Consider the following 144,179-nt stretch of genomic DNA (forward strand, 5'->3'; position numbering starts at 1 on the left):
AGCATCTAACTGTGGCACATTCTCTTCAATTTCATCCTGTACCATCTGTTGCTCTATCATATGGGAACTCACTGGCCTATCACTCCTCAACACTGACTGCATAAGAGTTTCCCCAGTTTCCTGTTCCTCTTTCCCATGTGAGTCCTTTCATATTTTACTGGAGTACTCATTTGTCCGAAACACTTACTGCATTCAAGACATTTATATGATCTTGCCCTTATTTTATTTCTCCAAATCTTTTGAGTTTCTAATACCATGATGGGAACGGACCCCATTCCTAAGTCAAAGTACGATTACAGTTAATGAAATTAGTATTGTTTCACTCTGGGACTGAGCTAGGAAAGATGTGCAGCAGGTAAAGGTGATAAAGGATATGAGGGAAACATACTCACAAGCGGGGAGAGTGTGTTGAGGAGATGGAAAGAGTACTTTGAGGGGTTGATGAATGAAGAGAATGAGAGGGAGAGAAGGTTGGATGATGTGAAGATAGTGAATCATGAAGTACAATGGATTAGCAAGAAGGAAATAAGGATAGCTATGAAGAGGATGAAGAATGGAAAGGCTGTTGGTCCAGATGACATACCTGTGGAAGCATGGAGGTGTTTAGTTGAAATGGCAGTGGAGGTTTTAACCAGATTGTTTAATGAAATCTTGGAAAGTGAGAGGATGCCTGAGGAATGGAGAAAAAGTGTTTTGGTACCGATTTTTAAGAATAAGGGTGATGTGCAGAGTTGTAGTAACTACAGAGGGATTAAATTGATCAGTCACAGCATGAAGTTATGGGAAAGAGTAGTGGAAGCTAGGTTAAGAAGGGACATGATGGTTAGTGATCAGCAGTATGGTTTCATGCCAGGAAATACCACTACAGATGCAATGTTTGCTCTGAGAGTGTTGATGGAGAAATACAGAGAAGGTCAGAAGGAGTTGCATTGTGTTTTTGTAGACCTAGAGAAAGCATATGACAGGGTGCCTAGAGAGGAGATGTGGTATTGTTTGAGAAAGTCGGGAGTGTCAAAGAAGTATGTAATAGTGGTACAGGATACGTACAAGGGTAGTGTGACAGCGTTGAGGTCTGCGGTGGGAGTGACAGATGCATTTAAGGTGGAGGTGGGATTACATCAAGGATCAGCTCTGAGCCCTTTATTTGCAATGGTGATGGACAGGTTTACAGACGAGATCAGACAGGAATCCCCATAGACTATGATGTTTGCAGATGACATTGTGATCTGTAGTGAGAGTAGGGAACAGGTGGAGGAGACCCTGGAGAGATGGAGATATGCTCTAGAGAGAGAAGAGGAATGAAGGTCAGCAGGACTAAAACAGAATATATGTGTGCAAATGAGAGGGAGGATAGAGGAATGGTGAAGATGCAAGGAGTAGAGGTGGCAAAGGTGGATGAGTTTAAATACTTGGGATCAATAGTTCAGAGTAATGGTGAGTGTGGAAGAGAGGTGAAGAAGAGAGTACAGGCAAGATGGAGTGGGTGGAGAAGAGTGTCAGGAGTGATTTGTGACAGACGAGTACCAGTAAGAGTGAAAGGGAAGGTCTACAAGAGGGTAGTGAGACCAGGTATGTCACATGGGTTGGAGACAGTGGCATTAACAAAAAGGCAGGAGTTTGAGCTGGATGTGGCAGAGTTAAAGATGTTAAGATTTGCACTGGGTGTGACGAGTGTGGACAGGATTAGGAATAAGTATATTACAGGGTCAGCCCGGGTTGGAAAGTTTGGAGACAAAGCCAGAGAGGCAAGGTTACGTTGGTTTGGACATGTGCTGAGGAGGGATGCTGAGTATATAGGAAAAAATATGCTAAGGATAAAGCTACCAGGTAACAGGAAAAGAGGAAGGCCTAAGATAAGGTTTATGGATGTGGTGAGAGAGGACATACAGGTGGCTGGTGTGACAGAGCAAGATGCAGAGGACAGGAAGAAATGGAAACAGATGATCCGCTGTGGCGACCCCTAACGGGAACAGCTGAAAGAAGATGATGATGATTGTTTCACTCTGTGATGTCAGTCAAAAGTGCTCTTTGCAGCACCCACAATGTGCCCAGTAATGACTCCTTCTGCAATTCATACGGAGTTATGTGTATTGGTAGCTTATTTAAATATGATGGTAGACTCTTTTTTTATAAGACCCATTGCTCCTTCTACAACTGGAACTATCTGGGTATCCTTCTTCCACATTGCTCTCATTTCTGCTTCCAGATCCTGGTATTTTATAACCTTGTGTCTCTCTGTACGCAGGACACTGTAATCACTGGGTGTGGCAATTTCAGTGATCAATGCTGTTCTTGTCTTCTTTTCTCGGACTACTGTATCCGGTTTTCTAGCATCTATTTTTTGAACTGTAGACTTGATCATTTTCTGTGAAGCTTTCTGGCTCATGTTTCTAGTGCTTTTCAGCCACTTCAAAACCATAATGTTTGCACAATCCCCAGTGCAACATTCTTGCTACACTGTTGTGCCTTTCAGTGTACAGGCCCTCTGCCATTAGTATGTCACAACCAGCAATGAAGTGTGCGACTGTTTCCAGTTCAGATTTACAAAACCTACATTTATCTGTTTCTCCCACATGTTCAATGGACTGTGTAAACCAACGCATACATAGCCCACTATCATGCGCTGCCAATATTAACCTTTCATTTCTTGATTTGAATTTGCCTCCCCTTAACCATTCCTGCATTTGTTCATGATCAACATGAGGTTCTTCCAGATGTTTTCTATACTTGCCACTATATTTATGATTTTTTCCACATTTCTTGCCTTTTCATCTGGTCCTTCACCTTATATTCTTTCTTTTGTTTTTTGGCACATTCAGTTGTTGTCTAATTTTTATCTACTTCTGGTTTGATTTCCATTCCTGCTTGACGGCGATATGCTTTTGCTAGGTTAGTCATAGAAGTCATCTTAGATTTGTTCTCCTCACGTTTCAAAACTTTCACTACGTTTGGGCCTCTTAAGGTCAGCAGATGTGTGTGAAGTCCCACGACTGCAGATCTTTACATGTAATCAATTTCAAGGAGGCCCATCCCTCCATCAGAACAGGGAATATATAATTTTGGTTTGCACTGATTTTTATAGATCTGGTGAGCATGAAATATCCTTCTTGTTTTAATATCTAATCTATCCAGCACGGTTTGGGGCCAATCAATCACTCCAAAACTGTAAGTTATGACAGGTAGAGCAAGTTGGTTTACAGCTTGGATTTAGTTCCTGGACGTCAACACTGTTTTCAGGATTAAAGTCTTTTAAAGTACTCCTTACTAAGTTTTATATGCATTTGTTCATGCGTTCGTGTGAGTCCTTTTGTGTTGCACTAGAGCACTTCTTTGTCCAAAACACTTATCGCATTCAGGACATTTATATGGTTTTGTCCTTTTTTAATTTCTCCAAGTCTTTTGGGTTTCTAATACCATGACGGGAATGGACCCCATTCCTAAGTCAAAGTACAATTAAAGTTCATGAAATTAGTATTGTTTCACTCGATGTTAGCCAAAAGTGCACTTTGCAGCACCCGCAATGTGCCCAGTAATGATTCCTTCTGCAATTCGTACAGTGTTACATGTATTGGTAACATATCTAAATACGATTGTAAATTCTTTTTTATAAGACCAGTTGCTCCTACTACTATTGGAACTGTCTGGGTGTCTTTCTTCCACATGGCTCTCATTTCTGCCTGCAGATCAAGGTATTTTATGACTTTGTGTCTCTCTGTACGTAAGACACTGTAATCACAAGGTGTGGCGATTTCAATGAGCAATGCTACTCTCGTCTTCTTTTCTTGAACCACTATATCCTGTTTTCTAGCATCTGTCTTTTGGACTGTTGGTATTTGATGATCCTATGTGATAAAAACTTCATCATTTTCTATGATTCTCCATGGCTCATGTTTCTAGTGATTTTCAGCCACTTTGATACCATAATGCTTGCACAATCTCCAGTGTTAACAGTCTCTCCACATTATTATGCCTGTCAGTATACAGTCCCTCTGCCATTAGAGCATCGCAACCAGCAATAAGGCGTGTGACTGTTTCCAATTCGGTTCCACAAAACCTACATATGTCTGTTTATCCCACATGTTCAATGGACTTTGTAAACCAGCGTGTACGTAAGCCCACTATTTTGGGCTGCCAATATTAACCTTTCATTTCTTGATGTAAATTCACCTCTCCTTAACCATTCCTGTGTTAGTTCTTGATCCACATGGGGCTCTTCCAGAAGTTTTCTATACTTGCAATTATATTTATGATTTTTCCACATTTCTTGCCTTCTCATCTGGTCCTTCACCTTATATTCTTTATTTTGTTTTTAGCACAATCAGTTGCTACCTGGTTCTTATCCACTTCTGGTTTAATTTCCATTCCTGCTTGACATCGGTATGCTTCTTCTAAATTAAGCAGAGATGTCATCTTAGATTTATTCTCTTCATGTTTCAAAATTTTCACCACATTTGGATCTTGTGAGGTCAGTACATATGTGTGGAGTCCCACAATTGCAGATATGTATATGTAATCAATTTCAAGGAGGTCCATCCCTCCTTCAGAACGGGGAATATATAATCTTGGTATACATTGATTTTTATAAATCATTTGGTGCGCATGAAGCATCCTTCTTGTTTTAATATCCAATCTATTCAACACTTTTTAGGGCCAGTCAATCACTCCAAAACTACAAGTTAGGACAGGAATAGCAAATTGATTTATGGTTTGGATCTTGTTTCTAGGTGTCAATGCTGTCTTCAGGATTAATTTAAGTCTCCTAAAGTACTCCTTACTGAGCTTTATTCGCATTTGTTCATGGTTTATTGCTGAGCCTTCATCAATTCCCAAGTATTTATACAACCCCTCTTGCTCAAATTCTTTTATATCACATTCTTGTCCCAAACTGAGGTTTTCTTGGTGCTGCAGTTTTCCTTTTTTAAAGGTTGCTTTTGCACATTTATCAAGATCAAATGACATTCCAATATCATCTGAAAAGGTTTTGACAACCTGCAACTGTGCTTTTAGTTCCTCATCTGATGAGCTATACAGTTTTAAATCATCGACAAAGAGAAGATGAGAAGTCATTAGACTTTGTTGTTTTCTAAGAGCCAATTTATAGCCATGGCCTAAGCTGTTAAGTAAACAGCTTAATGGATTAATGGCAAGGCAGAATAGCAACAGTAACAGAGAGTCACCCTTGAATATCCCTTTGAATTTTTATCCCTGGGATAATAATCTGTCCTTTATCATGGCTTAATTATAAGGTGGTCTGCCACTCTTTCATGGTTACTGTAATGTAGTCAGTCAGTGTAGGGTGTATCTTATACATTATTAAGCACTCTTTTATCCATGAATGTGGGATACTATCAAATGCTTTTTTGTAATCAATTCATGCCATACTTAGATTCTTACCCTTCTTGCAGTTCTCCACTATAACTTTGTTTAACAACAGATAGTCCTTTGTTCCATATGACTCTCTTTTATTGCCCTTTTGTTCTACTGCCATAATTGAGTTTTCTTCTAAGTGACTATAAACTATGTCGGCATCACTACCCATGCATAGTTTATACTTTATCGGAAGACAAGTTATTGGTCTATAATTTTTAGGGTAGCTTGCAGGTTCACTCTTAAGTAAGAGCATTGTTCTTCCTGTTGTTAACCAGTGCGGTGTGTATTCAGAGTGTGCATATAAGTAGTTCTTACTCATGGCTAAATCCTCGTGCAAAGAAGTTAATACTTTAAGCCAAAAGTTAGGTGCTGCATCTGGGCCTGGGGTTTTCCAGTTAGAGGCTTTTCTCAACTTTATTTCAATCTCTCTTGCTGTTACCTCATCCCATTTCATATCCTGTACCTTTAAACTTCTTATTTTTTCTTTTATTTCTTCTATCCATTTAGCATCTTTGTTATGTTCCACAGGATTTTCATAAATACATCTCCAGATTGTATCTACTTCCTCTTTTTTTGGCAGTCTATCAATTCCTTTTACCTTATTTCCCAATTCTCTCTATAAAACTTTTTTGGGTCATCAGTAAATTGCTTATTTTGTGCTTTTCCCTCATATTTATCTTCAAATCTTCTAAGTCTTTCTGCCTATTTTGAAATATTTAGTTTATCTCCAATAGTGCATAATAAATCCTGGTTTTCTAATATTACACATTACTTTTATCACATCTATCTTTCTTAGTATTATTGTTAATATTTTCCCTCTTCTATAATCTTCTAACAATGACACTTCTTGTCTTAGCTGCTTTATAGTTTTCTCTATTTGATATTTCCATGATGGTATTCGCTTTCACCCCCTCTTTTCCCTCACTGGCCTATGTTCCTGTGGTGGAACTTTATCAGTTATTAATTTAGCAGCACAGTAATATATTCTGTTTACTTCTGTTATTTCACATGGATCTCTATGGACAGTCCTTATTACTGTGTTCATTTGTTTTACAAAAGATTCTGACTATTGGAGTTTTATTAACCTTTTGCAGTCTATTTCTCTCATTGATCTTGACATATCTGTTTATTAAATTTTACCCCAGTGTGTGTCCTTTCATGTATTACTAGAGAACTCCTTTGTCTAAAACACTTATTGCATTCAGGACATTTATATGGTTTCATGCATTCAGGACATTTATATGGTTTCTCCCCACTGTGAACTAACAGATGAGTTCTAAGGTTACCAGCTGTTGTGAATCCCTTACTGCATTCAGCACATTTATATGGTTTATCCCCACTGTGAACCGACAGATGAGTTCTAAGGATACTAGCTGTTGTGAATCCCTTACTGCATTCAGCACATTTATATGGTTTCTCCCCACTGTGAGCTGACAGATGAGCTCTAAGGTTACTAGCTTTTGTGAATCCCATACTGCATTCAGCACATTTATATGGTTTCTCACCCGCGCCCATGTGAGTCCTTTCATGTTGCCTAGAGCACGCCTTTGTATGAAACCCTTATTGCATTCACAACATTTATACGGTCTCTCCCCACTGTGAACAGACAAATGATTTCTAAGGGTAGTAGTTCTTGTGAAACCCTTATTGCATTCAGGACATTTAAATGGTTTCTCTCTCATGTGAGTTCTTCCATGTAATACTAGATTACCTCTTAGTCTGAAACACTTATTGCATTCAGGACATTTATATGGTTTCTCCCCACTGTGAACTGACAGATGATTTCTAAGGTGACTAGTTGTTATGAAACCCTTATTGCATTCAGGACATGTATATGGTCTCTCTCTCTCTCCCATGTGCGTCTTTTCATGTTTCACTAGAGCTCTCCTTTGTCCGAAACCCTTATTGCATTCAGGACATGTATATGGTCTCTCTCTCTCGTCCATGTGAGTCATGCCATGTTGTACTAGAGCACTCCTATATACAAAACTCTTATTGCATTCACAACATTTATATGGTTTCTCCCCACCGTGAATTAACACATGAATTCTAAGTTGACTAGCTGTTGTGAAACCCTTGCTACATTCAGGACATTTATATGGTCTCTCCCTCATGTGAATCCTTTCATGTCTTATTAGACTTCCCCTTTCTCTGAAACACTTATTGCATTCAGGACATTTATATGGTTTCTCCCCACTGTGAACTGACAGATGACTTCTAAGGGCACTAGTTTTTATGAAATCCTTATTGCATTCAGGACATTTATATGGTCTCACCCCAGTGTGAATCCTTTCATGTATTACTAGATGGCTTCTGTGTTTGAAACACTTACTGCATTCAGGACATTTATATGGTCTCTCCCCTGTGTGAATCCTTTCATGACTTACTAGAGCACTTCTTTTTCTGAAACACTTGTTGCATTCAGGACATTTATATGGTCTCTCCCCCGTGTGAGTCCTTTCATGACCTAGTAGAGCACCTCTTTCTCTGAAACACTTATTGCATTCAGGGCATTTATATGGTCTCATGCATTCAGGACATTTATATGGTCTCTTGTGAATCCTTTCATTGACATTTATATGGTCTCTCCCCCGTGTGAGTCCTTTTATGGCATATTAGATGACTCCCATTTTTGAAACACTTATTGCATTCAAGACATTTATATGGTTTCTTTTCTTTGTGAGATCTCTGATGTACTAATGGACTTTGCTGTACCGTAGAACTTTGTTCACATTCAGAGTTCATGTTGCAGGTGTATCCTGGAGGAAGCTGTGCTGCAGGTTTAACATGATGCTTGTCGGAGCCCTTCAGAGTTTGAACAGAGTGCTGCAGGTTCTCTGTAGGATAACATAACAGAGATTCTCCAAGTGATGACTGCTGCCTCCAGCAAATGCTCCATTCTCTGCTTCCACTGCCTACAAACAGATTAATCATTAGTACAGTATCATAATGATGAAATACATGCGCTTCATTTTACTAATAGCACACATGCAGTTTTTTCTATTTTAAATATAATTGAATTGATTTTCCATTTTTAAAGTTAACATTTTCTGCTGCTATTAACATGATAAAAAGAGCAAAAACAAATTCAGACTCAATTTATGAGACGTTAGTCTTCTATGAACAGTTTTAAGAGGTACAAATACAGTATAGAACTAACAAAGCAATTTGCAAAAATCAATAGTTTTGACTATATAACATACCAACCAATCATACCTACAGGCATAACTCTCCAATTTTCCTAATATTTATTAAAGTCATACCGTTGTTGTAGTATAACTGACTCCCATAACATTGTTTCATATTTTCATGCAAACCTATTTATAGTAAGGAATTTAAATGCAACATTCTACACTTCCCTGGGAGGCTGAAAGTGGTCCTTTAAGATTAGCACTGGTGGACAAACTGTAAAAAAAAAAAAAAAAACTGGCAAAATGCGTGACACATGATTAAATAAGAACAGAAGTGCAAAGCACATTGAAATTGAGTGCAACAATGTCTTTAACATAAACAGATTACAGAGTACTACTCACTAACATAAGTTTACACTGCTAAATTTCATTATCAACACATGAAACTGCCAAGTCCTTGCTGCAGTAGGATTTTTGAGGGTAGAAATGAGTAATGTACCTCAAACGACACACTTGAGAGGTACATCCAGAGAAAGTAGCACTGCATAACCACCTTAACAGTGGATATTTGTGTGTGGCCACTGTTGTAGTCATGGCAACAGGGATCTCTGTCCCACGATAAGATCGGATATACATCCAGAATTTTGGAGAGGAGCACCCTTCCATCTTGGCCAGGCTGATGTCACCTTATGTACCCCAACATATATCTGCATATACTTGGCATAAATGTTACATTCAATCATAAAATCTTTGGATATTTCATGCCTCTTCAAAGATCACTGTCTGTCATGATACACAATGCTGTAGAGGAATTTCCCAGAGTTATTAAAGTGAAATCCAGAGAGTTCTAGACTTCCTAAGGAAACAACCAGGAAGAAAGCAGAACAAAAAAAATAAACAAAGGAGGATGAAAGAACATGGGCACTCATCACAGCCCTTGCTTCCTAAGACAAAGGTGACCAGGACTGTAGCAGTAACCACTTTCAAACATCTCCTGTTATGGTCTGATTTATCCATGGTTTTGGGTCTGGTTGTGACCTGGTCATATAAAGCACAACCATTTTTTTCATCTGGTTCATCCACCAAACTAATTCTCTATGCACAGAAAATGACACCAGAGTTTATTTTTTAAGAGTTCCAACTACTGAACTCAAGAATTCCTTAGAAGCCATTGTAATTCCTTCATGTGAAATCTGGCTAGAAGAGCCACATATAACCTGGAATCTCAAGAGTTTGTCTGGCACTCTGCTTTGTAAAGGCTGTCACATTTTTGAAGAAGAAAGTTACAGCCTCCATGTTCTAGGCTGGGAGAAGGGCTCTGCAAGGATTCATGTTCTGTAGTGTGCACAGAAAGTCTTCTGAACTAGTCTCAGACTGGACTTTAGGTGGTTGAGAGTGAAATATATGCTTTAAACTCTGCTTTTATGCATTTTGTATTATAGCCTGCTTTGCAGCTTTTACTGGTACACTGTTTTAATTGTTGCTATCACCTTGAAGATACAAATCAAGACAGATTAAGGAATATATTAAAACTAGTGTAGAAAAGTATCACCTTACAAATCAGACAATTGTATTCATTTTCAGTGCTTTTCCACTGCTGATGGGAAAAGAGGGGAATGAAATCAGGGATACAGACCTGCAAGTAAGGGGTTAATGTGGCTTTCTGAAAATGTTTTTTTTTTTAACAAGATGAAGTCCCCACGTAGACAGGTCCCATGTCTGTACACCAGTTTCAGAGAGCATAACTGCATGCAGCTACTTAAAAAGAAACAATCTGTGAGAAAATTCATACAGTTTATCCTCTCCCTCTTGATTATGTGAAAAAAATGGGACAATGTTTTTTTTTCTGCATATGAGAAAACCTGGAAGTATGGAAGAACATACAAGAAGGAGGGATCACATTGCCTAGCGAGAAAAATGCTAAAAGAACACTGAACTTTTCACCCATGGGGACAGATGCTTAATTTTTAGTGATGAATACTTAGGGTCTTATTTCTCTTATACCATCCATGTTTAAATAATAATAGTATTAATATTATTACTACTATTATTAATAAGAATAATGTGACATCTTGCTGACACTGCAAATAAGTGTTTTTGCACTTTGTCCATGCTTACGTATACAGACAGCTAGGTATGCATAGACATACTGGGAGAAACATCCGAGGCCCAGCATAATAAAATGGAAATGAACCATCAGCTACAGAGAGACATTCATTTTAGTGTGAGAATAAGTGTGGGGATTATCAAGGTCAGCTGAACTACAGAAGCACACCCACATACAATATTTTTTTCTGATTTGTTAAAGTTCCATTTTGGCTAATTGTTGGAAATGAAACTGCATTAAATAAACCTGTGAAGTACAATACAGGTATATACATCTATGGGACATCATCTGGAAAAAAAAACAAGAATATACACACATCTATTCTGAAAACAAAAAATAAACATACATTTAAAGCATGTAAAGAATAAAAAAATTACACACAAAGCTTTATATAATAGAGATATGGGACTTCATGTAAACATGAAGTTTAGTTTTGTAGGTATACGCTACGTAAGACAGCGAGTAGAAAATAATATTAACAGTACGAGTAAGTAACAAAGAGAAGAAAAAGTACAGCACAGCAGTTCAGGTCTGTAAGGAATGAATTATAAATATGTACATAGCTTTATACAGAACATTAAAACACAGCCATCTGGATAGGACCACTTTTTGTGGATAATGTTAGAACTTCACAAAATGATCTAATGACCGTTATTCACTGATTATTACTGCTGAGTTCATATGCCATGTAGTAAGATCAGTAATTTCACTCTGATCATCAATACTATTCTTGTGTGTATTTTCCAACAGGGAGCATGGGATAACACTATGGTACCAGCATCTTCGGGATCCCTTGGTCAGGAGATGACACCCCCTACCTTCACATTTATGTCTGTTTAGCAGAATGTCTGTAAAGTGAGTAACTGCCTCACTAGTGAAGTTAATCAGATGTCAATGCATTTTGAAGAACTATACGAAAAATAAACAATCTATGGAAGTAGACATTAAATATTATTTAGATGAGAGGAAAATGCCATTTGCTAGTTTAATACACAGTTCTTTATCTGTTTCTGATATTTAGGCACTTTACTTGTTCATGATCCATATTTACATAAAGTGAGTGGTGGAACTGAGAGACAAGGACAATTATAGAAATGAATCAATACTTGAGAGACTGTGTTTAAAATGTATGCAGCAATCCATAATGAATATGCTATAAAACATTGCACAATACACAATATATACTTTAATGACATTCAGGGTACAACAGTGGCAGGTTCTGTTGGTATTAGATGTAATAACTGAAATGTTTGCTCCGTCCCCCTTTTTAGCACTTTCTACCTTGGCAGTCTTGATGAAAAGCACAATCATGGCGTCATCCAGGCAGCCAGTAAAGGGTCTGTTCTTAAGTAATTTATGTTCCCATGCATGTCTAGTAGCCCTTCAAGGATGGGCATGCAATGGGTATAAGAGATGTAACTTTTGTGTGTGTCTGATAAAAACCCACAGATGACCCCAGCCCCAAGCACAGATATTTCTATAATGTTTTCCCAGTCTATATCAGTTAATTTTAGCAGAATGCTGCCTCACCAAGTAAGATATGCAAGGAGGGACAGCCTTTTCTTTCTCTACCCTTCCCGGTGGACTCCTCCAATGCTCTGTTTGCAGTTCGATCCCAGACCGTTTCAGTTGTAGTCAGGGATTTATCACATCTACATCTCAGAACCAACACATGAACTCATATAGTTTGGAAATGCCTACAAATTTTCCTGTCACGGGACAGTGAATGCTATTACATAATCAGTTTTTCTTACAAATAAAATACATTTAGAAAATGTAATATTAACCCATTTCATAATTCACATATTAGAAATGGATGTCCAGAAAGCCATACAGAAAACACAGTTGTATTTATATCTTGTATAATGACAGTAAATTTTAATTTGTGGTTTAAAGACAATATGTCTAGCAGAAAAAAAAATTCAGTGCCGGACATACTTATATCAGTTAATGCAAGAAACAACTAATTTATTTAGTTAGTTAGTTAGTGGCTTGTTTGCTTATTGAGTTAATTAAAATAGGCCTCAGACCCTTTCAAGCCATGGCTACACCAATCGCAAGCTAAAATGCACATTATTGACATAAGAAACATTGAAGAACAACATGACAAATTGGAGGCATGGAAAAGAATCACTAACTGATGTAACAGTAGACGTGGAAGCATGGAAAAGAATCACTAACTGATGTAACACAGTAGACGTGGAAGCATGGAAAAGAATCACTAACTGATGTAACACAGTAGACGTGGAAGCATGGAAAAGAATCACTAACTGATGTAACACAGTAGACGTGGAAGCATGGAAAAGAATCACTAACTGATGTAACAGTAGACATGGAAGCATGGAAAAGAATCACTAACTGATGCAACACAGTAGACGTGGAAGCATGTAAAAGAATCACTAACTGGTACAACACAGTAGACGTGGGTAAGAAATGAAAAGTAACAATAATTTAGTGTCGGTTGTTATCAATTTAGAATTGTCATGAACAAAACAATACCTCTAAAAGAATGACATTTGTAAGTATCTAACAGATAATCTTTTCAATTTTTTTTGTAAAGGTTAAAAGGTACTTAACATTTTTGAACAGATAAGCTACTTCAGCTAATGGAGCACCTTTCATGAAGGCCATCTTAACCAACTTCTGCTAAACAATGAAAAAAAGAGTAGCTAAGTTTTACAAATGGATGAAATATGTGGACCAATTGTTTTTAACACTTAGATAACTTAGTAATTTTATTAGTTTATTAAAATAATGAGAAGGCCTTAAAATGTAATTAATAAAAATATGAAAATGTTTTTAATGGTATGGTAAAATAATTTTTATGCCATATGGCTGTGATACCTATTTAAATACAGGATTGTGCAGTGATCATTAGCTCTGAATAAGCCCCAGGCTTGGTAACATGGTGATTGAAAGTGCTAAATATTATAGTGTTTTGTTGTTTTTAATAAACAAGTTATTGAATTACAGTACTGAACAGTGTAGTGTATATTTCTCACAGAATTTGGAGTGACGTCTACACCCCTGGATTTTCTGATTATCTTCCAACTCATCAAGACATGTCTTTGGTACTCTCTTCATAATGTCTTATAATAGCAAGGCAGTCTGATTTTGGAAGCTCTGCTAGCGAGCTGAATGAGCACTAGAAAGGTGCAACAGGGCTAACAGTTTCTTTGGCTTTAGAGTCATGGTTATATAACTGTGTAACAAAGTTAGCATCTTTGGTTACTTGCAACTAGTATTTACTTATTTCCTTATTTATTCTTTGTTGACCAGGTTAGTCTCATTATGCTAGTGGCCTTTTTAAGGGGAGACCTAAGGTGGTATTTATACCACTATGGACAATTTGACCAGAACATCGGAGAACTTCCTGTACTATGTTTGGTACTTCCTGGGAGTGACAGTCTGGAGGGTAGCCACATTACAACACAGGAAAGAAGGGAATCTACTGAACAGATTTCTGCTTGAGATGTGGTTGAAAATACTGAACTTGAATGAGGAGGATTATTGAATAACAAATTGCTTTAAGTTGTTGGATGAAAATGAACCTGCTACTTGCAAAGCTGCATATTGGAGTCAAATAGTTAATCAGTATGCTGCAGAAGGAGAAGCCTTCCTTCTGTATCAGGTGATAAATGACAGGGTTCAAGATTTGGCTCAGTTTACACCTCAGTGACTCCATCCACAGGTATAGGGCTTGCTGCTTCTGAGAATAGTATTTTTCTAAAAACATGCACATACAGTTAAATCTACTTCTGATACTGACTCTTCTGTTTCACAACAAGCAAAGAAACTACCTATGGTATGAGTATCTTCTAAAAACAATAAAGTACTTAACAGGTATGTGATTTGGGACAATACTGTTTCTCTTCTTGGATTTAGTACTAAAGAAATTCAGGCCTTGACACAAGCTGGTAAAGATGCATTTTGCTATGTAATTTTTGAAACATTTGCATTTGCTGAAGATGTTTTGGCTAAATGGATCTTAAAGAAACTTTGCACTCCTTCTGCACCGTATGACATTGTAGGTTTAAATAAATAGCCAAAAAAGAGGTATTATCTTGCAATTTAAAATTGTTGCTGTAGGACCAGCTCAGACTCACTCTCAATTTTATACATTATGCCATTCTGTGAGCTGGCACAGATATACAGTGTCAATTTTATACAGTATGCCATTCTGTTTTAGAAATAAAAAAAAACATGATTCCAGGAAAATATGGACAGGTGCTTGGGAATCCTAGGTAATACTGAATGTCTTCATCCCAGTTTTGGGCACATTCCTAGTGTGCCTACTATCTCTGGTTACAGGGCCTTTGTACCTTATAAGGGCAATCAAAGGCTTAATTTTCATTGTAGCTCTTATGAACATTTAATACAAACACGTTCTAAGAGAAAATGTGCTCAGTGCAGGGAGTCTGATTATACTATTCATAACTGTGAATCATTCTATAAAAATGCAGGAAAACTGAGCATTTTTGGTTTGACTACCATCAAATTAAATTGTCATAACAGCAACAGCCTTGACCTGTTAGTACTATAGCTCCATTATGTAGAGCAGAAATATATGAGGTTAAGACTGATATGCATAATGTTCTGACTGCAGAGAGTGACATAGGTGAACACATCTCACATAGTACTAATGTTACAGATGATGAAGGTGATAAAAGTGGCCACACAGGCATAACTTCTATTTAAAAATGAGCTTTACTGACAAAACACCATTGATGCTTCTAATACTATTTATAAAAGGGTTAAGAAAAGAAAATTAAAGGGTAACAGTTTGCAAAAAAGGGGACATGATAATCTAACTAAATATTTCCATAATGTTAACAGTATTATTAATGAAAAAAAGGTATGGAGGTATTATGGCCTTTGTTGTGGATGTCCTGCACATAGTCAGTAGTTGATTTACATACAAGGGAGAAGTCACCACTGTAGCCACATGCTGGTGGATGATTTCACATACCATCTATTCCAGGACACAGGTCAAATACCAACTGGTCTGGTTATAGGGTGTGAGGTCTGAATTTTCAATGGGTTGTATGTTTGTTTTCATAATGTAACAAATCCCTCCATGTTTTTTGTTCCATCTCAAGTGCTGACATGGAAAGGTACTGTGAGTTCATAAAACTGTTTGTCCTTTGGCCAAGGTTTATGTTGTGGTAATGCCATACTCCATATAAAAAAAAAGTTCATCATTGCTAGGTTTGGTTATTCCCTTTACTGGCAGACTTCTTGCATGTAATTTCAAAGGCCCTTTTGGCTTCATCCATTTTACTACTGTACATGCACCTACTATGTATATCAGTAATAGACACTTGTAATATTACAGTAGCCCCCCAACTGAAACAACATAAACATATAGGTTCAAAATAGGTTCTACAGTGGAATTCAATAAACTTTATGTAAGCTTCGCACAAAGACTACACAGAGTTTACAGTGATTACATATTCATGCCATGCATAGTGTTTAAATGTAAACAAGTGTGGTTTCATTGCAGAAACAGTGTTACTGGCCAGGATACCGTGTAATCCAACACATATAACACTCTTGTTTACCTTAGAGTAAACTAGCTTAGCAGGATTGTGCAGAATGCTACAATGATTACCATTGTATATCATATAGCAATGTATATGACCCAAACACAGTACAAGATAGTGTATACAGTGCAGAGTACTGTGGAATCCCATTTCAGGCATTCTGTATAAAAAGTTTATATGGACTTCCATGTAAAATAAACAGTCAGAGGAAGTGTGTGTATTGAATAGGGACACACAGGTGGACTGTAAGAATGAACACAGAAAAAGAAGACGGGTGAAACATTGTAATGTACCACAGATAAGGGCATGTAAATGGAAAAACAGAGAACATCAAGGATGTTATATACAATCATGGCTGGATGCATATTGTTAAGCTGTGCAAACTGATTTGGCTGAATATGACTGTAATGTCAGCAGAGGTTTCCAATAAGAGGGACACAGTTATAGGCTCATGGACAACAGTAAAAGAAGCACACACACAATCACGGACAATATCAGAATAATATCACCAGTAATCCCATGTCTCTGACATAACATACGTGATTCGGAGTGATGATAGATGGTTCTGCATAAACACACACGTAAAACTATTGTGACATGTCAGTAATCTATAAGGGTAATCAAGCACACCTTCCTGACACTGTAACATCTGCTGGAGGTGGCAGGATGGACAATGCTATACTTGTATGTGACATTATCAATACAGGCTAGTTGACTGGTGTGTATGGCAGATATATATGGCACAATCCATACTGTCAAGAATGTAACCCATGCCATCAATGTTGTCAAACAGCTATGTATGTACTGTGTGCATCATTGGAACAGGTTTCACACATGCCTCTGGTATAACACCTTGGAGGGAGTTCCACACCATCAGACAATAATATTTATGCAACAAAAAGAATACCTAGGTATGGACAATAAGACGTGTAACAGCTCACTGTGGCAAAGGTAGTACACTTCAGTTACACATCACTGGAGGATGTGTCAGGAGGTACATGAAGAAGGGTGCACTGAAGTCTGTGACCTATGGAGGTATTACGGCCTTTGATGTGGATGTCCTGAACATAGTCACTAGTTGTTTTACATACAAGAGAGTAGTCACCACTGTGGCCACATGCTGGTGGATGTTCCACATACCATCTACCCCAGGACACAGGTCAAATATCAATAGGTCTGGTTATAGGGTGTGAGGTCTACATTATCATTGGGTTGTATGTTTGTTTTCATAATGTAACAATTCCCCCATGTTTTTGGTACATATCAAGTGCTGACATGGATGTGGCACCAGTCTCTGGTGTGTATTGACACTGCCTGTATTATACTAATATTACAGTCGCAGTCAATTACTGCCCACAATCTGTAGTCCTCCACACAGCTGTTTGGACACAGGATGTATATATCATTCTTGAGATCTGCGATTTAAATACACAACAGGAAAGGGCCTAACAGACAGCCCTGATGTCCTGACCTGGTCACAGGACCCAAGATATAGGTCACTTCACACTTTTCAACATATTTAGATACCACATATGTGATCCAGTGGTCTACCCACTTGGTGGTATAGGTGTTTCTGTCCACCTCTGACAGTGTTGAGTGAATACCTCAGTGTGGATTTGCGTCAAATGCTTTCGCCTGACTTTTACAAGGTTGCAGGACAACTTATAGTAGATGACATCAGCACTGCATGCTGGAGAGAAAATGTTGGGAGGCTTGCATGAAATGGACAGCTAACCATGTTCAACTGTCAAGATATTTTAAGTTCTGCATGTTACGAGATTGACAAATGTGCAAAGTGTAGTATTTGCTGGTTATGTTCCAATGTGCAGGCATACTTTCAGAGACAGCTTTACAAACTATATGCAAACAGGAGTCCACATTACTACAAGTATCAGAAACTCTGAATGTGTATTTTCATTTTAAAGATGTGTATGGTATATAACACGGCACTTGTTAGTAATTTATGTAGTGTAGTTGATAAGATAGTGAACAAGTATTGCGAGACCAGTGTTGTATTGCATGGGGGGAGGTAACAGATGGCTGCATTGTAAATATGTGACATTTTGTTAGATAGGGCCTTCATTTTTTTCTGTGTCCGCATGCAGTTTCATGTCATGAACACTAAATAATACATGCTACATACACATACACTTTGCATAGCATACCGCTAAGCAGCAAGTTTGTGTGATGGCTGGCAAAGTGTTCACACATGCAAGATACCACTTTCCTTGTTTGCATGTAGTTAAGCAGTGTGCAAACACAACCCTCAATGCTATATTTCTAAAGGTTCCCAGTACTGAGAGTAGGAAACACACCTGCTGCTCAGCTGACTCTGGCCGCAGGTGTAAATGTATTGACACATTTTTAAGCCCCGATGATATAGGGATCAAATCCAGGTGTACGCAATACTTTTAAAAAAGAGTTAATAATGCAATGAAATTATACTTGACACTACATTCACAGTGTGTTACTGTGTGTGGATGTAGTACAGTGTGCTTAAGCAGCAATGCACAGAGGTAACCACACTAAAAGAATCGTTCAGTGTTGGTGGGCGATGTCAAAACTAAGCACATACAGGCCAAAAACTGAAGGGCTCCATTTTTTTGACAGTTGTGTGTTGAGTGTGATTCTATTTTTTGACCAAATTTTTGGTGCTAAAATAGGGTAGACAGGAAAGTGGCAAAATGGGGGGCTATCAGGGGGAAAGCAATATAGGAATCTGCAGGATGGAGGTAAACAAGGACCATAGAAATCCATTCCCTCAGCAGTGTAAAATTAAAATACATACAGAATATTAGCTGAATTTGGACTGTCATTTCACAAAGAGGGGTGACAACAATGCAATCATGTTGTATAGCCAACTGAACCAAATCAAGTACTTCAAGAAGACATATCTGTGAAATTTAGAGCTTTGTATGGAATGATTTTTTTTTTGTAGGACAGGTGCCCATTTTTTTTTACTTCAGTAAAGGAGGAATGCTGGGTAAGGGATTTTGGTATTTCTGGGTCATGTAAGTTGGGTACGTGAGGAAGCAAATGCAAACAGAACAAACAAGAGAAAACTCAGGGATGGTGAGGGACACAGAAGATCGGTGGACACCATGACTGTGTTGAGGGAGGGGACAATGCAAGCTCATGTCCATAAAACATGGGGAAAGTAAGAATCTAGTCCTCATCTGCAGGACTGTCATCACTGTCCCTTTACTCTGCTGTCTGCTGAAATGCTTGACATTGTCTTTCTCCTATAGACCATGAGGGAGAGAAGACTCTCCATCCAGTGCAGATGTACACCAGTGGTGCTGTGCATGACCCTACATACCAACACTGGCATCTCCTGGCAGGTGATGAAATCATCACCTCTGCTAGTACTCCCAGAGGGTACCATAGCACCAACTGTCAGAGTAGTGCCTGAGGGCACAGGTAGTGCAAGTGCATCAGAGGCAGTACTGCCAGATTGGGTCCCAGATGTGCTGGCGATCAATGTTGGAGCCAGTGAAGTGGGGACAGGTTGACCCACTGAGGTTCGCCTACCTTGCTGTTCTGTGAAGCATTTAGTTATCTGTTACAGATAGATGACATGGAGACATTTTGATGATGCATTAAAGAAAAAACAAAAACAAAAAAAAAAAAGACAAGGGTTGTGTTAAGAGAAAAAAAAAGAGATACAATTATGGCCATCATATGTGACATACAATACATTATCACAATAATAACTATTTTTATCTGAAGTATTATATTTATGCATACTTCCTAACAACTACAAACTATAATTATAGATTTCTCAAAGTAATTTTTGCAATGTGCATATATTGCAGATTTGCTTAGTCCAATTATAGAGATCAACCCAGAGACAGGTTCATAACCCAGAAACCACCCATGCTCTGGATTAGACTTCCCATACTTGTCAAGCAGAGCACCTCACTGGGCCTCTTCAAGAGAAATCTTGATAAGTGGATGGGAATTAGAAAGTTCACCTCAGGGATCACTCCAGTGGCTCTACTTGATACAGGCACTGGGAACTAACGTTGGCCAGCATGATACCAGGGCACATCTATGGGCTAGGCTTGTACACACCTATGAACCTATGATTACAGTTAATAGCAGGGTTTAAATGCCACTTGTATATATTTTAATTTAAATCCAGGTAAAAACACACCATAAACTGTTAAAGGCAGCTTGCCAATCTAAAACTTAACAATAGAAACAAAGCAAAGCTTGTCCACCATGGAGATGTTTAAAACTATTTAATACTTAAACACTGGAGGAGCACTCATCCAGTTACATTAAGATGACTTCATGTTTTACTGTGTTTTTATTTTGCTTATACTTGTTAATTTTTAGTATTAAATAGTTTTAAACCTCTCTGTGGTGGACAAGCTTTGTTTTGTTTCTGCTGTTAGACTTTAACTTATGTAATATTATTAAAGAATTCCAGTATTGCATAGCTGTCACTTGTAGTATTTGAACCCACAACCTCTGACTACAGTCTTACACTTGACTCCAAAGTTGGTTTGTGCTACAGACTTATGCATGTATACTTGCTTTTACAGTTAGGATATGCATACTTACTTTGCTACTACTACATAGAAACCAAAAACGTTTTTGTTTAATGTTTAAAGCTACAATGATGGTGCAGCTGTTAGTGTTGTTGCCTCACAGCAAAAAACTTTCCTATTCGATTCTTGGCTGATATGCCTTCTTGGTGGAGTCTGCAATGCATGTCCTCCCTGTGGTCATGTGGGTTCCCTCTGGATGCTCTGGTTTCCTCCCACATTCCAAAGACATCCAGTATGTGTTTTAGACACTAAATTGACCATAGGTGAGTGATACAAATGAACTACCACAGCAGGGCTACCATCCGCAGCATAAATCTTACCTCAAGATGATTGTCACTGCTGAAGTGACACCCCGACCCCATGTGCAAAATGGGAAAAGGGGTTGAGGATGGATTGATGGAATAATACTTCTCATGTGCTGCACACATACCACTTGCTTCTCTCAGTCTCTCCAGATGATCAGCATGAGTCTGCCTATTTGCCACTTTTTCAGGATTAGCTACAAAAAGGAAAGAAAAGCTTTGTACATATCATTTTTGCCTATATTTAGCTTTCTATGTAATATACATTCCCTTTATTAGCATGCTTACACAATTGTTGGATTTCGGTACCTTGAATGTCATCCATCCACTGGTTGAGTGTATCCCTCTTTCACCTTTTTAGGTTGTTGAGGTGGTGCCTACACTGTTCACCAGTGTGTGGGATGCCAGTCACACTGGATACAGCCTTGGCCAGACTATTCCAAGCCTCAGACATTTATTGGATACCAGATTACTCCCCCTGCACAAGCCTGTGGTGCTTTACCAGAAGTACAATAAATATTTTGGATTCCTGAACACCCCACCTCTGCACCCTAAACTGAGCACCTTCTTCTCTAACCCCAGACATGTCTAATCCCAAAGCAACAGCAATAGTAAATAATGCCTTCCCACCAATTCCTATTATTGTGTTTACTGGTAGTGCACAAATCCATGCAACAATACCAGTAATGTTAAGTGGAGAGCAACAGTGCCAAGCAGGGAGGAATGGAATTTTTAAAAATGGAAGGTTAATCTGACACTTGACATTGGTTTGGGGGGTGTCTGCTACTGTAATTGTTAGGTGATTTAACTTTGCTGACATGCACTGGGGGCCTGAAGGTCATGACCTGACACATATTTGCTTGGCTTTATACACTGTTAAAACTGATTTTTACACTGTGGCATTCAAACCTGTGCATAAGGGACAAAATATTTTCTTTCACAGTGGTGACTTCCCATCTTTGCACAGAAGAACTTGAACTGCTTGTCAGACAGTCATGAATCATTCATAAATATAGATGACAGATTGAGGTGTTATCCATGTATGTGTGTGACCTGACAAGGTCCTTGTAGACATTATATATATATATATATATATATATATATATATATATATATATATATATATATATTAATTTGTGTGTATGTCTTATTTAAGAGTGAAGGCCATACAAGTCCAGAGAGCAAAAATAGAAGTTATGTCTTACCATAACATTCCATCTGAGTTGTTGATCTTCTTCCATTCATCACTGATGGGTACGGTTCCGAACCCTCGGAACCGAGTCGGCCAAATACCAAGCTAGTGTACACCAAACTCTGGAGCCACTCTACTACCCACAATGCCCTTCATCCCATACCTCAGATCGAGTTTGCAGAACATATAGCACAAATATATATTAGAAACAGAAATAAAGGCAGAGGCCATCTCTGCACAAACACCCTAACACACCAAAATTACCCGAAGATCCGCCAGGAGCCTTTGGCGGGGGAAGGTGGGAGGGTGTGATGAATGGAAGAAGATCAGCAACTCAGATGGAATGTTATGGTAAGACATAACTTCTTTATCTGAAGTTGTTAATCTTCTTCCATTCCTCACTGATGGGACCGAGTCCCTAGCTACTACAGAATCTGGGTGCCCCTCATGGAAGAACATTCTGGAGAACTATAGAGTCAAAGGCAGCTCTTCCCCTGGAGATCAGATCCAATTTGTAATGCTTGATAAAGGTATGGGGTTTAGCCCACGTGGCGGCTGCACAAATATCATCCATGGAAGCCCTAGCATGAAAGGCGATAGAAGCAGCCACAGCTCTAGTGGAATGAGGTTTAATGCGGCCAGGAGCTGATTCCTCCTGCAGAGAATAAACAAAGGAGATGCAGTCCCTAAGCCATTTAGACAAGGTAACCTTAGACACTGCCGATCTCATTCTAGAGCCCGCAAAGGCAACAAAAAGCTGATCTGACTTACGAAATGACTTTGTCCTGTCCAAATAAAAACATAACTGTCTGTGGACATCCAAGGAATGGAGACAGTATTCCCCTTTGTTGGTATAATGAGGGAAAAACACAGGCAACTCAATGGACTGATTAATAGAGAATTCCTAAACCCCCTTGGGTAAGAAAGTGGGATTGGTGCGAAGTGATACTCTGTCCTTATGGAAAATCAAACAAGGACACTTAATGCATAATGCTTGCAGCTCTGATACATGTCTGGCTGAAGTAACCGCCACCAGAAACAAGGTCTTCCAGGACAGAAATTTCACATCACAGGTTGCAGCCGGCTCGAATGGAGGTAGAGCCAAAGTTTGAAGCACCCTAGACAGATTCCATGATTCCACAGGTTGCCTAATGGGAGGTCTAGAATGAAAAATCCCCTTCAAGAAGGTCTTACACAGACGAGACGATATAATAGGAATTCCATCTGAACCATTATGGAAATTGGAGATGGCAGCTAGATGCACCCGAATCGTGGATGCAGAAGCCCCTTTAAGGAAAAGATTGGTCAAAGACTTGAAGGAATCTGGTAGATCAGAAATGCGCATCCAGGCATGACGTCAGACAACCATGCCAGCACCTGATGCTCTAGCTGCTCCTTCAGTTGTGTGGGAGAGCAACCTCATGGAGGAATTCGAAATCACTTCAAGGGTGGCAAGTTGGGAAGCCACTTTGTCACATGCTCCATCTGACACTTGACCCACGAGGCTACCAGAGAGTTCGAAAATAAGGTCTCTCTGTAGTCTCGTAAAGTGTGCCAGGAAATTCAGCGAACACACGGCAAAGGTCGCTACAGCAAAAACTCACTTCTCTAACCTGTTCACCGCCCGGTACTCTCTGTTGGGTGGATGAACAGCAGGACTCTCTTCCACCAGGTCCTTTTTTGTGGCCGCCGCCACTACCATAGCATCTACTGGCAAGCCTTTCGACCAATGGGTTTGATCCTCTGGAGGAGAAAGTACCTTGTCTGATATCCTGGGGATAGCTTCTACTGAATCTGGACTCTTTCACGCTCACTGCACGATGAACTTGACCAACTCATCTGCAGGAGGGGTCACCCAGGAAGTAGTGGGCTGGGAACGGAAAGCTTGTAGGAATACGGATTCCTCCAGGTAAGGAGTGGAAGATTTCCAGTCACCCCACTGACTCAAAATCTCAAAGATATCCCCAAAGGAAACATCATCAGAGGGTGATCTAGGGGAACCTTTCCCATCATCATAATCTGTATCCTCAGTAAGGGACTCTTTAGGTGAGTCCATGTGTTTTCTTTTACACACCCTCTTCCGAGGGGCTCTTCGGTGGGGATGTCCGAAGAGGGCTCGGAAAGGGGGGTGCTTTGGATTAGTGGTCCCCTGCTAAGGGCCGGCGATGGCTGAGTTAGGGGGGAACCAAAGGCGGAGCTGAAGGAGGGGGATTGCAAGCTGCCAGCACCCTTTCCATAATCCGGAAGGTGGGCCCACCCGAAGAGGGATGGGAGCCCAAAACTGAAGAGGACTGAATCGGAACCGGGGTCACACCCCGCTCTAAACAGCCCACCCCCGATACTGGAGTTTGAGAAGGGTTCGGTCCAGATATAACTCTCAGATCCGACACGGGAACCGAAAAGACCGTCGGTGCCAGGGCCGGAACCGAGTATTCCACCCCCAAAGCAAGGGGTTGAGTAAGGTGGGAAGCTGTCGGAACTGACACTCACCAGGGCTTAAATGCTTCAGGCATCATAGTAGTTGGTGATGAAGGAAGGGGTCCCGTTGAAAGCAATGGGCAAGGGGGCCTTGGAACCGAAGTATCCCCAGCAGGAGAATATGAAGGAGTTGAAGGAGGAAAATCCCAACACCCGGAGTGGAACAGGGTCTGGAGATTCCTCTTGCAGTCAGTACCTGATCCACGAGATTAACAATGTCTATTTCAGACATGTTCCTGGCAAACCTAACTGATATATCCCAGAAGGGGATTCAGGCCTGTCCAGAAAGGGACTGTAGGCTTGTCCGGTGAATGGATCCACAGAAGATGAATACCTGGTCTGTGGTAAGGAACTCAATGGAGCCGAGGATTCTGATTTGAATTGCGTAAATGGTAAAGTTGGCACCGAGAGGGGACTTGGAGCCAAAGTCACAATCAGGGTAGTAGTCAAAATCGGATCCGAGGTCATCGGAGCCGGTGTCTGTAAAGGTGAGATCGGTGTCGAGGTGTCCAGAACCAGACTGGTCAGAACCGAAGTAATCAGTGGTTCAGTAGTCATAGGTGCCGAGCCCGGAACCAACATTTCAGACTTCCCAGAAACTGCGCTCGGTGCTGAAATTGGTGCCACCAAGGCAGCAAGCCGATGCTTGGAGGAAGATCTACAGGCCTTAGATCGATGGGTCTTGCCCCTGTCACCAGCCGGTGAAGAGGGGTCTGAGCGGGGACGCTTCTTGTCCTTGACTGGAGGGGTTGAGACCTCTGCAGAAATAGCCTCCGAGAAAGGAGAGGAAAGCAATCCTTTCAGAATCAATTTGTTGCGCCATTCATTCAATGCCCGTTGACTAAAACTCGCACAAATATCACATGGGTAAGTCGCAGAAAGGTGCAAAATGCTTAAACAATAAACGCATTTAGAATGCAAGTTGCTGTCCGGTAACTTATGACTGCACGACATGCAGTGTTTAAAACGTGAAGTACGTTTTTTCTCTGACATACTATCACTTACTCAGACAAAAGGAGAGAGGGAGAGAAAGGCAAGGCTACCAGCAATGGTATGAAGAGTTACCACGAGGGTGGTAAAAACTAAGGAAAGGCAAGAAAATACCAACAATGGTAAAAAAGGAATACCTGTGGGTAGAGCTAGACTATGAGAAAGACACTAGTAGAGAAATTAGGGGAGAAATACACAGTTTAAATAAGTCAAAACTACTTAGCTGGAGAGCTCAGTGAAAATGCTGCTATATGGCTGCGTGGCAACAGAGATCCAAGGTATGGGATGAAGGGCATTGTGGGTAGTAGCGTGGCTCGAGAGTTTGGTGTATGCTAGCTTGGTATTTGGCCGACTCGGTTCGGAACCGTACCCATCAGTGAGGAATGGAAGAAGATCAACAACTTCAGATTTATACTTACAATAACATAGAAGACAGTATACCCTCGGTCATACATTTCAATATTTAAAACACAGTAAGGGTGTCTTATCCCTCATACATATAATTCATATCAGCTCCACTATGTACAGTTACGCATAAAATGTTATAAGCAATATTTAATATAATGTGAAATGGAACAAGATTAAAAATATCTGGAATTTTCTGTATTAGAACCCAGGGCCATGTGTATGGCAGCTATTGAAATAACACATATTTTCCTGTTCATTACTATAAACTAGACTGTCACAACTGTAAAAATATATTACACTCCCTGTATTAGAACCTATAACCATCTGTATTACTTCCCTAAACTTACACCTGCCACCACAAGAATAGTTAAATAACACTTGCGCAATTCCCTATTCATTCTTAAGTTCTATGTGTTAACCGCCTCGCAATGCCACTTAGCATGTTTGTGTGGTGCCCAATCGAATTAATAGAATGCATCCATTTTGAAATTGTTAACGGTCTGCTTCTTATCTGCAGGTATTTGATTGCTACAGGTGTTGGGGAAGCTTGCTAGCCACCTCATAATGTCGCTTAGGGGTGCTGCATGATGGAAAGCAAAAAATCTCAGCAATCCTTCCTTTTTGAACTTTCCTCTATGCCCTTGTCTAGAGGCATTATGTCTGCTTACTGTGTGGGCCAGTAGTCCAGCTTTATGCTCTGCTAAGTATTGCGCAAACAAGATAAGAAAGCTAAACATGACATTCACTGTGTTTCTCCATTTCCCTTGTTTGCACTAAGCCGTGCACTACTCATACACTGGCATAAAAAAATTTGAAAAAGGGAACATTAGAAGAAATAAAGAAATCTATTAAATGAACACTACAAAAATTATGTTGGTATACTGAAATATTTTTACACAGGTGTGGATTTGAACTTTCACTCCAATGAACCTTCAAAACACAGCAAGGGTGGCTTAGCCCTCTTTGCCACAGAAACAGCTTTGCAGCTGAGAATGAGAATCATTATTCATAAAACCAAACGCAACATCATCCACAAAACTAACAAAACACGTGACACTTGTTTGTACATTTATTAATAATCATTATTCATATAACCAAATGCAACATCATCCACGGTACTAACAAAACATGTGACACTTGTTTGTACATTTATTAATAATCATTATTCATATAACCAAATGCAACATCATCCACAGTACTAACAAAACATATGACAGTTGTTTGTACATTTACTAATTTCAGATGTAGTGCACTGAGTGATCACACAACCATTTATGATACTGCTTGCATAAATGTAGCTCTGTCTTATCTCCCTGTATTTGTTGCTCATTCTTGTCTTATCTGACCAATAATCCCAGACATGCAGTCTGTAAGGCATTCTGTATAACTATCCTTAAAATGTGGAAGCATATCAAATGACAATAATATATAGTTGTCAAGAAATGAAGAGGATGTTGGATGTTATAACAGAAACTGTGAAATGTGTGCTGTTTACTTACATTTAAAACCATGGTACAATTACTTCTACACTTCTAACCTGGCTAACACACCCACTAGAGATTAGGGAGTCTGAACTGCTGTTGTGTTTTCCTTCTCACTACCAGTAATCAGTCACAGTTGCAATCCATTAGCAACAAACACTGACGGAGTACCTGCATTACATTTATATCAGCTACACAGATCAAAGTACCTCGGATTCAGAAATTCTAATGAGTTCACTCCTCATTTGCATCTTCATCATGTTCACAGCCCTGAATGTACACTATAAAAAGGGAACCATGTAGCTAGGGAATTTTAAGGTGAGGAGACATGTTTATGTGGGTAACACAGAAGAAGATATTACTTTGGGATTTATTTGCACAGAAGACAACTGATATTGATAAGGTATGTGTGCCTTTTTTAGCTAAATACTGGATATGCTGAAATGTCACCATGAAAAATATGTTTTTCTACATTATATGTAGTATTTGATAATGCATATCTATCTATATACTTTTCTCTTTTCTCTGTATACACTTCTTAAAAGTATACTGATGGCATAGGCATGCTTGTCAGGGCATTTCACTTTTAGAGATGCACAGCCTTATTAACTTTCATCACAAGGCCTAATGTTACAACTGTTTTACACTCTTTTCTGGTTATTTCCTTAAAATGTAAATGTCCTACCTTGTCAATAACACAGGGGTGTTAGCCTTCTAGAATGATCCATGCACACCTCTAGGGGAGTGCTGGCTACAGGTAGACAAGACTGAAAATTGAATAAAATGGAATGTTCAGAGGTAAATGTATACACGTTTCAGGGACAGTAAATTTGATAGTACTTATAGTAGTTCAATGATGGTTTGTTAGCAAAATGGGCCATTTGCCTGTTGTTTGGGGGATAGGGGAGCCACACTGCATTTCTGTGTTGGCACAAACACCATTTTTTTATTACTCTCCTTGTTTTAGATCCAACTTTTCTTTGTGTGTGATTATAATATGTTACAACCACACAATTCCCTTTTTATATATTTTATGTTTCTCCAGTGGGTAAGAGTGAAATACTACCTTTTATGAGTTATACCTAAGCAGGACTTTTATTTATGTGATTCTTGTGTATTATCCTTCTTTTGCATTTTATGTCACCTAGCAGTATGGCACCCAGGCATCCCAATCCCCACAACCCCCCATTCAGTGACCCTGAGAATGAAGTAATTGTGGAAGTATTTAGGTGACATTCTGTCTTACTGCTTGAGAGGGTTTCTGGGTATATGTATGGCAGAATGCAAATTTGTCAGCAGATAGTGACTGATGTGAATGCAGTAGGTGGCCAGAGCAGGACATTATCATCAGGTGTACCATAGGGTCACTAGCATGATTTCATTGGCCAAGAGGAGACACCAAATGAAGATTTCCTGTCCACTGTCAGGGATCCAGACAGCTCAATGGAAAGTGCACAACAGCACTGACATGGATGCTGCAGTTTCAGGGAGGACAAGTATGTCCCGGGAGGAGATTCCAGGTAGGGTTTGTTTATTTATGTTTATTTTACATTTGTTTATGGTGGGAAAAATCCAACTGGACCAGGTTCATTTTCAGTGGATGCCCGGGGAGAAAAGCTCCACATTTGACAAGAAGAAAACAAAACAAAACAATACAATGTGAATAAGTACAAAAAATAGAAATATTTAGAGGTAGACGTGTACAAGAATCTATCACAGTAATTCAAATAGGGTTACATGAAAATAACAATATCTTACAATATCTGTAGACAAAAATATTACAAAAAGAATGGTAGTGACTACATTTGCTATTTTAAATGACTGTTTACATTTCCTAGTAAGTGTACACTGAAAGAGGTAGCAAGCCAGTGTGGCTTAACTGGAAGTGAGTACATGTAAGTGTGTACGCACAAGTGTAGATAACAGAGTGTTGTGGAGGAGGAGAGAAGATACACTAATTTTCAAGCGATACGTGGACAGATCCAGCTTTTCCTGAGATGTGGTTTTAATAGTCTTTTAAAGTTAAAGTTTGTTGTTGCAGAGGATATATTAGTGGGAAGGTTGTTCCATTTTTTAGCTATGATGTGGGAGAAAAGGGCTTACCTATCTCATTTGTTAAATACTTCTTGTATAGCAAAATACTGACTTAAGTTATGCTAAACATTAAATTTCTTTTAGGGGGGATTAGTTGTAGATTGACACAGTTAACAACACATCCTGGATCATTACACATGGGCTTGGGATTGATGTGTCATGCAAGTTCTTGTTAACAGTATCATTAATAGACATAAAGGGCAAAACATTTTAATCCTCGGTATTACTGTTCATTGTGATGACTGTGTCCTTACCTTTTGCTTAACTTCTTCAAGGAACATCCATCATAGGCTGCCTACAATCATCTCCACATGGTACGCCAAACATTTTTATGTCAGTACTGATGAGCAGTTCAAAGAAATATTTAGTTTGTGATGTGGGTGCCAGGACTGTTGTGTGTACTGCTGTACTGTCTGTAACAGTGACACAACTGTTAGTTTGTTAGCATATATTGGACTATATTAGTGTAGGTATTCATTTTTCCTGTGTTTGTTGCTTATTATCACAAGTGATCATGAGAGTGGAAGTATGTAACTCCTACCTCCTGATGTCAGAGTATCAGCAGACTCTGGGGATGATGGTGGCCAAGCAGAGGTTGAATCTATCACTGAAGTTGACATTCAGACATCCCCTATAATTTCATCGGACACAACCAGTAGGCCTGTGCCAACCCATTCCAATGAGTCCTCAGATATTGGACACATAGAGGTTGAGACACTTGTTCAGGGTAGCGTGGTTAATGCGGCTTCAGTACATGCTGACTCTATGAAGGAGGGTTGTTAGGGGTGCTCAGATGAGGTCTGCTGTCCATCCTCCACCTGATTCAAGTGTGTCTTCCCGTACCACTCAATGTATGTTTAGGGCCATCATGGAGGTGCAAGCTCATTTCAATAGGTCTTCCAGAGAAATGCTTAGGGTTGTAGATGTAGCACAGGCTAAGATACGTGACTGTCTCCATCATGTTGCCAATTCAATGGATCAAGATCAATGACATGTTGGAACATGCGGTGCTTATTATGTAACATCTGTTAGGAGGGAGATGGCATCCATGTGGGCGTAGGTCAGCTACACCATCTGATGTTAGTCAAAGTGGCCATGCCCAATGATGCTCCCATAGTGGTACTACTTCCACTGCTCCATCAGTGGTTGAGGTGTCCACACCCAGACAAGGCAGTCCACAGGGTTGTGGTCCTGGGCATCCTCAAGAGGGGAGCTCATCCAACAGACAAAATTCACATTCAAGTAGCAGCACTGCATTTGAGTGTGGGAGGGAACATGCCAGTAGAACTCTTGGCAGAGTTAGTTCTCATGGTCAGGTACAATAATGATGAAGTCCCACCTCTACCATGGATGGATCATACCTGTCCAACATACCAAGATGTAGAGCTAACACAGAGCTTGGCTGTGTTCATGCAGAGACTCGCACACCAAATCACATAGAGGGTCCACACAGACACACATGCACAATAGTTACGTAGTTCAGCCATGAAGCTTAAAGCTCATTCTGTCTCACTGGCTATTTGTTACTTAATCCAAATATCTGCCTGTTTCTGTTTCTTACTCATACATACTCACTTACCTTTTGTGTCAGCCTAGGCTTCCTGCCCCCCACACACACAACACCCTGTGCAGGTGATGACAACTGTGCCATATGCTTGTTTTCCATCTTTTGGATTCAGGGATACACAAGATTTGTTTCTATGCTCAGGGTGCATAGCTAACTTAGTGCTTAGTATACCTGTGCTTGTGATGTTGTTTTGCTAACTGTACCTCTGACATACTTTGGTCTTAGAAAGTTAGACAGCTGATAGAATCAAAACAGTTTCTTGTATCAGTATTTTTAAGAATCTTCTGACGGCTGTGAAGTATAAAACGGAAATGTGTCTGATTACTTTCTAACCGCTCTCTTTATTTTCCAGTACAAAAGTATCAGGCCAAACTGAGGACATTCGGTGACTTTTGACATTTGAATGCGTGAATCTTTGATGTCTGAGGCCTATTACTTAATAGAGGACACATGCATTCACATAAGTCTCTGTTGTAACACGTTAAAGTCATTGTTGTACAAATCACCCACCTTTTACATTACCAAGTAATAACATGCAAGGATATACCATTCATCACTTACCTTGTAAATCCAGCAGTTGTTACAGTTTTAGTTCAGGGCTGAGTCTGTCTGATGCTAGGAGTACACAGCCATTACATGGGTGGGTAAAGGTTATGAGCATTGCCTGGCATCAATGTTACTATACGTATGTCTGTAGGATGAAGGTTTTAGCCCCTTAGGTGGGTGAGCTTCAATGCATTGCTCCTTAGCCAATGTTAGGGCATACTGAGCACACCTACATCTGTAGCTGCTGGTCCACCCTCTGACTCCTCACCTGCATGTGGCTGTGGTGGCCTTGCCATTGGTGGTGGGATGTGTGCCCCTTCCCTATGTTGATCCTGCTGAAGTTCTCATGATGATATTGTGAAGTATGGCACAGACGGTCAAGATTTCAGTACATGTACATGGACTGTGCTGTAGGGCTCCCCCAGATGTAACCAGGTAGCAGAAACATGACTTCAGCAGCCCAAAAACATGCTCTTATGATATTTCTGGTTTGAGCATGTGCCTCTTTATGGCATTCTTTAGTGCGTGTGTGTGTGTGTGTGTGTGTGTGTGTGTGTGTGTGTGTGTGTGTGTGTGTGTGTGTATGTGTGTGTGTGTGAGTGTGTGTGTGTGTGTGTGTGTGTGTGTGTGTGTGTGTGTGTGTGTGTGTGTGTGTGTGTGTGTGTGTATGTGTCCATCTCTGATAGGTGTTATCAGCCGTGGTTCCAGTGCATAACCTGCATCCCCCAGTAAATGACCCTGTGGAATATCACCTCTAGTGAACATCTGATACAGTTGGGAGGTGTGCCAAATATGTGAGTTATGGTAGCTGCCTGGGTTGCCAGCACATACATTCAAGAGAATTACCCTAGCATTACACATGACTTGGCAGTTAACGGAGTGGATACCCTTTCTATTTATGCAGGACCTTCCCTGTTCCCCAGGTGGTACCTTGATTTATATATGTGTACAATCTATGGCACCCAGTACTGCAGGGTATTGTGCTACAGGGTATAACTCTTGCATAATTGTGGCACTGCCATCAAGAGCATGAGGAAAATATATATACTCTCCAAAAGGATCCTGTAGCTAAAATTCTAATTGCTACACATACTTTTTTCTCCACTGGTATTAATTCCCCTCGGTTTGACCTTTGTCTGAGTCTAGGACAAAAGAGGTTGCAGAGTTCCTGTAGTGAGTCTGCATCTACCCTGTAGCATTGTACAATTTCCACCTCATATAGACTGTGATAAGTTAACTGGGGTTTGAAAACTATTTTTCTTGGCCGTGGTCCATTAGTAGCAGCAGCACGGACTTTAGCCTGTTCCAAATTCACATAAACAGCAGCCCCTAACATTCTTTCTGTGTAAACCCCTTTCCATGGACATATTTCAATAGGTTTTAGAATTTGCAGGGAAAACCAGCACTAAGTCTACAGGGTTTCCTTATATCTTATCAAATAGCTCTACCACGGATTGGATGATTAGTATACAATTCATCTGCTTATGCTGTAATTAGCATACCACGGTGTTTACAGTGGTTGCACGACTCTACACACTGTGTAGAGCAGCTTGCTAAATACAAAACAGTGCACTTGCATGTAGGGTTTACTGAATCTACACTCTAATGTACAAGTAACCTGGTCTATACGCCAAATTGCATGAAAATAACTGCTAATTCAACTTACTAGACAACAAAGTACAATTTTTATTTAATGAGCTATTATTAAAAAAATAATAATAATCTTGTCCTTAACGTCCTCTTGTTTTCCACCATATTTACTAAATCACAGTTCAGAGCTATCATTAATTTAAGAATATTTATTTATATAAAAAATAAGCTACATGTACATCCATCCATCCATCTTCAACCCCTACATATATATATATATATATATATATATATATATATATATATATATATATATATATATACACACACACACACACACACACACACACACACACACACACACGCATTTTGCTCAGATTAACATTATATTTTTAGACTTTTGCCTTCATTCTTTTACCACGCATATATTTTCTACCATTCCCCTCGAAGTATTTTAAGGAGAGTAAAAAATTTCATAAAAATGCATCATTAATAAGCTGTTCACTTACTGTCGGGATTTTCTTTAAAATTTTTCTTGTGTTCTGTTCTGTTTATCCCCTCCTTGTCGGTCACTGGCTGTTCATCATACTCTTCTTTAAATAGCACTAACAACGCCTCTCGGGGGATCTTGTAACCTACACATTAAAAAATATATATGTATATATGTATGTTATTCTTTCAAAGAACTCCTGTGAACAGTTTAGTTTAATTTAACAAGATTAAAACATGTTCTCTCAGTCTTCCACGGTTCCATACTTAAGCATGTTTACCAAAAGAATTACAAAGTACTACAATAATAGTAAATGTTTCATTTGTTCAGGAATAGCAGAATTTCAGTTTTGAATGTATTATTCATATCCAGTCCAGTTTCATTAAATACATTTTAAAGAAGTTATTTCCTTCTAGCAGTGATTATTGTTTCACTTCAGCTTATACTAGTAAACAATTTTTGCAATTTTTTTAAAAAAGCAATATATTCAAAATAAGTCTTTAAACATTTGTGTTTATTAATGAGGCAGCTGCATCTGGGTCCTTGGTAAGGAAACTTTTTATCACAATTTGCAAACTGTATGACTAGTTGTATTCATGTGAAAAAACAGCAGATATTCAGAATGCCTAAAATATATCAACGTTTCTTATTATGCCTATGTTTAGAATGACATATGACATGTGTATTAGATTCAGCAGAGAAAAACTCTGAAGTTCAGAATGCTGCTATCTGTACTTAGTTCTAGAACTTTGTAATGTGTATCGCACAGAAATCCTATCTTACTGAGGTGACATACCTTGTTATAGCCAACAGATGAGCTATGCTTTGAGGTCATACAGATGTGGAAAATGGATATACAAAGTTATACATTTCTGGTGTAAACTGCAGTTCAGTGACAACAGATTACATCTGAAATATCCAATTAATCATAACTGAACATGGACATGAGAGACACACACAAAAATATAGAGGAGATCTGGTATCTCAAAGGAGACTGCACAATGGGTAAGGGATTATAGGTTAACATAAGAACAGATGGCATAACCTAGTGTGATATCTAAAATAAGAATAGGTAACAGTGAAAGAAAACAGACTAATAAAAAAGTGTCAATTACCCCTTGTAACCCACTAAAACAAAGTGTGACATTACAAATAGCAGGGTGATCGCTCATGATTTTATCGGTTGGGGTGTGGAAAGATGTTGGTATTCTGAGGGCCATCTGAAAAATGAGGCAGTGCAGAGATGTCTTTATCTAAACTCAATGTGCAGGTCTCTGAATAGTCTGGTTACTATTTTTTCTACTTAATTCCTGGGTCCATAGTTTATTCCTTTTTATATTATGCTTGGAGCTTGTATGCTTCTCCTGTATCCTTGTAGGTTTTCTCCAGGTAAATCAACTTCCTCCAACAACAAAAATACTCTGAAGTCTTTTTTAGCAGTTGCTAGAAAAGTTATTACAAAAAATTGGAAACTGAACTCAGCTCCTATGTTATAAAGAATGTTTAAATTTGACAGCAATACTATGTACAACTGAAAAAGGAGTGATTAGAATAAGATCTATAAATCTAATACTTTTACTGGTTGGGATAGCCTTGAAAGGTTGCTACTGATATACCAAGATTCTTAACATGTTAATTGTGCAAGATTATCTTTACAATTCAGTATATTCCTAACAATGTGTAACAGCATGTGATGGTGAATTTCTTCCTGTGTATATCCTGTATATACATTGTAAATATGTTATATTAATAAAAATTTTCTTTAAAAACATTCTGGTTGAACTGCAGCCTATAAACTGCCCACTTGATTCATATAAATGACGGGAATGTAGAATGAGGCACCAGGATATGCTTTTCCTTTTATTTCTGTATTTGGATGCATTGTGCATTAACTTCCCATTTGTGTGTGTGTGTGTGTGTGTGTGTGTGTGTGTGTGTGTGTGTATATATATATATATATATATATATATATATATATATATATATATATATATACAGAGGAGTTGTGGTATTGTATGAGAAAGTTGGGAGTTTCAGAGAAGTATGTAAGAGTGGTACAGGATATGTACGAAGGTAGTGTGACAGCGGTGAGGTCTGCTGTGGGAGTGACGGATGCGTTTAAGGTGCAGGTGGGATTACATCAAGGATCAGCTCTGAGCCCTTTCTTATTTGCAATGGTGATGGACAGGTTGACAGACGAGATCAGACAGGACTCTTCGTGGACTATGATGTTTGCAGATGACATTGTGATCTGTACTGAGAGTAGGGAACATGTGGAGGAAACCCTGGAGAAATGGAGATATGCTCTAGAGAGAAGAGGAATGAAGGTCAGCAGGACTGAGACAGAATATATGTGTGTGAATGAGAGGGAGGATAGAGGAATGGTGAGGATGCAAGGAGTAGAGGTGGCGAAGGTGCATGAGTTTAAATACTTGGTATCAATAGTTCAGAGTAATGGTGAGTGTGGAAGAGAGGTGAAGAAGAGAGTACAGGCAGGATGGAGTGGGTGGAGAAGAGTGTCAGGAGTGATTTGTGACAGACGAGTACTAGTAAGAGTGAAAGGGAAGGTCTTCAAGAGGGTAGTGAGACCAGCTATGTTATATGGGTTGGAGACAGTGGCATTAACAAAAAGGCAGGAGTTTGAGCTGGATGTGGCAGAGTTAAAGATGTTAAGGTTTGCACTGGGTGTGACGAGGGTGGACAGGATAAGGAATAAGTATATTAGAGGGTCAGCCCAGGTTGGAAGGTTTGGAGACAAAGCCAGAGAGGCAAAATTATGTTAATCTGGACATGTGCTGAGGAGGGATGTTGAGTATATTGGGAAAATGATGCTAAGGATGAAGCTGCCAGGTAACAGGAAAAGAGGAAGGCCTAAGATAAGGTTTATGGATGTGGTGAGAGAGGACATGTAGGTGGTTGGTGCGACAGAGCACGATGCAGAGGACAGGAAGAAATGAAAACAGATGGTCCGCTGCGGGGACCCCTAACGGGAACAGCCGTAAGAAGATGATGATGATATATATATATATATATATATATATATATATATATATATATATATATATATATATATATAGCGTTTTCCTTGTGGCTTCATTTATGACTAAAATGGTCCTCAGTGACTGGTTCACTTACTCAGGTAGCAAATAAACACACAAGGCATCTCGGCATAGCATTTTAATAAGGTACTTGTAACTCTCAGAACAAAGACCACTCCTTAAGATGGGACAAGACCTACCTGCTGAAACTAAGGTTTCATAGTTCTCTAGCATCACTTCCTTATAAAGCTCCTTCTCTTGTTTTGTTAACATCTTCATCTCCTCTGCTGAGAAAGTAACAGCAACATCTTCAAATGATTCTGGAGCCTGTAAAAGACGCACAGTACAGTTCATCTTTTCTTTTACTGCAGTCGGTGAAAAATATGCTGTTTTCATGTAATGCTTTCAATGTAAATTGTGTTATTTTTTTCAACAGGGTAGCACTGACATTTGTTACCAGAAGTGCAGTTAAAACAGTAAAAATAATCAGTCATTAACAAGTGCAAATTTCCTTGCCACAATTATGCAAGTAAGAATGCCTTCATTTCCATGTTGAAAAATGTCCCTTGCTACTATCTTTCTCTCTCTCCTTTACACAAATTAAGGACAGTGACAGGAGGGCACAGAGTTCCAGTTAAGACCTGTGTTTAGAAAAAGACTGGGTGATCAAATTTAAGGAACAGGAAAACAGAAAGCAATAAGGGAAGCCTTGAAAGATGGAAAAAGTGGGATCATAGCTGAGTAGGAATGAAAACTTAGGAACAGGGATAAGATGGAGAAGGCATGGGGCTGCACGAAAGTTGTAGAAGCTACTAGAAGACAGCTGCAAAGTAATCAGAGGATGACAAACCATGGAGGATTACTTAAATTACTTAATACATCTATAAGAAATGGCCCAAGATGGCAGTCAAGATGTAGCAGGAACAAGATATCCACTCTGTGGTGGTGGAGAAAATTATGGAACAGTGCGGCAAATTAATTTAATGACCAATGCTGAGGGAAAAATGGATGAGGTCCAAAGGATGCAAGGGGTATGAGAACAGCTGGGTTAGAATATGAATAACTGTTGTGGGAGGGATAATCCAAATACACTCATTTGTCAGTGCCAAATGTTACCTGTATTTGTGCAGGACTCAGCAGTACGCAGCAGGGTAAGACTATAATGCAGCAAGGCTCAGACAAAACTGTGGTCTAAAATATATTCCAAGACTAATAGTCTGCCCAGACCAAGGGTTACTAACAGTTAAATTTACGTTTGCTTCTGCAAAAGATGGCGGGTTTCAGGTAGATACAAAAGACCCTAACGCACTTACTAAGAAGAGCAGAGGAGGTTAGCAGTGTAAACACAACATTGGGTCTCCCCCGAAAACAGGATACTAGTCCTGTGGGAATAACATGATCAACAAAGTATAAACAAACAAAAGTAGGGAGAACCACAATTCTGTAGTTTGAATAAGGGTTCATTTAACAGTAATCCACTACATGGTGTGAGTAATGCAGGATTTACCTACAGATGGCACAACTTGAGCAAGAGGGTGAATGAAGCCTGAGTGATTAAACAAAGCCAGCCATGGATAAATCCTGTGATACTCACAGCCTGTCGATTGTTACTATTATACAGTGAAATTATTTAAGAAAAAAAGTCTTAATTTATAAAATTAGATTCTCAACTAGAGCATCTTCTGCATGGAGACATGCGTGAATGGGCGTACCTTCGTTGAAGGTTGTGCGTCAGGGCTGGTAACTCGGCACGTAAAAATCAACTAACAATCATTAGCGGACCGGAGTTCCGCTGTGGCGACCCCTAACCGGGAAAAGCCGAAAGACACAACAGCAACAACAACAACTGTATAAAAAGAATTCTGTGCTCTTCCATCTGCTTCTGGTAGTCTGGAACAGCCAATATATGAACTTAATATGTTCTGTAAATGCACAGTAAATTGCTGAATTTTTTTAGTTTGTTATTATATCTCTTGTGGAAACTATTAATGGTGCATTTACAATATTTGCATGTAGTTTTCTGACATGTCACTGAGAAATATAGTCACTAAATAAAGGAAGATGTCTGTTTTGTGAGGCAAGAGGCTTTAGTTAGTTATCTGTTTTTAATCAGGTTGCAGGATATGCCATGCAGCTACTTGTAGGGGTGCTCCTGGCACTGAAATTGTGAGCTTTTTTTAAATCTGAAACAGAAGATCTCCAATTCTTTATAAGAGCAACATTTGATAAACAATAAAAAGGCAATTTAGTACTTTTTGTCCTTTGTAAGTGAACTTTGGAGTTTCTCAAAACTGTCATTTAATGAATTTTCACACATTTCTGTAGTGCCTTACATAAGAATCAAGCGTAACTATTTACAATGTTTATACAATATCAACTTTTATGGTACATTTGGTTTATATGAAGTTAATTTCATTTTTAGAATTATGCCAGACATTACAAACATTATTATTGTGGGGTGACTTGTCATGTGGTTGTAGATGAGTCTAAATGTGTGAAAACTCATTAAATAGCAGTTTTGAGAAAGCCCATGGTTCGCTTACAAAGGATGAAGGTGCTTAACTGCTTTATTACATTTTGTTCTTGTGAAGAACTAGAGGTCTTCCATATCATTTTGTAATTCTTGTTGGCCTCTGTCTTGTTCGCTGGTTATCCGGTAGCTTTTTTAAATGCATTGCATGGGAATGTGCATGTCCTCCCTGTGTTCTTGAGGGTTTCCTCTGGGTGCTCCGGTTTCTACCCACATTCCAAAGACATGCAGTAGGTGGAATGGACACTTTAAATTGCCCATAGATGTGTGTGTGTGTGTGTGTGTGTGTGTGTGTGTGTGTGTGTGTGTGTGTGTGTGTGTTGTGCATGTTGTGTGTGTTGTGTGCGCTGTGGATGAACTAAAGCAGCACTAGTCACATAGCAATGTAAACCTTGGCTCTAGATGACTGTCACTGTTGAAGTAACACTCTAACCCCATGTGCAAAAATAGAAAAAAGGGGTTATGGATGTGAATGGATGGAATTTTTAACCTCTTAAATTGATCAATAGTGTCACAGAGAAAGTGAACTTACTAAACTACCACCTGTGGGGAATGTTCAATTTACAATGGGCTTGCTTATTAGTTTGTCCAATCAGCATGCAAATTTTGAAATGTTCATGTTCCTTTACTGTATATTTACCATTACAGCACATGCACAAATGTTCTGCAAATGTAAGCAACAAAACCAGAAGCAGGAAAAAGCATGCAAGTAGATTTTTATGAATTAATGTGACCTCCTTTTTCTTTCCAGTTACAAACAAGACCATATTTTGTTTATTCATGTGTACTAGCATAAAGCTAGCTCAAGTAAAAACCAAACAGACCATCATGTCATGAATTGGTTGGCTTGAAGACCTACAGGAATTCCTCTCAACTGTCCAGATTTTAACAAAATGTCCAGATTTGGGAATTATAATTTTGTTCTGTTCCTCATAAAATGTGTGGTTTTCTGGAACAGTGCTGAGGATTGAAGTCACTAAATAATAACAGGCATTTGAGTTTCAGACTTCATATCCTTCAGAAAATGCATACTAAAGCAAAACCTTTTATTCCCAAAAAACTGACCAGGTTAAGTAGACAGGATCTGCTTCTAATGGACATGAACTGGTTTGGGTTGATGTCTTTATTTATTAATTCCATAATAATCCTTTCCGCAGCCTTACAGATGAGGTTGGTCAGGTTTATGGGTGTATAATTACCTGGGTCTATTGACTACCCACCTCTGTGTAAGGGGGTGGCAGCTGCTGCTCTCCATTCTTCTGGCACAAAGTCTCTTTGAAGGCTGATATTGAATAGCCTCATTAAGGGATCTCACAAAAAATGTTGTCCCTCTTTTTAACTGCAAAGAAGAAGAGGTCATGTCATTCATAAAAATCTACTGCCATGGTCTTTCCTGCTAACAGGTTAGTGCAGAAAGCAGTTATAATTAACCCCCTCCAGTTAGACATGCACCCGGGAAAGTGAGTTTGACATAATGGCTAAGTTTGCCACCTCAGAGACACAAGGTGCAGGTTTTGATTCTGGCCTGGGGTTGTTGGTTCAGCTTAAAATAGCTCTTAAGGGCAGTTAGCTTAATATTTACCTATGAACCTATAGGGCTACACAGGCAGCCCATTATGTTATCTGGCCCCAAAGAAATAGGCTCATAGCCTTGGACGGTGCCTTGAGGACTTGTTATTTGGGGATTTTTGGAAGGGTATAGATGTCAGTATGTGATCTAGGAATATAGGAGTGGAGAGGGAGTTAAGTTTGAGCAAAATGTGTCCTCTTGTATACTGGCCATGTCCTCTGAGCCTCGGTATGTGATGTCATTTAAAGATAGCTTTCTGCAGTGCTGGGAATTGTTTCTGAGGTTTCTAACACTGTTAGAGAAAGCTTTGTGGTTATCCTTCACCTGGGTAGCTATATTTACCTCATATATGGCTTTTGTTGATTTGGTTAGTGTCCAGAGTCCCCTGTTTAGTTTAATGGGAGTCTTTTTAGCATTATGAGTGTTACATTTATTTTTTCATGCAATGAACTTTTATATTTTATTATATAACCTGTTTAAATCTGGTTTCAACCACTTAGGTTTATTCTTACATTTTGTACTGTACTTTCTTTGGAGAGGGACAGACACATCCATGCAGCTATTTACATGTGCACTGAATTGCAAACATGAAAAGATGGGATAAACAAGTACATGCTGGGGTAATTACATTTCCCCTATCCAAGAGGGCCATTAGTTTGCAGTACAGGTGTTAAGGGAATATCACAGGATATTAAATGTGACCAATGATAATGGCATATTGCAGGGTATTACATGTACCAGATAATAACGGAGTATCACAGGACATTACACATGGCTGATGATAATGGAGTAAATAGGATATGATATGTGATTGATGGTAATTGGGTATCACAGGATATTCCACGGGATAAGAAACAATGGAGTACCATGGCATATTGCATATAACTGATGACACTGGAGTAACACAGGATAGTCCATGTCACTGATTATAATGTAAACTCACTGTGATGATAATGGAACAGCACAGGATATTACAAATGAATGATAAAACAGTATCACAGGACATTACATGACTGATGCTAATGGAGCATCATGGGATATTACATGTTACTACCAATAATGGAGTACCACCCGATATTACATGTGACTGATGAGAATGGAATGTCATGGGATAGTCCATGTGAATGCAGATAATTGGGATATTACATGCAATATGGCATTTAAGAATGGTTGGATTCCAGTTGTTACAAAGTTGGTACACACTTTAACTTACAATGCACTATTAGTAGCGCAAGTACCAAAGACAATTTTATTTCCCAAGTTGGGCAAACGCACTGCAAAACTCATACCTACAGCTTTATTTCCTTTCATCCAAATGAGATCAAAGTTTTGCCAGTGCATAGTGAAAAGGTTTGTGGGTCACACAGCTATAAATGTGTGTCCAGTGCAAGGAAGATCTCTGAAGTATTGTCAGAGTCATGTAATGCCCAACACATATATGTGAATCGTACACAACTGGATAACTCACAACAAACAGTTTATGCTATTATGCTTCTGGACTTTTACAAATACTTCTCTTCAATTTACTGACAATTTACCTGAGTGATGATAATTCCATATTTAAGGGCAGTTTGCCAATATAAGTAAATTATTATGCACCACTCCACAGGCCATGTATGCATGATCTGTTATATTTGCTCTCTGTTTTAACTAAAGCAGAGGACCTATCGAGGATGACCACTCTCTTCTGTGTTCTTTACATTAGCAGTGAAGAGTTCAGTGGTACAGCTAAGAGAAAATCCTCACTGACCACAACCATATATGTACACCCAGGAGGTTTAAAGATAAATGCATTGTTTGGCACTTTTAGCTGAAAGACAGTTTTTTTTCAGAGTTATGCTTGATCTACAACAGTCTTCCATGATATCAGTTGAGATACTGGACATCTTCCTGCTCAACGAGGCCTGTATTAGAGAACAAAATTATCAACAATAAGGTTTAACTGACCCAAATATCTGGGCACACTACTAATGACAATGAAGAGGATACTGCTAAGTTTCTTCCTGGCACCCTTGCATAGTGACCGGTACAACTTAATACTCTGATGGAAAGAACTATTAATGCCATTTTTAATTGTTAGCCCATAGAAAGAACTACTCCCACCATTTTTAATTGTCACACCACTTAATATGATGCTCCCTTTTCTGCTCCACCTTCCATTTACAAGGTTGTCTCAACAGCCAAAATGTTGCTGTGGGTTATACATACAATGTACAACCCCCATGGTGAACAAGAGAAATGACATGCTGCTGACAAAGTGCTACGTTTCCTGAATTTCCATCCTTAAACTAAGACAACATTCTTATTAATGAGGAATCACAAGCTAATCTGTATGCAGATGTAGGCCTCTCTCACACAGGAATACTCAAGAAAAAAACGCATCCCCTCATGGTATGAAATCTGTCAGAAATGACAGTAAGATCTTGATCAAGACTTGAGGTAGACATAAGCCCAGAAAGGATAAGGCAAGTTAGGGAGCTCAAGGAACTCTGAAAATGCCCAGACAGACAACAGCCTAGCCTTTCAGTCTAACTGGCAATCTCAGGAAATGTTTCTGCAGAGATCTGCATTAAGTAGGGTCTTGTAACTTTAAAACTTGTCATTGTTTGAAAATAAATTGAACCCTATTCTGCTGTACTATTAAAGCAGTTCTTACAGGTAAAAGCCATCTTTTTCAAACATGCACTTCATCAAATTCCTCTACTCACATGAGACCACCAAAAGACACTGGTTACTGAAATATACACATGGGTCTGCCCCAACCAAGTGTCAGAAATGTATAAATGATTTGTTTCACCAGCTCCTTTCAGTCAAAAAAGAAATACTTACAAATGTAAACCGACTACCAGATCTAAGATACATGTTATGATGCTCTGACAGCTCGATGAAAACAATTACATGCTCCTTTGATGGCAATTACTCATTTCATATTATTTAATAAACATCAAAACCCTTCTGTAGGTTAAAATAACAGAATAATATGATCTGTACTAGCACTGTTCATAACCAAATAACCCACATGCATACTGGCTACTGTCCTGCTCTGTTACACTAATATTTTTGGGTTAAATGGAAAGAAGAGACTATGGATGCACCTAGAATGCAACTCAAACCTTTGAAAGTCATAACATTTCTACTGCTGGGTTAAGCACACCTCCTTCAACATGTTTTCCCAAGACTATTAGATTGGGTTAGAAAGGCATCACTTATTCTTTTAGTGATTATTTTCAAACTAAGCAATTGTCTGGTGGCAACTCCAACACAGAAATTGGCATGTCATAATTACTAGTTGTCTAAAGCAACAGTATCTGCAGGTCAACAGGTGTTGGTCTACTTTTTTGTTATTACTGGAAATAGCAGAAGAGGGGATATCACTATCGATATTCATAGCATTTCACACAAGAAATGTCCCAAAGCAAAATGTGAGCAAATTCCAAAGCAGTTATCTCAGACAGCAAATCCCAAATGTACGGAGACAAGCACAGAAGTTCAAAAATCCAAAAGTGCGTTTATTGTGCAAGCGCTTTCATAATCAAGTTACTTCTTCAGACACATAGTAAAATCCCAAGCATGCATCCACCTCACATTTTCCCCAATATTATAAAGGTGCAAGCTTTAAGGCCATCACGTCTTACCAACTGTGACAATGACTTTTCAGTAAGTTTATTGGCCCTAAAAAAAGAATTTGAAGGTAGACGATACACTGAAAAGGAAAGTGATGCAGCATACGAACAGGTAATGGGGGAAAGAAGTACAAGACGAAAGCCATACTTTTCAGACTGCCACGGGACTGAGGATAGATGTAATATGAGGGATACAAGGATACCTATGGTAATCTCTTACACGCAAGGTGTAGGGAGTGTAAGGGATATTATAAACAGGAATTGGCATATTCTATTGGTTGATGAGCAAACAGAAAGGCAAGTAGGGCAGTGTCCGAAATTTATATATAGTAACAAGAGAAATCTCAAGCAACAATGATGTTATCCGAAATTTAATAACACATTTACCCATTTGGAGATGGGTACCAAAGGTTGTGGTAACTGCAATTATTGTATGTATATGGACCAGTCAAGGTTCTTTAGGCACCCTGAAACAGGTTATCTATGGGAGATTAGAACTAAGGCAAGTTGTAATACTAAGAATCTTATCTATTTAGCATTGTGTGAAATGTTATAGATTCTACGTTGGGAAAACAAATTGTCAGTTGAAAGAACATATTAGGGACCACTTATACTGCATCAGAAGGGGGGAAGACTACAGTACATTGGCCAAACACACTTTGTCTGTGGGTACAGAACACACTTTTTTATTTCAAGTGCTTCAAGTTTTAGCTTATATTGAAAGATTAGGTGATGTGACCAATAACACAGAACTAGCAGAACTAAGGTGGATTTTAGACTTGGAGCTCATAGGGGGTACGGACTTAATGATTCAGTGCCCCTAAAACCTGTTCTAAGGAACAGGAAGATCAAGAAATAGCCTGTTTACTGTTTTTTTACAATATTTTTTATATATATATTTTTATTGTTTTGTCTAATATATATGTGGAATCTGATTTAATAGAGGGCTTAATAATGTGAATCATAAACCATCTTTGTTGAACTGATATTGTTTGTATCTTTAAAAATTTTGGAGGGGAAATTATTTAATTAATTTATGGTATAAATGGAGTGTTTCTTTGGGATTTTATTATGCGTCTGAAGAAGTAACTTGATTACGAAAGCGCTTACACAATAAACGTACTTTTGCATTTTTTTAACTTCTCTGCTTGTCTCTGTACATTTGAGATTTGCTGTCTGAGATTCATAGCATTTTGTTTAAAGCAAATGTGTAGTAATGGTGTGCATTGCTATGCTGGCAATGCTTGTTTTTGGCAGAATGATGGTACACATAACAATTGTTATCAATTGTTCACTGGGTGAAATTCTTTAGATGGAATACATTTTTACATACTTTCTCTTTTACAGTTAATATCTTGATCCAAACCTTTATTAAAAGTCACAATTTAAAACTGATTTCCTTCTAAAGGAAGTGGCAAATTCGGGGTTTGTAGGATACCGTTATACACTTCTCGGCTTACTTAACACAAGTTGTTTTCTGCACAGTAAAGTCTAGTAACCATCTCGTTTAACTGAATGCCCATCTCATTTAACTGAATATAATACTCTGTATATTTCAAATACATTTTGCAAACCTCTGGACGAATAGAGAAGTTCAGACAGCTGGTTTTCCTTTTGCTGTGAGTCTCACAGCACTGGGTATCCTTAAGCAGTATGGTAACTGCTTGCTGCTCACAGATAATGAGCTTTACTTAGTATATACAAAGACATTATGTTTTTGAGAGATGCAAGCATTTAACTAACATGGAGTCTTCACTCCCACAAAAAGACACAGACAGTAGGCACCACACATTCCAAAACAGTCTACACTAACCCATTGTTAAATGTCTTACACTGTGGCTGTAAAAAGTTATTGCTAAAGCCTCCTAGATCCATAAAGACTAAGTCTCAGAAAATGTAACACCACATCATCTTCTGGCATACTTCCAACAGAGAGTCACCGGGATTTAAATAATTTCAGATCTAGTACACCAGACTACTCTACAAATAAAAATGTTTTAGTGAGTGATGACTCTACACTCAAAATACCATCCATCCTCTCTGGACAAAGGGTGATGGAGAATTGCCTTTCAGATGCCAAGATCTCTGACATCTCAGTAGACCTTAAGGTACTTTCACATAGCAAATATGATTATGTGGGAGTGAATGACTTGGCATGCAAAACTCTGAGGGCTATGCAGAGAGGCATGGCAGAATGCTTCATGCAAATCACAAATGCAGGGAAGATTCTGGTCCTAAGAGGAATCCTTCCTCCCTTCCCAAGAATGACGACTGTGTACAAAGACAAGATAAGTAGCATCAGCAATTGGCTAAATATTTGGTACCAGATTCAATATGTGTCAACATGAGATGAGATGCTAGACAGTCCTACATGCTCTGCCATGGACAGCCTGCCACTCTTGTTCCAAACCTTCAAAATACTGACTAAAGCTTTGCTGCATCCATAGTGGCTTTTTAGGCAGAGTCCCGCTGATGGACATGCCAACATAACTAACATCTCAAATCCAAAACATGCTCCATTAAGGTGGCTCTGCTCAATGCCAGAGGTCTCAACAAGTTGTCCAACACTGAGGCCCTCCTGCATTTGAAGTACCTCCATGTTTGAGTAATTACTGAATTTTGTTTTAAATGTTAAGAAAACACTCTGTCCATAGCTAGGTTTTGTATCTATTATGTCTTCAGACTACATGGCAACTGTGATGGCATCTCTATATTTTTAGGGACCACATCACACCAATATAGATTTCCAGGGACCCATAAACATAGCTATCATGTTATACCCTTTTACAGGACTCCCTTCGTTTCTCCTAATAATCATGTAAGGTTCTTAAATGTAAATCAGTGAACTACCTATAAACAAAACTTAATTATTTGGGGAGACTTTAACTACTCATGAATCTATACCTCAAATGTAGGATACATCCAAAAGTTCTTTGTTTGATAAACAAAAGTTCCCTGGAAGAGATTTTGAAACACACTAGAGGGGCTAATATTCTTGACTTGGTCCTTAAAAATATAGCTTTTTTCATGCACTATTCCCCTGCTATCTCCTTCCCTGGAGAAGTTTGTTCATTCACTAGTCACCTTAATGACTAAAACCTCAAAACTTGACAATGTCTCAGAATTCAATGATTAAAAATACACAAATCTTACCAAATTCTATGATAAACTTTGAAGATTCACTTATTCTAGCTTAATGTCAGACTTCTCAGCAGGGAGCTACACAAAAGAGTTCAATGCCCACTTATATAAATGTATACAACTGACCATATGCATCAGATCTAAATATAATGTAAAGTTTAAAATGAAACCACCTGGTGGCCCAACAGAATAAACTTTGCAACAAAAAGAAAAAAAAAATACTTAAAATATAAATCCGATCTAAGGACCCTCAAATCAAGGATGACATTAGAAAATTGACTAAAACAAAAAAGGTTAATAGGACTATAGGACTATTAAGGCAGTCCATGAACTTGAGTTAGCATATGAAGTTAAGGACGACAACAAATCTTTCTTTAGTTGTGTGACATGAAAGAAGGAAATAACAACCATCATTGTTCAAAACTTATTCAAGATGGTAGCACTAACTCTGACTCAGTAGACATTGCAAATATACTAGCAAACAAACTGAGTCCTAACTTCACTCTGGAAATGATGAGTCAAACCCCCTTATCCCAGAATCCCTCTGCCCCCATTATCACCACCATGGTTCACATACTAAAGGTACTCTCAAAGACTAAACATGCTTTCTGCATGATACATGATAACATACATTGCTGTTTAATAAACAGTACCATGCAAGTACTTGTGGAACAACTCAAACTATTTAACTTGTGTTTTACTGACATTCAGTGCACAGTAATGATGATGTCACTTCACAACGGTGGCCACAACGCTGATGCTGGGAATTAGAAGCCCATCAGCCTTACAAGTCTCATAAGCAAAGCCATGGGGCATACTGTACCTAACCTGATTCACTACGACATTACAAATGGCATCAGGCCAGTTGCAGCAGTTTGGCTTTGTCAAGGGCAGATCCTTTCTAATGAATCTGGTTTCAAGTCTTTGAAAGAGTAAAACAAGCTACTGACTGCAGCCATGATGTACACACAGCAAACCTCAACCTGGTCACGGCCTTTGGCACTACACTAAGACAGATAAGGGTCTTTTTTTATAATGCATTGAGCATATGTAGAAAGATGGATAGCAAACTGACTGAAAGACAGAACCTATACAATGTGGGTAGCAGGTGCTTCATCAAACAACATGAAGGTAAACAATTGTGTCCCGTGTTGGGACTTCTTTTGTTTTGCATTTACTTTTCTGATTTCCAGACTATCAACCAAGACCTCTGCCTAACCAGGCTTGTATAGGACTGCAAACTGTGAGTCCTTGTCAAGTGACCATTTGATACCCAAAGCCATGTGAAAAGAACATGGATGTGCTAGTAATGGGCATAAATGAAAGTCTAACAAGTGTAACATTATTCTGTTTGGTAAATATTCCCTCCTTTCAGTACAGGACATCAATATCCCACTTTGAAATTAGAAAGTAGTTAGAGATCTTGGTACTTCAGATAATTCTTTCTCCTTTGATTATCACGCAAGAACAGAAGTCAGGAAGCATTTCTACTCAGCACAGCTGATTGACAAGGAGATACTTTCCAGATCCAAACAGGTCACTTTCCCCATTATATTCAGCACTGATTATGCCAATTATTGAATATAATGTCCTCTCTGGAATGTCCCTACTAGACTTATCTAACAAATAACAAGACTCCAGAGGCTCCTAACTAAGGAGATCACCTGTTAAAAAACCCTAAGCTACCAGAAAAAAATGTCCTTTTATTCAGTATCTTACAGACTTCTGAGGGGAGACTTCTGCCTTTCCTTTCAAGCCATTAGGAACTTGGTGGTCCTTGATCTTTTGAATCTCCATGAATGGAATAGTCCACAAAGAATCTAAATCTCCACCAACAAGTAAATAAAACAATGTAGAGAAAGAGGCTCACTACACAACACCTTCCCCATCTCTATAATTGACTTCCCCTGCAAATTAAGCAGTGTAATACATTATCTGCCTTAAACCAGGAACTGGACGTTTGGGCAGGTATTCACAACTTCAACCCTGGTCCGACTGGCCTGGCACTCCTTGACAAAGTAGGTTCAGTATGAGGGTGGGCACTGGTAGGTGCAAACGGTCACAAGAGCCAATCGCCTTGTATTTCCTATTACCTGATGATCCTTTGCAGCAAACCCTTGATAATTAGGTTCCTGCAATAAGTAAAGAAATTGTATTTGGCTACAACTGCTATGCTACACCATTTTCAGCCACCAGTCAGAACTTGTGTATATAAAAGACACAGCTTAGTTTACACATCAGAGTTTTTAATGGGGAGACGGCTTTATATTAAATAAATAGTCCTCCAGTCAAAAGTCATCAAATGTATAATTAATTTTAACAATGAGATCAATAAAACATGCAAGTAAGGAAGCGTCACCCTAACCTGACATCCAGAGATCTCAAGGTTATTATAGGTTGAGGTATTTAATTGTTTGTTCTGAATGAGTTTGTTTTGACATGATAGGAAATGGATTTTGTTGTTTTTCAAGCACTTCAGTTCTCTGTATGTTTATTTCAGCATGTTTGGAGTTGACAAGGTTTGCCTTGATGTAAAGCCACTGACCAGTTTCAGGCAAATGAACAGAAAAATTTAAGAAAAAAACAAACAAATAAAAGTAATTAAAAAATAAGCACATTACTGTATATAATTTAAACTGCTGGTACTTTATCTGAAATGTTCCTTATGTCAGCTGCTAACCCAGTGTTTCACTTCCCAAAATGAAAGACATGCAAGTACAACAGCAAAAATCAAAACTGTACTTACTGATAGAATACCATTAGTTTTGTGTTTTCCATGTTCTGAGGTGTCACCTGACACGGATTCCTCAGTGGTTGTCAGATAGTCTGTGTCATCATTTCTCTCTTCCAGAATGTCTACTTCTTTTTTGATTTCCAAGTTAATATCAGGCACTGCTGAGTGGATTTCTGTAACACCAGTTTTAATGCATTCAAGATTTTCTTCTAGCTCTTTCAGAATTTCTGATGCTTTGCTGTTAAGTTGATAAATTAGTTTTTGTTCCTTGTCATGGAGAAACTGGTGCAGTTGTACAAACTCTTCTGCAATGTATTTTTCCAAATTAAAAGCACATTCCTGGGAAACAAGTAATACAGATAAGAACAAGCTAACTTGCTACACATTATCACACCACAATACCAGTTATGTCCATATATTTACCTTGCATGACAGAATGAATGAAGTTAAGCTCCTCAAAAACAGAGATAGAAGAGCTGACTGCAAAACTGGTTGCATGGTTAAGGGGAGGGTTTGTCTTAATGGTTAGGTCTTTACCTCACAAATACAAGGTAAAGGGTTTGATTCTCACCTCTAGATATTGTCTAGGCTTATAAAAGTCTGCAGACTGGTAGCAAGTATTTACCTATGAACCCAGGAACTATGAACCTAACAAAGTCCATCAGTGTGCCAGGAAGGGAGAAATCATCAGGCACACTGACGTTCTGCTCAACAGGCTGAACAAGGAGAAGGTCACGGTGAGCTGCCTGTCGGGCGCTAGGATCCGTCACATAACACAAGCACTCAGGTCACTCCAAGGCAAGTACAAATATGACTCTGTCATTGTCCATGCTAGTGTGAATGACCTGAGATGTACCTCCATGGACTACATGAAAAGAGACAAAGAGGAGCTCTCTGAGCATGTAGCCCAGGCCGGTATGACCCTGACCTTGAGTAGCATCTTACCCTCACCAAGAATGATGCCACAATATGAAGACAAGTTGATCAATTTCAACAACTGGCTTAAGTATTGGTGTCATTCAAAGGGGAACCAATGCCTGTTAGCCTGGGATGACATGCTCGACAAGCCACGATGCTTCGCCTAGGGACGGCTTGCACCTGTCACCCCTGGGCTTTCGGATATTGGCAAAGGCTCTTGCTTCCCCATAGTGCCTTTTTTAGGCAAGGCTCAAAAGACAAACACACCTCCATAGGTATCACAAGGGATAAGAAACTAAGAGTAATGCTACTCAACGCCAGAAGTCTAAACCACAAGATGCATGCGCTCAAAACTCTCCTTAGCATGGAGAACATCGATATCTGTGCAGTAACAGAAACCTGGTTCAAGGCTCCCGAGAGCACCCCAGCACTACCAGGTTATACCTCATACCATGCTTTTCGGCCCCAAAACTTGGACCGAACCACAAAACGAGGGGGAGTATCAATATTCGTCAAAGATACCCACACCTCCAGGTTGGTGGCACAGCACGAAGCATCAGAGACTATCCATGTGCAACTAACAGTGGGTAAAACTGCCTTCCAGTTTATTGCCTGCAACAGACCACCCTCCCAAACCCAGGAACTCCACTCGGCCTTCCTGAGAACACTGGAAAATATGAAGGTCTCTCCAAACACCATTATATTGGGCGAATTCAACTACCCAAACATAGACTGGGAGCATTACTCTAGCTCCAACACCCTAGCCCAAATGTTCCTAGAATTTATAAACTCAAATGCTATAGAACAACTTGTTACCACTCCCACAAGAGGGGAAAACATACTGGACCTGATCATCACCAACATGGGGACTCTATGCTCCAGACCAGAAGTGTATCCCTCACTGGTAAGATCAGACCATAAACTAATCTCACTGGATATTCACATCCCGACTCCACCCCCTGCCCTGAAAACCACAGTGAAAAACTTCTCTAAAGCAAATTTCACACTCCTCAAAACCGAGGTGGAATCCTTCAAAGCCCCCAAGCCTGTGGAAAATATGGCCCAGACCGCAGAATCCTTTATAAACGCATTCTATGAACACCTTCAGGAATGCATGGATCATGCAATCCCAAATAAAACCAAGACCCAGTCCTCCAAAGGCAGACATCCTGTCTGGTGGAAACCAGCTATAAATAAACTATACAATAGAAGGAGGAAGCTACTACATGACAGAGTAAAATCCCAAAAAAGGAAGGCATCTCTGATCAGTATTAGCAAAAAACTAGAGGCACTCATAAAATCGTCTAAGGCCAGGTTCGAGAGAAAAATTGCACAGGACACTAAGGATAATCACAAGGCTTTCTTTAGTTATGTTAGGAACCTGGGTGGGAATTCCCAGATATGCTCAGAATTAGTCCAAAATGACAAAAAATACATTGAACCCACAGACATTGCCTACATCCTAGCTGACAGGTTCAGCGCAAACTCCCCCCCCACCAAAAGGGCAAATATCTATCCCAGCAGAGTGCTGCCCCCCTGACATCTCAGATGCTCAGGTAAGAGCCGCCCTCTCCAAAGCAAAACACACAGCATCAATGGGACCAGATGGTGTCCCGGGCTGCATCCTACATGAACTCCAAGAAGAGCTAAACCCAAACATAAAACTACTGTTCAATCTCAGCCTTACTACAGGATATGTACCCAAAGAGTGGCGTACAGCAACAGTGGTCCCTCTCCATAAAGATGGTGCCTCAATGGATCCTGGAAACTATCACCCCATAAGCCTGACTAGCTTGGTCTGCAAAGCTATGGAAAGGATCATCATGGACCTCATAAATAAAGATATTGGGGACCTACAGACACTGGATCCTACCCAGTTTGGCTTTGTTAAGGCAGATCCCTCCCTCTAACCTGGTGTCGATTTCTTTTTGACAGTCACCCAGGCCATGAGGGAAGGGAAGGTCCACACCTACCTCCTGGACCCCTCTCAAGCCTTTGATACATACCCCACCCACTGCATTAGATATAAGAGCTCTCACCTAATAAAAAACTACCCAGTTTGGCTTTGTTAAGGGCAGATCCTGCCTCTTAAACCTGGTTGATTTTTTTGAACAAACAGGCAAGGCCATTGCCGTAGAAGGTGGGGTGGTCCTACCTACCTCTACCTGGACCTGATGATACAATACAATACCCACACTTATAATAGATAGAGAGCTTAAACAAACCCTATGTCACTAGATGGGTTGCAAACTGGCTCAAGGACAGAACCCACATGGTTAGAATTGCTGGAGCCATGTCAGACTCCAAACCAGTTACAAGTGGCATCCCACAAGGCTCAGTCCTGGAACCTCTCTTGTTCGGTATATATTTCTCTGAGGTACAGGCCAACACGGAAGGACTGTGGCTGACCAAGTTCAGATGACTGCAAACTGGGCCATAATCGACTCTCCAGCCGACACAAGCATCCTCCAAAAGGGCCTCATAGAAACAGACAACTGGTGCCAGAGCCATGGCCTCAAGCTAAATGCCAAAAAGTGTATAGTCATCCCCTTTGGCAAAAACAAAGTGCCCACAAATTACCACATAGGTGGTAATCCATTAAATACAAAAGAAGTAATTAGGGACCTGGGGACCCAAGTTGATAGCAATCTCTCATTTGACAACCACGTGGCCAAAGTGGTTAGAAAAACATTTTATATAGCCCACCTAATCATGAAGGGATTCACATCTAGATCAGGGGAGGTCATCGTGCCTCTTTACTCATCTCTCATCAGGCCAATAATTGAGTACAATGCCCCTTTTGGGATGTACCTTACCAGACACCTGCAGCAACTGGAAAGACCTCAAAAGTACCTCACCAAGAGGATCAAAGGGCTCAAACAGAAGCCATATGCTGCCTGGTTAAAGAAACTCCAGCTCTACTCAGTGGCACACTGCTTGCTCAGAGGCGATCTGTGCCTGACGTATAAAGCCATGTCCAACCCAGAATTAATGGACATGCTGCACCTCAGAAAATCCAAATCTCATCAAGCTACGCGCTTGAGAGACTTGAACCTCAGCACTGAAATAAATAGGACATGCTGGAGGGACAGATTCATAACCCAGAGGCTCCCTTCACTCTGGAATAAAATCCCAGTCCAGGTTAGGCAGAGTCCCTCATTGACTCTCTTCAAGAGGAAGCTTGATGAGTGGATGGGAGATCGTAGGTTTACCCCGGGTATCTCTTCTGTGTCATTGTTAGACAGAGGCACAGTATACTAACCTCGAAAAAGGGCATAGCAAAATTAATTTAAAATGGATGGCGAAAGCCAAACACACTCTGGCTAGACTTATAAATGCCCTAGGGCAGATAGCCTAGTATGAACCTATGAACCTATGAAATGTGAAGCCACCATAATGCTCTCTGAAGGAATGAGAGTGGAGACTCAAGTACATAGATGACCCTTAGTCTACATGAATAGTTAGTATAATGTAAGAGCTGTGTGTTCAGACAGAGGTGAAGCTGGATCTGAAAAAAAAAGGATGAGGTAAGCCCCACACTGTCTGTCTGTCACTATGCCAAACTAACTTCTTTTATTGACTCGTGGCACTCTCTGACCATTAAACTGGTTTTCAGGAATTATGGTGAGCAAAGAGGCCATATTCTTAGAAGGAAGAAGCTTTCTTTCTGCTGCAAGGTAAAATGTGGGTTCAGTCCCCTAGGCAGTCCTGTATCTGTTCATTATACAGAAGTTAGGAGGAACCATGGTGGCTAGGCCATATCCAGGGTCACAACAGTAGAGGAAAGTGACACTAATTAGGTTATGCCATCATATACAATGGGCCACATTACAAAAGACTTGTGTATGTCTATTTATAGAGGTAGGCCTTACATTGAATTAAGTTACTTAGACTGAGAGCAGATCTTTCATAATCTGATCACCAGTGTAGGGATGTTCATAGTTAGGTCTTGCACCAAAATAAGTCACTTACTCTGAGAGCAAGCCTTTTGGAATCTGATACACAGTGTAAGCCTGTTTACAAATAGGCCTTACACTGATAAGTTACTTATACTGAGAACAAGTCATTCATAATCAGGACAGACTTGTACCAAGCTAAGTCACTTGTTGAGCAAGCCTTTAGGAATCAGGCCCAATAGGTTAAGTAGGGCTGCCAAATAAAATGCTTAATTCTACAATGTGAATATCACTGAATGCAAACATTGTAACAGTTGTGCAGTGATTTTGTCCCAGTATCCAATAAGAAAGTACAGTTGTGTAACATCTAACCACAACAGTAGATAAACGTCTCTTCACTGTTGCAGTATGCTTTACATAAGGGATCTCCTGCCAAGGAAAGCCCAGTGTCTGGGCAGTATACCTTAGTCTTTAGTTCTTATACACATCATACGTCACATGTATGCTCCCCACACAAGGAGTAGGGCATAAAGGTGACGTATGAACACACACTCAGAACTGAAAATGCCCCAGAAGGAGAATGCCCACAGGGACAATGAAAACATGCACATCCAGGGGAAGATGATAAGCCCCTTGGCTAGAAGGGCTAGACAAGGACAAGGCTGAAGGGGGTAGCAGGGAGGGAATGAATACTACAACAGTGAAGAGAAGGCCATTTACAGTCATGGTAAGACTTTACACAATTATTCTATATCCTTCCATCTCACTACTGAAATACTCTTTACCCAAAGGGAGAGTACAAGAGTGCAAGGGGAAGGTACAGAACAGCCCTTTACAAATCCATGCAGGATAGCCCTGGCAAAGCCTGTCCTGGCCCTTGAAATAACATCAAACTGGTAATTTATAAGACTTAGTGAAAGTCTGAAGAGAGGAACAAGTAGCAACTTCAAGGATGGAACTGGCATCCAGGCTCTTAAAAAAACACAAGAGGAGGCAATTTCCCTAGTAGATTACTTTACTGAAGAGGAAATATATTTTCCATGAAAAGAATAACAAAAAATGACCATAGAAATCTAGGAGGAGCTGATTTGCTTAGAAATTGCCAAACACAATGTCCTGAGATGAAAGGAAACAAAAAGCTGCTCAGATTTGCGAATTACTTTAGTTTTACCTAAAAATTATCTGAGCTGTCTATGCAAATCCATGGTGTGAAGAACCTTCTCAATGTCAGAATGTAAAGAAAAAAGGAAGGAAGGAAGATGAATAGACTGATTAGGGGATGACTTATTGACCATCTCTGGCATAAAAGAAGGATTCATACTAAGAAACTCCTGTATTTGTGGAAAACTAAGAAAGGAGAAATAGCCATGGGAGCCTGAAGTTCAGACACTCTCTTGGCTGAGGTGAGCACTGAAAGAAGAACAGTATTCCAAGTACAGTGCTGTAAGGAAGCTGAAGAAGAAGGCTCAAAAGGAGCCTAATTCAAATTTTCAAGTAAAAAATCAGGTCCTAGGAAGGCGGAATAGGCTTTCTTGGGAGGCCTGCTATGAAGGATGTCTTTAAGAAATTTTCTGACCTCAAACCTAGAGGCCAGAGGAGGAATCAAGAGCAGACAGCAAAAAATTGCTGACAAGTGAGCTTTGACTGTAGAATATGCCAACCCAGCATGGAGCAGATCACACAAATAAGAGAGAATCAGCACAGCCTCCATAGATAGGGGATCCTGATGGTGAGGAAGGCACCAGACAGAAAAACTCCTCCATTTGGATTAACTGGTAGTGGGTTTACTTGCTTCCTGCAGATCCCAAAGCATGTCCTCAGAAAAAGTGCCCAAAAGGGATCAAAAGTCTATCACCCACAGTATCTTTTGAAAAGTGGACAAGTCAGAATGGATGGGTTACCCCTTGTCTTGTGTGAGAAGATCCACCCGATGAGGTAACTTGTAGTGATTCCTTGTGGCCCACTGAGAAAGAAGAGGGAACCAGTGCTGTCTGGGCCAAAAGTGGGTCACCAGCAAGATTGTGGGAGTGTCCTGCTAGATCTTTTGCCAGACTCGTGGTAACAGAGGAAGGGGAGGGAAGGCATGCAGAAACACCCCTTACAAAGAAAAGACAGGGTGTCCATTTTTCAAGCCAGGGGACTTGGGACTCTGGAACAAAAAAAAGAGGAAGTTATCTGACCAGAGTGGAGGCAGAAATATCTACCAGGGGAATACCCTACTAATGGACAATGTCCCGGTACACATCCGTGAAACAACCATTTGTGAGCTTGTGTACTGGACCTGCTCAAGGAGTCTGCCATTAGATGTGTTCTGAGGGAGTGTAAAAGTACAGTTTTGTACCTACCATAAATGTAGATGTTCAAAGATCCACATTGCTGCAGTTACATATGTATGGGTGATCCACCAAAGCATGACCGGCGCCACATCCTCAGTCTTTTCTTGCCCCAGAAGGCCTAAAAGAAAGAAGAAAGCCAAAAAAAAAAAACAAAAAAGAACAACCAACCACCACCCCTGCACTAACCACATTATTTATATTTACAACCCACAACCACACAACCCTCAAACTACAGGAGGGAAGGAGGGATAAATCTGACTGCAGCAATGTGGATCTTCAACATCTACATTTATGGTAGTAAAAACTGTACTATGTTCTTCATCCCACATTGCTGCAGTCCTTACATATGATGCGAATCCCAAAGCAGAGGGGAGGAGGATGGCAAAACTATAGCATTAGGAGCGTACCAAAATGCCCTAAAAAATTACAGTAGCAAATCCAGCCCTAGATTTTAGAGAAGTGGAAGGTGATAATGCTATGAAGGTATGCACACTGAAACAAGAAGCTGCTCTCCAAAAATATCTTTAATATACCCCTTAAAAAGCCTTAAGTGGCAGTAGCCCCTCTGATGCACTGTCCCAGCTCGTCTCCCTTACCATGATAGGAATAACAAGCTCAATACAAAAACAATCCACCAGAAAATAGTTTGAAACAGGGTTTTGTTGCCCTGAGAACCGACAAATGAAGCAAATATCCTTCAAGACTGCCTGACCCCTTTAGTTCTGTTCCAAATAATATAGCAACTGTCTGTGTATATCAAAAAGTCTTTTCCTCTATTTTGGGGGTTTGTTGTGTAAGTAGGCAAAAATGAATAGTTTTGGGTTTAATCCACACTAGAAACCACTAGGCAGTTAAAGGGGATTAGTACCCGTAAGAGGCCACCTATCCTTATGGAAAATAGAAAGGCTCAACCCTGCATAGGCCTGTAATTCAGAAACCCTTCGCAGAGGTAATGGCCAATAAAAAGCAGTCCTCCCAAAAATATTTCAGCTGGGCAGTAGCTGCACAGTCAAAAAAGGTTGTAGAGTGAGTCCAACACAAAAATTGAGATCCCAAGCAGGGAGTAGCTCTCGTGGGGGTGTTGTATTCTTCTTTGTCCCTCTAATTGCTTAAACAAAGGGGATGAAAATAAATGTGGGTCACAGTCATAGTGGTGAGAAATTGCTGCTGCAGCTATAGAGAAGACAAGAGTTGTAGAATAACTCAGTAAGGTATTGATGTAGTAACTTAGAGGGGAGCTACAAACATCAAAGTCCTTTGCTGTACTCCAATTAAAAATCTCCTCAAAAATTATCTCTCCTACATTTCCTCTCCATGACTCTCTGGCCTCTAGGGCCTCCATTCAAAACTTGTTGTAGAGCTGAGACCCTTCAGTGAGTTGTGGAATATGGAGAAAACATAAGGGCAAGAGACTGTTGTTGATGTACCACATGACAGTTGTGTTGTCTGTTTGAATCAACACCTGCCCTGGAAAAGAAATAAATCCTTAGCTAAAATCAACCAAAATTGGACTGCTAACATCAAGTTGTGTAACCTCGGGTATATGATATCCAACACACCCATTTCCTGGGTAATTAAAATCCAATTTTTTTGAAGAGTGCAGTGCCAACCCCTTCCCAAAGGGTGCTGCAGGCAAAGAAGGATCTGGCAGCTGAGCACAGTAGGGTCATTGGGCCTGTTTTACGCCCTTGCCCTCCCTTGCCCACTGGTGAGATTGTGCAGGTGAACTCCATGTTCTAGGCCTGAAGGAAACAACTCACTGCCCACTACCCGTCTAGATCTACCCTAAGAAGAAAGATCAGAAAGAGAAGAACGATACCCTTGGTAATTTCTACTAAACAACTTTCACTGAAATTGCACAGTCTGCATAGACTTTACCTTAGACTTCTGCTTTTTCTCATTCTTTGTCTTCCTGACTCTGAGTGACACACACAACACTTCAACCCAAAAAAGCATCAAAATCCATCCAAAAACATGGTCTTAACATGGTCAGATAAATTCAGATCTTGAAGAACTGACTGAACAGCCAAGGCCACCTAGAAGAGGCCTGCAGCTAGAAAAAACACTGTGAAGTGCAAACCCACACTGTCCGCCAGACATGCCCAAAGAGAGTAATTGTTTTACACCAAATCTGCCTGCAGTAATACACCCAATTTAGATTTCAATTGAGAAAGAAAACCTTAGAATTTCAATCCAGATGAAATTCGGCAATTCAAAGCCAACATTTTGCTAAGGTAGAAGGTGTATAGAGACATACAACTTCCTGTACTCAAGCCCTTTCCCTTTTATCTAGGCCTCTTATCTCTTTGGAAGCTAACACTTACAAATTCCCTGGCTAATAGTTTCTAGGTCCGCCCCTAGGATTCTTAGAATGTTGCTGAGCCTCAAGCAGACTCTTATAGAGATATTTATGCAGGCGCAGAGGCAGAGAAATAGGATAAGTGGTTTAACTGAAGGAAATAGAATCTGCTTGTCAATACATCCAGGACAGGGAAGGGCCTATGTTGAGGTAAAATAAAAACAAAATTCTAAGCTTTTCCGTGAAAGTTGAGAAGTCCTGAAATTCCCTAATTTTCCTGTGACCTTCCAGAGAAGTGTGTCTGAAGAAGAAAAAAATCCTGGAGGAGAAGCAGAGGCTCTCAGGAGAAAAACCACATCAGAATCAGAATAAGGTGTAAATCCTGCAAGTCTTCAGCGAGGACTCATCATCCAGCCTGTTTCAAAACTAACTCTGGCTCCATCCTAACACTCTCTTATCAGGAGGGGCATTCCACCTCTAATCTCCTTCAAATCTTCTTCCATTTTATGCATGTGCTCTAATCTGACAGATCAAATGAACTGCATTTTGAGTGCAGCTTCTAAGTACAGACCCCTGCTGAACTAGCCTTGGAAACAGGAAGGCTAACACTGGCCTGAAGAAGGGAGAGCCTCTGGGAAGAAAGAAAGGCCTTAAACCTGGCTGGGCCCTAAGGGCCTGAGAGGCCAAAAATCAAAGTCTCAAAAGCCTCTTCCACCTGAAGCTGGAGAACACACCACCCAAAATCAAAGTCTCCCCTGAGATTTAGGAGAGTTTCCAGGCGGGGCTCATCGGCCTGGTTTTGCTATCTTGTCTTTAAGCTGCAACGGGCGGGCTCATGGAGATCCGGCGTACCTATTAGCAACGCTCGCTTTAACCAGGACAACACAATGGCACAATACAAGCATGTTATAATATATAAACCTAGCACACCAAAACCATTAGAGCACAATGCGTGCTCCGACCCCAAACGCCGAATGCAAAAATGATGCGTAATTAGTTTACATCTTTTTCCCGCCGTAATAATTGTTACTTTCAGCATCTGGTATATGATAAAGTAATACAACAAAAATAGAAATTCAAAGGTACCTTATGATCTACCGGTTCTTCTGAAATCTGTAACGAAAAAAGGCAACGCCCAATGACACTTGCAGCGCTGCCAATTTAGCAACTCATGATTCGGTCTGAAGCCTGTGGCGATTCCATGCGGCATGCGTGCCACTTATCCTGATGTGTTCTGCATGCGCCTTGGCCCAGCGCCCGGGGCGTCAGCCTATTCGGGCCGAAGGAGGGCATGTCAGGACAAAGGACTACCCATGCGGCAGCGGCCTGGAGATGAAGGTAAGAACACTGCCTGAAGAGTTACTTGATACTAGATAGTTAGATCCCCGGTTCTGCAGGATAGTCTGCAAAGAAGATAGAACATTGTGCCCCCTTCCTTGTCGACATGCTACATCACTGTGGTAATGTCTGTGAAAATTTTGAGGAGCCAAGGATGAAAGAGGGAAAGAAAAGCCTGAAGAGCCAGAAGCAGAGCCCTCATCTCCTTTATACTGATGTAGTCTGACTGCCTATCAGGAGGCAAGAGACCCTGAAACTTGAGGATGTGACAGTAAGCACCCCACCCCCTGACTGAGGCATCTGTAAAGAGCTCCTGAGTTGGAAATTAAACTTGAAAAGGAATCCCTGGGTTGAGTGTAAGTTGATGACTCCACCACTGAAGTTCAAGCTTAAGACAGGGAAGGAAATGTGCCAGGAAATTCATGGGATGGCAATGTTGAAACCACAGTGAGATGAGGTACCACTGAAGCTTCCACATATGCAGCATGGTGAATGGAAGCATGGGAATGGTGGAAGCTATGAATCTGAGAACTCTGAGAAATTCCGTGGCTGTGACAGCCACCAGAGTAAGAAGGATTGAAAAAAAGGCATTTAGAGGCAGGTAGAGATGCCAGCATGGGGACTGCCTGAAATCTACAGCAGAGGAAATACAATCCTGATAAGGTGACAGAATTGATTTCTGGAAGTTTAGGCTGAACCACAGACTCTGTAACAGGGAAGTAGTACACCTGAGATCCTGAAGCAGAGTACCGGGGAAAGGGGCTTGAATAAGCAAATCTAGCAAATTATCTAGACAGAGAAAGATCCAAATTTCTCTAACCCTCAAAAAGCAATGACAGGAGCAAGGCATTTTGAGATTACCCTTGGGACAGCAGAAAGGCCAAAGGGCAAAGCAGAGAAATGAAAATGCAAAGAGACAGAGAAACATAAAAAAAGTTCCTGAAAAGAGGAAGGATGAGGATGTGAAGGTTTAAATCCTTGAGATCCAGAGGGACCAGAAAGATCTGGGATAAAAGAAAAGGAAATAATGTTTGCAAAGATAACATCTGAAAGGAAGGAATCTTGAGAAAGGTTTTCAGCCAGGAAATATCCAAAATTGGTTTCCAAGTACCCTCCTTTCATGGGACCAAAAACATCCTGAAGTAAAATCCCTTCCATACTTGAGGCTTTTTGCACATAGTTTCTCCCCGGGCTTCCACTGAAAATGGGTCCTTGGCCCGGTGGACTTTCCCGGTCAAGAAAAAAACAGCACAAAAAAAAAAAAAAAAACACAACAAGAGGTCTGGCTTGAATGGTTCCCTAAACCAAAAGAAAGTGAAAAACCTGTCAGAAATTAGAGAAATTTTCTAGAAGAGGTTGAGGAATACCTGAAAAGGGAGGAAGGGACTTCCAAACCATGAAATATTCCTAACAGATAATGGACAGAACATAAGAGTCTGAAGTGAGCTGAAACAAATTTGGAAGAAACAGGGGCAGATAAAGGGACAAGGGAACCTCGGTGAAGGCAGGAGGAAGCAAACTGTTAAACAGAATCCAATTTATCCTGGAAAGGAGGTTTCTGGAGGCAGAAGGCTGAGTAGACTTAGCATAAGCACACACCTAGATACGTTGCCTATGAAGAAAAGCAGACTTGGAGGGATAATTCCCCTGAAATTTGGAAGTAGGCAAAAAATATATTTCAGTTTCTGCAAGACTTTACACTTGTCTTGGAGAGACTTGAAAAGTTCAGCTGAGCAGAACCAAAAAGATTTTTATTTTACAGAAGAGTATCCAAATGTTTGGCCTTAATGTCATCAGGCAAAGTCTGAAGAGGAAGCCATGAATAACATCTCATAGCTGAACTAAAGGCAGCACCCTTGGAAGTGGAATCAGCTGCATCATAGCTACAACTGATTGGGTGGCCGGCAACTTAAGAAGTACAGCCCAGCAATGAAAGGGACGAAGCCTTCTCCTCAGATTCAGGAAGGACATAAACCATGTTAGAAACCTGAGAAAGGAGGGCTAAAACATACCTGGTCATTTGAGTCTGGTAGCCAATAGCCCAAAAGGATAAAGTGGCAGAAGAGTAAACTTTTCTGGCCCAGTCTTTCCACAGCTCTACTACACTTATAAGAAGGCAACAGCTTGGCAGAGGGCAATAAGTGTACAGCTAATCAGAGGTGACTGACATTACAGAAGGGCATTTATAAAGAAATTTGTGCTCCTCAGGTACTTTATAGAATGCCTGGCTTCATAGGTGCAGGAGGCTGAGAATCATGGGCTCCAGATGCTGCCAAGAAAGTGTCCAGAAAGGAAGCCAGAACAGGAGGAACAGCAGATGGCTTAGTATGTAGGAGCTCATATATGTTTTCTGAGTCGCTTAAAATAATCCCTCATAGGTTCATTTGTTCATAGGTGTGTACTAGGCTAATGGCCCTGGGCCTTTACAAGCCTAGCCTATAGAAGTGCCCTGGCATTGTGCACTCGTCGTTATTTTCCAGGGCCTCTAAAAAGTAGAGCCACTGGAGGGATCCTCGGGGTGAACTTTCTCTTTCCCATCCACTCATCAAAATTTCTCTTGAGGAGGGCCAGTGAGCTGCTCTGCTTGACATGTATGGGAAGTCTATTCCAGAGCACGGGCAGTCTCTGGGTTATGAACCTGTCCCTCCAACATGTTCTGTTGATTGTGGTAATGAGGTTGAGGTCTCTGGAGCATGTGGTGCAGAGGGATTTGGAGTTCTTTAGATGTAGCATTTCTAACAGAGCTGGGTCAGACATGGCTTTCTAAGTCAAGCAGAGATCATCTCTTATTAGACGATATGAGACAGAGAATAGCTGGAGTTGCTTGAGTTTGTCCATGCAGGACAAGTGTTTAAGGCCTAGGATCCTCTTTGTGAGGAACTTTTGTGGCCTCTCCAGCTGTTGCACGTGTTTAGTGAGGTACATGTGAAATGGGACATTATACTCTATTATTGGTCTAATGAGGGAAGAGTAGAGAGAAATGATGACATCTTTCTTCCTGGATGTAAAACCCTTGGTAATGAGATGTGCCACAGAGCAGAACGTTCTGACCACAGTGGCAATGTGGTGGTTGAAGGAGAGGTTGCTGTCCCCAGATCTCTTATAATGCCTTCAGTGTTCAATGGGCTCCTATCGATGTGGTAATTTGTGAGAACTGAGTTTTTCCCAAAGAGAATGATGGCACATTTTTTGACATTAAGCTTAAAGGCCATGGTTTCAACACCAGTCTCTGGTCTCAGTGAGGCCTTTCTGTAGGATATCTGCATCACCTGGGAAGTTAATAATGGCTCCCAGCTTGCAGTTGTCTGGAAACATGGTCAGCCAGAGTCCCTCCATGTTGGCCTGGACTTCTGAGAAGTATATGCCAAACAGGAGAGGACCCAGGACCGATCCCTGTGGGACTCCACTCGTGACTGGTCAGCAGTCGGACTTGGAGTCCACTACTTTCACACTATGTGTTCTGTGAGCCAATGTGCAACCCACCTAATGATATAGGGGTTGATGCCTAGTTTGGCAAGTTTATCAATAATTCCTGAGTGAGGAATGGTATCAAAGGCCTTGGCCAGATCGAGGTAAGGCTGTATGAACTGCCTTACCTTCATCCACAGCTCTGGTGACTGACACAAAGAAGTCAACCAGGTTATGTAGGCATGATCTACTTTTCAGAAAACCAAACTGCGTGGGATCTAGAGTTTGGAGATCCCTATATCCTTGTTAATTAAGTCCATGATGATGCTCTCCATAGCCTTACATATCAGACTCATCAGGCTAATGGGGCGATAATTTCCAGGGGTTGTAGTCACTCCTCATTTATGCAGAGGGATGACTGTAGCAGTGCGCCATTCGGAAGGGACAAAGCCTGAGGTGAGGCTGTGAGTGAACAGAGCACACAGATGTGATGTCAGTTCACTTTGTAATTCATTTAAAACATAGCCAGTGATATTGTTGGGTCCCATGGAAGCTGTATTCTTGGCCTTGAACAATACAGCTTCGGCCTGTGCTGCATTAATGCTGGGTGCCTGGCATTCATCTGGTACTGAGATTGGTTCTTGGGGGGAGGGGTAAAGTTGGCACTGAATCTGTTGGCCAGTATGTTGGCAATATCTGTTGGCTCAGTGTAGGAGGTACCATTGTGCAGTAACTCAGAGCAAATCTGAGTATTGTCATGGAGATTCTTGCTATAACTATAGAAGGCTTTGTGGTTGTTTTTAGTGTCTGTCGCAATTCTGCCTTCATAGCTGACTTTGGATGTTTTGATGAGGGATCTCAACTTTTTGTTGAGGCTAATAAGGGAATTTTTGCAGTCTTGGGACTTCACCTTTTCCTGCAACAGTTTCATCCTTCTGTTGTAGAGTTTAGATTGGCTTACTTTTTTTTTAGGAGAGTGTCTTGGTTCTGTTGGGTATGGCTAGTTCCATGCACTTATGTACATGTTCGTACAGTGCATTGGTGTATGATTTGGCAGTCATGCATCTATTTTCCATTGGCACGGGTGCCGTGAAGATAGCCACCTCTGTTTTTAGGAGTCCAACGTCAACTTTGGAGAAGTTTTTCATGGTGGATACCTTTGCAGGGCGGGGGTGTGATGTGGATTTCCATGATGATTAGTTTGTGGTCGGATCTAACCAGGGATGAATTGACTATTAGTGTAGAGCAACAGTTGCCCATGTTAGTAATAACCAGGTTAAGGATGTTGCTTCCCCTAGCGGTGGTAAGAATGAGCTGGTCCAGGGCATTTGAATTTATGAATTCCAGGAAGCATTGTGCCAGTGCATTGGTGCATGAGTGGTTTTCCCAGCTGATGGAAGGGTAGTTGAAGTCACCTAGTATGAGAGTGTTGGGTTGGACCTTAATAGATTCTAGGGTGCTTAGGAATGTGGAGTGAGTCTCTTGGGACATGGTTGGGGACGTACAGCAGGCTATGACCAGAATCACCATCTTACCCAATGTTAGTTGTACCTGGAGCATCTCAGATGCGTCATGCTGGGCTACTAGTCTGGAGGTGTGCATATCCGTTATGAATATGGAGACACCACCGCCTATGCAGCTTCGCTCCATGTTCTGGGACCGAAAGGTGTCGAATGAGTTATAGCCTGGTAGTGCAGGGGTGCTTTCTGCTGCTTTAAACCAGGTCTCCATTACAGCACAAATGTCAATGTTCTCCACTTTGAGGAGTGCTTCGAGCAAGTGCATCTTGAGATTTAGACTTCTAGCATTGAGCAGCATGACCCTCAGATTGCATTTATTTATAGCTGTTATGGTGGCAATTTGATCTTTAGAACACTACCTTAAAAAGGCACTATAGGGATGGCAAAAGCCTTAGCCAATATCCAGAAACCCAGGAGTGACAGATGCAGGCCGTCTCTGGCAAAGCATCAAGGTCTGTCAATCATGTCATCCCAAGCAGACAGATACTGGATCCCTTTAGAATGACACCAGAAACTTAGCCAATTGTTGAAGACAATCATTTTCTGTTTGTACTGCAGTATCATTCTAGGCGATGGTAGAATCCTGCACAGGGCTAGGGTCATACCTGCCTGGGCGACATAATCCGAGAGCTCCACCATGTCTCTTTTCATGTAGTCCAGGGAGGTGCATCTCAAATCATTCACACCCACATGGACAATGACAGAGTCATACTTGTACTTGTTGTGGAGTGATCTGCATGTGTGTGTGTATGTGTCGGATTCTAACACCTGATAGACAGCCGACTGTTACCTTCTCCTTATTCAACCTAGTGACTGGGACATCGGTGTGCCTCACTATTGAGTCACCTATGATTATTCTATTGGGCAAGCTGTTTTGCCTTAGGGGCTTAGGTTGAGGGGCACACAGTGTAGGTGAGCTATGTATGTTGTGGTTTATGCTGTATTGTGGCGGTCGAGTACATTTCTGCCTTGGAGCTCTCTGCGAAGGTCGGTGTGTGGTTTGTGTTTTTATGTGAGGGTAGTGATGGTGGGTGTTTGGAGGGCTATGTTTTCCATGTGGTGTGGTGCAGGTGTTGACCTTCTCTTGACCAGCTATTCTGGTCTTAGCTGGAGAGTGCATGGCTTCCAATTTGTAGATATAAGTGCATCTCTCACAAGTCTGAGTGTTAGGAGGTAAGACGAGAGGGCTGTCTGTGTAGATGAGGCAGTTGCTACACTGCCTCAGTAAGCCCAAGTTCACCAGGTCAAAAGGAGAAAGCACAGGAAACCCAGCTTTAGACATGCCAGGAGGGATGGTCATCATTACTAAGAACTGGAGCTGTTTCCTTATAGGATGTCTAGTGCTGCTAGCACTTATGTGGGCTACAATAACTGCTACAAAAAGCCTGATGGAGTGCTGGGCGAATAAGCTAATTAAAGTGCAAGAGAGAAAAGAATTAGAAAGGGATGGAAAAACTGCCCAAACGGCCAATAAACTACAATTTCAGACCCAGAAACCACTCCTCTTATGGTAGATGGGTTACCTAGTGCTTACCATTCCCACTAATAAGCCGGAAGGCTTCCTTCTAACACAGAAAGGTATGGGATACTCAGAAACTTACAAAACAGTCCTGGATACAGCAAATCTCTATCTGGGCTACTCTAGTAACAGGAAAGGCAGAAAACAAGCTTAGAACTTTTTTTTTTTTTGCAGAAAAAGAAAGAGTTAACCTTTAGCTGGAATACCTCAAAAAGGGTTTAAAAACATGCATCTGCAGACCTGTATTTAGACTATGCTATTCAGTTTTAAGTTTAAGAACTCAGTAAGAAAAAACTCACAATGAAGCACAGATTAATCACTTATAGTCAAAAGACTAGCACTTGCAGTATAAAAAACACTTAAACAGCAATGAAATGCAATAAAATGCAGTTAAACAGTAATGAATTGCAGTAAATAGCAATGAAATATAGCTAATCAGAAGATAGCTCACAAATCACAAATCACAGCAGTAATAAAGCAGTGATTCAGTAGAATGTTGTCATCAATTTAGTGAGGCTACCAACAAGCAGTAATAAATATGGAAAACAGCAAAATGAAGTAGAAAGAGGTACTTTTTTTTTTTTTTGGTAGAAAGTGAAGAGACAGAAAATAATGAGATAATTTAGCAGTAATAATAATAATAATGAGCAGTATCCTACCTTCACCTAGAATGATGCCACAATACAGTGATAAGATGATCAGCTTTAATAATTGGCTTAAATTCTGGTGTCATTCAAAGGGGATCCAATGTCTGTCTGCCTGGGATGACATGCTGGACAAGCCACGCTGCTTCGCAAGGGACGGCTTACACCTGTCACCCCTAGGCTTCCGGATATTGGCAAAGGCTCTTGCCACCCCCATAGTGCCTTTTTTAGGCAAGGCTCAAATTCTAAACCTACCACCCTAGAACACAAAAAAAGTAAAAACTAAGGGTAATGCTGCTCAATGCCAGAAGTCTCAATCTCAAGATGCACGCACTCGAGGCCCTTCTCAGTATGGAGAACATCGATGTCTGCGCTGTGACAGAAACCTGGTTCAAGGCTCATGAGAGCACCCCAGCACTAGCAGGTTTCACTTCATATCATGCCCGCCCCAAAATCCGGACAACACCAAGAAAGGAGGGGGGTGTCCATATTCATAAAGGACACCCACACCTCAAGGTTGGTGGCAACGCACGATGCATCGGAGACCATCCAGGTGCAATTAACCATAGGCAAGACTGCTCTGCAATTTGTAGCATGTTACAGGCCACCCTCTCAAACTCAGGAACCTCACATGGCCTTCCTGAAAACAATGGAGGGATAAATGTATCTCCAAACACCATCATACTAGGTGACTTCAACTACCCTAATATAGACTGGGAACACTACTCAAGCCCAAACACTCTAGCCCAAAGGTTCCTGGAGTTCATAAACTCAAATGCCATGGAACAACTAGTCACCATCCCCACAAGAGGAGAAAACATACTTGATCTCATCATCACGAACATGGGATCACAATGTTCAACACCGAAGTATACCCCTCACTGGTGAGATCAGATCATAAACTAATCTCGCTGGAGGTCCTCATCCCGCCCCACCTGAAATAAAAAGACCACAGTGAAAAACTTCTCAAAAGCCGACTTCACACTTCTAAAAACTAGTGTGGTCTCCTTTAAAGCCCCTGAGCCAGTGGTAAACATTACTCAAACCGCTGAATCACTTACAAATGCCTTCTACCAGCACCTACAGGACTGCATGGATCAGGCAATCCCAAACAAAACTAAGACTCTTTGTACCAAAGGCAAGCGTCCAGTCTGGTGGACCCCAGCCATAAACAAGCTCTACAACAAAAGGAGGAAGCTACTACAAGATAGAGCAAAATCCTTGAAAGGTAAGACACCTTTGATCATTATAAGTAAAAACTAAGAGCTCTCATAAAATCATCCAAGGCAAATTTTGAGAGAAAAATCGCCAAGGACTCAAAAGACAATCATAAGGCCTTCTTTAGCTATGTTAGAAACCTAGGAGGAAACTCCCAGATATGCTCAGAATTAGTTCAAAATGATGTGAAGATTACTGAACCTACACACATTGCCAACATACTGGCTGACAGGTTCAGTGCAAACTTCTCCCCTCCCCAAAAGGAGAGATATCTATACCAGAGGATTGTAGCCCCCAAACATCTCCAACGCCCAGGTGAGAACTGCTCTCTCCAAAGCAAAAACACAGCATCCATGGGACCGGATGGTGTCCCCAGCTGTGTGCTCCATGAACTCAATGAGGAATTAAACCCGCAGTTAGGACAGCTGTTTAATCTTAGCCTCACCTCAGGATACGTACCCAAGGAGTGGCGCACGGCGACTGTGGTCCCACTTCACAAGGGCGGTGCCTCCACCGACCCTGGAAATTACCGTCCCGTTAGCTTGACAAGCCTTATCTGCAAAGCCATGGAGAGGATCATAATGGAACTCATAAATAAAGACATAGGGAACTTGCAGACTTTGGATCCAACCCAGTTTGGCTTTGTCAAAGGCAGATCATGCCTTTTAAACTTGGTTGACTTTTTCGAGACAGTCACCAAGGCCATTGATGAGGGAAAGGCAGTCCATACAGACTACCTTGACCTGGCAAAGGCCTTCGACACAATACCCCACTCAGGTATCATCGAAAAACTCATCAGCTTGAATGTAAACCCATACATCACAAGATGGGTTGCAAACTGGCTAAGTGACAGAACCCACAGGGTCAGAATTGCTGGAGCCATGTCAGACTCAAAGCCTGTCACAAGTGGTGTCCCACAGGGCTCAGTCCTGGGTTCACTCTTGTTCGGCATTTACTTTTCTGAAGTACAAGCAAACACAGGAGGGTTATGGCTGACAAAGTTTGCAGATGACTGCAAACTGGGCGCCATAGTCGAAAACACATCTGACACAGATATCCTTCAGAAGGGCCTTTCAGAAATGGATAACTGGTGCCAGAGCCATGGCCTAAAGTTAAATGCCAAGAAATGCATAGTCATACCCTTCGGGAAAAACAAGGTTACCCCTAGCTACCATATAGGTGGCAATCCACTGAGCACAGAAGAAGTCATCAGGGATCTGGGGACCCAGGTTGACAGTAGCCTTTCGTTTGACACTCATGTTGCTAAAGTAGTTAGGAAACCCTTCTACATTGCCCACCTGATCATGAAGGGATTCACATCTAGATCAAGGGAGGTCATCGTCCCCCTGTACTCATCACTCATTAGACCTATGATTGAGTACAATGCCCCATTCGGAATGTATCTGACCCGACACCTGCAGCAGCTGGAAAGGCCCCAAAAGTTCCTCACCAAAAGGATAAAGGGTCTCAAAAATATGTCTTATGCTGCCCGACTATAAGAACTCCAGCTCTATTCAGTCTCATACCGCTTGCTCAGAGGTGACCTGTGCCTGACATATAAGGCCATGTCAAACCCTGATTTGATGAATATGCTTCACCTCAAAAAATCTAGATCCCTCAGAACCACAAGGGAGGGAGACTTAAACCTTGACACGGTTATTAATATAACATGCTGGAGGGACAGATTCATCACCCAGAGACTCCCTATGCTGTGGAACAAAATCCCGGTACATGTGAGGCAGAGCACCTCGCTGGCCTTGTTCAAGAGGAATCTTGACCAATGGATGGGGGATCGCAGATATACCCCAGGGATTACTTCAGTGTCACTGCTTGACAGAGGCACAGCAAAATAATAGGCATAGTTTTATTCAAACTAAAGGGGTGGCGAAAGCCAAATAACTATGGGCTAGGCTTATAAATGCCCTTGGGCAGATAGCCTAGTATGAACCTATGAACCTATGAACCTATAAAGGGGAGGGCCTTTACTAAGTTCTCACTATAAACAGTAGAATGAGCTGATGTAATGTGACTGGGGGAGTGTCCAGTATCAACTTTATACCAGAGGCAGGCAACTCAAAGCCACCAAGATTTAAGACCACCACCAAAACTGCGGGTGAGTGGGGAAAAAAACAGTTGTATAGATTACAGAGATATGTAGTAAAACAGAAGTGCAGAAGACAACTATAAATAAAACTATAAATAAACACTTATCTTTTTCCAATATCACAGCAGGGCAAAAGGCCAGTCTCTCTTCAGCTTTAAACAGCTTGAGCAAACAAGTATATCTGATTTAAAACACTGGCTATTAAAGGCAGAGAAACAGAAACTAGCCCAATTATCCAATCAAAATGCAGGCAATGGTATTCCCAAAGGAAAGTCCTTCCGGGGGGGGGGGGTCTAAACTTATGGAATCCTCTTCCTCTGAACCATAGTCCAAAGGGGAAGGGATTGGGAAGAGCAAGCTAAAGATTCTGCCCTTGAGTCCAGGTTCTCATCTGAGGAATTCGATTCCCTGATCTTCCTGAGTAGAGTGGAAGACAAGGGAAGAGCAGTCCCAGAGAACCATAGAGAAGGCTTCAAGGCCCTCAGAGAATTAAATAAACCCTGAATGAAATACTGCCATTCACATTGTGGATCCTTAACAACAGGGGAAATGTAACTTTGTTTTTTGCTTCTTTTTCTGTGGAATGTCCACATGAAACACCCTTGGAGGGTCAGATCCTGGTTGAGATTGAATAATGATGATAGAAATCTCCTCCCTAACTTATATCTGAGAAAACTCCCTCAGTCCTTTGGATATAAATCAGCAGAGGTTCACCCTCAATGTCAGGTACAGATGTGTGAAAAGCCTCTGAGAATGTGCAAGAAACCAGAGCCATGCTGGCCTCCAATAGGGTTGTAATAGAGGAATCTAAAGCAGCCAATGGATGATCCTCTAAGCTTTTGTGAGCCTCAACAGAGACATCCAGAGAACACCGGATAGATAGAGTACTGCTTATGATTGTGGGAAGCACCTAAACAGAAGAGACACCTGTTGTTACAGACTTTATGGGGAATCTGCCTCTCACACTGACATTTTCCCCTTCTGGATGACATGAGCACAACACCCATAATAAATAAGAAAAAAGTGAAAAAAAAACCCACAACTGGGCACTTACCTGAAAACACAGCTTAGTAACCAATACAGCAGAAAGGCATTCAGACCAACATTCAACAGTGGTGTTCAGATTGGCAGGAAATAAGTTCTGTGTGCATTCATACGTCACCTTTATGCCCTACATCTTGTGTGGGGAGCATACCTGTGATGTATGATGCCTATCAGAACTAAAGGCTTTGGTATACAGGTTGGACGTTGGGCTATCCTTGGCAGGGGATCCCTTATATAAGGAATACTGCAACAGTGTAATGGAAGGAGTTTTGTAGTGTAACTGTAATTACATATTTTGCAACTGGTTAGTGTTAGGTGTGGCTCTGAAATTCAAGAATAGACAGAATGCGTGTCTGTAATCTTAGGAAATGTGTGGGATGAAGAATGCGTCATGTTGACCTATGGAATTAGTGAATAAATAAGATATAGACTGACTTGTGGGATTGTGGTAGTAACCCTATGAAGTTATGGAGCGCATCTCAGATACAAAATGACCTGTATGCATCTATGACAATGGATACAGTATGGCAGGTGCACATGTGTGTATGCGTGTGTATGTGTGTCTTTGTGGGGTTTGTAAACAGATCGCAGATACAGAATTAGTTATGTGATTTTACAGGCAATAGAATACATTGCAGATAAATACAGCCTTATAGGGTATAAAATGCTAGGGAACAGATCTGAGAAGCAGAATGCCTCTTGTGGGTCTATGTTACTGAAGAAAAAAATTTATGAATAGTGAATGTGAGATTATGGTGCATTGAAATACATCTCTGAAACAGAATTCCACATGATGCTTTTAGGACTGAGATTAAAACTTAGTTCATAGGTAGGTACTAGACTATCTGCCCAAAGGCATTTGTAAGCCTAGCCAGAATGTGTTGGCTTTCGCAGTCCCCTTAGATTAGTTCCCTGTGCCTCTGTCCAGCACAGCCATTGAAGTGATCCCTGGGGTAAACTTTCTGTTTCCCATCCACTCGTCAAGGTTTCTCCTGAAGAGGGTTAGCGAGGATCTCTGCCTAATGATGATTGGAATCTTGTTCCAGATAATGGGAAGTCTCTGGGACAGGAATCTATCCCTCCAGCACGTCCTATTCATTGTTGTGGTTATGTTTAGATCCCTGGAGCATGTGGCTTGAGGGGATATGGTTTTCTTTAGGTGGAGCATGTCCATCAGTTCTGGGTTGGACATGGCCTTGTATGTCAGGCAGAGATAACCTCTGAGTAGGCGGTATGCAACCGAGTACAGCTGGAGTTTCTTCACTCGAGCTGCATAGGGCATCTGCTTGAGGCCAGTGATCCTCTTGGTGAGGTACTTCTGTGGTCTTTCCAGTTGTTGCGGGCGTCTTGTAAGGTACATCCCAAATGGGGCATTGTACTCTATGATGGGTCTGATGAGTGATGCATAGAGGGGCCCAATGACCTCTTTCGATCTGGATGCAAACCCTTTTGTGATTAGGTGGGCCACATAGAAGGATTTTCTAACCACTTTAGCAATGTGATTATCAAAGGAGAGGTTACTATCTACCTGGGTCCCCAGATCCCTTATTACGTCTTCTGTATTTAGGGGGCTACCACTTATGTGATAGTTTGTGGGTATTTTGCTTTTTCCAAAGGGGATGACTATGCACTTTTTGGCATTTAGCTTGAGGCCATGGTTTTGACACCAGGTATCTGTCTCACTGATACACTTTTGGAGGATGTCTGTGTCAGCCGGAGAGTCAATTATAGCCCCTAGTTTGCAGTCGTCTGCAAACTTGGTCAGCCATAATCCTCCTGTGCTTGCCTGTAGCTCTGGGAAGTATATGCCGAACAGGAGGGGTCCTAGGACTGAGCCCTGGGGAACACCCCACTTGTAACCGGTTTAGAGTCAGACCTAGCTCCCGCAACTCTTACCATGTGGATTCTGTCCGTGAGGCAGTTGTCAACCCATCTCGTGATGTAGGGGTTTATGTTCAGGCTGGTGAGCTTGTCTATAATACCCGAGTGGGGAACGGTGTCGACGGCCTTTGCAAGGTCTAGGTAGGCTGTGTGGACCACCTTTCCCTCATCTATAGCCTTGGTAACTGTCTCAAAGAAGCCTACCAGGTTTTAGAGGCATGATCTGCCCTTAAGAAAGCCAAACTGGGTAGGGTCCAGTGTTTGGAGGTTCCCAATGTCTCTGTTAATGAGATCCATGATGATGCTTTGCAGACCAAGCTAGTTAGGCTTATAGGGCGATAGTTCTCGGGGTCCTGTTGTGGCTCCACCTTTGTGGAGCAGAATAACTGTTGCTGTGCACCACTCTGTGGGCACATAGCCTGTGGAGAGGCTGAGTTTAAACAGTGTGGTTAGGTGAGGGGTTAGTTCATCTTTGAGCTGGTGTAGGATGCAGCCTGGGAAACTGTCCAGTCCCATTGATGCTGTATTTTTGGCTTTGGATAGGGCTATTTTAACCTGAGTGTCTGTGATTTCAGGGGCACTACATTCTTCTGGTATAGTTATGGGCTCTTTTGGGGTGAGAGGTGGGTGAAGTTTGCACTGAACTTGTCTGCCAGGATGTTGGCTATATCGGTCGGTTCAGTGTATTTTGTGCTATTCTACACTAACTCTGAGCAGATCTGAGAACTGCCACTTAGATTCTTGACATATCTAAAAAATGCATTGTGGTTATCTTTGGAGTCCATGGCAATTTTTCTTTCAAAGCTTGCCTTGGATGATTTTATGAGGGATCGTAGTTTTTTGCTGATACTGATCAGGGAGGTCTTCCCTTCTTGGGATTTTACTCTTTTCTGTACTAGTTTCCTCTTCCTATTGTACAGCTTATTTATGGCAGGAGTCCACCAGACTAGGTTTCCTTTTCTTGGAGGAGTGAGTCTTGGTTTTGTTTGGGATAGCACGATCCATGCATTCTTGTAGGTGCCCGTAGAGTACATTAGTAAAGGATTTTGCAGCTTGGACAGCATTATCCTTTAGGATGGGGGCTTTGAAACTTCCCACATCGGTCTTAAGTAAAGTGAAATTTGCTTTTGAAAGGTTTTTCACAGTGGTTTCTTTGACCGGGGGTGGTGGCGGAATGTGGATATCCAGAGTGATTAGTTTATGGTCAGATCTAACCAACGAGGGGCTGACGTCCGGTGTGGAACACTGGTCGCCCATGTTGGTGAAGACCAGGTCCAATATGTTGTCACCTCTGGTGGGGGTGTTGACCAGTTGATCCAGGGCGTTTGAGTTTACAAATTCTAGGAAATGTTGGGCAAGGGTGTTTGTACTTGAGTAGTTCTCCTAGTTAATGTTTGGGTAATTGAAATCACCCAATATCAGGTTACAGAATATCTTACATGGCTCTGTATCTTACAAATATAAGTAATATAACTAAATATAAACATAAATATCTTACATGGCTCTGTGGTGCTAGAAAACAGATCCAAGACAGATGTGTGATCCTACAAGGCTGAGAAACAGATATCTGACACAGAATGGCTTGTGTGAGCCTGTTATGTTGGGTAACAGACCACAGAGGCAGAATGTTTTGTTTGGGTCTAGGGTGTTAAGAGGACAGATCTGTTACACAAAATGGTGCATCTCATCATATGAGGCTACTAATGTAAGAATAAAACGTCTCTCTTATGTGTTGATGACATGAAGTCTACACCCAGGTAACTACATCATCAATAAAACACAGTTTGAAAGTTGATTCACTAGTTAGGGATCCATGAACCTATGTAAATAGTGACTTAGCCTTTGTCCAACATTTGCCCAAGGAAGTAAGAAAACCCTTTGATATTGTTCAACTTATAAGAACGGCATGGCATCTAGGTCCAGAGAGGCCATCGTAACACTTTACTTGGCCCTCATCAGACCCATCATAGAGTATAATGCCCCCTCAATATGCACCTTCCCAGATACATGCAGCAACTGCAATTTCCACAAAGGTTCCTTACAAATAGAATACAGAGAGTAAACACAATATCCTATGCTGATCGCTTCAAAGCTCTGTCTCTTTTATCAGTATCATACAGACTTAATACATCTTTGTCTTCTGGCATACAAGGCATCCCTGGACCCTGTTTTGATGAATCGTACACATCTGAAGAAAACAAACAGCATCAGAACTACTAGATTAAAATACCTAAATTTTGCTTGCAACATAAACGGGACATGTCGTAGAGACAGACAAGTTTCTCAGCAAATTCTTGTTCTCTGGAACAGGCTCCCCATCCATGAGAAGCAGAGTTCCTTCCTATCCCTATGCAAGTGCAACTTGGACCAATGGATGGGTAATCTGAAATTCACTGATGGTTTAGCTCCTATGTCTCTGGTGGAGATGGACAGAGGTAGTCAGTAAATCACCCCTGTAAATCAAATATAAATCAGATCAAATTTGTGGATCACATTTGTCTTACACAGCTAGGCTTTTAAGGGCCCTAGCGGTCGTTAATCATGTTCATAGGTTCATGTGAGTGCACTAGGCTAATGCCATGAGGTCAAAACTGCCAACATAAAAATGTCATCAAAAGACAAATTAAAGGTCATGCTGCTAAACGCTAGGAGTCTAAACATGAAACTGCACTCATTGCAAGCATTCTTAACCCCGGAAGCTGCTGACATTTATGCAGTCAACAGAAACCAGAGTCAAAGCTGTGGAGGGCACCCCAGCCATATCAAGTTACTCATCCTATCATGCATTCAGACCCCAAACCATGCACAGCAAAGCAAAAGGAGGTAGAGTTTCAATATATATTAAAGAAATACACACTTCCAGGTTGGTCAAACAGTATGACACATGAGACACTCCAGCTGTAGTTAACCATTGAGAAAGACCCTTATTCAAATCATAGCTAACTACAGGCTTCCAACTTAGACTCAGGATGCCCACTCCACATATCTGGACCTCTTAGAATCTATCAAGATTCAACCCTTTACCTTGATCCTGGGTGACTAACTGTCCAATCAGACTGGAAGAACTAATCATGCCAAAACACAAATGCCCAGAGATTAATTGAGGAGACCCCTACAAGAGGCGATAATATCTTGGACTTGGTATTAACCAACATGTGTAACTACTGCAGCATCCCTACACTGTCATCCTCCCTGGTAATATCAGACCACAAAGTGGTCACTTTCAAAGTAACAATCTCCCTCAACCCCCCCCCAGCTAAGGTCAAACAAAAAAAGTCTTCAAAGTTGATTACAACCTCTGGGGTAAAGTATAAACAACTTCACAACCACCTACCCCTTCATAGGAACTGGCACAAATGTCCAAACCTACACCAAAGTACTATACGAGCATTTATATAGCTGCATAGAATCAGGAATACCTGACAGGACAAAATCATCCTCCTCAAGGAAGAGTAATCCTGTCTGGTGGACATCTGCAATAAATAAACTCTATAATAAAAGGAAAAAACTTGCTGTCCAGGCCAGAGCAGGTGCCTAACAGGAAGCAATCTCTCCTTAGCCTGAACAAGCAAATACAAGCAACAGTGAAATCCTACAAAGAAAACTTCTAGTCCAAACTGGCCACATCTACTGAAGGCAATCATAAGGCCTTCTTCACATACATCTGCAATCTCAAAGGAAGCACTCGAATCTGCCTAGAACTGGTGGTCAAGGATACCACATATACAAATGCCACAGATATAGCCAACCTGCTGGCAGACAGGTTCAATGAAAACTTCATCCCTTTTTGTCCCACCATCAGTAAATCAGGACATCCCAAGCACCTGTCCCCCCTCCCCTTATCTCTAGGGAGCAAATCATCACTGCCCTCTCAAAGGCAAAAAAATACAGCCACCATGGGACCCGATAATACTCCAGGCTGCATCCCACATGAACTCAGGCCAGAACTTGCAGCACCATTAGGCACCCTATTCATCCAAACCCTGAGTACTATCCAGAATGGAGGACAGCCACCGTCATCCCTTTGCACAAAGGTGGAGTGTCCACCAATCCAGGAAATTATAAACCTATCAGCCTATCTAACCTGATCTGCAAGGCCTTGCAATGGATTATCATGGACCTCATTAAAAATGACATTGGAAACCACCAAACAATTGATCCCAGTTTGCTTTCACCAACGGGGAAGTCATGCTTGTTAAACTTGGTCAACTTCTTTCAGACAGTCACCAAAGCCATGGATGAGGGGAAGACTGCCTACCCTGACACAGCCAAAGCCTTTGATACTATACCCTACTCTAGTATAATAGATAAACTCTCTCAACTAGGCATCAATCTGTATGTTAGCAAATGGGTAGCAAATTGGCTCACTGATAGAACCAGACTAGTCAAAATAGGGGAAGCCACCTCAACCAATAAATCTGTAATGAGTGGCATACTGAGGGCTCAGTCTTGGGGCCTTTGTTGTTTGGGATATACTTATCTGAGGTGCAGGCCAAAACCAGTAGGCTACGGCCGACCAGGTTTGTAGATGACTGCAAACTGGGCATTGTCACCAATTCCCCTAGTGACATGGGCAACCTCCAAGAGGGTCTCACCCAAACAAATGACTGGTGCCAAAAACATGGCTTCAAACAGAATGCCAAAAAAATGCACTATCCCCCATTGAGGAGAGTGACATTCCTCCCAAATTATCGCACTGATAACAAGGTCCTAAGCACACAATCAGTCGTAACGGATTTGGGCACTCAGGTTGATAACAACCTGACTTTTGACCACCATATTGCCTCTGTTGTATGGCCTGCTTTCTACACGGCTCACTTCATTAGGAAGGGTATCTCATCCAGGAACAAGGAGGTCATATCATCTCTGTATTCTTCCCTTATAAGACCCATTATTGAATACATCCCTTTCGGCATGTACCTCACAAAGGGCATGCAGCAGCTGGAGACAAAACAGAGGTTCCTCACCAGGAAAATCCAGGGTCTCAAACATCTACCCTACACAGACAGGCTAAAAGCCCTGTCCCTCTACTCGGTCTCACACATACTCCTCAGAGATGACCTCTGTCTGGCACACAAAACAATCTCAGACCCCATGTTGAAGGGAGTGGTGCATATCCGCAAGTCAAGCTCCACTCAAGTAACCCACATGTGCGACCTCAACCAGGTTTGTGACATCAATAGGACCTGTTGGCAGGACAGATTTGTGTCCCAGAGACTCCTACTTCTGTGGAATAGACTCCTTCTTCACGTCAAGCAGAGTACCTCATTATCCCTTTTTAAGTGCAACCTGGATAACCGGACAGGGAACAGAAAATACATCCCTGGGATTCCACCCATGTCCCTACTGAACAGGGGCAATGGATGCAGACTTGCTGGAACATGGGCAAAATTCTTGGCTAGGCTTGTAGGGGTCTCAGGGCTAATAGCCTAATAACGTCCTATGAGCCTATAATAGAAAATATTTACCAAAGTTCAACATTATTACATTCAAAGCAAAACAATATGATACTGTCAGGATCGGCCACACACTAAATTACTACAACCCTCATCAAATATATCACTTGAAGCAGCACAACATTACAATATTATGTCCTCATTTTTTACCCACCCCATATCAGACTGCACCCATTAATTGTACATTTCCATCATAACAGGTGCTATTCATAGAAACTTTGCCAAACCTGATTGGAAACAGCACTTGCAGCACACTAACAACATCTTATTTTACCAATATTAAGAATAACCATTTTAAAAGATGACATTTTCAATGCATTCAGCAAAGATAACCATATAAAGAAGTCATACAGTGCAGCTATAATGCATAAGTTACTTAACAAAAAAAAAAAAAATCTATACTTCTGCTACCAGAAGGCATACCTCTCAAATGTCCCCGATATTGTCCTTTGCAAATTACTGATTTTCTGTAAAGTCATTGAGGATTAAAGTCAATAACGCCTGAAATTAGAGTTTCATAATTCTTACTGCTCAGAAGATGCATGTCGATATAAAACAAGTCTTTCCATTAACTCTGTAAGTGAATTAGAGTAATATTTAAAAAGTAACCTTAATTTTGGGAGGCATTATGCTTGGCTGTTTCCTGAATTCTTGAGCAAAGAAGTTATGAGACATCCCAGAACATGAGTATTGCATTCAAAAAAGTTAGTCAGTGCCCCAAACTTTAAAAATCAAAAATACCAAGCTAATGCAGTACAGCAAAAAGGTAGAACATTTTTTTCACTTAATAGCAAGTTTCCTTTCAAACACATTACATAAAACAACCCTTATTTTCATTTGTCAAAGTACTCCTTTATACATAACGCAGCAGCAGCCACCTAGCAACATTTAATCCATGAAATCTTTTTAGCCGTATCAGTCTCCCTTTTAACCTATTCATCCATCTCCACTACATTGTTAATAAATATGGAAATGGATCTGTTTTCCATTTCTTTGTAATAACCTTCTTAGTAATAATTATTATAAACAACAAGCCAGGAAATTCATGAAAGAATTAAGCAGGCCCTGCTCTGATCATGGCTAATTTACGATTCAGAGACATGTCAGCAGCAATGGGCAAGACCTCAGAATTGGCTAATTTCCATGTTTCTAAATCATAATTACTACTACAACATGTCGATTGTTACTGATCATTGCTGACCTGCATGTTACAGTAGCAAACTGTGGCTCATGTAGGCAATGGCATCCTCCCTACAGTCACTTTTCCACACCAACACTAGTAACTATCCAAACACACACACAAACATACTTGTCCCTCCGACTCGTCTTTCCTTCCATGGTTTCCCCCACCCACTGACCACTATTGTAGTTTTAGTACTGTTAGGGCACTCTTGTAGTTGGCCTGGTGGCTTGTCTCCTCAGTACCAGATCCACTAGAGTGAGTCTTGAAACACGGAGACTGAATGATCGAACAATGGATGTGTGTGTGTGTGTGTGTATATATATATATATATATATATATATATATATATATATATATATGTGTGTGTAGAAATATATATGTATATAAATATATATATATATATATATATATATATATATATATATATGTAAATATATATATATATATATATATATATATATATATATATATATATATATATATATATATATATATATATATATATATACACACATACATATTTATATATATATATGTATACACACACACACACACACACACACACACACACACACACACCAAGTTCAAGATGGCGACTTATCGGGATATTCCCTTTTCTTCATGCTATGGTGATCTCAGTGTTACAAGTTCAGGGATGTAGAGGGCTTTCCCATCCTGCAAAAAAGAAGGTTAAACCAGAAGAGCAACCAACCATCCCTTCATATCCTATTCCTAAAGCACTGTGCAGTTAAACGTCTGGTGAACTTGAGATCAAGCACCCTAAACCAATAATATCAGAAAGGCACAACAGTTCATATGGCCTCCCACCTCCATATATCAATCTGCTTTTAAAGTCCTACATTACAACATGTAAGATCAAATTCAAGCATGGACTAATTTCTGGGGAAACTAAAAATTTTTATCAAAGGTCTCCAAACCCAGCATCGACATACACAAGGGATCCTTTCTCCTTCCATAATACTGCTAAACAAATTATTACATAAACATTTCACCACAGTACCAGTCAAACTTGTTAATTTCCTTTATTTGGCATCATAAGATCGCATCTATATCAGAACATCGAATGTTTAATAGTTCAAATCACTAAAAGTCAACCTTTATTGATCAAACTATTAAAACATTGAATGTTCATAAAAATAAATAAAAAAAATAAATAAAACTAAAGGGTATAGGCAAGCCCCTCTGCACCCCCCCACCCCCCTGCTACTTAAATATACCAACTCCGAGACCGCTCTACATTGAAGTAAATGGAAATCTCCCCTTACGGAGATTTCCGTTTACACGTTCGATATTCTCAGCGTTCACTACTGCTGGCTTTTGACAATGTAATATAGACCCCATGAGATCTCATAGTTAAATACAATAATTTAAACTCCACAGCATTAATATATAAATAAGGATCTGTAACACTTTTATCCTTCTACATCGTTAGATAGTATTTGCTTCTCCCATGGGATACTTGCTCTACCACCATCCTAAATAAAATTTCTCATTATATTCTTAACTGCCTTCAAAAAATTCTCAGGGCACTGACTGTAAATGATTGAAAGAATACAGTAACAAGGGCAGAATATAAAAGTGCAAAGCCTGCACCCTTTGATCCAATTCTAATCCTGTCAACTTCCACCTTTAAAACATCTTGCAATACCCTTTTTATCTCATCATATGTTACAGAGCTTTCAACCATATTGCCTAACCAAATTCTTAAGCATTTTGTATATATCGCCTCCCAGAGGATTACAAACTCACTCAAGAAAACTTAACATGGTCGATAATTTATTACAACTGACCTTGTCTTATAGCACAAAAACTGATAACAACAATGGAATAAAACAAAATCCAATGGGTCATAAAATACATCATTTAATAAGTAAAACAAAAATATATAACTGCTAAGCACTTTCATAATGGCTTCTTCAGACCATAAAACATTACCATCATCATCAACTATCAATTTATATCAAATACAAATCATTGACAGCCAATCAGAGAACAGAACCATCCCCAACAACAGTCCAATTAAGCAAATATCATGAAGCATTTCCCATCAATAACTCACTAAAATAAAAAAAAATATATATATAGCAAATATATACATATATAAAAACATATCAAAACACATCTCAACCCGAGTAGAATAAACAAACACATAAAACACAATGAAATATTATGTCCTAAGGCTGCATCCCTTTAAAATAGGTTTTAAAGGGACCTTGTCATTTAAATCCCTACCTTGGTCAGCTCTTAAACGAATAATCTATTTGACTTCCAATGTCTCAGTAAAATTCTGAACATCCCCCTTCATGCAAACTTAGGTTTCTAGTGACGGATGTGGTTAAACCTAAAGTATGTTTTTCATCAGTATCCTTCACATGTTTCGACAAAACATTGTTGGCCGAACAAGTACGAATGCTATATATATGTTCCCTAACTCTATCCTTTAACATTCTATCAGTTTTGTCAACATAAAAAACTTTACATTGTAAACAGTAAGTCAAATACAGAACATGTGAGGTCAAGCAGTTGGCTGCAACCTTAAATACAAATTTCTGTCATGTGTCTGGATGTATAAAGAAACCACTGATGTCTATATAACAACAGTAGTTACATCTCCCACAAGGTTGTATGACATTGCAAGCCTTGCATGTACTGCCAGAAAGTGTTTTAGGGTAGCAAAGCAATCTTTTCCAACACTTTTATTCTTATAGTTAAAATGGGGGTATCTCCTACAATTCCTTTTATCGTGGGGTCAGCAGTCAAAATTCCCCAGTGTTTACTAATTACTTTTGCAACAGCCTTAGTATCATTTGTATAGAACACAGGGATGGAAACTGTCCTATTCAAATCTGTAATAGATCGCCTATTATAAGGAGATGTATTCTGTTCAGAAAAGTATGGCCTTGCCTCATTGTTCTTCAGGGAGGGGGTCACATTTAAAACATTATTAACCTCAATTTTATTATACTCCCTCATAATCAACCCCCCACTTAAATCAGAAACTTCAGAAACAAAACCTTCTGGAGGCTCCCATTCCTTGTCCTTTAATTATGCAAGTTATCTTATTCTGATATTTTGTAACATGTCTGTCAAACCAACAAAAGCAAGTACAACAATCTGGTATACTTAATACTTAATTAATAGGTGGGTAATAATTCTTATTTGTAGCTCCTTTAAAATTCAAAGAAAGACAACTCTGCTTATAGTAACAGTGTTTTATCAAGTAACTTGCTTCACAATTCCATTAAATATTTTCTCACTGACATACTGCCCTTGGCTTAGTTAAACCCTGCTGGTGGACACTATCTCCCTAAAACTAACAACACTGCCTCCACTAAAACTAACAACACTGCCAGCTTTAGGTACCTGCAATACCCATGGCTGCAGGGAGGGGGCCTTAATCATCCTTGACTGTGTGGGGGCCCCACAGAAGCTGCTGCTGGTGTGGGAAAATGAGAATAAAAAATGTATTACTTTCTTGATTATGCACTTTAACCTGAACAGGGAGGTGATATGACCCTGTTAGGATAAAGATACTAATGAACATGAGCAAGATAAGCACTAAGGATACTAATGAACATGAGCAGGATAAGCACTAAGGATACTAATGAACATGAGCAAGATAAGCACTAAGGATACTAATGAACATGAGCAAGATAAGCACTAAGGATACTAATGAACATGAGCAGGATAAGCACTAAGGATACTAATGAACATGAGCAAGATAAGCACCAAGGATACTAATGAACATGAGCAGGATAAGCACTAAGGATACTAATGAACATGAGCAAGATAAGCACTAAGGATACTAATGAACATGAGCAAGATAAGCACTAAGGATACTAATGAACATGAGCAAGATAAGCACTAAGGATACTAATGAACATGAGCAAGATAAGCACTAAGGATACTAATGAACATGAGCAGGATAAGCACTAAGGATACTAATGAACATGAGCAAGATAAGCACTAAGGATACTAATGAACATGAGCAAGATAAGCACTAAGGATACTAATGAACATGAGCAAGATAAGCACTAAGGATACTAATGAACATGAGCAGGATAAGCACTAAGGATACTAGTGAACATGAGCAGGATAAGCACTAAGGATACTAATGAACATGAGCAAGATAAGCACTAAGGATACTAGTGAACATGAGCAAGATAAGCACTAAGGATACTAATGAACATGAGCAAGATAAGCACTAAGGATACTAATGAACATGCACAAGATAAGCACTAAGGATACTAATGAACATGAGCAAGATAAGCACTAAGGATACTAATGAACATGAGCAAGATAAGCACTAATGAACATGAGCAGGATAAGCACTAAGGATACTAATGAACATGAGCAGGATAAGCACTAAGGATACTAATGAACATGAGCAAGATAAGCACTAAGGATACTAATGAACATGAGCAGGATAAGCACTAAGGATACTAATGAACATGAGCAAGATAAGCACCAAGGATACTAATGAACATGAGCAGGATAAGCACTAAGGATACTAATGAACATGAGCAAGATAAGCACTAAGGATACTAATGAACATGAGCAAGATAAGCACTAAGGATACTAATGAACATGAGCAGGATAAGCACTAAGGATACTAATGAACATGAGCAGGATAAGCACTAAGGATACTAATGAACATGAGCAGGATAAGCACTAAGGATACTAGTGAACATGAGCAAGATAAGCACTAAGGATACTAATGAACATGAGCAAGATAAGCACTAAGGATACTAATGAACATGAGCAAGATAAGCACTAAGGATACTAATGAACATGAGCAGGATAAGCACTAAGGATACTAGTGAACATGAGCAAGATAAGCACTAAGGATACTAGTGAACATGAGCAAGATAAGCACTAAGGATACTAATGAACATGAGCAGGATAAGCACTAAGGATACTAGTGAACATGAGCAAGATAAGCACTAAGGATACTAATGAACATGAGCAAGATAAGCACTAAGGATACTAGTGAACATGAGCAAGATAAGCACTAAGGATACTAATGAACATGAGCAAGATAAGCACTAAGGATACTAATGAACATGAGAAAGATAAGCACTAAGGATACTAATGAACATGAGCAGGATAAGCACTAAGGATACTAATGAACATGAGCAAGATAAGCACTAAGGATACCAATGAACATGAGAAAGATAAGCACTAAGGATACTAATGAACATGAGCAGGATAAGCACTAAGGATACTAGTGAACATGAGCAAGATAAGCACTAAGGATACTAATGAACATGAGCAGGATAAGCACTAAGGATACTAGTGAACATGAGCAGGATAAGCACTAAGGATACTAATGAACATGAGCAAGATAAGCACTAAGGATACTAATGAACATGAGCAGGATAAGCACTAAGGATACTAATGAACATGAGCAAGATAAGCACTAAGGATACTAGTGAACATGAGCAAGATAAGCACTAAGGATACTAATGAACATGAGCAAGATAAGCACTAAGGATACTAATGAACATGAGCAAGATAAGCACTAAGGATACTAATGAACATGAGCAAGATAAGCACTAAGGATACTAATGAACATGAGCAAGATAAGCACTAAGGATACTAAGGATACTAATGAACATGAGCAAGATAAGCACTAAGGATACTAGTGAACATGAGCAAGATAAGCACTAAGGATACTAATGAACATGAGCAGGATAAGCACTAAGGATACTAGTGAACATGAGCAAGATAAGCACTAAGGATACTAATGAACATGAGCAAGATAAGCACTAAGGATACTAATGAACATGAGCAGGATAAGCACTAAGGATACTAATGAACATGAGCAAGATAAGCACTAAGGATACTAATGAACATGAGCAAGATAAGCACTAAGGATACTAATGAACATGAGCAAGATAAGCACTAAGGATACTAATGAACATGAGCAAGATAAGCACTAAGGATACTAATGAACATGAGCAAGATAAGCACTAAGGATACTAATGAACATGAGCAAGATAAGCACTAAGGATACTAATGAACATGAGCAGGATAAGCACTAAGGATACTAATGAACATGAGCAGGATAAGCACTAAGGATACTAATGAACATGAGCAAGATAAGCACTAAGGATACTAATGAACATGAGCAAGATAAGCACTAAGGATACTAATGAACATGAGCAGGATAAGCACTAAGGATACTAATGAACATGAGCAAGATAAGCACTAAGGATACTAATGAACATGAGCAAGATAAGCACTAAGGATACTAATGAACATGAGCAAGATAAGCACTAAGGATACTAATGAACATGAGCAAGATAAGCACTAAGGATACTAATGAACATGAGCAAGATAAGCACTAAGGATACTAATGAACATGAGCAGGATAAGCACTAAGGATACTAATGAACATGAGCAAGATAAGCACTAAGGATACTAATGAACATGAGCAAGATAAGCACTAAGGATACTAATGAACATGAGCAGGATAAGCACTAAGGATACTAATGAACATGAGCAAGATAAGCACTAAGGATACTAATGAACATGAGCAGGATAAGCACTAAGGATACTAATGAACATGAGCAAGATAAGCACTAAGGATACTAATGAACATGAGCAAGATAAGCACTAAGGATACTAATGAACATGAGCAAGATAAGCACTAAGGACACTAATGAACATGAGCAAGATAAGCACTAAGGATACTAATGAACATGAGCAAGATAAGCACTAAGGATACTAATGAACATGAGCAAGATAAGCACTAAGGATACTAATGAACATGAGCAAGATAAGCACTAAACAGATCAGCAGCCCACAGTGACTGATCTCAGTGCAAACCCTGGATTTTTTGAAGAGCTGATACTTCGACTCTGCAGGGATTGGTTTCTTTTTTAAGGAGGTTTATAAATACTAGCAAAATGCCAGACACTATAACTCTCAACTTCTATGCTGAAGAATTCAGTGCAGTGCCAAAAATAATTGCAGAATAAAGCTCTAAATCAGGAATACATTTTAAATATTACTCTAATTCACTAACAACATTAACAGAATAACACCTTTTGAATCAGCGTGCATTTTTTGGACAACAAGAAATATAAAACTCTGATGTCTGGATTTACTAACTGTCTGTAATCCTGAATGATTTACCAGCAAATCAAACTCTTTTGAAAGACAAAGCAAAATTATAAGCAAAATCAGGGAAGGTCTGTGAAATCAGGTACAGTGACAGCTATAAATTACTCCTCAATGAGGTAAAGAAAGTTGATTTATCCCTGCTGCTGTATGACAACTGCTACACAGCAGTCATTGGTCTGATGTGGCAATACCAGCTGTGACACCCACCAGTGCCACCAATATGTGACGACCCCTCACTGGGCCAGTAATAAAGGAGCCTGAATCCTCACCAGTGATGGGAGGCCATTCACTTTGAGAGAAACAGATATGCTATTTCCAGATGCAGCTATCTGCACCAAGTACAATTTCTCTTAAGGGCACACAGGTAACACAGTCAGCCTGGGGTCTGGATTTCTCTAAATCTGTCTCCCCCAGGTGCCCAGTAAGACTCCCCACTAGTACAGCTGTAGGGTTAGGTCTTCAGCCGGATTGTCCAAGCCAAGTCCTCCAGCACCCTCTCTGTGAACCCAGTGCTTCATGTCCCTGCTCCAAGTAGCTACACACACACACACACACACACACACACACACACACACACACACACTGATTTGATTCCTCACACACACATGAACACGCACTGAGATTTTATTCTTCACAAACACACACAGACACACCTGGGAAAGGCTGGCACAGATTTACCTGCTGTGTCGCCTTCTGCCCAGAGTATAAGGTAGTTATCACTGCCACCAGACACTCCACAATCAGCTACTCTAAGGCTCTTAATAAAGGGTGTCCAAATATACTGTGCAATATTAATACCAATACAAATGGTAGTAGTTGACCAAGACAACTAGGCTTCTGGAGTGTCCCACACAGTGTCACCAAATAAATATAAGCACTCTCAAATGTCACATACTTTCTAAAAAGGACCACCCACAATATTTTTTTTAAATATATTTAATATTTATTTATTTATTTTATTTATTTATTTATTTGCAGTTGTTTAACCAGGATAGTCCATTGGGCCTGAAGAACCCGTTTTCAATGGAGTCCTGGGGAGAAAAGCTCCTCATACAGATTACACAAAGGTTAATATACAAACATAGATTACATGAAGATTACAGAGGTAAACAAACTAAGATTAATATACACACATAGAATGCATGAAGATTACAGAGGTAAAACAGACTGATCAAAAGTATTTCAATCAAAGTTAATAATAATATATATATATTTTTTGGACAGGTAGTTGGATTCAGTAAGGAAAGGAATTGCTGATAATCATTAATTATTTAATAATAAATAAAAGACCATGAAAATACTGAATATATGTTTACAGTAAACGACAGAGGTCAAATCACAGGAAATATTGAAAATAACACTGATGGACAGACTCAGACAAAAAGAAAAACAATATCTAAACTAAGATTCACTATATTTTCCTGACTGAATCTCGGAGAACTACTATTTCCTATTTACTTAATAGAGCAAGGCAGATGATGTGGTGAATGGTCCTTCTTGTTGTCAGGCCCAAAATGAAATACTCAGTTCTCAGAGAATTCCCACTGTAATATCTAAAACATAATTTCCAAGATGGCTGGTGGGATGACTGCAGCTAGTCACCTGAATCTATGTTCCCACAGTAGCCCCCTTTGAAGCAGAGACAGGAATTTAACATAGACAGCTACAGCACACATCTGAATGTTTATGACAGTGTCTTGAAGCCATGAAACAATTACAGTACTTCTCCTCTTCTTTAGACAATGGTCTCTCCCAGATCTACTGTATCCAGTACTACTCATCACTGTGGGATGCCATTTTAATAGTTTAACAGCTCATTTACATTTCCCTTATTTTTCTTAAGGTAAGCTAGCTGGTTAAACTCTGCTCTCAAGGGTCCTTTGCTAACATGTTTACATACAGTCTCACATGCATGTTCCTTCTCTGCCCAGCAGGACCCACTGTTGATACATTTTTCAACACTAGCAACTTTACAAATCAGTTTGATGTTCAAATGCCATACAGTTCCAATACATTGGTAACATAAGCATCTGTACAAATCAGTTTGCTATTCAAATGCCATACAGTTCCAATACACATGTAACAAGCATCTTGTACACATCAGTATGATATTCAAAGAATATCATTCTTTACAAAACTCCAGTTAGCTATGCTGGCACTATTCCATATAATCACACCAGCATTGCACAATGTATTGCTACTCGCTAAAAATATGTACAAGTTAGTATCGCTATGGCTACTGTGTGTGTGTGTGTGTGTGTGTGTGTGTGTGTGTGTGTGTGTGTGTGTGTGTGAGAGAGAGAGAGAGAGTGAGAGAGAGAGAGAGAGTGCTTGTATGTAAAATATCACTCATTTTTATCTGTGTACATACCCATTAATGCCAGGAAACATACATAATTCTTCTAGGTATAGTAAAAGATGCAGCTAACAAGTAATTGTGTTTCAAACATTAGACAAAGTATATCACACAACATTCAGACTCTTAGATCTTTTAGGAGTCTCCCCAGAGTATATATATGGATACAGGGGCATTCCTTAATCATCATTGACTGTTGCTGATTGGGGGAAAATCAGGAGAAAAATATTAATTTTCTGATTATGCACTTTAATCTGAACAGGGCTATGATATGACACTGTTAGGATAAAGCTGAGGGCTGTGATATGACACTGTTAGGATAACGCTGATGATGGCCTCTACTCTCACAGGGCTGTGATATGACACTGTTAGGATAAAGCTGATGGTGGCCTCTGCTCTTATAGGGCTGTGATATGACACTGTTAGGATAAAGCTGATGATGGCCTCTGCTCTCACAGGGCTGTGATATGACACTGTTAGGATAAAGCCGATGATGGCCTCTGCTCTCACAGGGCTGTGATATGACACTGTTAGGATAAAGCTGATGACGGCCTCTGCTCTCACAGGGCTGTGATATGACACTGTTAGGATAAAGCTGATGATGGCCTCTGCTCTCACAGGGCTGTGATATGACACTGTTAGGATAAAGCTGATGATGGCCTCTGCTCTCACAGGGCTGTGATATGACACTGTTAGGATAAAGCTGATGATGGCCTCTGCTCTCACAGGGCTGTGATATGACACTGTTAGGATAAAGCTGATGGTGGCCTCTGCTCTTATAGGGCTGTGATTTGACACTGTTAGGATAAAGCTGACAATGGCCTCTGCTCTCACAGGGCTGTGATAGGACACTGTTAGGATAAAGCTGATGATGGTCTCTGCTCTCACAGGGCTGTGATATGACACTGTTAGGATAAAGCTGATGATGGCCTCTGCTCTCACAGGGCTGTGATATGACACTGTTAGGATAAAGCTGATGATGGCCTCTGCTCTCACAGGGCTGTGATATGACACTGTTAGGATAAAGCTGATGATGGCCTCTGCTCTCACAGGGCTGTGATATGACACTGTTAGGATAAAGCTGATGATGGCCTCTGCTCTCAACTGTACCCATATTAAAACCAGCCTTGCTCAGATGTGTGTGCAGGAAGCTGTGTAGCTTATGTGTGTGTGTGTGGGGGGGGACTGTATGGTTATTGCTTCTTTACTTTTCATCATAGTCAAACCTTAGATGTGTTTTGTCTAAGGACAGTGTGGTCATTGTTCCTTTTAATTTTCTCACAGACCTCAGAATTGTACAAAAATGGTTACTATAGCTTGGGTTGGGGCAGTGTATTGTCTAGAAGCAGCAAAGTAGAATACATTACTGGAATCAGTAGTTTTTTTTCATTTTTCCTCACAATCACACATCAGACACATATACAGGTGGCTGCCATGGGGGTTAGGGGTGAGGAGACATTCTATGTATATGTATGTCAGTAACCACGTAAAATACATGACTGTAGCAGTATGATGCTCTGCATTTATCCCAATCCAACACCAGAGGAATGCATAAGCAGTGATTGTCTTTTTGCGAGGGTTAGGGAGGCAGGTAAGACCTGTGTATCCTCACAACAACTGTTTTTTGTCAACCTCAAACATTAAGCTTTTGGCACAACTTATATCTTTCTTGGAAGAATAAAAATATAAAAAAAACTACATTTTTTCTTACTCAGGCCTTTTCTTTAGGCCACCATTGGATTAAAATGTTGGGAAAATGCTCTAAAATGCATCCCAGAGCATAAACAACCATATGGTTTCTTGGGCCCTAATTCCTAAATGGTTATTACTGTACCGACGTGGTCAAGAAAGGTTATGTTGAAAGGATGCAAAGAAAACTAAAGCTGAACAACAGTGAATTTATTTCCTTAATTTCTGTTCAAGCCACCATTTAATGAAAATGTTATGTAAAATGAAAAAAAAAAAACAAATTAAATGCACTTCAAAGCAGATAGAAAGTTATAGCTGTTTGAAAAACTGAAGAGTTACTCAAAATGTGTAAAAATGAAGACAAAACAATGTGCATGGTACGAGGAGCTCAAGATGGGAGGAATGGAGTGTGTGTGTGTGTGTGTGTGTGTGTGTGTGTGTGTGTGTGTGTGTGTGTGTGTGTGTGTGTGTGTGTGGGGGGGGGGCTAAAAATTTGACCAAGTTCGCCATTTCACCCAAGTCCAGACCTGTATATAGACTTGTTGTAATGCATCATTGTTGCAACTAAATGCCAGTAACTGTCCCTTTGTGAGATGGGCCATGTGTTATACAAAATGTAAGAGCATTGTAGCTACAGGTGATTCTGTGTGTAATACTCCTAGAAGTTCGCAGTGTGAACTAAAAGGGTGCTTAGGTAAGAGGGCAGTGATACTTAGACTAGAAGTGCTTAGGGGGTCCCCGAAAGTGACATTTGCTGGGGCCCCCCGAATGCTAACACCGGTCCTGTAGGGGACTACTGAACATGGGTTGCAAATAGGCTTGTGTCCCTGAAAAAAAAAGTGTTCACTGAAAGTGGTATTTGGCTTTTTTTTTTTCATTTTTGACCAATTACATTTGGGTGAAAGATATTCAGTCAGTCAACATAATTCCATAAACATTATAACCTCATGACACATTAGGCTTTCAAAATAACTCATTTCTTCATCACTGCCCCAAATCATAAAAATATAATACAGTAAAACCAACAGATAGTTCACATACTCTAATTACATTCAGTTAATAGTGTATGCCATGAAATTAAAGTAAAGCAATGCAGACCTGCAAAGCATAATGCTTACTTCCTGCAGTTTTGTTGCAGATCACATGTACAGGAAACATTCAGAACAAACCATAGTCAATTTACTTACTTGTATCTCCTGGAATTCTGTCTCATTCTTGGTTTGTAAATCTTTACGATCTCTGACTTTTAGTTCCAGGGATGACAATGATGTTTTCAGCTTGTCCTGTAGATTTTAACAAACTAAAATTAATTAAGAAACAAATAAGGGCAGCAAAATGTAATAATCACTTTATATATGGGGGGGGGGGCACAAAATACATAGTTGTGTATTAAATCCTGAAAGCCAGCACATTGTTGCAGGGACATAATTAAAAAAAAAACGTTTCAGGATTACTTGTTATTTATTGTGCACTTCTGGTATTTATTTTCCTTTTGACATTGTCTATTAAAAACTTTATTTGGAAAGAGGAGTGTAACTGACAGATACACAGACAGTGGTCTGTATGTTAAGAACCACAAGTTATTGTCAAGAGCAATTAATATTTATTTTATGAACAATTTTACACAAAACATAATGAACACATCCTATAATCTAAAGTTGAAAGCACAGAAGAGGGATAAACCCTGAAATTGGAAGTGATCTTTATTATATAACTACAACAAGAGAGGACAAAAACTAAGAAGTAAAACTGTGCAAAACAATGTCCTGTGTCATCCAGCCACAAACAGAGCCAGGTAACAGCTGAGGGGCTCATGGCCTATGACTTTCTCATTTCCTTATCAAACAGGATAAGCTACATATTTTAACACTAAGGCATCCTACATCACCCGGTACTACCTAGTATTAATTTATGACTGACCTGTGGATTCTGAATTCCACTTATTTTATTTTTTTACTCTACGGCAACCTCAGTGGAGCTGCTCAGGCATCCACACTTGGTTGTGTAAAAAAATAATTTCCTCATCTTACATCTGAGCTGTTACCAAACCAGGCTCAAATTCTACCTTTGTGATCATGAATAACAAAATTATAAACAAAATACATATATATATATATATATATATATATATATATATATATATATATATATATATATATATATATATTATACATACACACACACACACACACACACACACACACACACACACACACACTGTATTATATAAATCACATGAAGATATTTATATATGCATATATCTAGATCTATCTATATATTATATATCTATATATTATATTTCTATACATATATATATATATATATATATATATATATATATATATATATATATATATATAAAAATGCATCTATATATTATATGGGTCCCCTACAGATGATCGAACTTCCCAAAGGTCGACTTTCATAGGGCCGAGACCTTTGGAAGTTCAAATGTTTTGAACGGACAGCTGACTATAGCGCGGAACGGGAAAATTTCCATTTTCTGCTCTATAGTGCAATTTAAATAGGAGGGGGTTTGGGGGGCACAGCTTGTCCCCCTGCTAGCAACATGTAGGCAGGTTTTTTTTTTTTACATGTTCGAGACTTCAAAAGTCAAACATATGGTCTCGGCTTTTTGAAATTTTGATCATGTATAGCAGACCTATATATATATATATATATATATATATATATATATATATATATATATATATCAGACCTAGGACATTTCACTGAATGTACATTTCACCGAAACTCATATCACTTAACACAAATCTCCGGAAGCACAATTCACCGAAAATGGTATATGGCCTTGTCCCCACTGTAGTGCGACCCTGGAGTTGGTATATATAGTAGAGGGGTGTGGGGGGCACCCCACATATTTCAAGTATATATCATGTTTAGATAAGAGTAATAGATTGCAATTGCAAGTAAGCATGTATATAATGAAACACATTTAAAATATGTGGGGGCTCCGCACCCCACACCCCCCCTACTATATATACCAACTCCAGGGTCACACTACAGTGGGGACAAGGCCATATACCATTTTTGGTGAAATGTGTTTCAGTGAATTGTGTTTTCGGTTAAAAATGCACACTAATTTAACTTTCGGTGAAATGTTCATTCAGTGAAATGTCCTAGATATAGATATATATATATATATATATATATATATATATATTATATATATATACATACACACACACATACATACACACAGTGGATATAAATGCCAGGTTTTTGTGATATATAAAATGAGACCACAATAAATAATTTCAAAACTTTTCCGACCTTTAATGTGACCTATAACCTGTACAATTCAATTGAAAAACAAATCTGTTCGGGAAAAATATAAAAAACAAAAATGTACAATAAGCTGGTTGCATAAGTGTGCACACCCTTAAACTAATACTCTGTTACAGCACCTTTTGATTTAATTACAACATTCAGTCTTCTTGGGTGCAATCCTGACATTTACTCAGTTGCTTGCTACCAGCAAAAGCCATGGTTCACAGATTGTAAGCATCAAAGGGATCTCATTGTTGAAAGGTATTAGTCAGGAGAAGGCTGCCAAAAATTTCCACATTATTGGATATACCATGGAACACAGTGAAGACAATCATCAAAAAGTGGAGAAAATATGGGACAACAGTGACGTTGCAAAGAAATGGATGTCCCTCCAAAACTAATGAAAAGACCAGTTGAAAACTGGTCAGGGAGGCTGCCATGAGAACTACAGCAACACTGAAAGTGCTACAGGAATTTCAGCAAGTAGTGGTTGTGTACTACATGTGACAGCAGTCTCCCGTATTCTCCATATGTCTGGGCTATGAGGTAGCATTGCAAGACGGAAGCCTTTTCTTACACAGAAAACCATCCAGGCCCGGCTAAAATTTTAAAACAATACATCAAGCCTCCCAAAAACATGTGGGAAAATGTGTTATAGTCTGATGAGACCAAGATTTAACTTTTTGGCCACAATTCCAAAAGTTACGTTTGGGGCAAAAACAGCACTTCTCATCACCAAAAGAACACCATCCCCACGGTGAGGAATGATGGTGGCAGTGTCATGCTTTGGGGTTGGGTGACTCTCCACAGTGAGGAATGATGGTGGCAGTGTCATGCTTTGGGGTTGTGTTACTCCCCACAGTGAGGAATGATGGTGGCAGTGTCATGCTTTGGGGTTGGGTGACTCTCCACAGTGAGGAATGATGGTGGCAGTGTCATGCTTTGGGGTTGGGTGACTCTCCACAGTGAGGAATGATGGTGGCAGTGTCATGCTTTGGGGTTGGGTGACTCTCCACAGTGAGGAATGATGGTGGCAGTGTCATGCTTTGGGGTTGGGTGACTCTCCACAGTGAGGAATGATGGTGGCAGTGTCATGCTTTGGGGTTGGGTGACTCTCCACAGTGAGGAATGATGGTGGCAGTGTCATGCTTTGGGGTTGGGTGACTCTCCACAGTGAGGAATGATGGTGGCAGTGTCATGCTTTGGGGTTGGGTGACTCTCCACAGTGAGGAATGATGGTGGCAGTGTCATGCTTTGGGGTTGCTGTTCTTCAGCTGGAACTTATGAACAGTTCCCAATACCAGTCACGTTTGGCCCAAAACCTTCAGGCATCTGCTAGAAAGCTGAAGATGAAGAATAATTTCACCTTTCAACATGACAATGACCCCCAAGCATGCATCCAAATCAACAAAAGAAATGCTTCACCAGAAGAAAATTAAAGTATTGGAATGGCCCAACCAGAGCCCAGACCTAAATCCAATAGAAGATCTGTGGGGTGACCTGAAGAGGGCTGTGCACAAGAGATGCCCTTGCAATCTGACAGATTTGGAGTGCTTTTGCAAGGAAGAGTGGGCAAATATTTTCAAGTCAAGATGTGCCATGCTGACAGACTCTTACCCAAGAAGACTGAATGCTGTAATTAAATCAAAAGGTGCTTCAAAGTATTAGTTTAAGTGTGCACACTTATGCGACTAGCTTTCTTATACGTTTTTTATTTTTTATATATTTACCCCTAACAGATTTGTTTGCTTTTCAATTGAATTGTACTGGTTATAGGTCACGTTAAAGGTGAGAAAAGTTTTGAAATGATTTATTGTGGTCTCATTTTTTTTTCATCACAAAAACTTGGCATTTGAACAGGTGTGCACACTTTTTGCATCCACTACATATGAGAGAGAGAAACTTCAACTCTGCCACCTCCAGCTCTGATGCCTGTCTTTTTGTCAGTGCCACTACACCTACAACCCATATAACATAGCTGGTCTCACTACCATTTTGCAGACTTTTCCTTTCACTCTTACTGGTACACATCACTTAGCCACCCACTCCACCCTGCCCGCGCTCTGTTCTTCAGCTCACTTCCACACTCACCATTACTCTGAAATGTTGATACTAAGCATTTAAATGCGTCCACCTTTACCAATTCTGCTTCCTGCATCCTCATCATTCCTCTATCCTCCCTCTCATTCACAAACATTCTGTCTTAGCCCTACTGACCTTCATTCCTCTCCTCTCTAGAGCATATCTCCAACTCTCCAGGGTCTACTCAACCTGCTCCCTACTCTCACTACAGATCATAATATTATCCACAAACATCATAATCCATGGTGACTCCTGTGATCTCATCTGTCAACCTGTCCATCACCACTGCAAAGGACTCAGAGCTGATCCGTGATATGATCTCACCTCCACCTTGAACGCATCTGTCTCTCCTACGGGAGACCTCACCACTGTCACATTGCCCTCATACATATCCTGTACCACTCTTACATACTTCTCTGCCACTCCAGATACGTACCACAACTCCTCTCTAGGCACCCTGTCATACGCTTTCTCTAAGTCCACAAAGACACAATGCGACTGCTTCTGACCTTCTCTCTATACCTCTCCATCAACACCCTAAGAGCAAACATTGCATCTGTTGTGCTCTTTCCCAGCATGAAACCATATTGTTGGTAATTAATCATCACTTCCCTTATTAGTCTAGCTTCCACTACTCTTTCCCATAACTTCATGTTGTGGCTGATCAATTTTATCTCTCTGCAGTTACTACAGCTCTGCACATCAAACTTATTCTTAAAAAAAATCGGTACCAAAACACCTCTCCACTCGTATTTTATTTATTTTTTTATTTTACATTTGTTGACCAGGTTAGTCCAGCTGAGCTGACAGCCCTTTTTCAGCACAGATCCAGGCAGAAAAGTTCCACAGATTTAAAATGACATTGTACAAGTAAAATGTAATTGTATCCGTAAAAATGACAAAAACAATATAAAAGAAAAACATTGACATTTTTAAGTAGAAAACATTAAAAGCATAGGGATGTTGACATTACATGAAAGATGTGGAGGAACAGTATATGCAAGTATATCATACAGTATATCAAGTTTAAAATACAGTCAAGGAGGTTGCTGTTAGTGTGGAGCACAGAGGCAGTATACAAGAAGAGAATATTTTTGGATCAAGTAACAGAAAAAAATTAGATAGTCAAGATGTCTAACAGAGCTAACACAGAATAGAAATAAAAACAATGAAAGGTAGATAGTGTGCTACAATAGGAGAGGGAGACAGTGTATGGAGGGAGAGCACAGTGGCAAGACCGGTGACTTTTTAAGTAATCTTTGGTGGGTGATTTAAACTCACTGAATTGCTTAAGTGATCTAATTTCCAATGGGAGTTTGTTCCAACAGATGGTAGGGTGTTGACTACAGAGATTTTGACTAACTTTGCTCTAAAGTTTATAGATTTGTAGTAGGTTTTGGTCTGAGCTTTGAAGAGTTCTAGGAGTGTAGAAAGAGATTAGAGGAGACAGGTTTGGACAGAAATTTGGTTGGTTTAAGACAGTGTGGACAATCTGAAGCTGAGAAAGAAATTGGGGAGGTAATTCAAAGTTTAAAGTGTTTTAAAGAGAGGCAGTGATGAGATCTATAGCTTTGATTCACAGCAAATCTGGCCAGTTTGTTATAGGTATTCTCCAGCTTACTTAGGACAGAGGTTCGGAGGTTGACAGGACTGGAGAGCTGTACAAAAGGCTTGGTAGGAGATAAGACGGAGAGGGAAACTAGCTTTGTTTGATAGGAACTTATTTCTACACAAGAGGCCACATTTTTGATGGATTTTCTTAATACAATTATTAACATGCAAATCAAATTTCAGTTGGTCATCTATCAAGACCCCTAGTAGTTTAGTGTTGGGTTCAACTATGATAGGTGTTTCACTTAGAGAGTGAATAGCAAAAGTGGATTTAAGGTTATGTAAGGTTTTGGGAGAGGAAAAAGTAAGAGTTCATTTTTTAGGACTCAGAATTAGAGGATTTTTAGAGAGTCAGGACTCAACAGAGTTGAAGGATTTCTGAGTAATAGAATTTACATCAGAGAGGGTGTCGGCAATGGTGATAACTATAGAGTCATCAGCATACTGGATGAGAGTTGACTGAGGGCAGGAGGTGTAGAGTTGATTAGTAAAAGTAATGAAGAATAGAGGACCAAGAACAGATCCTCAAGGAACATCCATATTGATGGAGAGAGGAGGAGAGAGAGCAGAGATCCATTTTAAAAATTGTTGTCGGTCTGTGAGGTAGCTAGTAAACTAGGCAATGGTAAAGGTGGAGAAAGTAAGCTTTGTGACTTTGTCCAGAAGAAAAGGGAGAGAAATCTATCTAAAGCATTTGATACAGTCTATGAATAAGCATGACACTAGTATATTGTTATCCCTGGCCAGAGACATAGTAATGATATAAGAAAGGAGGGCAGTAGCGGTGCTATGTTTCAGGCGATAGCCATGTTGTGTGGGCGGTGAGCAAATCTTCTTGTAATAGATGTTCCATGACTTGCTTATGCACAAATTCTTGTAAGATTTTTGAGAGAGGTGAAAAGATGGCTATGGATCTGAAAATTGGTGATGTCTATGGAGTTAACTCCTTTGTGTAGTCTGCTGCAATCTGAAGGAAGTAGGGAGGTAGAATATCAGTAGATGGAGAATAGGGTTTTAGTTTGTGAAGAAGAGATTTTGTATAGCTGGTAGGTATGGGTTTAAGGGAAAACATGTTAGTAGAATTCTGAGTTGAGGGAGGATCAGGTGGATTTATATAGTCAGAATTTAAGGAGGCAGGACTTATTTTTCCAATGGAATCAATAAAGTAGGAATTGAAGACAGAAGCAGTCTCTTGGGATGTGTATGTTAGGCATGGGTTTGGAGATGAAGGGTTATCAGGATGAAGTATTTGATTGATCAACTCCTCAGGCATCCTCTCACTTTCCAAGATTTCATTGCACAATCTAGTCAAAAACTCCACTGCCATCTGTCCTGAACACCTCCATGCTTCCACAGGCATGTCATCTGGACTAATAACCTTCCCATTCTTCATCCACTTCATAGTGGTCCTTACGTCCTCCTTGCTAATCCATTGCACTTCCTGATCCCTATCCCCACATCATCCAACCTTCTCTCCCTTTCATTCTCTTTATTCATCAGCCCGTCAAAGTACCCTTTGCATCTGCCCAACACACTCTCCTCACTTGTAAGTATGTTTACCTCATTATCCTTTATCACCCTAACCTGTGGTACATATTTCCTATCTCAGCCCCCCTGTCTAGCCAACTGGTACAGGGCCTTTTCACCCTCCTTAGTGTTCAACCTTTCATATAACTCGCCATACACCTTATCTTTAACCTTCGCCACCTCTCTATTCACCATAGTTCTCCTTATACTCCTGTCCACTTTTGTCATCCCTCTGAAAATCCCACTTCTTCTTTGCCAACCTTTTCCTCTGTATACTCTCATGTACTTCTTCGTTCCACCACCAGGTCTCCTTGTCCTCCTTCCTCTGTCCAGATGTCACACCAAGCACCTTTCTAGCTGTCTCCCTTACCACCTCTGCTGTGACTGCCCAGCTATCAGGTAACTCTTCACTGCCACCCAGTGCCTGTCTTAACTCTTCCCTGACCTCCACCTAACAATCATCCTTTTTCAAATTCCTCCCTTTGATCCTTGGCATTGCCTTCACTCTCCTCCTCCTCTTCTTGATCACCGTCATCCTACAGAGCACCATCCCATGCTGTCTAACTATGCTTTCTCCTGTCACTTTACAGTCTCCAATCTTCTTCAGACTGGCCCTTCTGCACAGGATATAATCCACTTGTGTGCATCTTTCTCCACTGTTGTATGTCACCCTATGCCCCTCCCTCTTCTTAAAATATGTATTCACCACAGCCATGTCCATGCTTTTCACAAAATCCACTATAATCTGACGTGCTGCATTCCTCTCCTTAACACTATTCTTACCAATCACCTCATCATCCCCTCAGTTCCCCTCACCAACATGCCCACTGAAATCCACTCCAATCACTACTCTCTCACCTTTGGGTACACTCGCTACCACTTCATCCAACTCACTCAAAAATTTTTCTCTCTCATCCATCCCACACCCAGCTTGCAGAGCACATACACTAGCATTCATCACCTCACCATCAATTTCCAACATCATAAACACTACTCTGTCTGATACTCTTTTCACCTCCAAAACACTGTTGACATAATGTTCATTCAGGATAACGCAACCCATTCTCCCCATCAGCACCATGGTAGAACAAGTTGAACACCACTCCAATACACATGGCCTTACTTCCCTTCCATCTGGTCTCTTGCACGCCCAATATTTTCACCTTCCTTTGCTCCGTATCAGCTAGCTCTCTCCCTATACCAGTCATACTGCCAACATTCAAAGTTTCTATTCACACTACCACATTACTAACCTTCCTCCTCTCCTCCTGCCTCTGGGCATGCCTTCCCCCTCTTCTTTTCTTTCAGCCAACAGTAGCCCAATTTCCACCAGCACCTTGTTGGCTAACAGTACTGGTGGCAGTCATTGTTAAGCCAGGCCTTGACTGATCTGGTAAGGAAATCTGTATTCTTGTCCGCATATTTGATCTGGCAAAAATTTTACACTGCATGCCATTCCTGATGTAACTTACCCATTTATCTGGGCTTGGGACTGGCATGAAGAAATACACTGGCTTGTACATCCCCAATGGCTGGGTTCATATACATATGTGTATATATGTATGCGTACACACACACACACACACACACACACACTATATACATATATACAACTGGAGTTGTCACTGACAATCTGGCTGAGCCTGATGAATTGTCCCTTCATGATGTTCCTTTTCATGGAGAGAGGTGTCAATGACAACTCCACTTTTGACAAGGAATGCACATTCCTTCTGGCCTATTCCTGGAGAATTACTACCCTAGAAACCAGATTGAGATTCAGAGCCTTGCCACAGCCAGACAGAGGACCATGAAATGCACACCCATTCTGCTGCATGGGTTTGTACCCAACCCCAAGCCACCCCCTGAGAGAAACCACACTCCTAGATTCCCCCATATCCCTTCACACTCACAGCATAAAGGAGAGAATACTCAAAAGCTAGTGCATCCTACAGACTAGCCAGGACATTAGCAATGAGTTAGGCACAACCCCCGAGTTAAAATACAAGAAATTAATATCCTTGAAAACCCTTTCCGAGTCATACCACAGATTCAGGAAAACACCACCCCCAACATCAGTACAGCCATGCACCAATGCAGACACTGCAATTAGCACAGAGTCATCCCAGTGTGGAAAGATTTCACCCTCAGTTCACCTAGCAACATGATCCACCTTGTCCCTTATAGGAGTTCCCACAGAGGAGCTCATGGTGATCCTGATACAAAAGGTGGAGAAATATGTTTGTCCTCCTCCTGCACCTTGTAGGAGCCCTTACAGAAGCCATGGGCACAAGTCGATATCAGTAGAAAACTGTCAACAGCTTCGCAACAACACAAGTTGCAAGGACCACATGATGCACACTGATGAGCAGCAGTATAGCAGGACACAGGCCAGCGCCTTAGCAGAGTCACATGATAACAGACATACTTTCCCGGTCAACAAATGTAAAATAAATAAAATAAATAAATAAATAAATAAAATTTAAATATGTGAAGGGGAAGGAAGAGGCACAGTGGCCACCTAAGGTACGGAGCCTATACATATCACTTTAATCTACAGTAGCCTGCTTTTGCACTAACAGTCATAGCACTGCAGCAGGGTGGTGCCTCTAGGGGCCTTAGAGCAGACTGCAAGGAGCCTGTTGTCCCTTTAAGGACACAGACCTGTCCAGGCATGTGCAGAGAGCTTTGCACTCTACAATGCATGTGTATGAGCAGTTAAGGGCTGGTTCACATTCTGCTAAGTGTGCAGTTCAGAGACGTTTAACCTAAACTGACATAATATAACTGACATTCTAGGAGCTCTGAAACAGCCTCATATAAACAGCTGCCACAGCTGTGATGAACATCTTGCCATTTTCTCCAGTGTAGTGAGAGGATCTTTAAAGGAGTTGATTAGACAGTCTAAAAGAGAACAAAATATAATTTGTCTGCTGTGCTAATGGTAGACAGATCAGAGGCAAGTTGGGAGGGTGACAGGATATTTTTTGGGGGGAGTACTGATCTACAACAAGTTATTGACAGGGGGATGAGAATTACATGGATGCCAAAGATGGATCTCTGCCTCTCATAGTCTTCCCCTATTGTCGCTTTCGCCAACATCTGCTGTGGTAAGGCTACACAGGCCAGTGGCAGGGTAGAGGCTGACTGTATGTGTAGAACAGTTTTTATTTTTGTAGGGTTTCACTCCAGCAAGTTGTTACCTGGGGAGTGGAGACTATAGGGATGGCTGAAATGGAGAATGACAGCAGAGGGGGCAGAGATCTAAGCATCAGTAGCCTACCAGAGGTATGGCTGAGAAGCAGTGTGAGGTGGACTGTGTACGCTGTGGGCTAGTCATTTTGAGAACGATGTTGTTGGAATGCACATACTCTGCATCTGTGGTTCAGGTGTGGTACATAGTGGATGTGTGGGGTGAGGGAGGCACAACTGGACACTGATATAGGCTGTGAATATGTATGACAGGCATACATTGTGATTTGAGGGGCAGAGGTCAGTGTAGGCAGATAACAGGATGCAGGTGGCAGCACAGTCTGTCCCCATGTTGCCCTTCTGGACCACCACTGGGATATGGCCTGAGAAGCTGCTACATGGCAACTTTGGTTGCCATTGCTGCAGCATGGGTGTGAGTGCAACAGAGATGATGTTGGACATATCTGTGCCTGCTTACTGACCACACATGTATGTTCACATGTGCAGGTACATAACTGGTGTCAAAATAGTAGAAGCACCTCCAGAAGTTTTTCTGGACAAAGACCAATGTGCTACTAAGCACTATCCATTGCCATGTACGATGGATTTTGAGCACAAACAAGACTGACCAGGCCTTCTGAGAACATATGTGCTGTGAGCTGGTTGTAGGTATTAATGCAGCTTGTAGCTACAAAAGATCATCATAAGTATCTCGCAGGGTCACTGAGGTGATTCTGCATGCTCACACACAGGCCCACACCAATGAATGGGAAAGGATAGTCAACAGCAGGGATCTGTCATTTTAGAATACTCTTTCCAACATGAAGGAGATCCCCTTTTAGTGGAAGGACCCTGATGGTGAATGCCTGAATGTGGGTGCTGAACTGGTTGCACCATCATGTGTCGCTGTTAGAGATGCATCAAGTTTGTATTTCCATATTTCAGTGAGACATTTTTGTGACTGTGGTGGTGGTGCTGCGGTAGCATTGTCGCCTCACAGTAAGACATTGTCCTGTTCAGTTCTCAGCTAGAGCATCTTCTGTGTGGAGACATGCGTGAATGGGCATACCTTCGTTGAAGGTTGTGCATCAGGGCCGGCAACTCGGCACATAAAAATCTACTGCCAATCATTAGCGGACCGGAGTTCCGCTGTGGTGACCCCTAACCGGGAAAAGCCGAAAGACACAACAACAACAAGTGAGACATTTTTGTGGCATGCCAATGCAAGAGGTCATGGATGCTGATCACTGCCACATCTCCTCTACAGGCATAATGGCATTAAACACCAGGTAAGTTTTCTTTCATTGTGTGCTTACCTTGTTATCTATACCACTGGGAGATGGGATTGTCACATATTATCAATGTTATTTTATTTATTTATTTATTTCCAGTTTGATAACCAGGGAGGTCCACTGGGCCATTTTCAGTGGAGGCCCAGGGAGAAAAGCTCCATAATAAAAACAATTACAGAAATTAAAACAAGCAACAATAAAAACAATTACATAAATTAAAACAAGCAAGCATAGAATCATACATTTGTACAAATTATCCATAGAATAATGCAAAAGAACACATACATATGAAATATGTGAATAATATAATTTTTACAATCAAATTCAGAGAGCAATTTGCAAGTAGAGATGGGAGCCTGTGTACAGTATTTAAATACTAAGCACACAGGGGAGAAAAATTCAATATACAGTTGAAGTAGAGGGGGGAGCTGTAGAAATAGTAGAAAGTAGATGCGTTTGAAGGAGAACATGTCTAGGAGACATAAGAGGGATTGAGGTTGGAAGGGTACAATTACATTTCCAGTTTTGGGAGAGGTAGGAGTAGAGTAGGGATTTAAAGTGTTCAGAGTTTGTAGTGATTCTAAGCAGGGGTGGGAGAAAGTTCCATTTTTTGGCCAGTGAGTAGGAAAGGAGAAATTGGCCTGGGGGTCATTTAGGTTTGTGTACAGAAAGTAGATTTTGTTGGGCTGATCTTAGGGGTCTGAGTGGTGTGTAGAAAGGCAAGACATTAGTTAGAGCAGGGCATACAGTAGGTTTAAAGATTAGTTTGTGGGCTGTAGTAAGTTGAATGTAATCTAGATGATTAGGAAGCTTGAGCCACTTTAGAGTGTGGAGAGAGGTGCAATGGTGGGTGCAGTGAATAGATTTAGTAGCAAATTTGGAGATTTAGTTGTAGCAGCTTTCTAATTTTGAGGAGATGGAAGCTGAGAGGTTAGTAAGAAGTGGAGCACCATACAATAGGGAAGGTAGTAGGTTGGAGAAGGCAAGGGTTTGTCTTGTAGCAATGGAGAGAAAGTGAGCGTTTCTATATAGCGTACCCAGTTTCTGATGTTTTTTTTTTGATATTCAGTTGAATATGTGTATCAAATTTCAGATGTTCATCAATAGTAACACCAGGACATTTGGCAGAAGGAACAACGTCTATAGAGGAGTGAGTATGGCTGGAGATCTTGAATGACTGCTCGTCAAGAGGATGGCCTTTTGTGGGGGAGAAAAGAAGGATTTTGGATTTATTGGCATTAAGGAAGAGATGATTTTTGAAGCATCCAGTTCTCTGTAGTTGTGAAGTTCAACTGGGTTTTAGTCTGGAGCTCAGGAAGGCTGAGTCATCAGCATATTGCTCTATATGAGGGTTTGGAATTGCAGTGTGAAAATTATTGATGAATATGTTAAAGAGCACAGGTCCGAGTATAGATCCCTGGGGGACTCTGGTAGATGTAGGTAGGAAGGTTGAAGTACCAGTTTGCCATTTCACAGCTTGGGATCTTTCAGAGAGATAACTTTTGAACCATGAATGGGTATCTAAGGAGAGATTGAGGTTAGAAAGGTGATTGAGAAGATGGGTATGGGACACAGTGTCGAATGCCTTGGATAGATCAAGAAGGACAGTGGAGACAATTTCTCCAGCATCACGGGCATGGTTAACAATGTCTAAGAAAGAGAGGAGAGCAGTTGTAGTACTATGGCCAGGACGGAAGCCATGTTGTGTAGGGGTGAGGAGTTGGCTATTGAGGAGGTGGGGCATGAGTTGCAGGTGAACGCATTTTTCAAGTACTTTTGAAAATGGAGAAAGAGTGGCTATTGGTCTGATGTTAGAGATGCTATTGTTTTTGCCTCCTTTGTGGAGGGGCAAGATGTAGGCGGCTCTCCATAATTTGGGGACATAAAATTTCTGAATGGATCTATTGATGAGAATGTTGATGGGGATGGCGATACCGTCTGCAGCGTGCTTGAGAAAGAGTGAGGGAATATTGTCGGGGGCATTGGATCATGGCTTAAGTTTGGAAAGAAGCTTTTTAATGTAGGAAGTTGAGACTGGTTTTAGCTGAAAAATAGGGGGAGAATTAGCAGTGGGGGGTTGTGGAGTAGAGGGGGAAGTGGTATTAAGGGAAGGGGAGGGGTTGTAGTTGGGGAAGGTCTTAGTGAGTTCAGCTATAGAGTTGGTAAAGAAGTGGTTAAAAAGGGTGGCAATTTCTGTGTCGGTTTTATTGTTGTCAGGACAGGGATTGAATTTAGTGCCAGGGTGCATAAGCAAGTTGATGGAGTTCCAGAATTGTTTGGGATTTTTGGAGTGAGTGGACTGTAGTTTGGTATAATAAGACTTTTATCATTAGTGATATGCTTTTTGGTTAGATTGCAGAGTTGCTTATATTGAAGGAGGGTGGCTGGGTGTTTATTTTTGTTGTAAAGTTTCCATGTCTTATCTCTTTGTAGCATAAGTGTTTTTGTGTCCTTTGTTAGCCAAGGGACAGAGTTGTGTTTTATTCATTTTGTCTGGGGTGGGGCTTGGGAGTTTAGGATGAAGGTAGTATTGAAGGAGTCTAATGCTTTATCTAGTGGAAGAATTTTTAGGATATCCCAATTCGTTAGTTTAAGGGTTTCCGAAAATATGTAAGGGTTAAAGTTTAAGAGATTATGAGTATGGGTATATTGGTGTTGGTGTGGGGAGGAATGGGAAGCTTGGTGAATAAAGACTGGGAGATGATCACTCATTGTGTCTGGTAGAATATCAGAGTCAGAGATCTTATTAGGGTGGGAGACTAAGATCCAGTCCAGAATAGACCCTGTGGGGGTTGTTTCTGTTAGGTCTGGTAATGCTGTTTATTAGTTGTGTGAAATTAAATAGACTGATAGATAGAGAGGGATTATTGTTATTGATTCTATTCCAGTCAATGTTCACATCACCTAGAATGTATGTTTCTAGTTTAATGTTAGTTGAGGCACAAGAGAGAATGTTTTCTAGGGTGTTGGTATTGTCTCCAGGGGGGATATAGATAGCCACAATACAGATACTTTTGTATGTATTCATTTTGAGGATACCAATGACTAGTTCAGCACTGTTGAACTGAGGAATGGGGTTCTGGTAGGGTTCTGGGTGTTTGTCTGTTTTCATAGGTGCTACCATCATGCAGACTTCCTCTGTGAAAGATGGCATGCCTCATACCAGTACAGCATCACATCCTGATGATGATCATGGCCTAAGCCTATCATGGCCTAGGGATACAGTGTCACTGTCAGTAGTGATTACTATGGAGAGCAACCTACCATATGCATTAAGTGACAGACCATGCCCAACACCCCTACAGTGGCAGCACACTCTTTTGCTGCTTACACACCAGCAGTGTGCAGTGGTACCACCACAGGTCATGCAGACTGAAGTCAGAAGAAGCTGTTCCGGTGGATGTTAATGCCATGTCTCCCACTCACTGCTTAAACCAGGCACCACAGACATTATAAAATGGATGTGGAGTGCAGTCATTGAAGCATAAGTTGATGCCACTACCATCATGGCAAAGATGACAGATGTAGTATTCAGGCTGTGAAACAACATAGCTGAATGCATGCAATACATGGATCAATCGATTAGCATGTTGGAGAGGCACATAGACATCTCCAATGCCACCATGGGGTCACACTAGGATGATACCACTCTCATGGTCACCATTCATCTGCCTCCACTGTGGATATGGCCTACAGAACAGGTAGGTCAGGGTCATGTAATGCTTCTCCACCATATTACAAGCCAGTGGTCAACCGCAGCCTCCTGCACTGGCATAGCCTACATGGCATGACCAAGCAGTCATGGTCATGCAGTTCATCTTCATTCTTACTGATCAGTGTTGATGCACGTGTCACTCCTACAGGGGATGTACCTATGGCCAAAGGCATTCAAGATCTGCATCAATACTGGCATCCCACAACACCTGTCACAGCTTATATATGCACAGTTAAACAACATCTGCAAATACAATGTGACCAGGAACCCATACTGAGCAAGTACCTACTACATCTGGATACCTTGTCTCATTGGGAAGCATCATCCCCTTCTTGGAAAGTATACTTGGCTTACTGCAATTACCAAGCCATGTCACTACCTCCATTCCACATCCTTAGTCCCCATTTCACCAATGTGCCCACTGTTGGTGCCTATCAATCTGTGTCTCCCCACCAGTGCAACATGACAACTGTGCTCTACACTCACTGCTGTGTTTCATGGATAGGTAATGTCTGCTGCACTGTACAGCATAATCTACGTGTAGTACTGCACAAATCAGTTTTAATCCATGTTGAGTCTATTCTGGCACATAGTTGTGGACCAAACACCAAATTTTTGCCAGTGCTACAATGTATTGCACCTGCCTCTGCCTCTCATAGTCTTCCCCTATTGTCACTTTCTCCAACAGCTCATCAACCAGCACTTCCTCTACCACTGACTATGGTTAATCTGGTCCTCCAGTGGTAATCCCCTGTTTTAACTGTCTGGATAATACCACGCTTTCCAGCACTGTGCAGACCGCAAATACCTTGTTGCAGTTCCCAAAGCATACTGTAGTGTGCTACTAAAAGAATCTCGGAAGTGGGCCTTCAATAATTTGAACATACGCTCAATGATGTTAGTGTATGTGACACTGCAAAGTTCTATGGAGTCTCAGCCATGCTCTGTGGGTTGTTTACTGGTGTCATAAACCATGGTTGTAGGTGCATTCAGCATCATCAATACGATGTTCACAAGGGAAATCACCGCAAACATATAGCTAGTATGTATGTGACGTGGCAGATGTGGGAATTGTGGGAACTGTCTGGATGGCACTCATACACATTCTATATAATACACCCTGAACATTGCATAACACATGGCAATTAATGGAGTGGAAACCTTTCAGGTTGACACACCATTGCCACATGGACCTGGTAGACCTTTTATGGTGATGTGAGTGCAATTGGTAGCCCCTGACCTTCACGGAAATGGGCTATTATGTCAAAGAATGTCTGCTTAGTGGTGCTTCTCTCCTCTTCATTCTGTGGGAACCACATATGCCATTCCTCATGTTATGGTATAACAACATCAATGAACTTATAATTGTCAGGGAGATGCCTGTGATATGCCCACTGTACCCCATGATGGCCACTGGAAGGCCCAGTAACAAGGAAAGACAAACCTACCCATACCTTACTGTCCACAGGAAATGGGATTCAATACAATCTGTGGGAGTCCATGTGACAGTGGCACATGTCTACAAGCTCTCGCATTGTGTTTCTGTCCACAACACAGCTTTTGATTATGTCCTTAAAGTGGTGGTAATGGTATGTTAGGAATGATCAGATCAGTTTGTGACATGGAGAGCAATGAGGCATAACCTAATCCCCAGAGTGGCATCTCTATTAGATAAATCAACAGCTTACTTTACATTTCTGATCACATCCAAGAACTCATTTATGTCTGACTCACATTTTTAAACTCATTTTCTATATTAATAGTGCAATTTTTCATTTAAACTGTACCAATCATTCATCACCTTTTCTGTGAAATAGTCCTTCATCTTACTCCTCTGAGCTGTGTGTGTCTTCAGATAGCATCCTCGGTTTTGTATTAGAACATTACCCCACCAGATGCACAGTAGCAAGGACCGCCCAAACCCCGCACACTACTGTACGTTTCCCTGAAATTGCTAGTCTTACTGTGAATAAACATGAGACACTCAACGTCACCAAATAGAATATGGAAAACAGTGTAATTGAATGTAAGTGCGCGCTATCTATTCTATATAACATACACCTAAACTATTTGTAGTCCTCTGTGCAGGAACGCACAAACTTCTGTAATCTTTTGTATCTTTGTTTTGGAGCTTTTCAGGACTCCACTGAAAATGGGTTCTTCTGGCCCAGTGGACATTCCTGGTAAACCAACTATAAATAAATAAAAAATAAATAAGATCTCTTTACTTGTATTGTTTTAATTATTATTAATTATTAATGTTTTAATTATTACTGTTTCTTAGCTGTTTGACATCCAGTATTTATTTGTGGTGCCTCTCCCTATATGACAAAGAATTTTCCATGTCATTCAGCTTGTCTGCAGATATGTATTTTTCAAAATGTGATTTTTTTATTTTTAATGTCTGACTGCATTTATTTCAGGGGACAGTGGATTGCGGAAACTAAGATAAAAGAGGTACAAACCTGGAACCATAACGTTTAAAGTACAGTTCCAGTTGTTAACACTGACACATACCTCTCAATCTTTTAACGGTCAAAATCTCAACAAATCCTAATAGAATGGGGGCAAACTACGAAATATAGGGAGAGAATTTAAGTACTGTCTGCGTTTATAAACTGAGAAAGTTGCTAGGTTTACAACTTTTATGTTAGCATGCATTTCAAAAGAATGCAAACTGTAAAACTAAAATGTGTGCCATTATTTACTGACTTCCATGTTCAGTAAGAAAGGTGGGGGGGGGTGCACCCCCCCTGCAAAAGCAATTTAAAGCAGAACATTAGGATGGGGGTGTAAAGTACTGCGTACATACTGCCCTTCAGTCCCACTAATACTTGAACCTGTCTTTACATCTGTTAATTAATAACTAGCTTGCAATGGCCTTGTTTCAAGAACGGCAACATTGTGTCTTCTGTATATCAAAAATTAAAAATAAAAAATTGGGGAAAAAAAATAAACAGCAACAAACGGTCACAGATGGAATATTCAGAATGAATATTCAACAGGTCCCTGGATAATTTGCATGGCTTGTCACTCAGCCGTATTTTTGCCCTGTCAGTCATGCAGGCTGCGCCCATTCCTGCGCGGAAAATCGCGGTGGGGTAATGTTCTAATACAAAGCCATGTCCTCTTGTTCTGTGACATCTTTTATTTTGTTTTTAATATAGCAACCACATACACTCTACTACCACTTCTGTGGTGCTTAAATGTTTTCCCTACCGCCTTTGTTCAAGAATATATATATTTATTTACTAAAGTTCTATGTGCATGACATCTGGTGTAGACCATGCACCATTTTCTCATGTTGTACTAAATTACCTTCAAACTGTCAGGATCCTTAGAAAGATGAGGTCTACAGAACTGCTCATTAGCAGTTCATGCAAGCTCTAGCTGTATAAGGCTCAATAACGTTTTTGTTTTGTGTTACCATGCCTGTTTATATACAGCCTACTATTCAAACAGCCTTTTCGGGTACTCCCCTTCATAATGGTTGCGTAGAATACTGCGGTGGTGCAGCAGTAGCATTGTAGCCTCACAGCAAGAGGTTCTCCCGTTCGATTCTCGGCTGTTGCACATTCTGTGTGGAGTCTGCATGCCCTCCCTGCGTTCGAGTGGCATTCGAAAAACATGCGTGAATGGGCGTGCCTTTGTTGAAGGTTGGGCGTCAGGCTGGCACCTCCACACCGTAAAAATCTACTGTCAATCATTAGCGGATTGGAGTTCCGCTGTGGCAACCCCTAATCTGGAAAAGCCGAAAGAAGAACCACAACCTTTAGTTAATCAGATAAGATGAAACCCTAACCCTGACTCTTCCTCATTTGTTAATGCCAACACTTTCACACAACCCTTTTCAATAATTTCAGTTTATTTTACTTCACAGACACATGCAATGAATTTAAGCTATCACGCTTAACACCTTCTCTTGACAATTAACTTTTCATTGTTTCTGAACCTGCTTGTGTATCAGTCATCCTGCATAACTTTGTGTAATCAGCAAAAAAAAGGCAAACATTTCCTACATAACCTTCTACTATATTATTTAATATCACACTTTCTATGCTGCTTTGTGTTAGGAAAAACATCACACTTTCTATGCTGCTTTGTGTTAAAAAAAAACAGATTTCTTTATATGAATACGCTACTTATTAACTAAGAAATAAATCCAGGCTGAAATTTTTGAAGGATAATTCTTTTGCCAGTTCATCCCCACAGAGGGAGCAAATTCACTTACCTTATACACACTGACTGCCTCATGCAGGAACACAAAACTGTGACATGAATGCCTGGGAACACACAGGACACAGATAAAGGCCTCATCCTCCAGGCAGAACAACTCCAGTCTCTGTCTGTGCTCCCCACAGCACTGCTCTGTTCTCCCATTTGTAGCACACAGATTCTGCATCTCTTCTTTGCCTTTGCAGTCTGTTTCCTGCATTGAATGCCGCAACTTCAGTTTCTGGGATCTTTGAACCATACTGACTAACTTTCAGTTCACTCTGGACCTTTTCAAAGGGAAGTTCCGTCTATACTTAGAACAGGAAAGTTTTGTTACACTGTATAAAATCCTGTTAACAAAGATTTTATTCAGCTTGAGACAACAATACAGAATCAACAGAGATTCAGGTAAACTGACAAATTTAAGTGATACTCACAGCCCAGATTCTGCAAGCCATATGAATAGTAACAAGACATTGCAGTTTCATTTTCAGAGCACAGGAAATAGAATGTGTTGGGAAGTGACCGCCTCCATTTAAAGGGGCAATGCAATATGTAGTTCAGATGTTTTATTTTTTGAGATGGAATGGCAGTGTTTTAAGCACTTACTTTTAATTTTAATGTCCAGACTTTAGAAATACCTGGTAAATTTTGACTTAAAAGGGAATTAAATTATGTATTTTAAGAAAATGTTTATATATATATATATATATATATATATATATATATATATATATATATATATATATATATATACACACACACACACACACACACACACACACACACACACACACACACCGTTTTTATACCAAAACCATACTTTCCTTTCATATTTAATCTCCCTTTACTAATGAATTTTCTTCTCCTCTGTCTATTTAGTTTCATGTATTTTGTCCACCAAGTTCAATCAACCCCGTGAGGAAAGAGGAGGTGTAAATACCTATGTCTGATAGCTTTATTTCTGAATTATTTTTTTAACCCATAAACAAGGCTCGCTATGAAACATAGATAGAGAATTACGTTGAGGACCGCTTTCCTTCCCCAGCTGAATACCCATAATGTAATCAGTCAAAGAAATAGAAAGGAGAGACAGCATCAACTAAATTCCAGGAGTCAGAATGCAGTTAAAATGCTATGTCACTGAGGAAGTGTTTAGAACCACAGGACGTAGTGAATGTCTAGGAGCACAACACCAACAAAGTGTGTGCTTTAATTAAGACTCAAACCTAGACCTTCCATTTCATTGGTTCAGCTGTTCTAATCATTCAGCTACCAAAGCAGCTTGTTGTTTGCATGAAAATAGTCAGTGGACCAGCCCATTTACCTGGTCAAATAAAGAAATAGAGAGGTAGACACATAGACACATAGATAGATAGATAGATAGATAGATAGATAGATAGATAGACTGATTGACAGATAAAAGATATTTTCCCTGTACAAATTGAACTGTCTTAGTGTGGATCACATAGTGAATGTGAGAGAGATGAATGGTTCAGGCTGTCATTTGTGTTTCAGTAGTCTGCCCGAGAATATCAGAGTCTGGTTGACAGACTGGGAATGTAACTCAGATGATGAGAGATGTCTAAAATGGCTGACCTCTCTTTACCAAGCAGGAAACAATACCTAGCACTGGATTTGTGCATAACAGAATCCGTGGCTAGTAGCATACACAGTTGCAGCAGGTTCTACAGACAAAGGGGGATGTCACTGGTTCCAGTAATGGATCAGGTGCTTGGGTTAAATGATTCCAGTATAATCAAGTTGGATGTGCACTGCTTAAATGTCAGTAGAGACAGGGTGGGGAACAAAGCCACAAGAGGGAGATAACAGTCGCACCACCACAGTAGTGATGGGTTGTCTTGTGACTGCAGTTGTTCTAGATTGTCACAAGGGCCAGTACCCTTGTCTGGTAGTGGGTAAGGACACTATTGCTAAGAATGATATTGCATCAGACATAATATTGTAATATTTAATTATTTCCAGGTAGAACATCCTATTATACCTATGATATATGGATTACCCAAGATACACAAGAGCATGACTGAACCTCCCATGAGGCCTATTGTTTCTAGTAGAGGATGGTGCACAGAAGCACTGTCTATTTATGTAGAAAAGCAGCTGCGTCCTGTGCTAGATACAAGTAACACTGTTATTAGAGACACAAAAATGTTTATAAAATCTTTATATGAAAAAAATGTCAACGATTGATAGTGAGTTTATGTTTGTTACCATGGACATCAATTAATTATTTACGGTGATACTGAATTCTTGAGAGGGTGCGTGATCTGTTGAACACCAAGAGAATATTGACCCATACTAAAGTGAGTCTGATATGCAATTTGTTAGAGATTTTTCTTGAAAACAATGTCTTTTTATTCAATGATAATTTCTATCTGCAAAAGGTTGGCGTAGCAATGGGCACGGCTATGCCAACCTAGCATTGGTATCATGGGAAATGAATCATTTGTTACAAAACAATGAGTTTGTTGATAGTATTATCTGGTATGCACGATTTGTAGATTATATTTTTCTTCTGTGGGGAGATACAGACAGTAGGTTAGGACTGTTCATTGATTATCTACATGGTAAAACAGATTTCCTTAGGTTTACATATGATTGTTCATTTGAAACTATCAATTTTTTGGATATAACTATTGATAGAATTGGACGCACTGAATTAGTCACAAAACTATATAGGAAAACCACTAGAAAGAACAATATCTTAGACAAAAGTAGTATGCATCCCAGACATGTTAATAAGAATGTAGTCAATGGACAATTCATGAGGATCAGCAGGCTACATAGTACAGATGATAAATTACATCAGGCAGTGGACATGTTGAAGGATGAATTTATTGATAGAGGTTATAATGCAGCAGACATACACGTTAGTATTAGGGGGATGTATGAAGCATGCAATGACAAGGGGAAACCATTTTTTTCAGATAAAATAGTTGAGAGGTGTACCTTGCATACTAATGACAGACAAAAAGTGAGGTTTCCTATTACATATACAAGTGACATTAAGACATTCTGCCAGATTTTCGAAAAGAACTGGAACATATTGTATTGAATTCCATAGAAGAACTGGATGAGGTCATAGATATAAGGATACAATTTTGTTATAAGAATAACCGTTCCTTGAAAAGACAATTATGTTATAAACCATCAGGGAATAAAAATAGCGACAGAATGTCACAAAGGATAGGAACATTTCCATGTAGGCACTGTATGGCTTGCAAATTCATTTACACCAATATAGCATTTACACATCCTAGTCAGAGTTTTGTTATAAACTTTGATTTCTATGCTGATTGTAGGACACAACATATAGTGTATCTCAGTTTCTGTAAAGTTTATGTTTTTTTTATGTAGGAAAAACTCTGAAAGAATGTATTCTGGAGCATATTAGAGATATAGTTAATGAAAAAGAAACCAGTGCATTAGCTAAGCACGTTAAGGATCAGGGTTTTAAACATGTTTTTAATGTTTTAGTACTTGAGATTATGAAACAGGACATTAGAGGTGGTGACTTAAAGAATAGGACTGAGACAGCAGAGCAGAGATGGATTCTGCAACTGCAGGCAGAGAAAACACCAGGTATAAACAGCGCATTGTCACTAAAACCTGTTCTTAGAGCTAGACCCCTCAAACATAGGTTCATAGGTTGGTACTAGGCTATCGGCCCTAGGGCCTATGCAAGCCTAACCATAACAATTCCCTGGATATTTCTTCCCACAATATTTACTTCTCTGGGCCCCTGTCTAGCAGGGCGACTGACATGATCCCCAGAGTGAATTTCCTATTCCCCCATCCAATCACCAAGGTTCCTTTTGAAGAGGGCCAAGGAAGCACTCTGCTTGACATGTATGGGCAGTCTATTCCAGAGTATGTGGAGTCTCTGGGTCAGGAACCTATCCCTCCAGCATGTTTTGTTCATTGTGATGACAAGGTTTAGATCCCTGGAGCGTGTGGCTCTGAGGGATTGGGATTTCTTTAAATGGAGCATGTCCAACAGCTCAGGGTTTGACATGGCCTTGTATGTTAAGCCGAGATTGCCTCTGAGTGGACGATATGCCACAGAGTACAGCTGGAGTTTTTTTAAATGGTCAGCATATGGCATCTGCTTTAGGCCTGTGATTCTTTTAGTGAGGTATTTCTGTGGCCTTTCCAGCTGTTGCAGATGTCTTGTGAGGTACATACCAAATGGGGCATTGTACTCTATAATGGGTCTAATGAGGGATGAGTACAGTGGGACAATGACCTCCTTTTTTCTGGATGAAAAGCCCTTAGTGATGAGGTGTGCCACATAGAAGGATTTCCTGACTGTTGTGGCGATGTGGTTATCGAAAGTGAGACCACTTTCTACCTGTGTCCCTAAGTCTCTCATCACACTTTCGATGTTTAGTGTCCTGCCACCTATCTGGTAATTCATGAGTACATGTTTTTTCCAAAGAGGATAACTATACATTTCTTGGCATTAAGCTTGAGCCCATGGCTCTGGCACCAGGCATCTGTTTCTGTAAGGCCCTTTTGTAGAATATCCACATCATTTGGGGATTCATTAATGGCTCCCAGTTTGCAGTCATCTGCAAACTTTGTTAACCAGAGTCCCTTAGTGTTAGCCTGTACTTCAGAGAAGTAGATGCCAAACAAGAGTGGTCCCAGGACTGAACCCTGAGGTACTCCACTTGTCACTTTTCTGGAGCTGGATTTGGAGTCGGCTACTTTTACAGTCTGGGTTCTGTCAGTAAGCAAGTTGGCAACCCATCGAGTGATGTAGGGATTTATGCCCAGCTTAGTAAGTTTATCTATGATTCCAGAGTGGGGGATGGTGTCAAAGGCCTTGGCGAGGTCCAGACAGGCTGTGTGGACTGCCTTACCCTCGTCCACAGCTCTGGAAACTGATTCGAAGAAGTCAATCAGATTCAGGAGACAAAATTGGCCCTTCACAAACCCAAACTGGGTGGGGTCCAGTGTTTGAAGGTTGCCAATGTCTTTGTTTATAAGTTCCATGATAATGTGTTCCATGCCCTTGCAGATCAGGCTTGTCAGACTGATGGGACAGTAGTTCCCGGGATCCAAGGCAGATTCCCCCCTTGTGGAGTGGGATAACTGTAGCTGTGCACCACTCAGTGGGCACAAAGCCTGAGGTGAGGCTATGATTAAACATGGCACTTAGGTGAGGTGCCAGTTCATTTTTTAGTTCATGTAGTACACAGTCTGGGATGTCATCTGGTCCATGGATGCTGTATTCTTAGCTTTGGAGAGTGCGGTTTCTACCTGTGTGGCCGTGATTACCAGAATTTGGCAATCTTTTGGTATTGAGATGGGCCCTTTAGGGGCTGAGAGGGGTGAAGTTGGCACTAAATTGATCTGCCAGGATATTGGCAATATCCTTGGGATCAGTATATTTAATGCCATTCTGTTGTAGCTCAGAGCAGATCTGAGCATTGCCATTAAGATTCTTGACATAACTATAGAATGCCTTGTGGTTGTCTTTGGAATCTTTGGCAATTTTATTTTTGTAACTAGCTTTTGAGGATTTTATGAGAGATCTCAGCTTCTTACTGAGGCTGGTGAGGGAGTTTTTTGTATCCTGGGATTTTCCTCATTTCTGCAACAGTTTCTTCCTTCTGTTGTATAGTTTGTTTATAGCAGGGGACCACCAGATTGGCTTCCTTTTTTTGGAGAAGAGCATCTTGGTTCTATTTGGGATGGCACGATTCATGCACGAGTGGATGTGCTTGTACAGTGCCTTAGTGTAGGATTCTGCAGTCGAACTTTCAGATCCCGTCTGCATGGGTGTCGTGAAGTTTGTCACTTCTGACTTCAGTAGCATGAAGTTGGCTTTGGAGAAGGTTTTAAGGAGGTTTCCTTACTGGGGGGTGGGGGTGGGATGTGGATGTCAAGGGTGATTTGCTTATGGTTAGACCTGAACAATGAGGGGGTGACCACTGGTGTGGAGCATCTGTTGGTAATGATCAGGTCTAGGATATTGGAGCCCCTGGTGGGATAATGGATTACTTGATCCAGGGCATTGGAATTTATGAATTCCAAGAACCGTTGGGAAAAGGAGTTGGTACCCGAGTAGTTTTCCCAGTTAATGGCAGGGTAGTTGAAATCACCCAGTATTAGGGTGTTTGGTTGTATCTAAATATTTTCCAGTATGTTTAGAAAGGTGTTGTGAGAATCTTGGGGCATGGTGGGGGATCTGTAGCAAGCTACAATTTGGATTGCAGTCTTACCTAGTGTTAGTTGCACCTGGAGAATTTCAGATGCATTGTGTTGGGCAACTAGCCTGGAGGTGTGAATATCCTTGGTGAATATGGACACTCCTCCACCTTTAGTGTTTTGGTCTTGGTTTTGTGGTCGAAAAGTGTGGTAAAAGTTGTAAGCCTGGTATTGCAGGGGTGGTCTCTGGAGTCTTGAACCAGGTCTCAGTTTCTGCACAGATATCGATGTTCTCCATTTTTAGGAGTGCCTCGAGAGAGTGCATTTTGAGGTTTTAGACTTCTAGCATTGAGTAACATTACCTTCAGATTTTGCATGCTTGTATCTGTTATGGTGGTGATTTTATCCTTTGAACCTTGCCTAAAAAAGGCACTATAGGGGTGGCAAGAGCTTTAGCTAGTAACCTGAATCCCAGGGGTGACAGGTGCAGACCATCTCTGGCAAAGCATCGTGATTTGTCGATCATGTCTTCCCAGGCAGATAAATACTGGATCCCCTTTGAATGACACCAGAAGCTTAGCCAATTGTTGAAGTCAATCATTTTGTCCTTATACTGTGGTATCATTCTGGGTGAAGGCAGGATGCTACTCAGGGCTAGGGTTATACCTGCCTGGGCCACATGATCCAAGAGCTCTTCCATGTCTCTTTTCATGTAGTCCAGGGAGGTACGTCTCAAGTCATTCACTCCAGCATGGACAATAACAGAGTCATATTTGTACTTGTTGTGGAGTGACTTGAGTGCATGTGTTATGTGGCAGATCCTGGTACCCGATAGGCAGCTGACTGTAATTTTCTCCTTGATCAGCCTGGTAAGTGGGACATCAGTGTGCCTGACTACAGAGTCCCCTATGACTAAAGTGTTGGGTACATTGTCTTGCCTTAGGGGCTGTTGCTGGGTGGCACACTGGTGTTGTGAACTATGTGTCACTTTGGTTGTGACTGGTGTTTGTTTGCATTTTAACTTCGGAGGTCCTTGTTGCTTGGGCAGGTTAATGTTAAGGGCCTCCGCAGGAGGAAAGGGGCTAGTACTTAACATTAATTGTTACATTTATTTTAAAATAGAATAGAAAGCATTAATAAGCATGTAAGCCACAATATGTATCGTCTACATTTTTAATTGGAGGTGGTGCTCTCAATTAGAGTTTAATGAAATGTTTTAAAGCCATTGGTTCTTTTATTGCTTAAATTTGATGATGCTGCTTGTTGTAAATTAGTCTGATGAAGTGATCAGTTGTTTGGATTGTGAAAGAGCTTACTTTTATGCAATAAAAGTTCTTTTTTACACTATTCAGTTGTGGTTACTTCACTCTCTGTATTTTCTGTACTCTGTGCCCTTAGCCTGTTACTGAAGAACCATTTCAGCAGGTCACCATGGACATAGTGTGGCTTCTTATTACTCCAGTCTCTTCAAGTAGGAGGTTTAGCTTGATGGTGATGGATTTTGTTAATAGGGATCCTTAGGAAGTGGCTTTGTCATCTAATAAGACAGAAACGATGTAAACACAGGTTACAAATGTTCATCTGGATCAGTTTTCATAGGACATACTGATGGTGGGGGAGCTAGTTTATATTAAACCTATTTGTGAAAAAGTTATGAGGTAAACCATTAAAAACTAGCTCCTATTTTTCTTCTTTGTCATTTGGCTTTTCCCATCGGGGTCACCACAGCTAAACATCAGTCCGCAGAATGAATGGCAGTAGAGGAGTTTTATGGTGTCAAGTTGCTCAATAAATGATGTGGATAGATTTAGCTTTCTTCCTAAGATGATGCTGTGACAATTCATAGACCACTTTAAACAGGAATGTGACAAGTACTAGCCCCTTTCCTCCTTCCATACTGTAATGTGCCCCAAGAATCCACAGTTATTTTTTTTTATCTGAGTTATTTATGATCAAATGGTCAAGAGAGCCTTTTGAATTAATTCTTGATTAGTGTGAGAGTGAAGGTGGTTTTCACAGACAGCTTGATGTGGAGGATGCAATGAATGTCCTGACTAAGCTTAGAATGCTTATGGGGTTGGTGCAGAGCACTTAGCCTGAGTATGACAGCAAGGAATGGATTCAATATGCTAGTAGACTAACAGTACAAGAATATAGAGCTTGACAAAAGGTAATGGAGGTATTCCTGACTGGTAGAAGGTGCTTGAAGAGGTGATAGGACTGAACCTTTTACTGTAGTAAGGAAGGAAGGCAAGTGATGTTAATTATGTGGCAAAGTTGCTAGGCAGGAGACAGGAACCCAGACATTACCACAGTATCATGATGTAGTCCTACAGTGACAAAGAGAGTCACTGGTAAATTGTATTTGCAGTGAGTTACAGGAGGAATCACAGAGGGATATCATCATATATTAAATCTTCTCAATAAAGCCAGTCTGACACTTCTAGCGCTGTTGCAACAGCTATTCTTTACTCAGATTCAGGAAATCTGAGCAGTGCCAGAGTTTGGAGATGTGTACACTGCTAAGTTCACCTGTATAGAACTCATTATTGATATAAAAGACAAGACTCATACTAGCCAGCACCCTTTTACTACCAAAACTATTTTACTGGTATAATTTTACAGCTAACCTAAACACAATTGTACAGCTGAAGCTCAGATCATCATATGATAAAACATCAAAGTTTTCAGCACAGCCTAGAAGCAATGCTCACACACATAATATCCTAAATACATTTTAGCAAATATCTACAGTAGCAAAATTAAACTCTCATACCTCACTTGTACACAACATTCTCTGGTTAAAACAATGCCCAGCCTAGCTTGCAAATTCCTTAAATCTAAAAATAGATTCCACTTGAAAACAAATGAAATTAATACAGATCTAGGTGACAGAGCACCTGGTGCTGATTTTTTGACATTACGGAGCACTTTACCTTGATGCATGCATTAATGACAACTACACTCCTTTTAAATCATCATGTAAATCCTAATACAATGAAACTGTTATTTTGCCCCAAAATGTGAAGTGACATAAAACTTCTGAGTACTTTTCCATCATAATATGAACAGCATTTATTCCTGCATGTGCCACCAACATGCAGTAATCGTACTGCCATTCAGTTCACATTATATAACTGTGACTAGCTATCACTCCTTACTCCTCCTGACCTCTTTCACTCCTCTTACTATTGACCCCTTATATATATATATATATATATATATATATATATATATATATATATATATTTACACACTGCATAATATTGGCATTTATGGCATGGTATTATGCCAACTTTCTAACTCATTCTATTTTTTTCTTTTTCTTTTTTTTTTTTGACTTATTCTATTGTTTAGCGTAAAATCAATTTATTCATAGCAAAGTTTCTGCTTCAAATAATTTGCATTTGCAAAAGAAAATATTTGTTTATCTGATATTATACCACTCAAGCCTTGAAATGAGCACTAAATGTGGGAATAGTTTCTAATTATACCTTATATATCATTAGTATGTTTGTCATAGGTAATAATTATCCTATCTGGTTCATTACTTTAATATGTATGTTCAGATTAATGTCTGTTAGAGAAATACGGTCCAGCAATATTCAAACTTTATAACAATTATTGTCCATATTCTCTAGCTGTGAAATCACTCATAGACATTTTCAGCTACTCCATATGGTTCTCCTAGCTATTATTTAAACCACATATTCTTATCATTTGACCTTTTATAACATTCTGAAATATATCTTCAAGGTACATACTGAATCTATGCATATAGGTATTGCTTCTAGCTAATTTCTTATGCACAGCTGTTACAATTGTGCCATGTTGTGGACAGGTCAAAGTAATATCCAAAAATGAATACTATACTAAGATGCAACAATTTTAAACTTAAAAAAATACATAGTGCATATCAAATGATCCACAAGGCTTTGCAACTAATCCATTATTCCTTCACAGAGTAGGAAAATTTAGTCAGCAAAGCACTTATAAAAAATAACTTTTTTAAAAAATAAATCTTGTTCATTAAACACAAATTCATCCTTCCAAGTAAATAAAATACTTGCATAGGAATTGGCAACAGGAGTACCCATAACTACTCCCCTTCTTAGGATGTAAATGTATTTGTTAGATAAGAAGACATTATTTTATAAAACCAATAATACCAGATCAAACATGGTATTTATCAGAAGTTTGAATAATTAAACAATTTACTTAACTTTGTCATATTAGATTCAACTCCCATATTAGATATTGCAGTAAGTAACAAGTCTGCAGCTAGTGTATTGAAGATATAGCTTTGTCACATATGTTGTTCACACCACGAGTGTACCTTATCTAAAAATATTTACTGTTGTTAATAAAACATTTTCCTTCAGCAGAAACATTTTTCAATTCATATTCCAAAATTATGGATATTAGATCAGTTGACCACACCCCAGCTGAGATTATAGGTCTCAGTGCTGGCTTTTTTGTGTCTATATGGATTTTGGTTAAATCATAATAAATGGGCATCTTCGGGTGCAGAGTATAAATGTAATTAAGATTATCAATGATGATGTAATTCTTCAAATGCAGATCATAAAAAGTAGTGTTTACTGTTGCTATGATATTTGATAATTCACTCTTTTCAATTTTCTTATAAGTGTATGTGTCATAAAATAGCTATAGACACTATAAAAAAAATTTGTTTATCATCACTGTTTCCACATCCTTCATCAGTGCCTTTTATGATTATATCATGAATGGTCAACAGAAAATGTAATGCTAGTCTCCCTGAATCAGTCAGATAGAAAAAATATTAATGCCTTGTTTTTCACTGTGACACCTGTGCACTGGCCCAGTAATCAAGGAGCCTCAATCCTCACCACTAGCACTAGTGAGGGGTGTCCACTTTGGGAGGATAACAAGTACACACAGAGTAAAGTACAATTTCCCTTAAGAGCACACAGTCAGTCTGGGACTGGTTTCTCCCTTTCACTCCAGATCACCAATAAGACTCCCCACTGGCACAGCTATAGGGTTCAGATCTCAGCCAAGTGGTCAATCCAAAACCTCCAGCACCCTCTCTGTCCAACTAGTGTTTCATGTCTTTGCCCAAGTAGCTAACACACTTACACCTTGAGATTTGACTTATATACAAATACACAGACACTCCTGGGGAAGGTTGGCACAAGTTCTCCAGCTATGCTCCCTTCTGCCCAGACTATACGATAGTACCAACTGCCACCAACCACTACTATCAGGTACTATAAAGACCCTTGCCAAAGGGTGTCCAATTCTACTGTGCAATGTTATTATTATCCAATTGCTAAGTGTGACTGAGACTTGAAGGCTATTTAGTAGTGGCTTATACAGTATAATCAAATACATGCAAGTACTCTCAGAACTTAAATTAACTCTACACAAAACAACCACAGTTAAAAGGTTTAAAATATTAAATAATAAATAACAAAGCACAAGACAATACTCATTAATTCAACACAGTGATAATAGAGAGTTCAGAAATCACAGGAAATACTTTAAAACAACATTGTAGGATAGTCTGACATAAATATAGAAAACAGCTAGACTAATCTTGCTATTTCTATCTATTTCTTAGAGAAATACTAAGATCTAAGATCACACTTACAGAGCAAAACAAGTGCTGGTGAGTTGTTGTCAGCTTCAGAACAAAATACAAAATGCTATTCTTACTTTCTAAGATAGCCCATAAATTGATAATACACATTACTGCTGAGTCAATTCAGATTATATAATTCTTCTCACCTCTGCTGAAGTTTCCCAGGCTCACAGAACTCAAAATGTTAACATTTCTTTTTAATATGCACCTGCCAGGAAGCCACAGCAATAAAAGACACTTTACATGTGAAACCTAGTAATTATCTATGTCTTAAGACAATAGAAAGAATTTCTAGCTGCAGACATCATGTCTCTGAGCTTGAGATTACACACAGTCATAAATTCTTTACTTATCAGCTTTCTTCTAGCAGGGTGCACTGTGGTTACATTTTTGAAGTTTAGCACATAACACCGTTTTCTTACATTTGTGTGAAACCAGCTTGTGGATCATATTAATATTTACAATGGTACATAATTATTTACAAAATTCTATCTGGCTGGGCTGGAGCCCCTCAGTTTTTCACATTCATTATATAATTGGTGCTTGTCACCCTAACAAGCCTTTTGAAAGGCATTCATTATGGGGTGATCATTTGAAATAAAAGTACTTGATTTGTATAATGGACCTTGTTCCAACAAGGGGCTTCTCTTGAAAGTAAGTTTTTAATTCAAATTTCTAGTAAACTTTGCCAGCTCAGTCTGGCGATTAGAAATATTGTAATCACAGGTGAAAATACAAGTGAAACCAATACTGAGTTGTGATGCAGTTAAATTATAATCTGAGGCATTAAAAACAATGTTGACACTGCTGGTATGCCTTGTACTTTATTGCCAGTCCTTGGCAGCTCTGTCTTAAGCTTTTTCTTCCTCCTCTTCTTCCTCTTGGTATGTTGTTTGTTGGTTTCTGAGGCATTGCTAATGGATTAGTTTGAAGTAGTCCCTTGAGTTGCTCCACTAAATGGTCCAAGAGCCAAACTAATACTAGCATCAACAAGATTAGGTGTACATCCTGGAAAGATATTCTTGTGGTCACTGAAGGAATGTTGGTGACATCTCAGTTAGCTTTGTGTAATCAGATGTAGTTTCTGCATACTGATGTTGATGCTAATGGTGTCATGGGTAGCCATAAATTCACCCTGGGGGTTCCAACTGTGTCCCTCTTGGACAGGGGCAATTGGTGCTGATCGTGGAAATAAGGGAAAAACTTGGCTAGGCTTGTAAGGGCTCTAGAGCCATTAGCCTAGTAACTTCCTATGATCCTATGATACTAATACTGATGTTACTGGTGTGATTGCTAAGACAAGGACTGGGGGTGTTAGCAGGTCTTCAAATTATTTAAATCTTGTGTTAACTTCCTTTTCTTTGTAGCAATAAGTTTTTGTTTAAGAATCAGTAAAACATCCATTGTATCACCATATAGCTTCCTATTTTCTGCACTTAGCTCATTAATGTTAGAGGGTATCTAAACCTTTTATTTTATTGAAAAATTGTTATTCCATGGATTCATACCCATGCATCAGTGCCATAAATTAATTTACTAAATTTCAGGTTAAAGGCCTGTGATCTTTGTAACAGTTCTGAATGTGGATTTCCATCATATCTTTAAGATTCTAAGCCCTCTTGGAATTACTTTTAGGTTTCAATTAAACTTTTCAACTTAAACACTACCATTGCTGTTTTGTAAATATGTCTGAGATTTTTGTGCTAACAAGGAATTGTAGTTCCATAAGATGAAACACTGGCTTGGATTTTGCCTGCTTTGGCCTACTTATCTTCTAGGACATTTTTTACTAAGTGTGCTTGTAGAACATGAAAACTCCTAACAATACAGATGGTTCAGTTTCACCATCACTGTTTTTGAGTGGAGCAATGACAATAGACTCTAAATAAACATTTACATCTGTTTTGCAATTAAGAGAAACTCTTTTCTGAATAATAATGAACTAGAAGTAAATGAAGTAAATATAGCAGAAAATTGTACTCATGGAAGTCATGATTTTTCTAACATTTCATTTGTTAGAACAACATAGGTTCATAGGACGATACTAGGTTATTGGCCAGGAGGCCCTTATAAGCCTAGCCAAGAATTTCACCCATGTTCCCATAAAGTCAGCACCTGTTTTCCCTGTTCAGCAGGGACACAGAAAATATACTCTTGGGATCCCACCTGTTTCACATCCAGTCATTCAGGTTCCTCTTAAAGAGGGCTAGTGAGGTACTCTGCTTGACATGGAGAGAAAGTCTATTCCACAGATGGGGGAGTCAGTAGGACACAAATCTATTGCACCAACAAATTCTATTAATGTCTTGCTCGCAATACATTGGTTCCTTTGCCAATTTTTTCCAGTAAATTCCAGCACCCTCTTGCATATTTTCCATACCTCTTACTGCATTCTTACTGTTAAAATCTCCTTTCTCCACTCTCGTCCTGGCTTAGCTCTTAGAATACCTTCCTCTACTTTATAAACATTATATTCTGGATGGTTGCTATTCTCCTTAAGGGTTTGCCTCCAAAACCCTTATTACTGCCTAATTCTTAAACATCTCTCTATATGAGCATTAATCGCATAACTCTGAAGCACACATTCAAAATCAATGTCTCCCTAGTCAAATCTGATACTCTATCTGTGATCTTCCCCCTAAAGGTTGGCTTTCCTGCCACTAATAATTGCTCTATTTTCTAGGATTACTCCAAGACCACTTACTTATAATTTATTAATCTTATGGATAATCACAAATGATACAGCCGGACTTGGAGCTGCTGTCTGCTGCTCTGAATTCTTCTTCTGTTACAGACATACAGAGGCATTTGTATCCAAATGACAGAAGGAAAATCATCATCATCATCAGCCCCCTTTTTTCCCATTTTTTTACATGTTAACTGTCGCCAACTCTCTAGATTCAGTGCCACACTCCTGCCTTCTTCAACACTCATGCTTGACTGTCACAGATCTTCTTTCACACAATCCATCCACCTCTTTGCTGGGCATTCTCACTTTCTCTTACCTTCTTCCTGTCTGTCCCAAATCTTCCTCACCAGATTTTCTTCTGCTTTTCTACACACGTGCCCAAACCACCGTAATCTGTTCTCTCTGATCTTTCCTGCAACTGGAGCTACTTTGGCTTCTGCTCTTATGTCCTCATGTCTTCATCTGTCCCACAGTGTGCATCCTACCACCCTTCTCAGGCACTTCATTCCCATCACCTCTAGCTTCTTCAACTACTCGGCCTTTACTTCCCAGGCTTCTGTACCATACAGTAGTACTTGTTGCACAACTGTCTTGTACACCTTACTTTTCAGCTTCTTTGGCATTCTTCTGTCATAGATTACACCTGACACTCTATGCCAGTTGGCTACAGCCCTTCGGATTCTAGCTTTGACCTCTTCATTCAGACTACTCTTCTCCTCATCACCCCTCCCAGATAATGAAGCCGTTTACCTGTTCTACTATCTTCCCTTCTATCTCTATTCTCAGCTTCTTCTGATTTCCCCAATTTGCTGCTATTACCACTGTCTTATCTGTACTTAGTTTCATCCCGTGTGCCTTCAGATTTGCATTCCATTCTCCTTTTTGCTGAAGTTCTAGCTCAGAGTCTGCCTGTATTGCCACATCGTCTGCATACAGCAGCTTTGTTGATCCATCCCTTCCAACCTGTTTGCTAATGTTGTCCATCACCAGTATGAACAGCAGAGGGTCAGAGCTTATCCCTGATGTACACCCACTCCCACTGGGAACCACTCTGTGAGCCCGAACACTGTTCGTACTTGAGTCATTAGGTCCTTGTACATAGCCTGCACTAATTCTACCAATGTTTCTGGGACTTCAAACTACTGCAGTTCTGCCCAGATCAGCTTTCTTGGGACCTTGTCATATGCTTTCTCCAAGTCTAGGAATGCCCAGTTGGACTCTCATCTCTAACTTCTTCTCAAGTTTCTGTCTCAATGCAAACATCGGGTCAATTGTGCTGCATCCTGATCTGGATCCAAACTGACCATCTTCCATCTTACATTCTACTACTCTGCGTTTCCGTTTATCAATCACCCTCTCCAGAACTTTCATGCAATGTGATAGGAGTTTGATGCCTCTGTACTGCCCACAGTTGTGGATGTCCCCTTTGTTCTTGTACACTGGCACGAGTATGCTTATTCTCCAGTCATCTGGGATACACCTTTTTCTCCACACTGCTATTAGTACCCTCAGGAGCCATTTCCCCCTATCTCAGCCAACATATTTATCATATCTGCTGTGACCACATCTGAGCCTGCTTCTTTCCCTGACTTCATCTTCTTTAGTGCTGTTCTTACTACTTCTAGGGTGGGCTCCTCTTCTTCTCTCATCGTAGGCTGTTTCTGGAGCAGTACAGCTTCTGTGGGGTTTTCTTAATTCAGAAGCTGCTGGAAATACTCCTTCCATCTGCCTTTGATGTCCTGTGGACTGGTGAGCAGGTTGTTGCTGGCATCCCTTATGAAGGGTGTCTGACTATCTTCTTTATCTTTCAGTCTTTGCCTTGCAACCTGATATAGTTTCTTTGTGCCCCTTACTGAGTCACTTTCCAGAAGTTCTTACAGTGCCTCCAATGCCCTATTCTTTGATATTGCAATTTCTTTCTTAGCTTCTTTGCTAGCCAACCAGTAGTCCTTCCTAGCCTGGTCAGTCTTTTCTGTCTCTCACTTCTTCCTGCACTCCTTTCTTTTGATGATTTCCTGGACTTCTGCATTCCACCACCAGCTTTCCTTATGTAACTTATTTCCATACCTGGCTTGGCCACATATCTTTTCTGTAGTCCTAACACATGCTGTTTTAGGCGCTGCCATTCTTCTTCAACTCCACGTATTTCCTCCTCTTCTTGGGGTGCTAGAGCCCCGAGTAATTTCTTGAACTCTCGCCTGTCAACTTCCAGGTCTTCAGCCTGGGTTCTGCATGTAGGTTTGTAAAGTTTTTTTTCTTTTCCTTAATAAATAAATATCATCACTTACAAAATGCAATTTGGGTTTACTTGGGTTATCTTTGTCTAAAATTTATATTTGTTTGATGATCTGAAACATTTAAGTGTGACAAACATGCAAAAAAAATAAGAAACCAGGAAGAGGGAAAATACTTTTCCATTGCACTGTGTGTATATATCTATATGGTTACCTATCAAAACATCCACTCTTCACAACATCCAAACTCAGAACATCAAGACCACAACATCCAAACTTCAAAACATCCAAAAGTCACAACATCGAATCTCAAAAAATTGAAAACCACAACTAAATTAATAGATTCGTACTAGGCTAGTGAACTGAGGGGCCTTTCTAAGCCTAACCAAGTTTGTCTGAAAAAAATAAGGATATTCTGTATCCAAACAGGACACTGAGGACTAGGCATTTATAAGCTACCTCTGTCCATAAGGGACATGGCTGCCAGGCCTGGTGTAAATTTCCTGTTCCCCATCCACTAGTCTAGTTTGCGCTTAAACAGGGTAATACACAAACTCAGCTTTGCTTGGTAGGGTAGCTTGTTCCATAACAGTGGCAGCCTCTGGGATACATATCTGTCTGTCCAGACAAAACGCAGATCCCCAGACCTTGTATTTCTAATATTGTTTGTCTTAGGAAAATGCAGGAGATACAGAAGTGTGGGGTTTGCAGATGCCTTTTAAGCCATGGATAGATCACCCCTCAGCAATCTATAGGAGACAGAGTAGAAGGAAAGGGCTTTAAGGTGCTCTGAATAAGACAGGTTATGACTGATTATCACATTTCAGAATAACAGAAAACAAGGTATGCAAGAATACAGAAGGTGTTTGCATCAGCATTTACGATATTTAAAAACTAGGTAACAGTTCCAGTACATGCCCTTGAGGTATTTAATGGCATAATAGCAGCTACAAATTGAGAATATTTTAATACTGTAGTAAGGTGAAACTTACTAAATATATGGGTTTGGGAAAGGGGGAGTAACTGAGGAGATAGTATAAAAGTCAAGAAAAAACAAGATAGTGACATGGGCATAGAGAAAGTAAAATGAGAAGAAGAAACTTGGTATATCAGTTGATAACATGTGAGCAACAGCTTTCCCTGTTTAAGGTACAGTCTAACATATAAATACTTTCTTGAAGGCAGTTTTTCAAGGAACTTGACTGATGAATTCAGGTAGTTTATAACATACATATTTATTTTTATTCTATTTTACACTTGTTGACCGGGCTAGTCCAGCTGGATATATGTCCATTTTCAGTGGAGGCCCGGGGAGAAAAGCTCCACAAGCAGCAAAAAAAGCAAGAGCAACGGTAATTACAATATACATTGGTACATTACAATGGTAATTACAATAGACATTGGTACATTACAATGGTAATTACAATGGGCACTGGTACATTACAATGGTAATTACAATAGACATTGGAACATTACAATGGTAATTACAATGGACATTGGTACATTACAATGGTAATTACAATATACATTGGTACATTACAATGGTAATTACAATAGACATTGGTACATTACAATGGTAATTACAATGGACATTGGTACATTACAATGGTAATTACAATGGACATTGGTACATTACAATGGTAATTACAATAGACATTGGTACATTACAATGGTAATTACAATGGACATTGGTACATTACAATGGTAATTACAATAGACATTGGTACATTACAATGGTAATTACAATAGACATTGGTACATTACAATGGTAATTACAATGGACATTGGTACATTACAATGGTAATTACAATAGACATTGGTACATTACAATGGTAATTACAATAGACATTGGTACATTACAATGGTAATTACAATAGACATTGGTACATTACAATGGTAATTACAATGGACATTGGTACATTACAATGGTAATTACAATAGACATTGGTACATTACAATGGTAATTACAATAGACATTGGTACATTACAATGGTAATTACAATAGACATTGGTACATTACAATGGTAATTACAATAGACATTGGTACATTACAATGGTAATTACAATAGACATTGGTACATTACAATGGTAATTACAATAGACATTGGTACATTACAATGGTATTTACAATAGACATTGGTACATTACAATGGTAATTACAGTGGTAATTACAATGGACATTGGTACATTACAATGGTAATTACAATAGACATTGGTACATTACAATGGTAATTACAATAGACATTGGTACATTACAATGGTAATTACAATGGACATTGGTACATTACAATGGTAATTACAATAGACATTGGTACATTACAATGGTAATTACAATGGACATTGGTACATTACAATGGTAATTACAATAGACATTGGTACATTACAATGGTAATTACAATAGACATTGGTACATTACAATGGTAATTACAATAGACATTGGTACATTACAATGGTAATTACAATGGACATTGGTACATTACAATGGTAATTACAATAGACATTGGTACATTACAATGGTAATTACAATGGACATTGGTACATTACAATGGTAATTACAATAGACATTGGTACATTACAATGGTAATTACAATAGACATTGGTACATTACAATGGTAATTACAATGGACATTGGTACATTACAATGGTAATTACAATAGACATTGGTACATTACAATGGTAATTACAATGGACATTGGTACATTACAATGGTAATTACAATAGACATTGGTACATTACAATGGTAATTACAATAGACATTGGTACATTACAATGGTAATTACAATAGACATTGGTACATTACAATGGTAATTACAATAGACATTGGTACATTACAATGGTAATTACAATGGACATTGGTACATTACAATGGTAATTACAATGGACATTGGTACATTACAATGGTAATTACAATGGACATTGGTACATTACAATGGTAATTACAATAGACATTGGTACATTACAATGGGCACTGGTACATTACAATGGTAATTACAATAGACATTGGTACATTACAATGGTAATTACAATAGACATTGTCACATTACAATGGTAATTACAATGGACATTGTTACATTACAATGGTAATTACAATAGACATTGGTACATTACAATGGTAATTACAATAGACATTGGTACATTACAATGGTAATTACAATGGACATTGGTACATTACAATGGTAATTAAAATAGACATTGGTACATTACAGTGGTAATTACAATGGACATTGGTACATTACAATGGTAATTACAATGGACATTGGTACATTACAATAGTAATTACAATATACATTGGTACATTACAATGGTAATTACAATAGACATTGGTACATTACAATGGTATTGATAATTTTTGTTTTGGTTTCTTAGCTGTTTGAATTGTAAGTGATCTGAGGGGCTTTTAGTAGCGCGCCATTTGGCCCATAGTTTATTTATTTGGAGGATTATTTGTTTGGTTGTTTTGGAGAGCCATGGTGCTGGTTTGGTTCTAGTTCTAATTTTGTGTAGTAGGGCATGGCAGTCAGGAATGGATAGGAATTTATAATTAAAGAAGCTAACTGCGTTGTCTAATGGGAGGTGTTTCAGGGGTGCTTAGTTCTGCTTGGAAACTAGTAGGGTTCAAATTTTTGCTAGATCGAATAGTTTTGTAGATGGTTGAGTTTGGAAGTCCGGTCTTGCATCTAATTAGGCAGGTCAGTGAGTGGTCACTTATATCCTCTGAGAGACTGCCAGTTTTGTAGGTTTGTTGGTGAGTATTAGTGAGTATCCAGTCAAGGGTACTTGTTTTGTTGTTGAGTTTATTAGTTTGGGTAGGGGATGTGATATTTTGACTAAAACCATATAGGTTGATATGGGTGGAAGGCTGTTCAGATACGCAGAAGGTCCAATTTATATTAAAGTTGCCAAGTATTATGATTTCTTGTGGGTAGTTCGTTGAGAGCCAGCTAAGGATAGCCTCTAGTGTGTTAGTATTGTTGCCTGGGGGAAGGTAGATACAGATTATATAAATGGCTTTACATTTGTTAAGCTGTATTTTGGATAAAAGAATCTCTGCATTACTAGATTGTGGAGGTTTAGGGTCTAGGGAGGTAACTTGTAGTCCATTCTTATAATGTATGGCTACTCCTTCACCCTTCTTATTATTACGGTCGAGTCTCAGGATACTATAGCCGGGGGTAGGACTAGACTTTCTTGTATTGATGGGTTAAGCCATGTTTCAGACAGACAGAGGATGTCAAAAGAATGCACCTCTATAAGGGCATGCAGGTGAGTGATTTTATTGTTGACGCTTTGATGTTAAGATGGCCTATGAGGAGAGAGTTGGGGGGCCTGGTAAGCAGGTGTGAGGTAGTGGGAGTTGGTGTATCAGTCTGTGAAGCTGTGTGTGAGGTAGGGCCTGGGTTTGGGTGTATATCACCATCTAAAAGAGAGTGAACCTTTAAATTTAGGGTGAGTTGTAAAAGTTTAAAGATTGGGTTCAGAGATTTTCTGGCTTTTGGGTCATAATAAGAGATGTGAGTAAATCTATGAAACTTGGCTGAAGAATACTTTGCTGGGCAAGAAAAGGTGTAAAGAGTGTGTGGAAGGCTAGGTGTAGGCATAGATGTTAGCCTGTTGGGGGTGTGAAGTCCTAGATAAGAGTGGTGTTCATAGAGAGTAAGTAGATAGGGTAAAATTAGAATAGCAATGAATGGTAATAAAAGTAAAGGTTTGTTGTAGGTTTCAGCCATTGCTGGAAGCATAGGGGATGTGATGTTGAGATGCTTTTAGCTATTTAATTAAGGTGAAGGCTAATGGGAGTTGAGTGTTAGCACTTTAATGGGGTGTGGTTAGAGATTGGTGTTAATTCATAGGGGAGTGGAAATTTGTGTATAAGTTTAGGATCACTGGGGGTGGGTGAGATTTGGGGGTAGGATAGGGGAGCAGAGTGAGCCCACAGGGTGAACAGAGCGGGCTGAGCCACAGGACTGCACCCTATGAGAACAATTAGAGGAGCAGTGGGCTAAGGTAAGTGTAGACGGTGAGGGTAATATGAGAAGAAAGTTTTGATAGTAGTTAGAATAAACTGTAAGGATAGGCAGTGAAAACAAGAAAAGGGAATAGAGTGGGCTTGAAGCTCTTACAGGATATGGGAAATCGGAGAGTCTTTATGTTAAGTTTAAAGTCAGTAGTAGAGGTCTATGGAAAATGTTGCCCTCTAGTGGAAAACAGGTTGAATAGCAGTGGTACTGTATATAGAGAGAAGGAATGGAAGGCAGAGGATTGATGTTCGAGCTGGGTTAGAGTTAGTGACAAGAGGTGTAGGTAGGAGAAGGGAGACAAGGTTAGAAACAGATAGAGTTTGGTCGCTGACAGTCCTGGCTGGTGAGAGCAAATTTACAACCTAGGATAATTGCACACTATTATATCTATAGACAGTGGTGTAAAGTACGTACTTTCTTTTATATATGTTATCCCTTGTGGGGACTGTCACACAGGGAAGGATGGGTTCTGGTCCTTATTATGGGGAGACCACAGTATTGTGTAGCAAAGTTTTTGTAATTCAGCAGGCAAGGCAAGTCCTCGATATTACTGGAAAACCAGGCTGGGCAGCTGGGAATACAAGGGAGAAGAAAGACACTGATAAGACACACAGAGAGATAAACACACAGTTTCACAGCTAAATGGATAGTAATTGCAGCAGGAAAAAGAATATACTAGCATATTTAGCACAAAGTATGTCAGGAAGTAATAATATGACTCAATCAATAATGACCAACTATGGTGTACAACAAGTTATAGCTGCAATAGTACAGGCTCTGATCAGTATAACCCAGCTATACATTTCAGAATTCTAGGCTCAAATTCTAAAGTTCTATGGCATGAAGATCTACTGATGCATATGAGGGTTGCAAACGCTAATTATCAGTAGAAAATATAGTAGCACAGTTCAGTATTAGCAGTAAAAATAATAGGGTTGCAAATGCTAATTATCAGTAGAAAATATGGTAGCACAGTTCAGTATAAGCAGTAAAATAATATAAGGAGCAGGAAAATACAGTTATAATAAAATACTAGACATGAGGGATGCATTGCTATACAGAGGTGCAATTTAATTAATCCTACCGGACTTGAAAATGCTAAGACCCCATTTTGTTTTCTTGATTAAGACACTAATGGATGATAGAATGAATTTGACCTTGGGCATCTTGCTGGAGTGTACAACTGAATCAGTGTTTGGCTAGCTAGGCATCTATTATGACTTCAATAGAGTGGTGTGAGTCATACTGAGTGGCTTGGTAGATGAATTTCTGGTCCAAAGAATTAACCCTGCTTTAGCGGCTGGCAGTGGTGAGTTTTGCAGTGGTGCTTAGCTGCACATTTTCAGTTGTGTTGTGTACTTGCCATGGTTTACATGAATGGGTAGATTTTAAACTGGTTAGAACAGCAGAGGAATAAAGCAGAGTCAGTAATAAGTAGAAGCAGGCTGTGCAGATATGTACATGGTGAACAGGGTTTAGGTATATATATAAAGGCTGAGGTTTGGATTAGTACAAAGCACAATTTTATTGATATGTTGGACAAATGATAGGTTGTGTTTAATTATGGTACTGGTTTGATTGAACTAATTAGTTTCAGCAGGCAGTTCTTTTTTTGTGGAATTTGGAAGACAGAGAGTCAAATGAAGATAGAATTATCTGTGGAAAATAAAATGGTCTTAGTGTAATTAGTATTTAGGAGTAGCCCTCGGACCTCAAGCCAATGAGAATTTTGGTGAAACTGAGTTGAAGTCTAGAAGCGACCTTGGATATAAATTTTTCAGAGCATAAATGATTTTCAGCTTCCATACCATTAATGGAGCTTTTAAAGGAGTGGACCTAAAACAAATCTCTAGGGTACAAAATGTTGACTGATTCAGGAAGAGAAACATAATCCTTCCAGTAGACAGCTAGAATGTGTTCAGCAAAGTTTCTTGTTGACCAGCTAACAGATTGTGCAGAGAGGTCACAAAGATGGAGACAAGGCATGTGAATGTGGTGACCAACAACAATGAAGACACTGGACAGAGTTACAAATATGGATTTCACCACTGTGAGGCTAATACTCATATAGTCACTGAAGTCAAGAAATGCTTCAGTGTCATGGCCAGAGTAGAAGTCATACTGGAATATAAATGATGGCATTGGGGGTAAGGTGGAAAAAGAGTTGCTAGTATACACATTGCATGAGTATTTTTTTGTGGGGGAGACTATGTGGTTAAAAATTGGATAGATTTGTGATTGCTCATTTTTTATGAAGAAAAACATAGTGGAGGACTTCTAAAGTATCCACAGTAACATTAACAAAAATGTTATAGTCAGTCTCAACCAGCAGTCTGTGCACTACTTAAGCTTTACGAATATGACTCTTAAGATGGAAAACAATAGAAATAATCTGGGAATTATCCATGCATTCATCCATTTATAAGCTGTTATGCTTGAGGAAAGTAGTGGTGGTAACAAATTAGGAAGTATTGACCATACATCCCTATCCATAGCAGTAGTTTCCAGCTCTTCATGCAGCATAAACCTGCATTGCCTGGCAAGCTGAGTGGTATAATCCCACCAGGGTATCCTGGGTTTACCATAGAGTCTCCTCCCAAGTGGACTATGGCAAATTCACTTCCCATGGCTGCATCCAGGAAATACCCTTATTAGATGTCCAAGTGATATCAACTGACTCATCTCAACATAAAGGAGGAGTAGATGTACTTTCAGATCTTCTTGGTTTGCTTAGCTCCACACGACTGTCCAATGCTCACTTTCCCTACAATGGAACACTGTATCTGTTACTTATATCCAAAATGCAATCCTTAGTCACTACCCAAAGTTCATAACCCACAACAGGCGAGAATGGGTACACAAACTGACCTACACTGAGTTTCTTCCTATGACTTGGGTTTAGTTTCAGTACCACAGCCTGGTACAACATCTGCAGTTCTACTTTAGCTGTACCCATCTGATGGTCAGTCTCCTGATCCAAAATCTTCAGTTGTGAACAAGCCTTCAAGATGCTTAAAATCAAAAACTCAGGCAGTTGGTGCCCCCTTGTCTGCAGAGAACAAGCCATTATTTTCTAAGAGGCAACACAACATCTGATTTGGAGGTGATGATTTTCATTCCAAATGCTTTGCACTCAGCAGAAGTTTGACTAAAGATGTTCAACTGTGCATTTGTTTCTCCATATTTGATCACTACTATTTTTTGGTCTTTAATGCCTACCAGCCATCAGCCCTCTACCAAACTATTTGCTCATTCTTTCTAAATGAGAGTTGTCCCTAGCCCATTCATTCCATGGAGTGACAGTTAGCTGTTGAGGTCATAATCCAGATATCTATCAAGAATTGTTTTATGCCAACAATGGTCCCTCCACTAAGTGGGGAAAAGCAACTGCAAGACCACTGTTCCCTCCCAGTGTGAGTGCACACTACTGTGCACCCACAGTGATGGCTACATGTTGGAGGTGCACACTACTGTGCACCCACAGTGATGTCTACATGTTGTAAGTGGACAACACTGTGCAGCTACAGTGATGTCAACATGTTGGAGGTGCACACCACTGTACACCTACAGTGATGTCAACATGTTGGAGGTGCACACCACTGTACACCTACAGTGATGTCAACATGTTGGAGGTGCACACCACTGTACACCTACAGTGATGTCAACATGTTGGAGGTGCACACCACTGTACACCTACAGTGATGTCAACATGTTGGAGGTGCACACCACTGTACACCTACAGTGATGGCAACATGTTGGAGGTGCACACCACTGTACACCTACAGTGATGGCAACATGTTGGAGGTGCACACCACTGTGCACCTACAGTGATGGCTACATGTTAGAGGTTTTGCAGCCAAATGCCCATTTTTGGGCCATGTTTGCATCATTTCTCTCCTCCAAGGGGTTTTGTCTAGACAGTCTTGGTTTGCCCCTCCACTAGAAACATCCTGGTCCCCCCACAGACTCCAAAAGACACCTGAACCACTAATCAAAGCTGGGTTACTAGGGCTGTAGTTAGGACTTTATCCCCAATGCCCGTGGAATAGACATTGTGGTGACATGCTTTCCCCTCCAATTATGTGCCTTAATCTGCCCCTAAAACCCAAATAAAGACAGTGCTTTGTCATTGTTGTAGTTTATGCTCTTTCTCTTAATTGTAGTGAACATATAATACCTATAATAGACTAAGGGGTAACTAGTGGCAAATTATCTCACAAGATGATGCAGGGGTACTTGCACTCTCAAAACAAAAACTTCTTTTTTTGTGTGGTGTGATTTCAAAGGTGTGTTTCTGTATACATACTTGTGCTTAGATGTTGTGCATATTTGTTGGAATACCTCTGAGGAATTAGAGAAAATGAACTGAACAACTCCAGTGAATGTTAGAGATAGTAATTTGAGCCTAAGAGGACAACATCCTTTTCAGCAATAAAGATGTAACCCTCATCTCTCCAAACTGGTAATTTTTATGACCATAAGCTGTATCTTAATATGCTGTCCATGAAAATCACAAACAGAATGTGAAACAAGATATACCCTTGATGGAGTCCTACACCCACCTTGAATATATCTGACTTAGTGACAAGAATATGAACACAATGTTTGCTCCTCAGATACAGGGACCAGATGGTATACAGCAGTGGCCCTGTGACTCTCTACTGGTCTAGTACCTCCCACAAGGCATTCTAGGTTACACAGTTATGTGATCTCCCCAAGTCTGTAATATACATGTAGACAGTACTGGCAGGCTGCCATGATTCTTTCAATATTTGTTCATGGTCAAAGAGGACATTCATTGTTCCCCAACCAGGACAGAATTTATATTACTTTTTCTGAATCAGATGCTTCACTACAGGATGCAGTCTCCCTTCCAGAACCCATGCTTCCCAGGGAGGCTGTAAAGTTCAACACACCCTTCTCCACTACTTCATTTTGCCCATCCTGAGGTACTCTCCTTGCCTTCTACTCAACACTGAAAACACACATTGTCTACAGCATCCTAACAATGTCCAGTACCTTCAGCATGTCCAGACAGATCTCATCCACACTTGCATTCTTACTGCAGCATAACTATTTAATCACTGCAGTGACCTCATCTGCCAAAATGGATCTATTTCCTCCATCTGCTTCTAGCACCACAGACATGCACAACGTGGACCTGGATTCAGGAGTTCCTTACAGAAAGTGTTCCTTCTGTTCCTTCTACATCTCAACAATGTGTCCAGTTAAAGTCAGCATTTCTCCATCCTTGTTCAGTGCCCTGAGTTATGAGATGGTTTGCAAGAACCTCTTTAAGGCCACCCAAAAATCATTCTCCATGATTTAAAAAACCTCCCATACCATAGCAATTACCTTCATTTTACATTTTCATTACAAATGCATCTTAATTGAAAAATTAACACCAAAAATGATCCCATTAACAGCCAAACAGTGATTTCAAGTCAGTGTGTTTAATGTGAAATGTGATGTTAGTTTCTGAAGTCAATATTAATACGGGGTTTTAACAAATTAAATTATTTGGGAAAGACCATGCCAATACTCTGTTCCACTGCTAATTTTACAGCTTATCTCACCAATACTTGAAACTCTGTATAGCTCAGATATATTATAAGCTCCTTCCTTTGCTTGACCTTTTATTATTACACTTTTCACATCATCAAACTCCTTTTTCTATTTTTTCTATTTTTTATATGGAGTTGGGATGTCGTGTCACTTTTGCCATCTCTCCCTATTCAGTGTCACTCTCCTACTTTCTTTGACATTCATGCCTGACTGTCACAGGTCTTCTCTCAAACAATCAATCCACCTCTTTGTTGGATGCCCTCGTTTCATCTTCCCTTCTTCCTGTATGTCCCAAATCTTCTTCAACAAGTTGTCTGCTGCTTTCCTGGACATGTGCCCATACCACTGTAATCTGTTCTCTTTGAGCTTTTCTGCAACTGGAGCTAGTTTGGATCTGTTCTTGTGTTCCCATTTCTTTGTCCATCCAGCTGTGTGCATCCTGCCACCTGTTTCAGGCACTCCATCTTCATCACCTCTAGCTTCCTCTTCTGCTCTGCCTTTACTGCCCAGGTTTCTGTACCATACAGTAGTACTAGTCTCACCACTGTTTTATATACCTTACTTTTCAGCCTCTTTGGCATTTGTCTGTCATACACTACCACTGACACTGTGTGCCAGTTGGCTGTAGCCCCTCTGCTTTTAGCTTTGACCTCCTCATTCAGACTTCCCTTCTCCGCAGTCACTCCTCTCACATACTTGAAGCTGTTAATCTGTTCCACTATTTCCCTTCCATGTTAATTTTCATCTCCTTCTGAGTTCACAGTTCCACAGCTGTGAATGCCCCCTTTATTCATATAATTGTATTTATTCTCCAGTCATTGGTTTTATGCCTTCACTCCACACTGCTATGAGTAACCCAAGAGCCATTTCACCCCTTTCCCACCCAGCATCTTAATCATATCTGCTGTGACCTCATCTGACCCTGCTGCTTTCTCTGACTTCATTTTCCTCACTGTTGTTCATACTTCTTCTAGGATGGGATCCTTCCCTTCCCTTCTCTCATCATAGACTGTGTCTAGGGCAGCACAGCTTCTATGGTGTTTTCTTCATTCAGAAGCTTCCAGAAGTACTCCTTCCATCTGCCTTTGATGTCCAGTGGACTAGTGAGCAGGTTGTTGCTGGCATTCCTTATGAAGGGTGTCTGACTATCTGCTTTATCTTTCTGTCTTTGCCTTGCAACCTGATAGAGTTTCTTTTTGCCATCCACTGAGTCACTTTACAGAAGTTGGTAGAGTGTATCTGATGCCTTGTTCTTTGCTGAAAGTGTGAAAAGTGACATTTGTTTACTTACATTTATCAAGGTGTTTAGTCAGGCATCATACTTTTGAGTCCTGCATAAATACTTACCAGTTTGAAAGGTTTCTCTTTCTACATTTTTTTTTTTTTTGCAGTTTTTTTCTGTGAGGGCATCCAGCAAAGTGATGAATGGATTTTGTGAGAGAAGACCTGTGACAGTCAGGCATGACCGTTGGAAGGTAGGAGAGTGACAATGACTCGAGACAGACAGCGACAGTCCACATGACACCCTGACCCCATGTAGAAAATGGGAACGAGGGGGATAATGATGATGATGATGATTTCTGATAGCCAGCTGGTTGTGTGAACATTGGCTTTAGGTGATGGTCACTATTGTTGTTGTGACACCCCTACCCCATGTTCAAAATGGGAAAAAGGGTTTAACACTGATTCCAGTTATGTAATGATGTGCTCAGTACTGAATTCATCCACTGACAGCCCTTTTCAGCCACAGCTTTGATCATGAAGGCATCTAAAAATATCAGACAGTTTAACCCTCCCATACTGCTTTGCTGTGTATACAGTCATAGTCACACCTCTCCCTAGCGCTACCTATCTGTTCTCATTGCATCTTCTACTTTTCCCAAATAAGCCATCAATTCTTCCTAATTTACCTACATTCTTAATATCTAGCTTTTTAACCCCCCTAGTCATTACATTTCAGAGAAAACACAAGAACACCTAACTCACTTCCTTCATGCAAAATATTTCTTTCCTACCTACCTTCTGTCAGCTTTCAGACTCCACCAAGACTATCTTTCTATCTGCTACTTATTTTTCCTTCTTGATCTCTGCTTCCTCACTACCTGACAACTATTACATACAGATATCTTTACTTAATCATGGTACTCCTCAGCTTATCCTATATTCTTCTCCTGCTACTGGGCCATCTTTCATAGGATCATAGGAAATTACTAGGCTATTGGCCCTGAGGCCCTTATAAGCCCAGCCAAGAGTTTAGCCCATGTTTAGACAAGTCAGCACCCAGAATCTCAGGGATATATTTTTCATTTCCCATCCAGTTATCCAGGTTTTTCTTAAAAAGGAGTAAAGTACTCTGCTTGATGAGAGGGAGTATATTCCACAGATGGGGGAGTCTCTGGGACACAAATCTGTCCCGCCATCAAGTTCTATTGATGTCACAGACCAGGTTGTGGCCATGCATGTGAATTACTCGAGTGGAGCTTGATGTGCAGATATACAGCAGTCCCATTATGGTGGGGTCGGAGATCACCTTGTATGCCAGACAGAGGTCACCACTGAGCAGTCTGTATGAAACTGAGTAGAAGGATAAGGCTTTTAGCCTAACTGTGTATGGTAGATTTTTGAGACCCTGGATTCTGCTGGTGAAGAACCTCTGTGGTGTCTGCAACTGCTGCATGTGCTTTGCAAGGTACATGCTGAATGGGACGTTGTACTCAGTAATGGGTCTTATAAGGGAAGAATACAGGGATGTTATGATCTCCTTGTCCCTGGATGTGATACCCTTACTAATGAGGTGGGCAATGTGGAAAGCTTTCCGTACAACAGAAGCAACATGGTGGTCAAAAGTCAGGTTGCTATCAATCTGGGTGCCCAAATTCCTCATAACTGATTGCATGCTTAAGATATTATTATTAATGTGATAATTTGTGGGGATGTCACTCTTCCCAAAGGGGATGATGATGCATTTTTTGGTATTCAGTTTGAGGCCATGTTTCTGGCACCAGTCATTTTTTTTGGGTGAGACCCTCTTGGAGAATGTTCATGTCACTAGGGGAATTGATGAAAGTCATCTGAAAACTTGGTCAGCCATAGCCCACTGGTTTTGGCCAGAACCTCAGAAAAGTATATCTCAATTAACAGAGACCCCAAGATCAAACACCAAGATACGCCGCTTGTTACAGGTCTACTACTTAAGGTGGCTTCCCCTATTTTTACTAGGTGGATTCTATCAGCGAGCCAGTTAGCTACCCATTTGATAACATACAGATTGATGCCTAGTTCAGAGAGTTTATCTGTTATGCCTGAGTGGAAAATAGTGTCAAAGGCTTTGGCCAGGTCAAAGTAGGCAGTGTGCACCATCTTCCCTTCATCCATGGCTTTGGTGACTGTCTCAAAGAAGTTGACCAAATTTAACAGACATAACCTCCCCTTGAAAAAAACAAATTGTATGGGATCAAGTGTTTGAAGGTTGCCAATGTCCTTGTTAATGAGGTCCATGATAATCCATT

General features: G+C 40.2%; 1 pseudogene; it reads right to left on the reverse strand.

Annotated features, from left to right (window-relative positions):
- Nucleotides 1-6,040: 6,040 nt before the first annotated feature.
- LOC122813913 lies at nucleotides 6,041-113,799 on the reverse strand (annotated as a pseudogene).
- Nucleotides 113,800-144,179: the final 30,380 nt, after the last annotated feature.

Source organism: Protopterus annectens, chromosome 10.part0, assembly GCF_019279795.1.
Source record: "Protopterus annectens isolate FY-2018-M chromosome 10.part0, PAN1.0, whole genome shotgun sequence".
In the NCBI taxonomy this organism is placed as follows: Eukaryota; Metazoa; Chordata; order Ceratodontiformes; family Protopteridae; genus Protopterus; species Protopterus annectens.